This window comes from Tachypleus tridentatus, chromosome 9 (genome assembly GCF_004210375.1).
Source record: "Tachypleus tridentatus isolate NWPU-2018 chromosome 9, ASM421037v1, whole genome shotgun sequence".
Classification (NCBI taxonomy): Eukaryota; Metazoa; Arthropoda; class Merostomata; order Xiphosura; family Limulidae; genus Tachypleus; species Tachypleus tridentatus.
Genome location: NC_134833.1, coordinates 93,365,591 through 93,509,769, shown reverse-complemented (window position 1 = coordinate 93,509,769; position 144,179 = coordinate 93,365,591). Strand labels below are relative to the sequence as shown.

The window sequence follows — 144,179 nt, the reverse complement described above, 5'->3', positions numbered from 1 at the left end:
GAAACATTTCTTAAATCTGCCAGTGCAGTCACCTTTCACAGTTTTTCTTATACAGAAAGGACAGGTTGTGTGATGGATGAATGCATGGAGAGATGGAACTACTGATTGATCAGTATGTACCTGCCCTTTCTTTGTCACTTGATGCACCTTTGGAATCCTTAGCCATTTACGTTTCCTTGTATCGTACTATCAGTATTTGTTCTCTCTACCTGGCTCCTGAAGAGATCTGTAATCAGTCAGACCTTGATGCTCTTATTGAAGAGTTATTGTCTCCCTTTTTAATCCTGGGGATTTTAATGAACAGAATCCCTTCTGGGATGGTACTGATGGGAAGGATCATTTTGCAGAGCATGCTCTTGGATCACAACCTTTCTCTCTTCATTACTGGTTCTTATACTTTTCCTGGTCAGACTTTTACTACTATTGGTCTCTCCATTTGCTGCCCTTCACTTTTCTCTTACTTTTCTTGAAGGGTTGACAGTACATCACAGAGCAGTGATCATTTACATATCATTTTGAGAAAGACTGGCCATAGTCAATGCCAACTGACCTGTGTGCCTCGATGGAAGTTGGACCATGCCAACTGGCCCCCTTTCACTGCTCTCTCAGAACTTGCTCTTGCCATCAATAGATGACTGCATGGCAGCAGTGACTGACTGTATTGTACAGGCAGCTGCTTAATGTATTCCTAAAATCTCAACACATTTTCTACAGTATCCTCATCTCTGGTGGAATCCTGCCTGTCACATGGCATGGAAAACTCAAAAATGGGCCTGGGATTCCTTTCATAGGTATCCTACACTTTTAAACTGCATTACTTTTCAGCAGGCCTGTGTCCCAGAAGGAATCTTAAATTAAGTGCACAGTTAGTATCGCTTCTACCACCAGATCTAATGTCCTATGGGACAAGATTTGTAAGGTCAGTGGGTAATGTTCTTCTTCTTCCCATTTGATCTTGCTCTCTGATGATCAGGGAGTTGCTAATGCCCAGAGCATTGTTGATGTTCTAGAGGAAAGCTTTTCTCATACATCTAGCACTTCTACTTCATCCCCCCACCTCCTTAGCCATCACGATTTGGGCAGAGTAGTTGCTTCTTTCCCTAATTTTGCACAAAGCTACTCGAGGGCTATTTGTACTAGCCATTTCTAACTGAGCAGTGTAAGACCAGAGGGAAGGCAGCTAGTCATCACTACTCACTGCCAACTCTTAGGCTACTCTTTTACCAACAAATAGTAGGATTGACCATCACATTATAATGCCCCATGGCTGAAAGGGCAAGTATGTTTGTTGCAACAGGTATTCGAACCTGCGACCCTCAGATTACGAGTCAAACGCCTTAACCCACCTGGCCATGTTGGGCCTTCTTTCCTTTTGACTGATCGTCCCTGTGACTATAATTGCTCCTTTACACTAGTATAACTCACGCTTGCTCTTCACCAGTCTAGCAGTACATCAGTCAGACCTAATGATGTTCACTATGAGATGCTGCATTATCTCTCTCTTGCTTCTCTTGCTACTCTTCTGGTTGTTTTTAACCAGATCTGGCAAGAGAATGCTTTTCGTAATGCTTGGTGCCAGACTTTTGTCCTCCCTTTTCCCAAGCCCAGGAAGGATCCTAAAAATCCTTCAAAACCACAATTCAGTTGCTATGACAAGCTGTCTCTGTAAGGTTTTAGAGGGATGGTTAGTGCTTGACTTCTTTGGTTCATCAGATGAAACAATCTCTTCTCACCCATCCAGTGTGGGTTTCAGTGACAGTGCTCCACTGTGAAACATCAATCAGGTGAGCCTTTCTCAAGCAACAGCACCTTGTTTCTCTTTTCTTTTTTTTTCTAAACTTGAGAAAGCTTATGATACTACATGGAGGTATGGCATTTTGTGAGATCTCTACTCATATGGGTTTCATAACCATTTGTCCATATTTATTAAGAAATGTTTAATGGACTGTCAATTCCAAGTTCATGTGGGTTCAACACTCTCCTGTTCTTTCCCACAGGAAATTGGAGTCCTACAGGGCTGTGTCTTGAGCGTCACACTTTTTGTTATAAAGATTAGTGTTATTACTGGACAACTCGCCTTACAGTTGTAAACAGACTCTGTTAATGACTTTTGCATCTCATATCAATCGTTGAACATGAGGTTTATTAAGCGGCAGCTACAGACTTCCCTCAATCATTTACTGAAGTGCATCACAGCAAATGGTTTTACTTTTTCTCTCTTTAAATCCTTCTGCACGCATTTGCCATCAACAAGGTATTCACCCTGATCCTGAGCTCTGTCTTGGTGAAGTTGTGCTTCCTGTGGTCCCTGAGGCAAAGTTCTTGGGGCTTTTATTTTTTTATTTGACCATAAGCTGTTTTTCATCAAGCATCTATGTAACAAGTGTACAAAGGCACTAAACATCCTCCATTCCCTCTCTTTCACCTCTTGGTTAGCAGATCAATGTTTTATGCTCAAAATATATTGTGCCCTCATTTGATTGAAACTGGTCTTTGGGTCTGTGGCCTGTGACTCTGGCAGAATATCATCCTTGAAGAAGTTGGATCCCATTCCTCATCTAGGGCTTTGGCTCTGCATGGGGGCTTTATGCACTTTTCCAATCCATAGTTTTTACACTAAGTCTCATGACCTCCTCTACACCTCTGCTGTTTGCAGTTGTCTTTATTGTATATTTAAAAACTTCAATTCTTAACATACCCACCTGGTGTTGTGTTTTCCTTCCTCAGTGGGTCATGTTTCTTCAGAATAAATGGTCTGCCATTGTTTCTTTTGTTCTTCATATCCAAGTGCATTTGGCTTAATTGGGTCTGTCCTTGAATGACATTGCTGTCCTTACAGCCCATCCCACCATGGCTTATTATCATCCTGATTGGAAGTACCGTCTTCTACTTGCTGAACATCTATCGAGCTATCCTTCATTTTCCATATATACAGATGGTTTGAAATCAGGTGACTCTATGGGCTCTGCTACGGTTTGTTGCGATTTGGTGGTTGATCACAGAATTCCCTCTACAGTTTTTGTGTTCACTGCTGAATTGTACACCTTTCCTCATTTCTCTTGCCCTGGATTACAAAGAAGTTATGCAGGACACGAACTGTACTATTTATACTGACTTGCTTCATGTCAGCTCTCACCCTATTCTCATCAACATTCAGAACTGTGTGGTCTATTTCTCTTTATCATATACTTTTATCCAATTTTTTTGAATACTAAGCCATGATGTTATTCTTAGGAATGAACTCACTAACACTGAAAGTAAGTCTGTATGCACTGGTGCCATCACTGGCATGCCTATTCCATACATGGACTAAGACCCTGTATTCAAGGCTCATCTCCGTGCCAGTTGGCAGTCGACTTGGAGTGAGCAACAAGATGACAAGTTTTTACAGATAAAACCTTCTATTGGACTTTGGCTACCTTGTTTCTGTAAGGATTGGAGGAAGGAAGTTGTTCTAGCTAGTCTACACATTGATTACAGTTTTTTAACTCATTGTTTTCTTTTATCTTGGACTGATGCACTGATGTATGGTCTGTGTGACACTCAAGTGACAATAGCCCACATTTTACTGTTATGTTCTCATTACAACTGTGAGTGACAGCATCATTTTAGACACTGTTCACCTCACAAATGTTTTAATTTTTAAGGATCATTGGCCTTTTTAATTCTATTTAAGTTTTTAATCTGATGTTGGGCCACTGTTTCTGTTTTAAATTAATTTCCATTTGCACCTTATAATACTTTGTTATTTTTTTTAACCAGTTGTGTGGTGCAAATGGCCTAGTTGCTTTGCCCCAGAAAACATCAAACAACATCCAATTTTGATTAGCTAATATTAGTTATGAGCTGTTTTATTCTCAAAGATTGGTAATGTTAATGGAAATGATGAGAATGTTTCTTTCATTGGCTTTTTGGTGATTTTTTATTTTATGTTTTTAACATGGCAGTTCCTCCCTCAGTAAATTTATTTGGTGAGATTGGTTGAACGGGGAAAATTAGCTGTATGTTCTTTGGGGCTGTTGTCTTTTTTATGGTGTATTCATTATTTATATTTTCTAAGAAGGAACATTAACTCTCATCATAGTTTAAGTTTCCTTATCTGCAATTCTCAGTAAAAAATCATAACAAAATTCTTGGAACACAGTTGTGTTTTTTCTATTATGACACAGAATTTGATAAACACTTTGAAAACTAAGTTTTTACAGTTTCACTTGTGAATATGATGAAAGTGAAATGATTGCTAAAGTTCTTAGAAAAAAATATTTTCATATGTTATTTTGTAATGTAATATTTAATTTTTGTAAAGAATTATAACACACGAGCTCATTGTAAACTTTAAATGAATTCAAACATTGCAAAATGTTACTTGTTAAAAAAAATGCAAAAGGTTAACAGAATTTAGTTGCTAATTAAATCATTTTATTTAATTTATCATGGCATTTTTGGTGTGTTCATTTAGGTGAATTTATGTACCAGTTGTCCATTTCTTTGGCTTTAGTGCAAAAGATATCACCTGAAGGAAAGTCAAAAGTCCAGCTACAGGTGGTGCTACATAATGGAGATACCACTACTTTCCACTTCATCAACCCTATGGGTGTAGAATTTCAACTAGTAGAAAGGAATGATGTAAAGGAACTGTTACAACAGCTGTTGCCTAAATTTAAACAAAAAGTGAATAAAGAATTGGAAGAAAAAAACAGGTAAGTAAAACATCAGTTTATTGTAGAAATGCTTTGCATCAGATTTTGATTTTCACAAAATGCAAAGAAATTGTTTTCTCAAATATAGTATGCACATTCAGGTAATTATTAACAAGGTGTTCATTAGTAATTTTTAGTATGTTTTCATAAGAATTTTATATAAGACAGGTAATTATTTTTTCTCTTATAATATCAGTGTTGTTATATAAAAAATGGTTCAGGATGTCAGTATTTATTTCATGTTCTCTTTCTAATCTTAATATTCTTTTAAACTTTTCTGCTTTTATTTTTAAATTAATGTTTTTTTTCTGATTTCATGAGCTTATTCATTTATTACTTTATCCAATTTTAACCATGTTAACACAGCCAAGTTTATTACAATTATTCTATGTATGTTACCTATGACATGTTAATAATAGAATGAGTTATTTAACATATTTATTTGTTGAGAGAATTTTTACCACAATGTCTGGATGTTAAGTTTGCCAAATGATAAAAGGTATTATGCAGTTTTTACCAGTGAGTGTAGTTGTATTTATAAAGTTATATAAGAAAGTATTGTTGAAATTTAATTTAGGATGCTGCAAGAAGATCCTCAGCTTTTCCAGCTATATCGAGATCTAGTTGTGAGTCAGGTTATTACTCCTGAAGAATTTTGGGCAAACCATGCTGCTGTGAGTATATAATATATACATTTCTATTGTTCTTTTAAATAGGAACAGCTTAGGAAAAAATAAACTATGTTATTTAATGTGCCTATCTTAAAAACAAAAGAACATGTACTACACCATAATCGTGTCATTTGATTCAGTTTTTAACATTTGACTATTAAGCTACCTTGAGGATCAGGCTGTCATAAACATCTAGTTTGTTTATTAATATCTGTAGGCAAGTCATTATTTTGTGAAACTAAGCAATGATATTAATCCATATTCTATTAATTTTACAATTTGAACCAGAGTTTGAAAATACACACAATTTAACATAGTTTACTGTAAATTTATATACATTTGCTTAACATTAACAACAACAAAAGAACATTATACAGTATTTTTTCAATACCCTCAAATACTTGAAAATGTTAATAGCATGTATAGTTGAAGTTATTTCATCTTTCATGAATGTGTAAAGTATTTCATATGATTTCTAACAGTAGCATAGAGATCTGTTTTATATATGTAAGGAACTGTATACTTGAGACTTTTCAAATTATTCTCTTATATATGGTAAGGCTTCAATCTCAGGTCACTGTTGACCTGAGTTCAGGACCAAAGCATAGCATCAAGGGTGTGTATGGGAGGGTCCAGAGGATCAAGATCTCCCATTTCCCAGACCAAAAGAAAATATAAGTATAGAGCCATTACAACTCAAATAATTATTTTAGAGTATTAATAAAAATTGGAACATCATATCCTTTATTATTAATATTATTTGAAAACAATAATGATATATTTATTTTATAAGTTAAATTGTTACTTTATGAATGTCATTAATAACTGGACTTTTATGTCATTAATCTTGTATCCTGGTTCAACAGTTTAACCCCACTTCAAAATCATTTATCCACTCCTGAGCGTAATTTCATCTATCTGAACCTATCTATCTTTATATGTGTACATTTAATTATGTATTAATGTTGATGTAAAGTATTATGTGATGTTTTTTTATAGCAAAGAAAAGCTGGCATTAAACAGACTATAAAACAAAGTGTTGGGGTTTCTCCAGCTTTTCTAGCAGGCATAAAACCTCAGACAGATGGATGCAATGGTCTGAAATACAACATCACGGCAGATATTATTGAATCAATATTCAAAACGTATCCTGCTGGTATGTATTTTATGATATTCCTGATCAGTTGTTTTGTTCATTAATAAAATTGTGAATTTTAACAATGAGCTCCTGAAAATTTTATTAGACTGCCAATCTTGTCTACTAATAGGATGTGTGTAGTGAACATTAGAGAAGAACTAAAAACAACAAGACATGATGTTCATTGTGCAACTGTGTAGTAGTTATCTTGTTTGTTAACATTTCAAATAATTTCCAGTGTTCTTTTTACAGTCTGTTTTTAACATTAGAAAAATATTATTTGCAAATCTACATAAATTAAAAATAAACTGTTAAACTTCATTTTTGTCTTGTAGAAAATTTACCTTGAACAAATTATAAATTTTATTTTAATGTCTAAATTGAGAGTAAAAATTCTTAATTGATTGTTTAGTATCAATTTTTAAAGAATCAGAACAATCTCCTTCACTTGTAGTATAGTCTTGTTTGAGCTTTATTGATTTATTTTGAACATTTTGAAGTGTGAAACTACATGAAATTGAACTCGTGCATGGCAATCAATGTTTGAGCTATCCTTAGATTAGAGTGTTCATATAAATGATCTTCCGTTCTTCTGAATGTCAAGCAGACATAGGCATTCTTATGTATTGGATAGAATTAATTGTAAATGACATGACTGTTGAAGGTACTGGATTCAATCTTCAAAGTTGAATTTTTTTTTCAATTTTCAGTAGAAGTCTAAACACACCATGAAAGTGAATTTGTGGATAGATTTTGTCGGTTTTGGTATTAATTTCTTCATGAATAATTTTATTGGAGACAATTTATAAAGTTTCTTGGCAAAGAGCTAAGTTTTAACATATTTTAGTCTGAATACCTTTTACTGTACAAATTCACAAGAGCTAATGATTCTGTGTTCATGAGAAATTTCACACGGTTTTCTTTGAAATTAAGTGAAACAAAGTTGTCAAAATAGGCGTGCATTCTGGAGTAGGATAGTTTTTGATAAAAGCCAACATCAAAATGTCCTTGTTACTTGAGACCACAATATTTCAGTTTGAAATATTGGATTCTGGTTCTTTCAACAGTCGTGTTGTTTATGAATTCTAATGACCAGTGTGTGAGGGTGCATACATTTGCTTCAATGTCAGATCATTTAAAAAAAACACTATTTTCCCAGGTTCAAGCACAATTCAAACATTATGTATGGAGTTCATGTGACGTGGTCTATCAGACGATTATTTTTAATAAATATGTATATATATATATATAATAAAATATATAGGTGTGTTGGGCTAAGGATTCTTCTACAGTAGGTATCTATGACTTGTGGGTAATAAATTTAAAAAAATAAACAGCAATCACTCCACTTGTTTTCAAAATAATATATACATTTGAAACAAGTTACATATGAACAAAAATTTCTTACACTTATGGAGGTCATAGGAATATTTCAAACACTATATATAGTTCTCTTATTTTAGAATTCAGTTGGCAAGCCAAATGTTTTTTCTCTATTTTCATTGCCAAACAATCCATGTCTAATTCACTTACATTGTTGTATCCTGTACTCAAAAATTAACTGCTCCTTTTTCATATTTCTAAAAATTGTTTGCCTTTAGTCAAAGTCTGCTCAAGCTGGTTCAATTACTTTATAACACTATTTCACAAGACAGCTTATTCTCCTTATCTCCAATGAAATTCTTTATCTCACTGAAATGTATATACAAGTGTTAGGTCTTTCACTCCCACAACAGTTAACTTTGTATTTGAACTGTTCCTTCATGTAACTTTACTCTCTTCTGCAATTTTTTTTCATCTGCTTTCCCCTATTTATACATCTGCCACTTAAGCCTTCTAGAAATCTCTATATCCTCATCATCAATGAATTATAAACACAACACACAATTCTTACCAAGTTTCATATTTATTGCCTTTAAAATAATTGCTTTTAACTCTCTTGTTATTAAAAAAAACAACTAAACAATCAAGAAATATTAATTCACAAAATAAATAAATTAATAGTACCTACACTAAACAGTCTTTTTTATATCTGACATGGTCTTGTTGCTAAAAATGTTCAAGATGATTAGTAAAGCTGGAAATGAGGCTATGCTACAGATGAAGGGAATACTTCTGATTCTTCAAAAGAAACCAAAATTAAACAATCAAGAAATTACTACTTCATATTTACTTCCATTTTAAGTATTTTAACATTATTTACACTTTCACACTATTGTCTAACATTTAATTTTTAAGGTATCTAAAAGAACTCTTAATGTTTTTGGTGGGAAAGAATTGACATTTTTCAGTAAACACAGATTTTGTTCTTCAATTAATTTCTCCAGTTAAAAAGAAACATCTGGAAAATGTTCCCCATAAAATGTCTGAAAGTGAGTTTTGGACCAGATTTTTCCAGTCTCACTATTTTCACAGGGATAGGCTTAATGCAGGCTCTAAGGACTTGTTTTCAGAATGTGCCAAAAATGATGAACAAGGTATGGTGACAACAACTGTCATCAACTTTTATGAATTTGATGAATATTTTAAATATATATTATTATATATCTGTACTTCATTTGATATTAGATAACTGAAATAAAATATATTTTTATGTCCAATCTCTAGATTATATAACTTTTTCTTTTCAAAGTTTTTCACCATTTTAACATGTAAATTATTTTAAAACTATAATTAGCATATTGTGATTTCCACACTTTACACATTCATTTCTCTCATTTTTCTTAATTTTTGTTGCAGTTTTTCTGCATGTGCAAACCTTTTCTGGCTGATATATATTAACCAATAGACTAATTTACTAATTTCTAACATAAATGAAACAATATCTAATTAAAATAACCAAAATTATTAATTACATTATTTTTTATACTATTCTATCATGGTTCTTTTGGTTAGGAAATATTTAATACTTTTCTGTCCATTATTTTACAGAATAGATAATTACTGTAAATTGTTACTGCTTATTGAGGATTGCTGTAACATTAAAGATCAGATAAATCTTAAGAAGTTTATATTGTTATAGAGACACTTAACAGGTGTTGGTTTTTTTACTGAATTTCTTTTTGTGTATATTTAATATGAAATGATCCAAAGATTGCAATGAAATGCAAAATGTTGAAAGATTAAAACGTACTTGAAGGCAGAGTTTGTTAACATTTTTCACATTATTTGGTTTTGATATTCTTCAAGCATACTGAAGAGATTGTAGAATACATTTTGAAATTTTTGTAGCCTACTTAAGATATGTTTAATTTTATGTAAATTGTGTATTTGCTTTATTAATTTTTTTTGTGTAATATATAGATATTAAGCAGGCTGTAACAGAAGAACTAGATGACCCATTTATCAATATTGGCTCATTTGAAGACAAGACACTAAGTGAGGTAATTTTTCTAGTGTTTAATTTCACTTTTCTGCACTATCATGTCTATGATGGATAAGGGTGGTATTCATGGTTACTTTAAAGCATTCACCCTTGTCAATTTTCTTTTCAGTTAATAGTAAAAAAAATGTTTTGCAGATAGTGGTCTCTTGTTGCAACATTTTATTTCTGAAATTCCAATAACAACAACACACATAAATTGACTTTCTTTTAATGTACCTTCTGAAAGCTACATAATTAAGCATCATTATCACTTCGATGATTCAAAGCCAGATAGATTTTACCATCTAACTTGGATCCCCACCTTCCTCTCTGGTAATACTAAATACAAAACTGTTCTACTGCGTATGTGCTAAAGTTCAATATTTTATAATAGTAACAGTTATAAGCATGTAAGAAGCAGCAGAAACAAATAGTATGTTTTCTATAATTTTATGTTTCAGTGTTTATATCCACAGTATTAATAATGCTGATTTTGAAGGTCAGGACACCAGGAGTGTCAAGAGGCAGGTCAGGCCCCGGAGACAGTTATGTTACTGGCTCCTTTTTGAAGTCTTCATAAATTCATAGTACATTTAGGGACATATAAAGAATTTTTCTGGTGGGCAAAAGCCAAATGTGTTGAGAATTTACATTTTTTGCATAAAAAGGTATTTATTGAGGTAAAGCAATTTCCCACAGTACTGTGATTTTCCCTTAAGTGTATTATGAAAATGAGAATACATTATTCTTTATCCCATATTTCCCCAGGCCCCAGGACTGTAGCCCCCCCTGACCCCCTCCCTCTCGTCAGGCCTGGGTATAACTAAGAAGCTCTACTACAATTGTACATTACACAAACAGGTAATTGTTTCACTAAAAGATACAGAATATAATATTTTCCATAATAACATGTTTACATGAAAACAAAAAATAAAAGAATGTCAATCTAGGTATTGATTAGATTTTTTAACTTGTCATAAAGTTTAAAAATATTTAGCTGAATATTTTCTACATGCAGTTTTTATCTGCAACATAGCAGCTCATAGGACAGCTCTGAGTTGTTGTTGTTGTTAAATGTACAAACTTTTATATCATACCTCCATGATCTCTTTATGGATTTCAGATCTAATTGAAGTTTGGACTCAGGAGATTAAACCTTTTTTATTGATATATATCATCCTATCCAAGGTCTTATAGATTAATTTACTATAATCCTGCCTAACAAAATTTCACTTGCTGTGGTTATTCAGGATCCCTCTTGTTTTATCATTAACTGATATAAAAGTTTTATGTATGTAATCCCTCCTGGACACAGGCAACAGTAGTGTATTAATAAACATTTTACTTTGATTCTTAAATTCTGTTATTGTTCTGAAATTGAAGGTCATGGTTACTGCTTATTGTTCTCACATTATTCACACATGAAATGGCTAAAAAATCAAATTACATAACATTAAAAATCATGTTTTGTTATCTGAGCAGAGCATAAACAGCCTATTGTGAAGCTTTGTGTTTTGTTAATGGACAAATGCAACAGCAATAAGTTAATAACTTGGATAGTTGGAATAATCAAAATGCTGTTTGATTACTTTTGAGGCATTACTTAATTTAATTATAACTTCAGTTAACTGATTATTTTACATGGTATCTATGGTTACTCATCCAGTTCTAATTTATTCTTGGTGTATTTGAAAATATTTGACATGGTTTCTATGTAATTGGTTATATTGAGTTACTCACCCAGTTCTAATTTATTCTTGGTATATTTGAACATTTTTGACATCTTGTATCACATGATTTAAACTTGGTATATTCAAACATTTTGCAGGTCCTGTATAATATGGTTTAATCAAATGTATTCTAGCACTGTGGAGGTCCTATACAACATGGTTTAGTGAGAGTTGTTAAACATTGATAAATGCTGAAGTAGCTCAGTACATGTTTCAAAACTCACAATACTTTCTCTAAAATGTTATAAAGTTTAAAACAACACTTCTATGATGTTAATGTTGTATCAGGAAATTGTGTTGTAATCTGATTAAAGCTCATTGCCCACATGTTCAAGATTCATAGGACTTTATGGAAGAAATTGCACCACAATGTTATATTTCCAACTAAACAATGTGATTGTTCTCTTTAGGATTATGGAATTTCAAGCTCAGACTGCAACAGTAAACCTCATGGAGCACATGCTACCAACCAATCAATGATTAGAAGGTTTAATCATCATTCTATGATGGTTCTTCGTACCTGTGAAAGTCAGAAATCAGTAGTAAATGATTGCTCAAATGCTTCTGCTAATGGGGCTATTCCTGCCAAAAAAAGTCCTAGCACTTTTCCAAATGGAGCTTTTTCCCATAAATTGACAGCTACTGAAGAAATTAATGATGAAAGTCATGATGTTATTTTAAAAAAGAAGGTAAGTATTATTATTAAAAACAGATGATGGCATTGCTGTAGTGAATTATTTTAAATGCTTGCTTGTCCAGTTTCATGTATCCATAGTGCATACAAATATAATTGGGTGGAGTTCGCCAAATGAGTAAATATTTTTTTTTTTATTATTATTTTCACAAGTGATCTTATCAATATGTCTAATAAGATAGAGTTGCACTGCAACATTAAACAGGGTGTGAAATGAGGCTTTTGAAGCTAGAAAAACTGTATGAAATAGCATGATTTATTTGCAGATGAAACTCCAAGAAAAAACGTACTATGAAGATCTTGTAGAAGGAAACCAATCAGAAAGCAATGTGCTCAATTTGACCAGATCTGATAGGTATTTGAATGGTCCTATCCCACACATGGATTGTGAAGAATTTTCTAATGAAGATTTTTTGCAAACATCCAACCTCATTAAATCTGAAATAAGTCAGTGGTGTCCAAACCTTACTCAGGTAAGCCACCCTGTTTATAAAATTGTCATACCCTTGACTTTATGGAAATAATAATAATACTTTCTACAACAATTAAGTGAATATGAGCATTTAGTTTTAATTGGATGAATTCATAGTTAAGAATACATTATTTTGCTTTTACTCACAATTCACATACTTGGTATAATTCTACTTTTAAATCTCTATTCTATCAATGTTCATATTAACCCTCATATTTATACTGTTCATACTTCTAACTTAAAGATTTTTATCTCAGTTATAACTTAAATATTTTTATCTCAGTTATAACTTAAAGATGAAGACAATAAAAGAAGTTCATTATTTAACCAGGCAACTAAAAATTTTCTTATTAACAATAAACAAGTCTCAAAAAATGTTCAGTAATGTTGATGAGGAACTGGAGAAACCAGTCTTTATGAGACACTTGAAAGAACAGTTTCTTTTTTGAGAAGGTCAAACCTTCCATCTTTAGTCATTAGCATTTAATTATTTCTCTTTCACAGTAATTGTTAGCCATCTCTTTGTGAAATTTTTTTATGAATATTACTGAATTTTAAGGATCCACATTGCCTTAACTGTTATTTTGAAATGATGAAAACATGATAATTTATTATTATTATAATTACCAAATTTAGTTTCTTTAAAATGAGAAGTTTTAATCACATAATATAACCAAAAAATGGATTTATTTTTATTTCTAATATGATTTTTAGAAATGTTAAACTCCCTTAGAAAAAATAAGTTATATGGTTAACTTACATCAGGTCTCACTCTTAAGTTTTTTTGTTGTAGTTTTGACTGGGTAATTATTTCTTTAACTGTTTCATTGTATTTTCAGACATTATAATAATATAGCCACATTTGTTTGTTATTAATATACAACATTAGATTTTATGATAATTTTTTCAAAGTATTTAGCTTGCTTACTTTGATGCATGTTTTCAATCTTTAATACATTTTCATATCAGTGAGCAGGTCGTAAGGAACTTTTTTGGTGTGCATTAGCTTATCTCAACCATTTAAATATATGTTGGTACAGGTAATAACATCTACAACAGCTATCAGTGCTTTAGGTGAGTTATCACCAGGTGGTGCTCTAATGAAGGGTTCACAACAAATTCCACTTAAAGGTATGCTTTTTTTCAGATTTATAAATTTTTAAATATATAAGAAAGGTGTGAAATTGTAATAATTGTAAAATCAGTTAAAGTAGGCATTTGCTTCACATTGTATTAATAACAACTTTAAAATTTTGTTCATTTGTATTTTTGTGAACTTATATATGTGTGTGGAAAACTTTTTCATTTACTGTATCTTAAGAAAGAAACTACTGTTCCATTTTAAACCAGTTTTTTTTTAGTTAGTGTTCCTAAGGTATTGTGATCATCTTGTTTTCAACTGTTAGAACATGCATCATTCTTTCTGTGGTAAACGTAATGAAAAGAGATCAGCATAAATTTCTTATAAAAAAAAGTGTTGTAGTATTTTTTTAGAGAAATTGTATTTAACTGCAGAGAATATGCAGAACATAAAATTTATTTTTGCTTCTGAGATTCAGTTTTTTTCTTTGTAAAAGACACTTATGAATATTACTGAAATTTAAAGATGCTCCAAACTTACAAAACAGAAGCCACTAATAATGTTGCATTGTAGCCTATTCTTTCTTTTATGAGAAAAGAAAGGAAACATTTCCTAAAATTCTCTAGCCCATGGATACTGAATATTTTCCATTGATATTAAGATGTATAAGTTAGGTCTTGAAATATAAGTATTCTTTGCTTTTAATAGAATCAGTTCCTATCCACTTTCAAGAAGAAATACAACAGTTATATAGTGCCCTTTGTGAACTTCTTAGACATTTCTGGTCATGCTTTCCTACCACAACTCCTCTGCTTGAAGAAAAGGTAAAAATAATAACCACTTATTTGTTTAGTATAACTAATAATCAGTTTCTAGTTTAAGTTTAATAAATAGTTACTTTTTACTGTAAATACAATGATCATTTATGTGTTTAATATAAATATATATAATAATCCATAACTTAGTGTGTATGTAATAGTAACTTGTTTATTCTGACAAAATAAAAAATTAGCAGCTGTAATTATGAGATTTTTTTAAAAATTAATAATAAATTGATATTCTGGCCATTAAGTAAAATTGTTTTGATGATTTCTACAAAATTAACAACTAACAGATTAAAGGGTACATATTTTGAGCTTACAGATTCCTAATTGTATCAGTGCAATATTCAGTTTCTAATTTGAGATGTTTAACAGACTTATAGATTGTATGAGTTGCTGTACATAATGAAGAATAAACTGGTCAAACATGGAATATTTTTACTTTTATCATATGTTTTTATAGGTAGTTAGAATGAAGGAAACTTTAGAACGTTTTCATTCAGCAAAACTACAGCCTTTTCAAGATCGTCTTTTACGAGATCAATACAGTACAGAAGTAGGCTGACTTCTTTTATTGTTTCTAATAATTTATTGATGAGAACAAATTGTTTAATAGAAAGAACATTCTTAGACACCTCCACACATTACATAAGAAAATGGTTTCAAAGAATGTGTAATTTTTTTTCTCTTTTTATGCAACTAATTTACTAAAATAGGCTGAGTATTACAATAATAAAGTCACTTTCATCAAATAGTGTTTGTACAAGAGATCTTTCTTGAAAATTAGTTAAACACTTTAATTATATGATTGCACATTCATAGCTGTTGGTTTTAACTATTTAAAAAGAGTTGGACATATTTTCTGTATTAGGCTTAGAGCCTAGTAGAGGTATGTTTTGTGTCTAAACTACACACTATTCTTTGATAGATCATTTAGGCAGAGTATTCATGATAAAACTTTGTAGAATGGGCAGCAACTGCCTGTTGTGGAGACACAAGTGTAGAGTGCGACGTTTTGAAAGTCTTCCGCCTTTTGTCTTCAGAAAGGCGGAAGACTTTCAAAACGTCGTCCTCTACACTTGTGTCTCCACAACAGGCAGTTGCTGCCCATTCTACAAAGTTTTATGATAAACTACACACTATTTATTCAACACCTATAGACTAATTAATTTGCAAACGCATTGTTGAATTTACAAATGAAAGCACTAGTAAGAGCTAACAACATAATGCAGTTTTTCTTTATAAGTTAATGAGATATGTTTCATCATAATTATGTTTGAACTTCTGAAGTTTTCTAGACTTAACTCTGTACTGTTTAGAAAGTTTATGATATTTAATATTACATGTCTCATCTGATAATGATGAATTACTTTTAGTATCAATGCTGAGTTAACCACCTAACTGTGTGTGTGTGTGTGTGCATATCTTCCAGTAATACAAGTCTAATGTTTTCTTTGTGATTACATATAGTCAAAGTTGGTAACAACTTACTGTATAAAGCTTAATATAAAAAATATTTTATGTATATAAAGAAGTGTAAGAGGAAAACCTTGATTAAAAAAAGTAATCGCACCCAAATGTGTTATTACTCAACACAACCTTACATTTGAGTTTTTATAAAATTTATTATTACTCTCTATAAACTGAATTTTTTTCTCCAACATTGAGTTTCATTTGTTTAGGAGAAAAAAAACTGTGATTCTGGTAAGTTTACCTTCAGTTAGTTTTAATTTGTTTTAAGGTGTATGTGAAGCACAAATTGTGAACAGTCTTCGTTAAATTTAAAAGTCATGGAGCAAAGGAAAGATATTCATAGAAGCAGTGAACATTGTATTAAATTAAAATGCTATGAAAGCAAGGTATAATGTATTAAATTAAACAGTATTGAGGATATGGAAGGATATTCTTATCACCAAAATGTATACTGGATTAAATTACACAAGGGAACAGGGAAGATATAACAATTGTGTATATTGTGTTAAATTGAAAGTTCATGAGGAATTGGAAAGATATTCATAAACTATATATAACAGTAGTGAAATGGCTTTGAATAGCTAGGTTTCAGTAGTCTTGCCTATGGTGTGTTGATAATTGCCTATCATACTGATTCTCTAAGTTTTCAAAAAACTTTAAATTTTTCAATGCCAAGTTTTTAGAGAAACAACTCTTCCAGTATTAGGTTTGTTTTTAAACTCATTTATTTTATGTTTAAGCAGTGTTCTATCTGCTTTGGACCCATCATGAGTAGAGAATCTTCATTTTTAGTACATAAGCCTTCAAACTTACTGCTGAGTCTTTGAGGAAATTATTTTTAGATATATACAGAGCAGATATGGTATTGTATAATTAATACTTGAAGCCATTGGTACTTTATGGACTCCATAATTACAGAACTGAAAAAAACAAAAACAACTGTACTTTTCACAAACATTTCAACTATTACTGCTATGGTTGTACTCACAATGGCAACATGGGCTGGCTGATAATGTTTTTATGGGTAAAATGGTGATACTAATAAATGAAATATTTATAAAACATACAGTTGTCTTTGTTTTTCATAATTCAGCTAGTACAGTTGTTTATATTTTGCTCATTACTTCTGTTGTATTTTACATGTAATTATATTCTCAGATTGTAAGGAAAATTAAGTAAAATCATTTTTCATACATTTATTTCCAAAATTTGCAAATTAATTTAAATAACAAACAGTGAACCTATAATGTATATTAAAGCCTGTATTTTGAAAGTGGCTTTATATATTTGTCAGAATCACCTTTAAAACCTAAATATTTTCAATAACACAAAACACACATGTATAAATATTTTAATAAAAATACGTGAAAACAGCACTTTAGACAAAAGATCAAATAACATTCTCCACTGTAAACAAAAGACTGTTAAATGTAAGAATTCTTTGAAAAACATAAACTGTTTTTTTGAAATAATGCTGCACATTTATGAGTGGCTTAGACTGGAAAATTTTTATTTTGGCCATTGAGAAAATACTTTCATGTTACAGCTTATTTTTGTAGTGATTTTTTTCTTAAAAAATTTACTGGAAAGGATAGCTTTTAATTAATTATAAAATTATTAGTTTTACTATGTATGTGTTTTATATAACATTTACTTGATGCCAAACTTTCCAAACAATGTCTATGGCAGTGCTGTAGAGGAGGATGTAAATTTTCCATTCATATACAGTGAAAGAATTAAGATATAAAAACCAGGAAGATGAGAAATTTCACATAATAAGTAGAAAGATTTTCCAAAAGTTATCAAATGCATAACAATTTTACAGCTCCTGAAAAATAATTGAGGTTTCAGTAAAATTTTTCATTGAGAATATGTTTTTTGTAAAATATCATCACCTAGTTTCTTACATAAGGAATTTTCATACCACATTTGAGTTATAAAAAGTTGTTTCAAAGACCACTGATGCTAAGAGCATGGAGACAGTAGTAACATTTACAAATTACAAGTCATGTAAGCATATAGTTTGTAGATGTAATTTTGGGAGGCTCAAAAAGAGTGATGAAAACGTGATATCAACAACTGAGTATCAGATGTTACCTGAGTATTAATAGCTCATCTGACAACTTTGTTAACTTCCTGTCCTGTATTCAACACAGATGAATACAGAATAAACCTTTTTATTTTATTTTGAAATTTACTGTTTGTATATTAAGTGGATGGCTTGTATTAGATATGTAAACAGTCTTGTGTGTTGTACCAGACTAATGAATAATTTATATTTTGTTTTTTACAGTTAACATCCCATCTTGTTGATATGGTTCAAACAGCATACAACAAATTTAACAAGTGGCAAGACAAGAAATTATCTTTACAGAAACCTCTACGAAATATTTTAATTTAGTACTATTAATTTGTTCTTAAGCTAATGAAATTGACAAGTTGTTTTTGTTTAACGAGTGGCAAGACAAATGTATACAGAAGATTCCATGAATTATTTCAATTTAATGTTGTTATTTTGTTCTTAAATAAATGAAGTTGAGAAATTTTCTGTTTAACTACCTTAATTTAACAACAAATGTCCATCAGTTTTTTGGCTGTTATTTTGCTCTTTGTGTTTCTGAAACTGATGAATTATTTTGATTTACTTGCCCATATTTTTGCTATGTTGTATCATGTAGCCTTTTTTCCTTCACTGTACCTTAATTTTGTTTTACTATTATGTTTTTCATAATTTTTTTCAAATTCTGAAAAAACGTTTGAGTAACATGAATGTTTTGTATTTTTCAAAATATGTATAATTTTAATTTTGAGGTTAAAACATATCACTAGCATATAGAATATCCAATTTATTGTGAATAACAACCAAATCTGCCCTCATTTAACAAATTTGATTGTGTTTCTGTCAGTAATAAAACAGTGGGGTTTGTTTTCTTCAGTGATTAGAACACAAACATTGGCCTAGAGTGAATTTATTGTTTGTATAAATATTCCCAACTTTGAGTCTGTGATTTGAAGTGATTAAGGAAATAAATTTTTATGTATTCAATATAATATATATGTTAGAAAGAAGAAATTGAATTATTGTTAATTTTGAATACACTACAAGAATAATGTTCACACAAATGTGTGCTTGTATGGGATTTTTTGTTTAGGTCATGCAACTGAATTTGAATAAAATCTTGTTTAAACAAGTCATAATATCATATCATATTGAGATCTTAGTGGAAATAAGATCATTCTCAAACTGTGCTCTAAAACTCTTCAGGTTACTTCAGTTGTTAGTATTTTTTACAATAGTAAGCACAACAGTTAACTTGTTAGTAAGTAAAGTTGTACACACATATGTAGACATATAAAAAGTAATCTTAAATATTCTGTAAGTAGCTAAATTAGTTTTTCAATTTAAAAGCAGTTAAGAAAAAAGAAGCAATGAAATTAGGAACAAATAATTTGAACATTTTCAATAAATAGACCTTTTCTGAAGATCTTAGGTTTTTAAATAAATCAGAACTTGATATAAAATTTATGTATGATTTTATGAATGAAATGTGTAAAAAACTTGAAACATTTGGTTGCAGTTTTTTATGAATAAATTAGAACATGTAAAGTTTAAAACACTTAGTGTATTTAAAAAAATATTTAGATCTGTACAGTATTAATAGATGTGTACTTGTTGATTGTTTTGTGTTTTGTTGTCACCTGCAAAGTATATACTCAGTCCCTGTCTCTTTACTGCAATGACTTTCTTTAGAGATGAATTTAAATGGCTTTATGTGACATTGACCGATACTGTTTTATACAGGTGCTAAATTAATCAACCGTCTACTGAGACCTACAAAACATAGATCAAATTGCTCACTTTATTTTGATCAAATAGGTATTATTAAAACCACTTGGGCTTAAGTTTTATTATCTTATGTTTCACTATTCTTTAGTACAGCTGAAACCAGTCTGCTATTTTAATCATGTTTATATTTTCTTTAAAAGATATTCACTGAAATAATTAATAACTCAAAGAAGTTCAAAGGCATTGATCACATTTCATTAATTTTACTTCATAATGTGACATATTAATAATTCATGAAGTGAATTTCTAGATCTGGATCTTTTGCTTTATAATATTCAAATTCAGTTTTTGTTAAAATATAATTATGTGATATACATGTCACCTTCAGTTAGAAGTATTTTGCAACATTTCTCATTTGAAATATTGGACTTGTTCTGATTGGTGTGTACATTTTTTCTCTGCATACATATATATAAATGTGTGTCATACAACCTTCAGGATAGTTATTCTTATACAAGTAAAACTAGCATCTTCCTTTCACATATATCAGATCAAAATTGCATTACGAAATCAATAACATAATGCTCATAACAGAACTAACACTAATGTTCTTGAAGGAATGACCTTTCAGCCATGGAGGCATTATAATGTTAGGGTCAATCCCACTATTCATTGGTAAAAGAGTAGCTCAAGAGTTGGCAGTGGGTGGTGGTGACTAGCTGCCTTCCCTCTAGTCTTACACTACTAAATTAGGGACGGATAGCGCAGTTAGCCCTCATGTAGCTTTGTGCGAAATTCAAAACAAACAAACTTGAAGGAATTCCAAGAACTCTCAGACTACTAGGATTTTTACTGGATTTGGAAAAGACCACTTTTGCTACATTTTAAGGCACAGTGTTCTATTGCATTAAATGTACAATTATGTACTAGTGAATGTATTGATAATAGTGTTATTATCACAGTTCATTTTGTACCTTTTTATGTAAAAAGAAAAAAATGAGCATAACATAGCATGGCTGTACTAGTAAGAAAAAAAAAGTGAAATATAAACTACAGACTATACAGGGTGTTAGGAAAGTCACTGTGCACTTATATATTTATTTACAGACATGTTTTAATACAGAATACAGGAGATAAATATGAATGACAATTATAAACAATGTTGAAAGTGACCCCCGTTGGCATCAATACAGGCCTGGATCCTTCTTATTTTGTTTTTAAACACTGCTATCAGTTGCTGGCTTGAAATAGACTGAATAAAATATGATTACAAAACTGCACAGTGACTTTTCAAACACCCTGTACTTTGACACAGTCTTAAATATTTGTGTACAGGTACATAAATCTGACAATGTTGAGAGTTCCCTGAGAACTGAAATAAACCTTTCAAATAATGTTTTAAAAAATCAAGTGATTCGTGATATTTTGGAGAATCTGAAGGACTTGAAATAGTGAGATATTGATACTGAGTGAGTATTATACAGTATTCATTGCTATTGTAACAAAAAAACTTATTTTATTTGTACTTATTTAGTAAGCCTTAATTTCTGTTTTTATTTACTTTTTTAACAGCATTAATGTGAAGTATATATTGTATATAGAAAAATAAAGATTGCATGTATCAGTTTCAAAGCAAAGAGAACTGAGAGATTTTCATCACTTAATAAATACTTTTAAACAAGTAACCTAACAGCTGTTTGGTGCTTCAACTTTTTAAAAAACTTTCAAAGTATACCAGCATTAAACGTATGTATAATGCATTAGAAAAATATATTCTTATATAACTTTATAGTCACATAATATGTTTTTGACAGTGCTATGCTACTTGTGTATCATTTCATATTTTTAGTGATTACATTTGTTTAACTAAAATTATATTAAAATTTTTCAGAGGATGCATGTGGATCTTGATGTATTAAGTGAGATTTAGCTGTATAGATAAATTTTGTCCTTAAGGTCAGCATCCTTATACAAAATTATAAAAACTTTCTAAATTAAATGCAGCTAGCCAAATTTACCCACCTGAGAATACTTTAGGAAAAAGCTTTTTCACTAAAAACAAATTATAATATCTGGATTTAGGAATCGGGATCATTAAAGTTTTCAATGAAGGAATGCTTTTAACACTGAAGTTACAAGTTTTCCATTCCTAAATATGAATATTCACAACAATCTATATTACAATGTTTACGACTCAGTGTATTAAATACAATAACATCTGTTATTCATTACAAAATTGTATGGATAGAACTTGTAAGCTCACTCTTAATTATTATCGTTGAGGTTTTTCATCTTGTGTTTAAATCACACAACCTGTTCAATTCCATGGGAAATTCAGGAACATTCTTGCTGTCAATTACAATTTAAATGTTTCACAAACTGTAAAACTTTCCTATCTTCACTTTAGTTCTGGGGGATATTGTTTATGGCAGTAGTGAATTATTTTAAACTACCAACCACTGTTTTTTTTCTTTCTTTTAGTTTAAGCTATTAGTATTATATACAATTAATATAATAGCTGTATAATAATTCCACACAGTATGACATAACATTCATCACACTACTTTTTGATGATCAATTTCTTTGCCATAATAATGACTGTTTTACTTTCTAAGTGTTATTGTTTTTATTTAACTTTCTACTTTACAGAGACATACTGTGTTCCTTTTTTGGCTTTTACAGATGGTTTAACATTATTTATTACTTTCTGAAACCAGTTTTGACACTACATTTTTTTTTTTTCACTGAACAATGTAATATTTTCAGGAACAGTTGAGGTATTATTTCATTTTTTTTGTAATCATAAAAGTTAGTTTCTGAATGTATTATAAGAAAATTATTGTCACTAATTTGACACGGTTTAAACAGTAACATGTACCTCATGAATTGTCACTTTTAAGTTGTACAGTAGGAGTGACTTGTGGAGAATTGGAGAAAAAATAGACATGTTAAAGTAAGTTTATGCTTTTCCAAGACATTTATTAACACGAAAGTGATCCAAACCAATAGCTAAGGTTACGGCTTTGCTTAAATCGGTTACAATATATTATTTATTTTTATTTCATTAAAAATTATTGTTCGTACTAGTAAGTGCATCGAATGTCATTACTTCTTACTTCTATATATTCTTCATTTGTATAGTTTTTTTTATAGTCCTTGTTAGCTTAACATCCGTACTTAGGATTAATCTGTACTTTGATTTGGTTTTGTTTATTTTTGTTTAGAATTAAGCACAAAGCTACTCAATGGGCTATCTGTGCTCTGCCCACCACGGGTATCGAAACCCGGTTTTTAGTGTGTAAGTCCGCAGACATACCACTGTGCCACTTGGGGGCACTTTGATTTGGACTTTCACTGCTAAATTAGGGACGATTATCGCAGGGCTCGGCATGGCCAGGTAATTAAGGCACCCGACTCGTAATCCGAGGGTCGCTGGTTCGAATCTCCTTCACACCAAACATGCTTGCCATTTCAGCCGTGGGTACGTTATAATGTTATGGTCAATCCCACTAAAAAGAGTTGGTGGTGGGTGATGATGACTAGCTGCTTTGCTTCTAGTCTTACACTGCTAAATTAGGGACGGCTAACACAGATAGCCCTCGTGCAGCATTGCACGAAATCAAAATAAACCTAAACCTCCAAATTGGCGGAACCTTGTAAAATATGATTGAATTACGGCAAGGAATATTGTAAACAGCGAGGATTTCCCACTAATAAAACAACGTATTCTAGTCTTGTTAATTGCCATCACATGTTATTGTTACGATCTGATTTAAACAAGTTCTATGAAATTAGGTAAAGAAACTTAGTCGGACTACCTTAATATCAAGTTGAAATGGTATGTTAAACAATTCAAGAATAGCAACTGTTTCAGTTTTTAAGGTGTAACGCGTTTTACAAGCCGATAAATAATGATTTACTTTTCATAAGAAAAGAAATGGTATTGGTACTAACGAACGTTTGAATTTTTGCAACTTTTAGCCGACACCAAATGAATGTGACGTTTAGTGCTTCGCTTACCATAAGTTTCTTTACTGCTCATATCTAGTATGTAAATACAAATAACGCATTGAATAGATTTTTTCATCTACTGTTTGTTCAGAGCTGAGGTAGGGCTGAATAATTTATGCTGACATTTATTATAAAAAACATTTTTATTGTTTTATTTGTAAAAGAAGTGGCAGCACGGATGAGAGAACATTGTATCAAGTTTAGTTCGACGCTGTTACTTTAGACACAAATAAAAAATATAAAATTTCTACACTCCAATAAAATATGAAAGTTTATATTTTCTATATAATCAGCCACATTTTTTACCATCTGCAATTAATTAAAATTTTCTTTAATATTATTTTATTGCACAATATTCGAACTAAAATATTCTTCTTTTTCTCTAACAACGAAGATTTTTAATTTAATAAAATTTGTTTTATTAAATTTAATGCATTATTTATAAATTATGGGCGTCCGCAAGAGCGGCATTTATCTCCTCTGGATTATGTAACTTAAAATTTAAAGGATAGCATCAAAAGAAAAGTCTTGCCCATTCTTACAGGTTTGATATTATTTTGTCACTTGTCCTCCGCAATCCGAGGGTCGCGGGTTCGAATCCCGGTCGCACCAAACATGCTCGCCCTTTCAGCCATGGGGGCGTTATAATGCTACGGTCAATCCCACTATTTGTTGGTAAAAGAGTAGCCGAAGACTTGGCGGTGGGTGGTGATGACTAGCTGCCTTCCCTATAGTCTTAAAATTAATTATCCGTCCATCATCGACAGTACTCAATCCTTTATTTGATTGTGAGTACACAAAAACCACAGCTTCCACTGTAACTGATAAAATTTGTGAAGAATAGTGAAGTCAGTCTTAAACCATACATCCTGACACACTTTCCAGAAACTTTCCACTGTACATTAAAGTATATTAGTCAAACGTTTTCTGCTTTTAATGGAAGGTGTATGTGTGTATTTTCTTGCAGCAAAACCACATCGACTTATCTGCTGAGTCCACCGAGGGAAATCGAACCCCTGATTTTAGCGTTGTAAATCCGTAGAATTATCGCTGTACCAGCTGGGGGACATTTTATGGAAAAAAATTAAAGGATTTCATCTTCGAAAATATATTTAGATGCTTTAGAAGGGGGACCAACAAAGTTTCGTTGACATATCTTTTAGAATTATTGAGTATGTTCTTATTAAATGAACGTATAAGTTTTATTTTTATTTACTTGTATGGCTTATTTTATTCGGGGGGGGGGTTAAAGGACACGTTCCTCATGTAAAGTAAGAAACATAATACTTTTTTATTCATTCAGTATATGTACACGAATATTCAAGTATTTTATTCACTTCACTATTTATTATAGTTAATTTTCAATTAAATAAAAAATTACCCAACAGTGGCACAGTGGCATGTCTGCAGAATTACAACGACAGAATCCGAGTTTTGATACTCGTGGTGGGCATAGCACAGATAGCCCATTGCGTTGCTTTGTACTTAACTCCAAACAAATAAAAAATCAGTAATAATTGCTAGATTTGTCGGCAGCTTTAATTAAAATCGCGAGATACATCCCTGTAGCTGAATATTAAAACATGTCGTTAAGATGGCGGCATCTTGGATATTGGACATGGCAATTGTCATTCAGATCATCAAACAGACCGACGTTATCTTGCCGACATCCCCAAAGCCCTGACACACTGCAATCGGAATCATTCTATTATCACCTGTTCGTAATACTAGCATCAGGTTACCAAAGAGACTATCGCAGTCTTGCAGACATTTCATGAAACATCTCTGCCTTTTCTTAACATGACTTCTCATACCAAAAAACTTGTAGTTTATCTTCATTCCGCGATTTTTACACAACTCTTCTTAATGTGGGGCGAAGATGATTTAATCATCTTCGAACAGCCCTGATGTCAAAGCTTTACATTACAAACCTTGTGGTGCAAACGATTTTTAATCTCAATATTCGCCAATAATTTGTTCTTATGATTTAAGCTAACCTTAAAAACATTAAACTTATCAAATCTGATTGTTGTACTTGCTTACATTCTTGACTGTAATAACAAAACTTTGAAGGTGGTGAAGGTAAGTCTATCATTCTTTGATTTTGACTTTGTCACCCCCACTTTCTGGAAAAAAAAAATGTATAGACGCCAATGATTTTAATATTATTTTATGTTACTGAACGATCGTTTCTTTGATGGTGATTTATTATAGGTATGTTGGTATTAAAGGGTTTAACCTATCCCTGTTGCATTCCTGAATTTTAGTTTTTGTTACTCTTTCTGTTTCTCCAATGTATTTTCACAAAATATTTTGAATAAAGTAACTCACTGTTAATAATGTTTGGGTGATTATAAAAACCACTACTAATGATAACGATTGATATATAATTGCTATAATCTTACCAGGAGTACTTAACAAGTTTAAACAATTCATTGTTCAGTTATCGCTAAATTCTAAACAGAATAAGAAATTATTTCTTGGAAGGCGACTTCAAAGAAGCAGTGTTAACGTTATACAATTTTAAACTAAAAACAATTTTATAACCACCATAATACTCATTTTACTATTTCCGTTTTATTCCGTAGAAGCAGTATTCATTAGAAAGTAAAAAGAAGAAAAAAAAAGTGTCATTAAAAATTTAGTAATTCTTCTAGAGGACGTCCCGTGAGTTTGAGTGGTTCAAACTGTTAAATGTTTACTCGTATGATTGTTGGTAACGTGAAGAGATAGAAATGTCACTGATGATGTAATTGTGCAAGTAAAGCTGTTTTTAGTATGTGGATAATTGGTATAGTTTTGTTTTTATTTACTAGGCTTTGGTTTTCGAAATATTTAAAATGCTTTACGGTGTAATACTGCTAGAATGTTTTTGCCAGAATATGTTATTAATATTAATTAAAAGTAGTACTAGTAGTTGTTAATGTCATCAGTATTGCACGATTACTAGTAGTGCAATACTGCTAATATTAAGAATATACTGTATAATATAGTAAATAAAAGTAATATTAGTGTTACTGCTAGTAATACAAATACACGAAAGTATATTTATGCTATACACTACAGAATATACTAACTGCTTCCGACAGTATATTACGTAGTTCAAGTAGACATTTTTAGCCATTATCTCTTCGCTATATAGTATAGTTAAGTGAACTTTAAAGGTATAACTAGTTGTAGTATAACTTATACTGTTATAGGTATAAGCAAGCCTATTCTTGTAATATATTATAATTACATAGGCTGTATCCTTCGTTGTGTTTTAACTTGTCATGTATTTAAAGTTATCAATAAAAAGGTTTTTATACATAATATTAAAACAGCTTATTTTAAAATTTTACAAAGAAAGTTTGAAATGTGAATATAATATTAGCAATACATTACAAAACACAATATATTAGTTAAACCCTTACAAATTGCAAGTAGTACCCTCATGTTTACAATGTCAGTTTTTTGTTGATTACCTATTGTATTTGTTTATACTGCAAATATTAAGTAAAATAACAAAGTTATTTTAAAAAAATATGTACATTTTACTCTGTATTTATGTGAAAGACTCTGGCATGTTTTTATATGTGTGATAAAAATGTATGTCTTAAAACTGTTTCCATGATGATGAGAAACCCACTTGAAGTAAAAATGTATTTTCAAGATGGCTGGTATGGGTATTAGCACTTTAATTAAAGTAAAGTACAGAATAACGTTTCAACTTTCTTGGGTCATCTTTAGGTTAAAAAAAGGTTAAGGTTCAGGTTAACCTGAAGGTGACCTAAGAAGGTTGAAAAGTTTTTCTGCACTATATTTTAATTAAAGTGCTAATACCCATACCAGCCATCTTGAAAATACATAAAATTATTTTGTTTGTTTTCAAATTGAATATTCCTGGATAGGTAGTACTAATACATCATATTTGATTTAAATGGTTAGAAATATATGCAGTGGTGAGTGATCAATCATTGCTCAGTGAACTATGTTTTGAAATGACTAAATTGGTTTTGTGTGTATTACTGTCACAGCACACAACACTTTTAGAAAGTTCCATATCTGAGTCATCTATGTGGTAGTAACTGAAATAGGAAATTAAAATAGTAATTGATAGGATACAAATGGAGGTCTTGGTATTGCTCACAAGTCCCATTTTGAGACTGTTAAACAGTTTCTTCACAAAAAGTAATATATGGACAAATGTAAAGCTAAATTAGATGGGATTTTTTTTTTTGTTTAAACATTAAGAAGGTAAATCATGTCTTTCACAAATTTCCTAAAAGGCAAACATTTCAAATTTATATAGTGAAACTTTAGGCCTGATTAGTACTGTAAAGAGATTTGCACATTTAAATAAGAATGAACAAAAAATTATAGGTGATGTTTTTTGAGTGAAGATTTAGTAATATGAAATGATATTAATGGGAAATTATCTAAAAACTATTTAACATGGACACATTAAAAAATAAACAAACCTGATTTGGACCTACTGCTAATAGCCTTAACAGTGAGAGTGTCAAGGTTTTCTTTAAAAAAATATCGACAAGAGATTTTTAATTCACTGTCTGAGTAGAAGTTATTTGAAATTCACTCTTAAACATGTTTATAAATTGTCCAAAAGTGTATGTATATAGTGTGCCGTTTCATAATGTTGAAAAATTGCTTGTATACAAAAGATACCAATGTAATCATCTGACAATTGTTCCATCCACTTTAAGTAAACGTGATATCTCATTATATTAAAAAGTGGTGAAATAATCTTGCTAAAGGTGTAATGGATATTAAAAGTATTAAATACTATTGTACAGTTGTTTAGTAAAACCTCTGAAATTGAAGGTTTTGCACAGGGACAGTAAATTTCAAGTGATTTAGTAAGGCATGCCCTAATGTTAAAGATAAGTCTAAAGATTTGTTAGACCAATCTAATCGTAGCACACAAGATATGCCATTATTGCTTGGACATGTGTTATTGTTAATGTCAAGATCTGTCTAGAAGTGTTCTGTTCATGACTTGTAATTTTATTAAAGTTATGTTGTGATAAACATTCTTTCATTTTTGTGGTAGTTAACAAAAAATAACATAGAAGATGAACTTGTCATTTGCTGGCTGTGGATTTCTAGGAATATACCATGTTGGAGTAGCTAGCTGTTTCAGGGAATATACATCTAATGTTCTTGTGGGAAAAACTGCTGGAGCTTCTGCTGGAGCTTTAGCTGCATGTTGTCTTATTTGTGAAGTCCCATTAGGTAAGTGTTTTAGCAGTTGTAAGTGATCCAGTAGTTGTGCACAATTTACCTGCATAAAGAATAAGAATTTCATGCAATTTAGATGTTAAATAACAAATTAACACTCCTACGAAAAGTGGGGCCTAATAGGCCCCAGAGCAACTTGAAAGGTTATTAATATTAGGCTAATAATTTTGTATTTAAATAAAATTGCCATTTAAATCCATTAATGAATGGATTAACGAGATTCCCACTGTCCCTATCTACTATCTAGCGAAACCACAGCCAGGGGAATGGGCTTGGAGAAATCAGGACTAGAAACGTCTTTTTGCAGGAGTGTTCAAATAGTTCTATCCATTTAGGAAACTGTAGTTTTGTTTTTGTATAATAAAATTGAGTACCTTGTGGTTAATAGTAAGCTGTTTAAACTCTGCAGTCCAAGGATAATACTGATAAATATCAGTAAACACTGTGTTCTGAATCATATACAACAATCCAAGTTAGTTATGACAATAATGTAGGATTTTACAACATAGTTACAAGAATGTTCCAGTTAACAGTCAAAATGTGTGTATTAGTATTTGACAGAATTGATTGGACTATGAGAGAACAACTCAGTAATGTATTTTTATTTGACTGATAATCAGAGAACAGATAAATTTGTGAAATCATTACTAGGATAAGTACAAAGTAATTATCCTTGCTTGAGATAACTTTATTTATATTATACTTTTGTCATTTATTTTAAAAACAATAACATATAGTTTCAGCCAGCAAAACTGGTACCTGGTTTTGTATTATCTGTATTAAGGGCATAATTTCACTTCTCTGTTGTGACGGAATAACTTTTTATTATTATTATGACTTTTTGAAGTGAGTAGCCTGCATCTGGCTGATATATTTTGGGAAATAAATTTAATAAAAAAACTTAAAAGGAAATTCAGTTTTCAACAGTGTGTGTAAGTAACCTCTAGTTTTATCTACTGAACACACACATACATTTATATGATAACTGGAGAGAGAGAGAGATTAGTTCTTTCACGCAAAGTATTGATAACTATTCTTCATATCTATATATAGACAGATAATTAAATCATATATAAATGTCCCCCAGTGGCTCAGCGGTATATCTGCAGACTTACAATACTAAAAACCAGGTTTTGATACCCTTGGTGGGCAGAGCACAGATAGCCCATTGCGTAGCTTTGTGCTTAATTCAAAAAACAAACAAACAAACAATCATATATAAATATATCACATATTGAGAAAGTTAAAAAAATAGCATATTTCATAAGTTACTGTTTCATTGTGTATATATGTATGTTTGTACCTTATTATTTGTATTAACCCATCAGAAACTGCACATCATATTTTAATGTGTTAGAAAGTAGCTATAGTGTATTTAAAAGTTAAGAGACATGTATATAAAAACTTTCTGTAATAGATTGTATCCTTTAACAGAAATTTCTTTATCCTTAAGGTCTGTAATGAAGACTGTAAGTTGCTGAGAATTTAATGTAAATTTGGAATATTTGGAATCCACTAGACTCATTATTACAGGCTAGAACATTATCATTAATTTGTTTGAAAAATTTATTGATTTATAAATATTTTTATTATTGAAGCACAATGTTTTCTGTAAAATTATGTTTAACATTTCTCAAAATTACCTTTTTAGGTTGTTGGAAAATGTTTGGCAGTTATTGTGAAAGTTACTCTTAAAAAGTACTAGCCACACTAGGGGGGGGAATAAAAATTGAAATATAAAATCCATGAGTTGCATGCAGTTGATGGGTATAACAAGTCAGTGGATGAGAGTTTCTTTGAAATGTCATTTTTAATATCAGTATTTTCAGTATACTGTCAAATTTTAGATACGTGTTTGTGATACTAATTACATTTACTAATACAAAATGAAAAATACGTTTAATAAAAGACACGGAAATGGTATTCAAATATGATGTTTTTAAAATTATGGAAAGGTAAGCAGACCTGAAAAGGCATACTGGATGATTATCATGGTGTGGTGTTTTTCCGTAATGACTAGACTTGCAGTCAGCCTTTGTTTTTGTTGTTTTTTTTAACAATTTTCATTAGTATCAAGATTTGGCATGAAAAAGTAGAACTTGCTGGTTTTTTGTCAGTTAGCGATGGCTTATTTTGTGCACTGAGCATGAAACTTTATGTATAGTTATATTATTCAGAAAATTATTGAACAAAAATTACTATATTTACACAGGTTTTTCTTTTTTGTAACAAAAATATTAAATACTGTGGGTAAAGTTTTTGTAAGAAATGAAAATACAGTATTAATAATGATTTTTTTTTATCTTCCCATTAATGGGCTGTTTCACCGAATAAACATTTGTCAAGTAGTGTAAAACAATAAGAAGTTAATATTTTTAAATCTTGCAATACAGGATGAAATTACTAAATAAAAGATACAATGAACTTGTTTTGTTTTATTTTTAATTTTCCATATTGTAAGATTTTGGTCTCAATACTGGAACCTTCATCATATGAGATTTAGATGAAAATTCACGTGTCAAGGACTTCAGTTTTGCAAAAAAGAAGCTTATGATATTAAACAACTAAAGTTCATTGAGTTTTTTATAATTTAATAACATTTTCTTAAATTTATTTACATTTACTATTGCAAAAAATGTTTTTCATAAGGTAATAGTCACTTTAATTTTAGTATGTCTGTTTATAATTGTTTTTGCACACAGTTTCAAAGGCTGATTAAAGTCTGTACTAATACCCTTTAGGTAATGATGTTACAGTTCTTTATGTATTCTTTTAAAGCCACAAGAAACTTAAATAGGCAGTAAACAACATGATTAAATGTGTTGTAATTATTAGAAAAACATCATAGAACTAAGAAGGGCATTACAATTAAGAGAAAACCAAGTGATCCATTAGGACTAACTGTGTCTTATTTTTATTAGTGTTCAAGTAGATAATTTGGGGAAATGTAAATTATATTATGTTTTCTCACAGCAGGAAATATTGCAAACTTTGTCAATTTGGGTAGGTCAGTGTCTTTAACTACATAAAACTTCATCAGACTCCAGAATATCAGAAATTTATAATCATATTTCTTGAATTTAGCAAGTCAGAATCATGGACCTTTGTTTGATTCTTGGTGCTATGATTCTGTGGCTGCTGTGTTCACTGTCTAATTCTAAGAGTAAACAGTCTAATAATATAACTTATTGAACAATTCCTCAGCTATTACTGTTGGAAGTGTTTTGAACAGTGTTAACTTGTATATGTATTTTAAGCTACAGTTTAGGTATTTAGAATTTTTGTTGTACACAACAGCTGTTGATGTTATGAAGAAAGCATGGATATCAGACATTCACCTAAAAGGAAATGGCTGTAAAATCACAGAGTTGAGGTTGTAGTTCCAAAATTATTAATCAATGTTTGAAACTATTTTGTGCTGTAGTTCACTTATTTTTGTCAGTGTGATGAATGAGCAAATTATGTTTATGTTCACAATCATATATTGCAATGAATATTTTGCAGTAATGTACATTACTGTTTTAACTGTTGTTGTTTTTTCAGGGGAAAGTACAACTGATGTACTTAAGATTGTTACCAAAGCACGATCTCGAGCACTAGGTCCATTCCATCCAGGTTTTAACATTAATACCATACTTTATGATGGTTTGGTCAAAATGTTGCCAAGTGATGCCCACTTGAGATGCAGTGGGCGATTGAATATCTCTGTAACCAGAGTATCTGATGGACAGAATGTTTTACTTGCACAGTTTGACAGCAAAGCAGATCTTATACAAGTAAGACTAGAATATTTATTTACAAAATTTCTGATTTAGATGAGACTACAATAAAATATGGTTTGAAATTTTCAATATGATTATCCTAGGATACACAAAGCTGAGAAATTATTGATTAATGTAGAAGATTTGGCTATAATTCAATTTTAATCTTGGACTCTATTCTGGTGCTCAAATATAAATAGGAGAAAAAAGGTAATCTCTCGTGAAATAATTTAATTTCCACTCATAACATAGTATATGTACTTATTACATTCAGCTTTCACCAGTTATAAGGTGGATAAAACTATTTTTCTACAGGAAATCATACTAAATGTAAATAGAAATATTCCAGAACCAGAAATAGAATGTAAAATTGTAATATGCCAAATTAAAACCAAAGAGGATTAATTATTAGTACTTTTTTGTGTCTGTATGTTTATATATTGGAAAGTAAGTTTTATTTATATAATAACTCTTACCATAAGAGCTGCTATAAAATTTGTATGAGCACCCTAATTATTTTATCAGTTCCATGTCTAGACCAGTAAGCTTACATTGTTTTCAAGAGCAAGGTTAAGTTTATACAATTATCAACCATTAAAACATTAAGAGAGTAAATACATTAGCTGACAAGTATTAAAGACAAACACCTGAGATATACATTTAGGATATTTTGTTTTAAATATACATTGTAAAAGTTATAAGTATAAAACAAGTTGTGGTATTAGTTGTTTATCTGTTGGAAGCCTACAAAAAAGGCAAAATATTAATAGAAATAGAAATATTTGGTAGGATAATCTGAAATCTGTTTTAATACAGAAAGTAGTTTATATCTTTATGAAGAAGTAGTTTATGTATATACTGGATAACACTTTGATATTGGATAAAATATAGTTTACTTTTCCATACAAACATATGATCAGTTTATTCATTTTATAACCATTCTAAATATCAATTTTGTTATTTTTAGTTTAGGTTTTTCATGAATACAGCATATTAAATTATTTATTAAACAGTAAACCAAACTACCATTTGCTGTGTTAACAATGGTTGACTTATTGAATTGATTTTCAAAGGATACATCTGTATCCCACAAATCAGCTGTTTGGAAATATTTTGGCTTTAAAGTTTTGGATAGAAATTGAGTAAAGAAACTGATTGTTCAAAAACAGTATGCAAAACTTGTTAGATTGGGGTCAGTTATGAGACAGGAACAATATCAAACATGGCCACACACATGAAAATGTGGTGTTACATTATGAGAAATGAAGAAAATTAAATAATCTCTTACAAGTTTCACTTTCTGTAAGCAATAAAGGGCATAGTGTGCCTCAACTGAAACTTCAGAAGGCATTTAAAGGAAAGTCTGAACTTTTCATCATATAAACATTTATTCTTTTTTGTAGGCTCTGTTATGTAGTTGTTTCATACCATTTTATTCTGGGATATTACCACCAAAGTTTCATGGAGTGGTAAGTTTTGTTTATATTTTCTGTTTCATGATCTGTTTGTTTTTAAGTACACAAAAACTGTTATATTATTCTCTACTTTAGTGTTACAAGGGTAGGCTTTGGTAAAGATATAATTCTACACCCAAGAAGCCACAAGAACACTTCAAAGCACATTTTACATATCATTTTAATTACACTTTCCAGGTGGTAATATTTTAACTCATATTTCACTAGTGTAATAGCTAGGACTCAAAGTGTCTTGTTCAGTTGTAGCCCACTCTGAGAAATATGGTCATTAGTTGGCTCATATATGTTGACATGGGATTGTGATGACAAATAACATTCAAATTTATTCTAAAGATGGTCATCAGCTATTATGATTGACAGTATATAATCTTATAATGCCACTGTTAATAAACCTTGATAAATGTGCTTGAACTGTCGTTCAGAGAAAGGATCTTGAACAACAATGTTTCTGGTAGATGGGATTACACTGTTTTGCTTCTTTAAAAGTTAGGAAATCCTTTTTCTTATCTATTGTATTGATACTATTCATGACAGTCATTTAACAGATTGCTTAAAAGAGTTTTACCAATGTATGGGTTTGTGTGGACCCTATTAAATGTAACCAGTGTATGGGCATTTGTATAAAGGGTGTTTGGTAAGAATAGATTCTTTTACGCATTAAGGACACTTGAACTTGTAAAGAACAAATGAGTGTTTACACTTATTATTCTTCTAATAAAATATTTTTCTTATGTCAAATCTTGGTGTTAAAACATCAAAATATTATCTGTAATTAAACTCTATCGTTCAAGTTTATTCCGTTTTTTTTTACACTATAATAGTTTAAATGGTAACATTTATTAATTAGTTTTAAGAATGGCTACTTGATTCAACACAAGTTACTTTCTCCAGAAAACTTTTTAAAATGGTTTTTTAACTTTTAAAATTTGTTGATTTTGTCATATATTTTGAAGTAAATAATGAAAGCTTCTTACAATTCTGTTTGTTGTCAATTTAATGTTTTTGTTTTTCAGGCTTATATGGATGGATGTTTTAGCAACAATCTCCCAATATTAGATGAAAACACTGTTACAGTTTCACCATTTTGTGGAGAAAGTGACATCTGTCCCCAGGATAATAGTTTCAATATCATGCAGATTAGTGTAGCAAATACTAGCATTGCTGTGAGTGTTTTCTATCATTAGATGCATAAATGATTCTATTGGACAGGCTATTGCTATGCTATATAAAAAGTGTGTTATTGTAGTTGCATGTATGTACCTCATGGAATTTTGATGAAATGACAAAATAATCACTGGTTAAATCTGCCATGTGTGTATAAAAAATTTATGGCAACTGTATGGCAACACATGATTTTATCAGAAAGTTTGCTGTAAGCTGCAGAATTAAAACATGACTTGTAGAAAAAATTTATCACTTTTAACTGTTAACAGTTGTAAACATATTATTCTCAGAGATGCAGAAATTAATGACATATATGTGTGCTATTATTTTGAGTCCTTCAAGTTAGTGTGTTTTCAGATGTTTATGTTCTTAAAGAAGAACATGGATATTAATTGTATTTGCCATTATTCATAAAAATAAATGTATTTATTGTTCATAATAATATGAGTCTTTTTATACTATATAGATTTCACCATCCAACTTGTACCGACTTGTAACAATTCTATTTCCACCTCATCCTGACACTCTGAGTAAAATGTGTCAGCAAGGTTTTGATGACACCTTAAAATTCTTACAGAGACACGGTAAGTGTTTTTTTTTTGTTAGTGGAAGAGACAAGCTTCATATGCTGATCTTTTATATATCAAAATATTAAATGCTTCATACATTTTCCATTAACTACTAGGTATAAAAAAAATACCAGCTATTTATTAAAGGAGTTTGGTAAGTTATATTTTATTATATGTACATGTAATACACAATATTAGGCTGTTCAAAAAGTAATGGCAGATTTTAAATGTCAACTTTATTGAGAAATAAAAAAATTTGAAAGCAGTGTTATTAATCAAAATAAGAACTTAGTTAATCTACATTCTTTTGCCAATGGGGAAACAAGATTATTTATGCCATGACAGTAAAACTCTGAAGTCCTATAGGTCAGAAATTCTTTAAAACCATTCTCTGCTTCTACTCTATTGTTGAATTGTTTGTCCTGTCAAAAGTTGTCCAAATGTTTGAAAAAGTCTGGAGAGTATGGAGGATGAGGCATTGTTTCGTAGCCCAATTAGTTGAGCTTCTGGAGCATCAGTTGAGCAATGTGTGGCTGAGCATTACCATGAAGCAAGATTGATCCTCTTCAATTGACTAATGCTGGCATTTTGTTTTCATGCAACTTTCTATGCATTTCTTCCAATTCTTGACAGTAAACCTCTGCAGTGATATTCTGGCTTTGGCTTAGCAAGCTGTAATGGATAATACTAGCTGCAGACCCTACCATACAATGACCATAATTTTCTGTTGGTGCAACTTTGGGTTTGTGAAGTGTTTTGGAGTCTCATCATGGTTGAGCCACTGTGCAGCTTACTTTCTGTTGTTGTAAAGGATCCACTTTTAATTGCACTTTTTTTTTTAAGAAATGAGTCATAATTGTTACACAAAATCAGCATAGAGTACAGTTCAAAACGGAAATTTTTATGATTTTCACAGTTCATGTGGAACCCACTTGTTGAGATTTTTCTCTTTTCCACTTTGCTCGAGATGGTCCAAAATTGTGTTGTTTCTCGAACATATTTGGTGCAGGTTTTTTTCCACTAATATTCTCATCTGGTCAATTTCAACAGCAGAAGGATGTCCTCTGCCCTCCATATTTTCAAGACTCACATTTCCATTATGAAACTTTTGGAACCACTGCTGTACTGTTCATTTGGAAATGGTTCCTTTGCCCCTTGCTTGGTTAATATTGCAAGCTATCTGCAATGTATTATCAACAAGTTTGAATTCATGCAAAAAAATGCACAACTTTTTTTTCCATAATTAATTATAAGGGTATGAAATATTAGAAATAGTTTCAGAAAAGAATAAAAATGAATAGAAGAAAGCTTTAGTTTTTCAATGGTATATATGAAGACGTAAAAAAAAACAGGTTTATTAACCATATAAATGACTAAAATTTTTATATCAAAATCCATTATTTTTCAAACAATTTGTTTGCAAATATATGGATTAAGTAGTTTCACTGTATTTATTTTTGCTTTTTTTGAAACTGTCAAAAATCTTAGAACTTTTGAGAAAACACTATTCTCTTAATACTTTCTTTATTACACCTCTGATACCTTGGGTTTTATTAAAACAATAGGTAATATTTCAGGTCAGTGATAACTGTGGTTAGAAATGTTTAAAGATGCTTCATATGTTTTTCTATATTTTGTCAAAAGTTTCATAGAATATGAAATTTGGAAAATAAAAGGAATTTTGAAAAATGGCTCAGATAATTCTGAAAAATTGAATATTTATTTCAAATCAAGAAATGTTGTGCCCTTTTCTTTTTATCTCAGAGCCTGCACATGCACAAAAACTGTTATGCTAATCTATGTCACCAATTGTTGGCATATTTTAAACATAATATTTCAATCACTGTTATTTTATCATATGATAATTATCTAATTAATTCTAGTTGATTATTTAAGTAAAATATTTTTAACAAAATAATCTAAAGTTGTATTTTCTACTATCAATTTGCATAGTTCTTGTTTTGAGTATCTTTACTGTACTACAAATTATAAACTAGGCTGGTGTTAATTAGATATAATTATGAGATCAAATTTAAACAACAGTGTATTGTCTACTCTCACCTGTGCCAGTCGAAAAATTTAGAACTTTCTCCAGAAAATTTCTGAGAAACATGTTTGAAAAGAATGTCCCCCTTTTGATGTAAATGCCATATTTAGCAAATCTTAGAAATATACCTTTGTTGCAATAACTTGCTTATTTAAAAGCAATAAAAACAACTTTGAAGAAAAGAAAACTATTATAGTGTTATTAGCAATTAAGAAACCAGAGAAGTGCTGAATTCTAATGTGATTACTCCCACCATATACAGAAAGCTATTTTATTTTTGAAGTTGCACTGGTAGGAGTGTGACACACGTCCTTGTGCAGATGCATCCTCTATGACTGTTTTATCATCTTTGTATTTTTAATCCTTTCTTTTTTTTTCTGTTGATGTGAATACAAATATTACTCCTTATTACCAACAATTTATAAAGTCCATGCCTCTTGAAATTACAATAGACATCATGTATTGCAAAAGATGCTATTCTGGTCGAAAATACAGTAAGAAGAGTAACTCGCATTTTCCAAAATATGATGAGGCCCATGTTACCCAGACCTTGCTCTGCTGCACATTTCCATTTAAAGGTCTTGAAGGTGCACTTAAGGAAGAGAAATCAGAGTTACTTTTCACCCAGTATTTTTATATATCTACTGAATATCTTAAGACTCCTCTGTCTCATGCAGACCTTCTTCCTGTTGTTTTCTTTCTACTCCATTTTCTCTTTAGTATGCAAACTTTGGCATTCTTATTTAGTTCTCTTTCATTACATAGGATGTAATATTTCAGTATCATTTATTCTTCCTCAAATTTCACACTTTTGATAACATGTAGGCATGGCAATTTAATAATTCATGTTTTATTGTAGTATTTTACTGCATAATGTGTACCCATGAATGTTGGTGTTTAGTTCTTGAAAATACTATTTGGTTCTAGTTCATTACTTCTTAGTTTTTACACATAATAGACAATGAGTTGTCCTAGTTTATTCCTCCTTAACATATTTCCATCATATATGATTATTAGACCTAATTAGTTACTGCTTCACATATCATTAGCAGATGTGATTTAGGCATGTTTCTTTTCTTTTTACAATGTCACCCTTGGTCAATGTTTAGATAGGGCTGCTTATTCCATAACATGTACTCTTCACAGCTAATATTTGATCTGCTTTTTGTACTTCTTTACATCTTTTCCACCTCTTCCCTCAAGTCCTTGCTTAGTTTTGGGACACTCCATTAGGGGTTCCTTTGGTGAACCCTCATGGTCTTTCCAGTCTTATTTCTTTTACTTCATCTCCTCAAGTCTTAACCCTGTCTTCCTCTTCCCAACTCCCCATCCCTGCTGATCTGATCTACCCTCACACACTGCTATTTCCTCACAACAGGACATCCCTTTATCATTGTGTGTTGGATCGTTCTGTTCATCTCTCTAATCTTGTAGTTATTTTTAGTCCTACTCCTGTTGCCCTTCTTCTTCCATATGCCATTCTGTGGAATGTTCTCATTACCTAGGTCTCTTTGTCATAATTCTCTTGGACTTCACTACACTGTTGCACATCCTTTCTTCTTCATGTAATAGTTCTCCATGATCTATAAATCTTTTTATCTCAGATTTTTAGGTGGCATTTCTTTTACCTTGCAATTTTTCCAATGTTACAATTTTCTTTTTTTTCTGCTTCTTTTCTACTCTTTCTTTTCTTCCTTACCCACTGTTCCCAGCCCACTTCTTGCTTGTTTGGATTATTATTGTGGTTCTCAATGCTCATTCCTGCATCCATATCAAATATCTAATGTTTCTGCTGTCTTTGGACACTTGATACCTATTCATACTTGTCATTAAAAGCCATTGTCCACATGTCTATGCCCTTGTTTCTTCCCCTGTGTGAAACTTTCCCCTCCCCTTTGGATTGAGCATGGAAGACCCATGCTATTTCCCAACTCTCAGCTACTGCAATTGTGGATCAAGGAGATTCTTGCTGATTGGAACCTAAATCCAGTACCTAGAACAACATCTATGGTGAGAGGTGGGCAGGGGTGTTTGAGTATAGTGGGGATCACTCAATTGCATATATGTACATCACAATATCCAAGTGAAATTTGAACATATTTCACTTTATAATGCTCGTGTCTCTGTTTTTCTTTATCATACATCCTTTTCCTGCAATGCCAAAACATCCTGTACCTCATGGCAAAGTAGATTATATCATTTCTTATCCCACTGTGATGTATCACTTATACATCCTACTCCGCCAGTAGGCAAGGGGCCCATAGTTTCTGATGGTCAAGCTGTGGTTATTTAAGTATTCATACAGATAGTGTTGAATAAACAAAAATGAATGCATGGTGGTCTTCTCCGACAACTGTAGAGATTGGTGGTTGAGGATCTGGGCACTTACAGTACAGTCTGAATAAGTCTCAATCTCGCTACACATATTGGTTGTCCTTTGTGTGTGTGTGTGTGTGTGAGTGTTCAGAAATTATGTATCTGTTTTGTCCATCCTTGCAACACTGTGCAGGCTTTTTGGTTATTCTAATTCATTCTCTTGGATGAAGAGTATACCCTGGATGAAAATAAATGTAGTCTCCCACAGGTGTTGCCCTATGGAGCCCCTGCTATAAGTTGAAGGAAGCTCATGTAAGTAACTTTTGCACAAGTCCCTCCACCTTCTCAGTGTGGTATTATAGCTTGTTGTATGTAGAGGTGAGCAATTTTGTTGGAAGTTAATATTTTCTTAAATTAAAAATGTATTCCTGATAGATAATTACTTCCATACATTTTCTCACCCATCCTTCCCTGCTTTCCTTGTACAAAATATTTTGCTTCTGAATGTAGAGGGTGCATTTGTGAAAGGAGCTGTGTCAAATTCCTATCTATGAAGGGTATTGTTGAATGACATGTCATCGTGCAGTAGTGCAGTTTCATGTCAATCACTAAAGTTTCGATAGAGGTTTCACAAGTCTGTTGGCATGCAAGTCTCTTAGGCAGATTAGTGTGATTTCAAGAGGAAAATACTTATTTTGTGTATGGTGGTATATATGAGAAATACTTTAAATTGAGGAACATGTTAATTTTGTATTTGTTTTCTTATGAGAGTAGTGCTGAAGTTTCTTTAGGTGTGGATTCCTGTATGTGGTGAGGGGACCTCCCATGAAAGCTTCTGTTCTTTCAGTTTACCTCCTCTGGGATCTAAACATCGTGCATGGTGACCTGTGAAGGGGAGGAGAGAATCCTGGTGGTTGAGAGGTCCAACTCGAACACACCACTTTGGCCTTGAATTCCTGTAGATGGGCAGTCTTGAAGTATCCCCTCTTGGGTCAATCAGCTGGTCCACTTGGGCAAGGGTCAACCGACTACCAGTGTTGGATGTTCTCAGCAGGTGTTGTGAACATTGTATTTAAAGCTGGTATTTAGTTATAGTACTCATGAAACCCTGGCATTGCTGCAGTGTCATTTTTTGGCATTGTAGTGCATCCCCTTGTAGGGCTCCATGGTGGGTGGGGTCAGTGGGCACTGAAATATTACTTTTTCTATTATGGATCTTTCAAATAAAACAGATAAAAACAGTCCATAGGTAAACAACCACGTCTTGAAGATTCTGAGCAGCAATCTTCAACATCTGTAACACCTGTTGTACATCATTTTCTCACACTACATTCTCTTTCAGACAAACCTTTAGGGCAAATGCCTCCTTTTTTCATTCAGAAGGTACTAGAGAGACTTGCTGGCTCTCCGAAGTCAGTAGAGAAGCAAAGCTTTTCTCTAGTGACATTTTGGTAGAAACATCCACATCTCAACACACTGAACTCCTGTTGCATTCAATAGCAATTTGGTATATACCCATTGAGGTAACACCACATGCTACTTTGAATTCATCACAAGAAGTTATTGTTCAAAGGGATTTGAAGAACATCTCTGAGTTAGAAATTCTGGCTGGTTTCTCTACCCAAGGAGTTTCTGCAGTGAGATGTATCTCCACACACAAAGATGGAATTATGATGCCAACCAATGTTCTCATTCTGACATTTACATCACCATGTCCACCTGCCACCATCAAGGCAGGCTATTTTAATTGCAGGGTATGGTCATACATTCCAAAACCTCTCAGATATTTCCAGTGTCAGCAGTTTGATCACTCAAAGATGTCATGTCGTGGTTCATTAACGTGCGCTTGTTGCAATGGCACGGACCACGATGCCTATGAGTATGAAATGGACCCTCATTGTGTCAATTGCGATGGCTCTCACCCATCCTACTTTTGTTTTTGACTTAAATGGTTGGAAGGAAAAGAGGTGCAGCATTTGAAAACGATTCAAAACATTACTTACCATGAGGCTCAAAAGTTGCTGTCCACCACATCATTTCAGACGTATGCTGCTGCACTTCATTCCACTACTACAGTGGGAGTGCAAATGGATCTCTGTGCCTCTAAAAGAATTGTTCTCAATCCAAATGAAAAGTCTTTTGACCTCCATGGTTAAAAAAGTAGATGACTCAACTCCAACACCCATCTCTGTCCCTAACATACATTCCAGCAAATCCAAAGATCCAGTTCCTTTGGTTCCAGATATGAGCATTTCCTTGGGTACATTTTTTTTTCTACCCCAGGATGCAAAATGATCATTTGTTCACATCCTCACTCGCTGGAATTTTCTTCCAACAGCAAAGACCTGCCCAGTTGACCCATGGCAGGACCCATGGAACTCGATAGACTTCCCTTGAATAAAGACAGTAAAGAAAAAAGATGTGGTTGTAAACAAAAGGGTTCACCACCCAATTCACCTACACATAAATAAAAATGGCAACCTTAATACAATGGAACTGTTGAGATGTACATTCTAATCTGGATGACATAAAAAAAACTGATTGCTTCCTACCATCCTCTCTGTCTTTCCCTACAAGAAACATTTCTGAAACCTGCCGATACAGTCACTTTTCAGCGTTTTTCATTGTACAGAAATGACGGGCTCTGTGATGGATGAGTGCATGGAGGGGTGGCACTGTTTTCTTGGGTCGTACCATTACTGTTTGTTCTCTCTACTTGTCACCTGGAGAGACCTATGATCAATCAGACCTTGATACTCTCATTGAACAGTTGCCATCTCTGTTTTTAATTCTGGACAACTTTAATGGACATTATCCCCTTTGGGGAAGTGCTGATATTGATGGGATCGGTCGCTTTGTAGAGTGTATGCTCTCTGATCACAACCTTTCGTTTTTCAATAGCAGTTCTTATACTTATTTTCATGCATCTGGTCTGTTCTTTACTGCTATTAATTTCTCAGTTTCCTCCCCTTCTATTCTCCCACATTTTATGGAGGGTTGACAATAATCCATGAGGCAGTAATAATTTTCCAGTAATTTTGAGAGAGATTTGTTGTAGTTGATACCACCCAACCTGCATGCCCCGATGGAAGCTGGATCAAGCACACTGGCCCTTTTTCAGTGCTCTTGCAGAACTTGATTCTGCCATCATCTGTAAGCCATCAGATACTTTTCCTAGGTATCCCACACTCTTGCACTACATCGCTTTCCAGTAGGCCCATGCACATGCTTGGTTGGTAAGACGTCAAAACCAGAAAGGAATCTTGGACTAAGTTCGCAACCAGCATATCTTCTACCACCAGTTCCAAAGTCATATGGGACAAGATTCGAAAGGTCAGTGGGCAATATAATCTGTACCCCTCTCAATCTTACTCTTTGATGGCCAGGAAGTAGCTAATACCCAGAACATTGCCGATACTCCAGGTGAAAGCTTTTGCCAGGTATCTAGCACTTCTGCTTCATCCTCCACCTTCTTAGCCATCAAGACTCGATCAGAGCAATGACTTCTTTCCTTTTGAGCTGATTTTGTTTATAACTATAATCATCCCTATACACTAGTGGAACTTAAACTGGCAGTACATCGGTTGAACCTGGTGATGTGCACTATGAAATGCTGCACCATATATCTCTTGCTTCTCTTGCTATTCTACTGATTGATTTTAATTGGATCTGGCAGAAGAATGTTTTTCTTTATGCTTGGCACCAGGCTGTTGTCCTACCTTTCTCTAAGCCTAGGAAGGATCTCAAGAATCCTTCAAACTACCGTCCAATTGCTTTGATGAGTTGTCTCTTAAGACCTTAGAGAGGATTGTTAATGTTCATCTTGGTTGGTTCCTCAAATCAAACAACCTCCTCTTGCCCACCATGGACCACCTGATTCGACTTGAAATGTCAATCAGAGAAGCCTTTCTCAAATAACAACATCTTGTATTAATATTCTTTGACATTGAGAAGGCTTATTGATACAACATGGAGGTGTGGTATTTTGTGCTACCTCCATATGTATTGGGTTTGTGGCTATTTGTCCATTTTTATTAAAAAATTTTTAATAGACAGGCGATTCCAAGTTTGTATTGGTTCGATGCTTTCCCGTTATTTTTTACCGAAACTTGGAGTCCCTCAAGGCTGTGTTTTGAGTGTCACACTTTTCAGTATAAAGATTAATGGCATCACTGAGCAACTCCCTCTTACTGTTGCAAATGGGCTCTGTATCAATGACTTTCACACTCATGTAAGTCATCAAACATGAGGTATGTTGAGTGGCAGCTGCAGAATGCCCTCAATCATTTACTGAAGTGGGCCACAGTAAACGGTTTTAACTTTTCTCTCTCTAAAACTGTTTGCATGCACTTTTGCTGCCAGTAGGGTATTCACCCTGATCCTTAACTCTGTATCAGTGAAGTTGTGCTGCCTGTGGTCCCTGAGACAAAGTTCTTGTGGATTTTCTTTGACCATAAGCTGACCTTTGTACAACACATCAAGGAGCTACAGGTCAACTATACAGGAGCACTGAACATCATCTGTGTCCTTTCTTCCACCACTTGGGGAGCAAATTTATGTTCTATGCTAAAGATATATCATGCTCTTATTCAATCAAAACTTGATTATGGATCACTGGTCTATGTCTCTGCCAGGACCTTGGCCTTAAAGACTTTGGCTCTGCACTGGGGCTTTCTGCACTTCTTCAGTTCAGAGCTTATACATAGTCTCATGAACCTTCTTTGCACCTCCACTGTTTGCAGCTGTCTATACTATATTCTTTGAAACTTCATTCCTTACCAAAGAATCCCACCTGGGCTTGTGTTTTCCTTCCTCGGTGGGCCATACCTTTTCAGGACAGACAATCTGCCATTGCACTTTTTGGTCCTTGTATCCAGGTGCAGTTACGATGAATTGGGTCTGCCCTTGGATAACCTTGCTGTATCCACTAGTCAGCCCCTCTCACCATGGCTTATTACAGGCCCCAAATGTGACCTATCTTTAAGTCATCTGAGAAAAGCAGACACTCCCGATTGAAAAGACTCTCTGTTATTTGGTGAACATCTTTCAAACCATTCTTCCATTGCTGTTTACACAGATGGTTTGGAATCAGGTGGCTATGTGGACTCTGCCATGGTATGTTGTGGTTTGGTGGTTGCATTCAGAACCCCGTCTACAGCTTCTGTGTTCACTGTTGAACTGTATGCCATTTCTCTAGCCCTGGATCACATAAAAGCTATGCAGTATTCAAATTGTACAATTAACACTTACTCTCTTAGTTTTCTACTGGCCCTGGAATCTCTTCACGTTAGTTCATATCCTGTTCTCGCCAGTATTCAAAACCAGCTGGCACATTTCTCTTTAACATCCACTTCTATCCAGTTTTTCTGGATACTGGGCTGTGTTGGTATTCGCGGGAACGATCTTGCCAACACTGTAGCTAAATGTGTCTACTCTGTCACTTTCACTGCTGTGCCTGTTCCATACATGAACTATGGTCCTGGATTGGTAGCACAGACTCATGCCAGATGGCAGTCGAGTTGGAGTGAGCAACGTGAGAACAAGCTTTTCCAAATAAAACCCCTTTATTGGACTTTGGCCTTTTTACTGCAGTAATGATTGGAAAAAGGAAGTTGTTCTAACTAGACTACACATTGGTCACAGTTTTTTAACTCATTGTTTTCTTTTATCTGGGACTGATGCATCATTTGTCTGTGTAACACTCAGGTCACGATAAGCCACATTTTACTGTCTTGCTATTGTTATGACTCTCAACGATAGCATCATTTTAAACATGGTCTGTCCCAAGGTTTATCCATAACGTTAGACAATGTTATTAGTGATGGTGACACTGTCCACCTTGGAAATGTTTTTAGTTTTTTAAAGGCCATTAATCTTTTTAATGCTATTTAAATTTTTTAATTTATACATTAGAACCTTTTTAGTGTGATTCCCTTTTAAGAATCAAAGTACATGTAGTTTGATTTGAAATTTGAAAATGGCCACAATGTCAAATAACTCTGGACTGGAAAAGCCAACTTCAGGTGACTAGCGGTGGTTTTTGAACTTACCTGTTAGTCGTTCTGGCGAGTTATGATAATTACAATTATGCTACAGAAAGTCCTTTACAACTTGTTTTACTGTAGTTTTTCTCTTACCACTGTACACTAGATGTAAAAATTGGATTTAATGCTATTTATGTTTTGTTTTACCTTAATTTCCTTTAATGAATTTTACTAATTTTACTTTAATTTTAACTTTTTACTGGATGTTTGGTGCAGACAGCCTAGTTGCTTTGTGCCATAAAACACCAAACCAATCAATCAAGTGCTGAAGCTCATTTGGGGTTATGTCTTCTTAATTACCAATTGTCTTGCTAAACTCAGTTTCTCATCATTATTTTTAGATCTCATCTCATGTATGAGATGTTTGACTGTGCAATCCAGCTTCATGCTTAAAGAAAAAGACAATCCTGAAGATGTTAAAGAAGAAATGTTGTGTGTTTTGGATGTTGAACATGAATATGATGATTGTTTGGGCTGCCGAGAACGTCAGCAGATAGCTTTGTTAGATAGTTTACCAGAAACAGTTGTCAGAGGTTAGTGTGTTAGTTCTGTCTTATTTTCCCAGACGTGAAATATTAGACATTTTCAGTGTCTTTTTTATTGCTTTATTTTGCTTCTTAAACATTTGTTGTTGTTATAAAAAGTTTTAATAGCATAATTGTCCATTAGATGGCAGAAATATAGAACACCAAATTTTGAGATACCAGGATAAACATATTTTGAAATTGTGAATGGGAATTTGGAGTTGTATTTTTCAGTTTATTCTTTAATTAAAGAAATTACCAAAATTTATAAACTTTGTTATAATTAATTCATTTACTGATGATTGTAAACAGTAAAAGTAAACTAGTTTAAAAAAAAGTACAGAAATGTCTTACATTTTTTTAAAACAAACAATTTCAATATGTTGTGAGGTTTACATCAGGTCACATCATGTACGTAAACTGTGTGTTTTGTTAGAACCTTGACACACATTTATGTAATACTTAATTTATTGACAAATGCAAAACAGACTGATAATATGATCTTTTAGGTAGTTGCTTTGGGCAGGTTTGGGAAGTGCAACATCTTTCAGACCATATCTCAGTTTAATTCATTCATTACTGGTAACAATTCATCTACCTCCATCTCTTCTACACAACAAACATGAAGGCTACTGTCATATGGTATTCACTAATTAGTTTGAAAAATCTTCTTGTTTCAGATGAAAACAAGGAACAAAAGGATTGTTTAACTGGCTTAGAGAGTAAACTGTGAACAGCAATTGACCAGAAATGTGATATGGTTTGACATGTTCCATTCCACCCTTTAATGATATTAAAATTATGGAGAAAATCACAAAATCCAAGTTTTTTTTGGAAGTGGTGTAATGGTGTGGGAAACACTTTTATTGTAAGAATTGGGCTCTTTGATTTTTTTGTTTTTTTCCTTTTAGAAGGATGAATAACTTGAGAAATGATGTGCTCACTCCTCATTGCTTCATTTTAACCCTGATGGATAAGGGCACTTCCAAGATGATAATGCAACAATCCACTGTGCTTATATTATCTAAAAACTATTCAAAGAGCTTGTTATTTTTTTCAGGCTAGTACAAGCACTGTATCTTAATCCAATTGAGCATCTTTATGGTAACCTCTAAAGTTGCTAGTATTTGCCACCACAAGTTACTTCTGACATTTATGAACCAGTTGCAAACTGTATTTCTCAACATAAGAACTACAATTAAAATTAGACAAGACAAACTTTAATGGAGTCTGTCTGGCTATTGTGGTGAAAAGTGGTTTAACATGATTATTATGTAAGGTTATAATAAAGTTACCAGTCAGTGTATATAACATTGTCTTTACTTGAGTATGAGCTACAGTATAACGTAAGAAATAAATAACTGTAAGGTATTGTAAAATAAATTGGATAGAAAAATAAAAGCCTGTATATCCTAGCAGATAATTTATTATGCTGTAAAAATGGCAAATCTAGTAGCTAGTTACATTACAAAAGGGTATTATAAAGATGAAAATGGAACTTACAGGTGTGTAAAATGTATCTGGATGTATTTTAGAGTAAAATTAGTGTTAATCATGAAATCTTCCTTTAAAAAAAAAAAACTTGTTTCATTTCAGGTTTTAAACTTTCTCTTGTTCATTATTGTCATGCTTCTTGCTTACTTTATATTATTTTAAAGTTACAGCATTGGTCCATGATGGATGGCAATGGTTATTAAGCTAGTTTTAAGCATATAAAATGGCATTCAGAAGAACAATGGAAAGAAGTTGTTATGTTTCCACTGCAGAGTATCACAGATCACGGCATATTGGTTTGCATTTTTCCTTTCCTCTGTTCATCTGAACAGGATATCTGAAGATTTGATTAATAGATTTTGACCTATCTTATACAAAGAGTACTACATACAAAGTTTTAGATGTGATTAACCATTGAAGGTCATGGATCAAAGTTAATGATCAAAAGGTCACTGGTACATATAAAATATTCTCAAACCTTGAAGACATATTTTAACATATAACAAATGGATAATGGCCAATTTATACAACAGGCACTGGATGTAATTAGCATTTGAAGGCCACATAGTATAGATCAAGGTAGCTGGTATAGAAAAAAATTAGCCCCAATTTTGTGGATGGGTATTATATGATCAAAGTGGAAGGATATAAATATATAGTATAACACAAGTGGGAGAGTGTTTTATAAACACAGTTTCTTTGTTTTAAGTTACGTTTATGTGTCTTTTACCTTACACTTAAAGAGGAATTTTGAGTTTACATATTATTAGAATGAAACCTAATATTTCATGGTGTTTTAAAGTTTTTTAATTTAAACAGCTATCCAAGAGGCAACAGATCAGGTAAATAAAGGAGTTATTAACTGGGTTTTCCGTCACAAGCTTGTGAAGCTGTTATCTCTTCTGTCTCTTCCATATGTTCTTCCTATTGATGTTACAATTATTATCTTTTGCAAGTAAGTGAATGTTCATATAGAATTTAGTAATTATAGTCTTATACACTATTTTCATATTTGAAGTCTTAATTTTAATTTTAAGCTTGCAAACCACAGCAAATATTGCCCACCAAACATGGTTTAAGAAAGTTTATGTAAACCATGTGCATCTGTTTGATGTTAATAGTGACTGATGTTGTGCAACAGAAGTTTCCTTTTTATTTGATTTTTACAATGGCACACAGATAGTCTGAATTTTCATGTTTATTTAATATTATCGTAACATCAATGGTGATAGTGAAGTTTTGTATTGTTTAATAACTTATTGGGTTATCACTAAAACAACACTTAAAAATCAAACTTCAAAGACAGTTATATTGGCTACAAGTGTCAAAATGAACCATATTAACAAGGGACTCTACTACTTTACAAACAGCTTGTTAGTTTTTATTTAAAAGCATGAAACATGAAATAGCCTGTGTTTCACTGGAAAAGAAATGGGCAAAAGGTCAAATTTAGCAAGTCTGCTATACTACAGTGAAATGTACTAATATGAGCAAAATAGAAGGAATTTGTTTAATTTATGCTTTGGTATATTTGCAATTATTTTATAATAATAAAAGAAAAACTATTTCCATGGCAATGCAAGAAAAAGATGATTATGCTGTTGGAGACTCAAATTTTTTTAAAGTAAAGCTGTGGAAATTGTGTGACACTTATGGTAAATTACACTTTCAGGATTTGGCAGTTGATGCCAACTCTGCAGAAGGAGGTACGATCAAGTATTATTACTGTGCTGGGGATTGTTAAAACCATTATTCATTCAATAAACAGAAAGCGTCATCAGTACAGTGCCAAGTAAGTGAATAAAACAATCTTCTACACATCTTGCAAACTGGTTGATGACTGAAATTTTTCTTAATATTAAAAAATTATTGGCTTTGACAATATATATAGCTTTTTAACATAGAAGACTTTTACCAATAGGTCCTACAACTGTATCTGTGTCACTGAAGTTATAAAAATTTTTTCTTTTATTTAAATATTTATATTGATAAGTTCAGTGGAAAAATTGAATTTTCTATTTTATTTTCTTAGTACTCCTTGTGTTAAAGATTTAAGAACTGGAAACCTTGAGTATAATGAATTGTCTAGATACAAGTTTAAGAAAAAAGTAATTCATAGTTATTTGTATCAATATATGAAATTTGATGTGATGTAAAAAGACATCAAATAATAAAGTAGCCATAAGACAACATGAGAACTAGTTGAATGGATAAAATAAAAAATAACAAACTAAAAAACTGGGCAATATAAAATACTACCAGGAAAAACAAATAAAGAAAAAAGAATCATTTTTTGCCCTTTATAATTTATTTTGTTTCTGAAAATTTCATTTTATTTATTGCTCTAAAATGTTTACACACAGACATACAGAATCATTAAACAGTTGGTCTGCTGAATAATATCAAATAAATTAGGACAATGCCATAATATTATTGTTCATGCACCTAAATTAATTTAGGTTATTGAATGGTGAATTAAACGTTACTCAAAAAAATTCCATAAATCTAGTATATACTTCACCATTATAAGAGGCCTAACTGTATTTCTTTGATTTACTGACCCAAGCTATGGTGAGGAGCCTTTAGTAAGCAAAATTGCAATCCACAGCAGAGGGTATGAAATGTGTTAGGCTATTACATCATAGATTTTTTTTTCCTCAGTTTAATATAAAAAAAAAGTAACAAAGAAAAAAGAATTCTTGAACAGATTATTCACAGTATATCTTTTTTTATGGACATACAAACAAGTATTCTGATTTAATTCTCTTGTATTGTTTCCAGTCACTGGTAAGTGTTATTCTTTATCTTATTTAGTATGATTTCTTTGAAGAATCCACTGATGGTTTTTAATTTTTGTCTAAAAACATTGACAATTCAGTATAATAGTGTGTTCAAATTAGATAGTTTTAAAGCAAGTTATTTTCTTTCTCTTAATGGGAGTTTTCATCTGGTTATTAAAGTGTTTCTAAAACAAATTGCTGTTAAAATGGCTAACAAATGTCAGGAGTTCATTTCTTTAGTTCAAGATTTCAATTGAATAATGTTTAACATATCCATGTTTGAAAGCTGTAGGTAAAATTGGTTAAATACACATTTTAATGTGTTTATTATTATTTTTGTTTTAATCATTCTACCATTGTAAAAGCTGTACATTTAGAATATGTAACTATTATACAGATGCATATTCAAACCTCTATTTTCAACAGATTCGCTTGTCAGTTGGCTATTACAGAATATGATTATAGTCTTGAAGATACCCCAGCTGCATACTTGTCATCCATGAATGTTAATTCTCTGACCTCTCAAGGAGTGTCTCAGTCATACCCATATTTTGCTGATGGACAGAGTAAATCAATGGATGACATTAGGATTGATCAAGGTTACAACCAGTTTGCAAGATTCTGGTTACCACACAGACGCAGATCTACTGGAACTGCAGTTCGGGGACCAGAAAGAGCCATCAATAATATGGAGTTTGGCTTCACTTTTAATTTGGATGACTCTGTAGATGCATCTTTAAGTCAGAAAAGGAAGCTTATGAAGGTTTTTAGATCTCTTAGCAAAGATGATAACAGTATTCATGCCATTGATCTTGCTAATAAAGCTTTGAACCTAGATCTTAATAAATACTTTGGTTCCATTGAATCTAAAAATGCTGACAACTTTGAGCGTATTTTGGAAGCCACAACAAATCATGATGCTCTGATGGCTTTTTACTATCTTGATGGTAACATGCAGATCAAGATTACAGAAATTTTCAATGTGACAAATGCTGACACTAGTGCTTTCTTGTCACCTGAGGAACAAGAGGTTAATAATCAGATGGAATGGGAAGACAACTATGGAGTAGAGCTTATGGATTCACCACAGCTTCTAAATATGTCCAGTCAACTAGAAGACAGTATATATAACTTTTCTGAAGATTTCATAAGAACAGATGGGGATGGAATATCAGATTCACAATGCTCATCTCCTCTTTTAAGAGATTACAGATCAGACATCAGTAATATTGTAAATGAAAACAAAAACTTTCAATCCAATGGCAGTGGGGAAAATCTTTGTGATTAACAAGTATTTTTTCAATCAACAAGGTTTTTGTTGCACTAGTAGTATTGAAATATTTGTTGAATACAATACATTTTATCAACATTTGTGATAGTATATTTATTGAAATATTAGAAAAAATTCACTCTTGCAATGTTTTGGATTTATCGTGAATATAATAAATTATATATAGCAACTAAATTAGATTTTATTTTAAGGATGTTTAGTGGACTGTGTTTAATATAATGATACTTTATATATATATATATAAATTTATTTATTCACAAAAAATTCACTTGTGAAATGATAGTCTTATTTTAAGAAATGAGCTCTTACATTACTCATGCTCACTATAGTGCATACAACAAACATTAATACTGCTCCTATTTATTGGAATCAGACATATAAAACAAAGTCATGTGAGTTAAGTCAAAGTTGCATGTTGGAATTGACCAATATCCAAAACTGAACATTGTCCAGTCAACTTGTAAGCAAACTTTTGTTATGCTTTCTTTTTATACAATATATTATCTAAGAATTGTAACTAGTTGGTGATCCAACTAATGTGAGATACAATGATTGTATCAGGTTTACCTATGTCCAACAACACTAGGTAGCAATAGTAAGAGAATTATTAAATGTTATTTGTGTTTAAAAGTCAATAGAAGAATTACATGTGTCTTATTATTGTAAATAGTGAAAATGTTGAATTATTTCAATTAAGGTATAAAAGCAGCAAGCATCTTACGTCTTACATAATTGATACTGAATGCACAGCATTAAGGTAGTGTTAAAATGTCATATTATCTAGTAAGTTTTAATGAAACAGATATACTCTGTGAATTATTCAAAGTGTTTGATACTGTCAATTATGAATTTATTTTTTATTGTTTCCTAGCAATAGAACTAACAAAAACTATGTGTAATAAAGAATTGCATCTTAGGTCCTCTTTGTGCAGTTTAACCTGTTGAAGAAACTGCTTGCTTACCAGTGAACAATATTAACTCAATAAAACTCCTTTTTTTAACTTTAAAATATTTCACAAGCCATATAATTTTTTCTGACTCACATACATGTATGCATTACAGTTTGTGACCTCAATCAGTTCTGTTGACTTCACTGCTGCCTGTACAAGATTGTGAATATTTCACATTTTGATGAGAAATACAAACTGGATAATTTTTGTGGGATAATAACAGTTGTGATCAATGTCCTCTGTGATGTTTATATTTTATACCAAAAAAAGAAATTGTTGACCTCCACTAAACCAAAAGCTGTTGCCAAGGAAACTATATTTAAATATTTTGTTGTTGAAAAATATCATGTTTGAATTCGCAATAGACATTGGGATGAAAATCCGTCTCTTCAAGACTATCATAAGAATCATTTACTTTCTGTGTTGTGTTATTTTTATTGGAAAAACTGTTGCAAAATGTTATTCAGAAATTGTATATGTTAATTATTTTGAATGTTTTTCCTTTTTGATAACATTTTCAAAGGTTAGTATTTTGAATAATGTAATTCAAGAAAGAAGTTTGCCAAGTTAAAACTCCAAAGAAAATCGTACAATTGCTGATGTTGTTTAGTGACAGCTGAGATATAAGTCATTATTTATTACAAGATGTTCTATATTTAAACTCGGACTGTTGACTAAAAATTCCAGTAACTTATTTTTGTCTGTTACACAAATTTGTATTGTTAAAATTGAATATATAATACTGTTTCTCACGTTTCTGTCACGTGTGATTATTTATAGATTTTTTGTAGAGCTTGTGCTGCCCATTCCAACCATGTATTGCACATATAAAGTATGAGAAAAATCATGAGAGGCTTTCAACGTGTTTCAACTTCCAGTTTTACTTAAACTTTTCCTAACATTCAGAGAAAGCTTTTAGTCAGACTTCACTTTCCTTGGTTTAGCACAAACTAGTTTTGATGGGATATCTTCTGGTGTTCTTATTTATTCATATTGTTTAACTTCTGTGTTCCTGTAAATCAGCACAAATGAGTTTTGATGGAAAGCCCTCCATTTTTCTAATTTACTCGTTTTGTGGACCTCTACCTTCCTGTAAATCAACACCATCTGGTTATAATGTCAGATCCTTTTGATGTTCTGATTTACCCATATTGCTAGCTTCTACGTTTCTGTAAATCTGCACCATCTAGTTTTGTTAGCAGGTCCTTCACTGTTTCATTTATTTATATTGTCAGTCTCTACCTTTCTGTAAAACAGCACTAACTAGTTTTAGTGACAGACTCTCTAGAATTTTGATTTACTGACTTGTGTTTGTGCATTCTTATCTGTTACTTAATACCCACTTTGAGTACCACAGCTGGGGGTACGATTTGTTGTAGGTCTTTTTCTGAATGGGCCTGGTAACCTGAGCTAATTAATTTCATTATATATTTCAATTCTGTTAAATACATGGGATGTTCCTGTCTTGGAAATTGTTATTCCAAAATATATCATCCGCTGAGATATTAGCTATTCCTCGACGTTAACTTTGCCATCTAATCATTAGTTAAAAATCAAAATTAATGGTAAGAAATTTAGGTTTAAAAATCTCTCCGGTTTTCTTATTAATTTTTGGGGCCTGAAAGACAACCATGGGTTGTCAGAAACTTTTGTCAGTCTCCACATTATCTCATGTTGCGACATTCTCTACTCTCGTCAGTGCGCCCTCTATCCTGGTATTGTATATAAGCACATCACTCAGATAATGTAATCACTTTTTATCAGTAAAACACTGGTCACGGTTTTCTGCAAAGCACTGCTGTACTTCGTTGCGCGATGTATTGCAATCTTGGCACCGCATTGTGAAATTCCGTACAACTACAGTTTCCTTTTTAAAGAAAATCGACGCTCTGTTTTCGGGCACGACTTCCCGTGCAACTGTTGTCAGCACAAAGCTATTCTTCCTCTCTTATCTAGCGTTTTTTTCTTTTACGGTTGGGGTGGGGTTCACTCTCGGTTGAGACTCGGTTCGTGATTTGATTCGCTTTGAGACGAAGACATATATTCGGCCTAGGGATGTTTCTCTTGGTGATTCATAAAATTCTGGGGAGAATTTGGACTGTTTTTCCGACGCCATTTTTTCCGTTTTTACTAAGTAGACTTCTCACGAGGCCAGTTTAAATCAACATCTCTTCCTTTTTTTCAATTAGTCACTTAGATTTGTGAGATTTTGGGGGATTCCTCAGTGGCCTTTGAATCTACTCCTTCCTTGATGGCAGAAATGTCTGGGGACTACTTAGTTTTTCTCATCCTCCCCCTGATATTGCTGGGAAAGTTACTGCCGTATATCGTGACGGGACAGATACACCTTGTACCCTCACCCTCGTTTGTCTGTTTTGACTTACTATCACAAGACAGACATATGTTTCGATTCCACAGATTAAATCCACTTTTGGATATGTGTAGTTCCAAACTGGAACATGGGATCACTTTCAATAGATCACACTTTCTTGTATTTGGTTGACCTCCGGTTCTGTTCCTCACTTTATGGATACTCGGTATGGATTCCATCGCTGATTTCAACGCCACCTCTATGCGTATCAGCTGTTGTCAACAGCTTTGGTGTTTACCCCCAGATGGATGGGGATCTATTGGATCTATAAGAGTGTGGTTACAGTTGATGGGCATCTGGTTTTCCTCGACTGCAGATCCATGTGTACTTTAGGTTCTGGTGTCAGCGTTTGTCTTTCCATTCAGATCTCTCCCTTCAATATCCACCTATCCTGTGACATTTCCACCCTCAACTAATCAGGAAAATGTGAATTTTCGTTTGAAAGCTATTGGAGAGTTTATAGGTCACGAAGGTGGTAATGAGAGTCGATTCTATTATTTCGAGATTTTATTTTCGTTTGTTTGTTGTCCCCGAGATAACGGTAGATTGGTGAGCAATTGTTGATTTTTCTCGTATCGACCAATTCTTTGATCTTCCTGGGTTCACAATGGAGTTCTTTTCTCAACCTACACTGGTATTGTTCACCACATCTGTGGATTACCAAGTTTGATGTTGCTGATGCATTTATCCACATTTGTAAAGTGAATTCATCCTGCCATTGTCTACGTTTCGTGTACAGGTACCAGTTTCTATACTTCAAGGATCTATCCTTTGGCTGAGCATCTGTGCCATGGCTTGTGCAGGGTCGTACGAGTTTTTCAGCATGTTTTGAGCAAGGCACAGCCAACTCCCATCTGGCTCCAGACTAAGGAACGGATATTCAGGCTTTTATGTGGATGGTTCTATCTTTTTTGTAGGAATTGGAAATTCCAGGGTATGTGTATGAAGGACGAATCTTCATTCACATCAGTAGTTGAGAAATATTTGCTGTCCAACAGGCTATGGTTCAATGTCTATATATATTGCTGGGGAATGTCATCATTATTCGTTCCATAATAGTCTCTTAACTTTCTAGCTGTGAAGGCACACGTCTTTAGAACTTTTGTTTTCGAAATTTGGTTATTTCTTCTGTGGGAGTTAGTCCCACAGAATATTATCCTAACATTTCATGTTTTATTTCACCATCCATTCGAGTCCTGAACTTCGCATTTCTAAGTCTTCGGCAGCCAGGGAAGGGGATAAATCCTTTTCAACAATTCTTTTGACAATTATTTGTTACCTTTATGACTGATAAAACACTGATCATATATTAGGTCGTATTAGAGCTCTGAGGCCTGATGTGGCTCGCACTAACTCCTTTTAAAGTGATGATACTTGACTCTGTATTCATTGGAATCCTTCATTTTCAGAGATTTATCCCTAATTACTTAGACGAGGTGGATTATGAAATATCCATTGTGTTTATTCTGGACTTTCTTTATATGCAAGGAATGTCGTGAGGGGCACATCTCATCAGATTTGTTACGTTTCTGTCTTTTTCTGCCCATTTTAAGTGCCTGGTAAGGCACTCATTGTTTCCCAGGTTTCTCCAACCCACGTTGTCCCCACAGCTTCTATTAGTGGAGCTAGGGATCCCTTATCACTGGGGTGATGGACAGAGGCTTTTCCTCCACAGTGTTCGAGTATTGTTTTATTTACACGATAGGAGAAGAAAGCAAAATTGAAGGTCATTCTACCTTAGTTGCTGGACATTTTTTCCAGATATCGGACACGTTATAACGTGTCGATCAATTCCACTATTGGCTGATAAAAGAGTTGGCCCTTTCAGCAGTGTGGGCGTTATAACATGTCGATCAATTCCACTATTGGCTGGTAAAAGAGTTTGCGGTGGATAGTGATGACTAACTGCCTTCCCTCTAGTTTTATGCTGCTAAATTAGGGACGACTTGTGCAGATAGTCCTCGTGTAGCTTCATCCTAATAAGAACTTATGGCAAAAGGCTGCTGACCTTAATAGTCTACTGAAAGAATGGCCGACAAATGCGTTTAAACCTGGTAAAATCAAAATCCACCTGCCAGGTAGTAAGCGGCAGTCTAAAGCCATAGTCCTAAGAGGGGTGCATCAATCTATTAACCTTGACACAATTACTCAAGCACTAGTCGAACAAAATATACCACATCCAAATATCCAACGGGTAATTTCCAAAAAACACAAGTACTTACAAACTTAATACGATTTGACATTGACGAAAGCTATAACGTATTAAACCTTATTGAGAATGGAATAATGCTTTGGTATCAAAGATATCAAGTGGAACAATTAAAAACTGCGGCAATTGTAGTAACCCAATGCTACAACTGTCAAAGATATGGGCACGTTTCTGCGGCATGTCTATCAACACCGAGGTGCTGCGGCTGTGGCGAGAACACCATATCTCTCATTCCAAAAAGGAACAAGAAACACCTAAATGTTATAACTGTGGACAAACCCACACTACAAATTATAAAGGATGTGATAAATACATACAAATAAAACATCGCATATATCAGGTAAGAACAACAACGTCAGAACAAGAATAACCAAATACAAGTACGCAACAAACAACAGACACAACAATAGAATTTAACAAAACAACAACAACCACTTATGCACAAATGTTAAAAGGTAAACTACAAGAACAAAATGTTTTTTGAATTTCGCGCAAAGCTACTCGAGGGCTATCTGCGCTAGCCGTCCCTTATTTAGCCGTGTTAGATTAGAGGAAAGTCAGCTAGTCATCACCACCCACTGCCACCTCTTGAGCAACTCTTTACTAACGAATAGTGGGATTGATCGTCACATTATAACGCCCCCATGGCTGAAAAGGCGATCATGTTTGGTGCGACGGGGATGCGAACCCGCGACCCTCAGATTACGAGTCGCACGCCTTAACCCACCTGGCTATGCCGGGCCCAAAATAATATTACACAAGAAAATAACACCTTAGCACAAACACAAGAATCACAAGAAAACAACAACACACTCCCAGAGACAAATGCTAACACACCTTGTAAAACAAGCCTAATAATTAACATAATTACAGAATTTATAACAGAATACACAAAACCAAAAAAACAACTGTATTAATATGATAATTAACATCCTGAAAAAAAAAAAACATTACGCCTCATATACCACACATAATAACAACACTCACCGGATACATACGAACAACATAATATTCACAGTGGTATATATCAACATCCAAGGTGCAATAGCTTCCAAGAAACACGAGATCGAAGACCTTATACAAGAAACTAACCCCCACACTATAATAGTAAGCGAAACTTTAGTATACAATAACAATAGATTTAAGATACCATATTACACAACAATAAGGAAAGACAGAATAAACAAAAATGATGTAAACAGAGGCGTATGAAGCTATACAAAACAGATCTGTCAGTTACAGAAATCAGTTTGAGCAGTAACAACGAACATTTTACTGTGGATATTCTGTAAATAAATAAAACAAAAGTAACAGTAGCAGGAATATACTTTTCACCACAAAAGCAACTAGACAACCGTAACTCTATAGATATTGGAGATCTAAACAGTAAAAATGTTAATTTTGGATGCAAGTACACAAACAATTATGGAAGAAGTCTCTTACAGTTTATGGATAATAATAATAATATAGCCCTACTGAATGATATCACCCCCCTTCCCACACACAGAGCGTATGACACTAACACCAGTGACATACTAGACCTGTGTCTTAGTACATATAATATGAGCCAAAAGCTAATAAAATTCCAGGTAGGAAAAGATGTTGATAGTGACCATTTACTAACATATTGTGTCTTCGATCTCGTCCCCTATAAAAATACAACTTATAGAAAAGAAAAATTTGATTGTAGTAAAACAAATTGGCAAAACTATAAACAGGAATTAGACAATCAATTACCTAATAACGTTATAAAAGAAGTAAAAAAAACCATACTGAATTCGATAACTTCTGTCAAACAATAACGGAGTGCCTTCAAAAAGCGGCCAATAAAACAATGCCATAAAACAACAAATAACACATGTGAACCAAATACTCAAATAACTACCCTAATCCAAAAACGAAAACAATTAAGAAAACAGTTCATGCTAACAAGAGACAGAGAAACTAAAATGCAAATAAACAATATAAGAAATCACATCAGAGCACAAATAAAACTACAAAAACAAGATAAATGGGATAATTTCTGCTCAAACCTAACGATAAAACTGACCCGAAAAAATTCTGGACACACTTTAAACGACAAGTCAGCCGCAAAGAAATATCCTGCATTTGAACACAATAATACAATAGCACACACAAATAAAGAAAAAGCCAAAGCTCTCAAAATCCAGCTACAAATACATCTAAAATCCGTTCTGATCCAGATATGAACGCATATTTCTAAAACAAAGTCATAAACTATATACTAAACAATAAAGAACAATTTGAACCAATTTTTCCAACGAGTATATCTGAGACAAACACATTACACGTAAATTACGAAGACACGAATCTAACGAAAGAAATATCTATACATGAACTTCTTGAAGCAATAAAAAACACAAAAATAAATCTCCAGGTGAAGATGAGATACAAGCCATCTTTCTAAAAAAAGGGCACTCCGAAATTGTTTGACCACCTAAAAACACTTTTTAATCTAAGTCTATCCTCAGGATACATCACAGTTTCTTGGAAGCTTGCTAATATATTAATGTTCCATAAGGAAGGAAAGCCAGCAAATAAACCTAATAGCTACCGACCAATCAGCCTGACCAGCTGTATAGGAAAATTCTTGAAAGAATAATCAATAATAGACTCTCCACATTCTTGGAGATAACATCAAAATTACCAGAAGTACAAAATGGATTCAGGAAATTTAGACAAACAACTGACCACTTAGTCAGATTAACCGAAGAAATAATAAATAGCTTTAACAAAAACAATGCACTGTCGCCTGCTTTCTTGACATTGATAAAGTATTTGACACTGTATGGCACAATGGTCTACGGTTCCGTATGAATGAAATGGGACTACCGTGTGGAATTATTCGCTGGTTACCTAACTTTTCAGAAAATAGAAAATGTAGAGGGTACCTTTTTTAAGTACTTTACTCCAGAAGCTGGTGCCCCTCAGGGAGGGGTTGTTTTGCCCTATACTCTTCATCATGTATGTAAACAATATGCCATTGAAGGATCCTAATCATGGATTCTCCTCACAGTTCGCTGATGATGTGGCAGTCTGGAAAAGTGCCACAATACCAACAATAGCAGCCACAAACATACAACCTCAACTAAACAGAATAAGTGAATACTGTCAAAAATACAGAATAAAAATAAATACAGCAAAAACACAACTTACCTTCTTTACAAAATTGATAAAATACAAAAAACTACAGCCTGAAATATATATGAATGGAACACTACTTCAGACTGCCACATCGGCAAAATTTCTTGGTCTATCCTATGATTCAAAATTAATATGGATTAACTATGTAAACAAAATTAAAAATAAAGTATGGCGAAGAACCAACTATGCTAGGAGTCTAACTGGCAAAAATAGTGGAGCATCAATAGACAACATACTAAAATTTTACAAAACATACATTAGACCAGTAATCGACCATGCAGCTCCAGCGTGGAGAACTGTAAGTGACAAAACAGTTAAAACCAAACTACAAACAATCCAAAACACACTCCTCACAACAGCACATAGAGTTCCTAGAGAAACATCATCTCAATTTATACATAAATATTCAAACATACCAACCATACCAGATAGAGTCCTACATAGAAGAATAACGTAGTTTAATAAAAACTGGATGAAAAACGAATTCCTATGCGAACTAGACAGGTACCTCATACATGATAAAGTTAGCTCTAAACACCTCTCCCCGATCAATATATGTTTAAAACATAAAATAAATAAATAAATGAAAAAATATATACGTGTGTATAAAATAATAAAAATATAAATAAAAAGTAAAAAAATGGTGCCATCAACAAACTAGACATCTTACTGATAGAGCAAAACAATATCAATACATGGACATTGCCCTGAAAAGGGCCAGAGTAGTTCAGGGCACTCTGACCCAAAAAGCAGTAACTAACACCATTAAACACTGCATGATCACACAAGTAAAGGAAGGAGGAAGAGGTCAAAGAGCACCTGACCATCCAGGGTAGGTACATATCATACCCAAACCCTGAGAGAGAGAGAACATATGATTACCCAACTTGTTATAGTATTTCATACTTTCATGAGTTAAGTTACTAGTGGAATCAGCCAGATACACATAAATATTATTATATCTGAGAGCTGATCATGTTTTGGCATAATCAGACAAGTCACTGACATTAATATTCGTCCGGAGAGTAAAATAACACAGGGATAAAAAACAACAACAACAAAAACAACAGTAACATAATTCTTCATATAAAGCTATTTCAACTTCGTTCATAAGTTATTTTGGTACATTTTTTTAAAGATTAAGAGTGCATTTATCCAACTCAATCACTACAACAGTGTATATTTCAAAGGGTTCCATTTTGGCATTTCTCATAATAGCCATAAAAAAAAAATGTATCTCAGTGAAAACCGCCAATATTCTTTTTCCCCTTTGTTTACGTATTAATCCTATTTTTCACCATTCTAAGCACTGCTATAATCACGCCCCTTCTCCCGTATGACTGTGGACTTACAATGCTAGAAACTGGGTTTCAATACCAGTGGTGGGCAGAGCATAGATAACCTATTGCACAGAGTTGTGCTTAACTACAAACAAATAAGCCAATGCAACTCAACACAGGACTGCTTGACGTCCAAAATGGTGGGTGTCAATGTTGCGCTTCCAGTAAATCATATGATGTGGAAAGATCTATCTTAGCCCATTGCCTGACCTTTGTCTCTGGAAACATCATCTCCCGCACTACCAAATACACAAAAAGTAATTTACAGATATCGTAACCTAAGTAAGAACTATTCACGTTTGATTTTAAGTCATATAACACTGTTTTAGTTTACTAAACGTCTGTTTCACTTAAATATTTTCTAAAACTGGTTTATGACTAAGAGTTTAACGTTCCTTCTAAGCAATTTCATATAGGGAAGTTTTACGCAGGACATTTTCTATTCCCTAACAAGATTTGACAATCTTTTTTGCTTGGATCATTGGTTCTTGTTCACAATGTCCTCCGGTGGGATAGTAGTAAGTCTTGGGATTTACGAGAGTAAATCAGGGATTCGATTAGATCTCTCAATGGACACAGCAGATAGCCTGTTTGCGTGGCTATGTTATAAGAAAACACACACCTTGCTTACACTACTAAAAAATGTCTTAAACTGTTCTTATAGGTTACAACCGAATAGTTTTTCTACTGTCTAAGATACTACCAGTAGTTTTGTATTTGTACCTAGAGGTCATTATTAAATAATAGTTTACTACTAAACAGTTTTTATATCTGTTCCTAGAGGCTACTACTGAATTGTTTTACTTTGGTTGTTTGATTTTGAATTTCACGCAAAGCTACTCGAAGGCTATCTACGCTAGCCGTCCCTAATTTAGCAGTGTAAGACTAGAGGGAAGGCAGCTAGTCATCACCATCCACCGCCAACTCTTAGGCTACTCTTTTACCAACGAATAGTGGGATTGACCGTCCCATTATAACGCCCCCACGGCTGAAAGAACGAGCATCGGGATTCGAACCCGCGACCCTCAGATTACGAGTCGAACGCCTTAACCCACCTGGCCATGCCGGACGGTTGTTTTATATACTAAACGGTTATACATAACGTGCCAAGCAGTTATCATTGAGTAATTTTTATCTGTCTGTAAAGGTTACTACTGAATAGTTTTATATTGGTTCGGTTTTATCAGTCTTTAGAGGTTATAGCTAAATTATTCCTACCTGTTTGTTAAAGGTATTGTTGGATGTTTTTATCTGTTTCTGATAATCTGTCTCTGAAACTGAAGTCATCCTTCAGAAACAATAAAGTCTGTAGACAACAAAACGAACTATGTTCCTTAGCATGTTAATTCTCAGGGTATTTGACTCTGTAACGCCAAAAAAAAAGCACTTTTGACTAACCTGATAATTCTGAGAGTTTCATTCTGTAAGTACTAACTTTGTTTACTAACATAGTAATCGTCAGTGAGCTTAATTATCTTAGGCAAACTCTACCTGAGAAAGTTTTGCTATTCGCAGTTGTACGAAATGTTTCGTAATTACGTTTCAGAAATGTGAAAACTCAAAATTTCACCGTGTTATGAAGTTACATCTAATCAGTAAATAAGTTATTGTTGAAAGAATAATGTATTATTACAGCAATAGTAATAATTAAAAATAAGTTAATTCTGTAGGTCTGAACTAAAAAGTAATTTTACGTTAACTAGTGAATATAGTTCTGTATAAAAACTGGATAAAATAAGCTTAATGACTCCAAGCAATATTATTAAATGCCTAACAATTCAAGTGTATTAAATGATCAGTTAAGTACCTTCCTATAAACAATATTTTCAGTTGTAAATCTAATAACATGAAACATGATTTGGACAGATTGCGTTGTTTAGGTTAGTCCTAACTACAAATGATAAGCAAGTAATGATAAAATGATCTTAATCAATGTAAAAAGTAAATTAGAAAAAAATTAAAATTGATTTTAAGCGTTGAAACACATAATAAGATTTATTAACACTAACTTTAGAGAGCTGTGGAGTAGGTCATTATCTCTAGAACATCAATCATTTGCTCCTGACAACAACACAGCTTATCAATACATGAGATATTAATGAACTTACAAGTGTAGAATAAAACTTATGGCTATTGGTTGTGCTTCATAACTTGCTTATTGATATATTATGGTGACATAAGTGGTGTGCAATAAAGAAAGCACTTCTGTTAAGTGTTTAAAGAAAGATAAGCATGTCTACTAATGATTAATGTGTATAATATAGTATATATACCAAATTTATTTTAAGCCTTACCTTTCGGGCTGATGACAGCCCTTCAAACAACGATATTGAACGTAAAGTCCAACAACATTAAGTGAAGAACAACTAACACATATATTACATAAGAACAGATTGAACTATTAACAGAATATATGATTTTTCAGGTAGAATAAAACCATACAAAAAGAGTCAAAGGTCATAATAATAAACTGCAGATTCTGTACTAGTAATCTATCGGATAGGAAAGTAGTTGAATTACTACGTCCAGTTCTCTCTCCTCAGATTCATTGGTGAAAAAGAACAAAACAGAAAACGAGATTCTAATTCCATAAAAATTCTGCTATAGTTGTGTTATGACATTTTCTTAGTCTGAGAACAAATAGATAATCCAAACTGTAAAGGTGTTAAGGAAAATGATGACTGCGTATTTATTAATGCGTATGCTCTCCAGTGGCACAGCGGTATGTCTGCTGACTTATATACCACTAGAAACCGGGTTTTGATACCCGTAGTAGGCAGAACATAGATAGCCCATTGTATAACTTTGTGTTTAACACAAAACAGCCACCCAACCAACCAGTTAATGCCTGTCAGTTGTGTCTCTTCAACAAGTTATATATCTCGTTATTGATTAGTCAGGTAACAACCAACTTTACGAACGATCTTTCGAGTAAACCTACTATTTTCCCTTAACCTTTCAAAACGTCGCACGCACGCAAATATAGCAATTAATTACGTCCGTGCCCGCAATACAATAAAATATGTAAATGTCTTATCTTAGTTATCGAATATATACTGCACTCATTAAGATTTTGTTTGTTTATTGCTAAAGCACAAAGCTGCACAATGAGCTTTCTATTTTAAAATTATAAGCCCTCAAACTTGCCCCTGAGTCACCAAAGATTGAGGTGATACTATGCTATATGTATAAAATACTATGACATAAGTGTATAATACAATGATACAAGTACAAAATACTCTGACATAAGTATGCAATGCGATGAATTACACAAAGTACAGAATACAATGACATCAGTGTATTACATATACTATGAATAAATATAAAACACAATGACGCAAGTATAAATTACTATGCTTGACTATCAAACGCTCTGATATAAGTGTATATATAATACGATGACGTAAGTATGAAATATCATAACTGGCATAACTACAACCTACGACACGAATATAAAATACTATGGCAGGAGTATCTAATACTATGAACTAACTACTAATACTACGACACAAATATATAGTTCTTAAATCATGGCGTTGAACCTTAGATATCTTTAATTTCATAAATAATTTTTATAAACTTGCCTGATGTTATGAAATATGTTTAAAATTAAGAAATTACTCAATACTTACTGAAGTATTTACATAAGTGTGTATAAATGAAAAGACCGCAAATCCTAGAAATATCTCAAGGAGAGTTTTCATTCGCTCAATATTTCGGCTTTACGTCTTCTTTATGAGCTTAACTCTTTATAGAAAGTTAGGTTTCATGTGAAAGCACCATGCCGAAATGTTTATCGATGAAAATCTTTGTTAGATCTTGTGGGGTTCATGGCCGTTTAGTTTATTAAATTATATTGCTATATTCCTTGTATTATCTTCCCCCTCCTCCCCACCTGATAATATAGAGCTAGACTTTAAGAAGTCATTGACTGGGATTCGTTATTTAACTTGAGCTGATATGTTTTTACAGTACAAAGATAAATATGCCAAAGCAGATGTAGCAACTGGATGGAAAGCTACATGTTTTCATAAACTAACTGAAGGGGCGAAGCTTTACCGTATTTCAGAATGTTACTACAAATCTCCATAAACTTCACACAGAGTCAGGATATATGTGGAGGTTCCATCACAGTGTTGCAAATAATTAGTGAAGTACTTCATAAAGGTCCTCCCCAATGCACGCGTTAACATAAAGGTTATAAAAAAAGTCCACTTCGAACGCTAAGTAATGTCACGCACATTACCAATTATGCTTTTAAAGTAGAATACTTATGTATAATAGCATAAACATAATACATAAACAAAGCTTGGTTAGATGTAGTCAAGCTATGAACGTCTGAAGCACATAAAATGCAATTTTTATTTCTCTAGTTCGTATAACATTGAGAAAATATGACATTCGGATAAAATATGAAGTACGAATATGGTTCAAATAATCTGGGATATGTCATTAATCTAATATAATTAAAAATGTGATGACGCGTTCATCGAACCTTTGATTTCTAAATTACACTTTAAAAGCATGATTCGCAGCAAGTCGGAGATATGTAATAATAAATCTACATAATATTACCTAATCAATCGCGTGCACTAGTTTGAAGATACAGTATTCACAGTGAATCAGAGACGACACGTTATAAAACCTCTATATAATATTACCTGAATCAGAAACAACATAACAATAGTATTCCAAAATGATTCAGAGTCTATCGCGTTGACCACTCTGATTCCAATTACAACTTAACATGTATACTGATCTCGAAGTATTTACTGACTACAGGACATCTGTCTTATCAGTTATGTTACATCTGTCACAACAATTATGTTATATCTGTCTCATCAATTATATTACATTTGTCACAACAACTACAGTAATTTATTCTCAACAACTGTAGTACACCTGCCACATAAATTTTATTATATTTGTCACAAACACTACTGGAGTCAGTTGGAGGGAGGCAAAAGGGCCATTTAGCATGGACCTCAAGCTCAATGGGGGGTTTCAAATTTAGACATTTTTTTTAAGTTTCGCAAATTATTTTTATGTGCCTCTTGATTAGACCAAAATATGACACGCTCTCAGCTCAAAGCTGCAAATTATATACACAAATTAAGTATTCAAATTACGTTTTACTTTTATTTTGGGCTAATGATTGTCTTCTTTTGTTTTCACATGCCATCATTTTTTATTTTCTTATAGCCAGGGACCACAAAAGGTAGAAGTATTTATTTGTTTGTTTTTAATTTCGCGCAAAGTTACACGAGGGCTATCTGCGCTAGCCGTCCCTAATTTAGCAGTGTAAGACTAGAGGGAAGGCAGTTAGTCATCACCATCCACCGCCAACTCTTGGGCTACTTTTTTACCAACGAATAGTGGGATTGACTGTCACATCATAATGCCCCCACGGCTGAAAGGGCGAATATGTTTGATGTGACGGAGATTCGAACCCGCGACCCTCAGATTATGAGTCGAACGCCCTAACCATCTGGCCATGCCGCGCCAGGTGGAAGTGATCTGGGCCTCTTTGAACCTCTGAGAGAGCCTGACAACTATAATACACCTGTAAACATCAACTATATTATATCTGTCATAACAGTACATCTGTTAACTCAAGTACAGAATATCTATCACATCAACTATAGTAGCCCGCCGGTAGCACAGTGGTATGTCTGTAGACGTATACTGTTAGAAAGCGGATTTCGATCCCCATGGTGGGCAGAGCACAAATACACCTTTGTGTAGCTTTGTACTTAATAGTAAACAATGAAAAACATCAACTGCAGTACGTCTATAACGTGTATGATACATCTGTCATATTGACTATATGTAGTTCGTCTTTAGACCAGCATCCGTTGTCGTGACTACGTCATATTTTCAAATACAGTAACTACAATACATGTCATTTTCCACGACTTTAAGAGTGCTGTTTCAGAACTGCCCCCACTACCCAGAAATACGATATCTTTAACCATTTCACGCAAGTTTAAGTTTGCAGGCTTTCAGTGCATTTCAACAACTTTACTTTTTTAATGGAACTTTAGGCAGAGAAAAAATAGGTTTAAAATTTTAATGGATCGCAACTGCTTGTTAAAAGAAATAAAATACAACGTTTGGGATTTTTAATGGATTGCAACTGTTTATTTTTTAAAAAATAATGACTTTTCGGCTTCTGTACTGAGGCTTTCTTTAGGTCTGTCACATCTATCTGAAGAAAGCCTCAGTAGAGAAGCCGAAAAGTCATTATCTTTTTTTTAAATAAACAGTTGCAATTCATTAAAAATCCCAAACCATTCTTACTCTTTAAAAGTATATTTTTTTCAAGTTCGTTTTTTCGAGTTGCTAGAGCACTATTTTAAAATCTTCACCAGTCGGTTGTTGGTGCTCTGAACTTTCCTTAACCACTGTTAGTTTGATTAATTTTTCTACAAGTACAAAACTTTTTTCTTCTTGACAACGCTCACGACTTTGATGAACCATTATGCAAATGTCTTATTCTTAGGTGTTTTTTTCCTTTGGTGAATTTGACAATTTAATTATTCTCGTTTAATCTAAGCAAATGCGAAAGAGAATCTAAGATCAGTATGTATTTAATGTTTTATTTTTACTGAAATACAACTTCAACGAGCTGATATACCTGAAATTGAACAAGAACTGAAACCAATTAACGGTACAAAATGCCACTTTATTGTATCAGGTTGTGAATTTTTAACATATATATTCAAAGACATCTATTATGTAGTCAAAACTAGTAGGAAAACGATGAATTGAAATACACCACTGGATAAAATGTGTTACAAGAAAATGTGCGCTAGTCTGAAAATATTATTTACATAATAAATTATTTTCCACAAATTTGTTCTTCATTTATAGTAAACCTATGCAGAATTTCCAGAACTAAAATGTAACAGATTTATCTTCTCTTTTTCTCACAGTATTCTACAAACTGCAGATAATACTGAATACACAACAAGGCACTAACTGTGTTTATTGTTACACGTTATATAAAGGTTGGGGATGTGTTTTAGATGCAATAAAGATTTTTTTTCCCTTTGCAAATAAACTTTCATTTCAAGTATTTTTATACATTACCTTTTCTCATTATTATTTACAGTCAATCCGTTCTAAATAAATATACATTAAATAGTGATAGAATTGTATTTTGTATGACCAATACGTTAAGATAAATAACTCAGAAAACAGACTGTTTTTGAAGCAAACAAAATTATTCTCACGCACAATTTGGTATTTTAAGCAGAATGTTTGAATGCTTAAAACGTCTTTAGTACTACTTTTGACCACTAGAAAGATACTCAACAGAAATAAAACAAAACTTCAAATATTTATCTGATTTTTTACAATAAAACAATTATCCTTACATTGTAAAAACAGACAAATTATCAAGCTGGTTTATCACGAATTATTTAATTGTTTCAAAATATCCTGATATGATCAGACAACCAATTCACACACACAAACAAAATACCAATATGTAATATCTAAAATATTATGAACAGTAATAATACTCTATATCCATACAGTTTGTTTTATTGTGTTTTATAGTAAAACTAATTATGGTAATTGTGAATAGTAAATGAAAACTTCACGCCTACTAACAGCTAAAAGCGTACATATATTAAGATGGACAAAACTTACAGGTTTCGGCTAGCTCACAACAGCCATCTTCAATTAAAAAGTGGTAATAGTATTTCCACAAAACGTTTCGAAATTTTTCATATTATTAATTTTGCACTTTAAAACAACTAGTTATTTTTCATCTGTCAAAATTGAGACCTTACCCAGTTGTACCTATCCAAATTATTTTGACAGTGCAGAATAAGCCCCATATTAGAGAGTGCATTATAAGTTTCACATAAATGTAGATTGTGATATAATATTAATGCACACAAGACTTACTGCTGTTTTATATAAGTTGAAAATTTTCAATTCGCACGTCGCTGTTAAAGCCTGACAAAGACATTGTGATGAATTATATCAAACTGTAGATTTGAATAAAACTTTTGAAGTATTTCTCTTTCTGATAATTTCAAACTGCACATTGAAGATACAGCTATCGTTTAGCATTTTCTTTCTTATTCCAAACGTCCCTTTAGAGGTGCAGAAGAATAACCAAGAAAAGTGTAGCGCCCCCTAGGAACTGAAAGAAAACAATACCAATAATGTTTTAGGAAGTTAAAATTACATACTCTATTTTTGTGAGTTTTTCATTGACGTTCTCAAAAACATCCTTGTTTATATATTTCTCTATTTAATTTAGGTCAAAAGGAATCACAACTCATGCAAACTAACTTACACAATAGGGTTAATTACAAAGTTGAATTGAGTGACAATTTCGGTTAAACAAAGATATATTAGGCTGTTGCGTATGAAATGTCGGATTTTTAAAGGAAAATGTGAAACAAGTACATCTCTTTACTGCTTAATTTATTTAATTAAAATAAGCTCCTTTAGACTCAATACGTTTTAGCTAACGAGCTGTAAGCTTATAAATGCCTTCTTTAAAGAATTGGACGTCCTTTGATACAACGAAGTCTTTTCAAGCACTTTTGATAGACCTTTGGTTTGCAAATGTTTTGTTTCCCTTTAAAATGTCCACATGTATAAAAAAAAGTGCTAATCTCTGGAGAAAGATCTGGTGAATATGATGGATGAGGTAAAGTTTCATATTGAAGTTTGTTTAGTTTTTGGACAGTCACGTGTGAGACATGAGGTTGATTATTGTCTTGAAGCAGGACGGGTCCATTGCGACTGAGTATTTCTGGATGTTTTCGAAACAACTTCTGACGCATAATTTTAAGTTCATATCAATGTTTCTCTGCTGTTATTTTTTTCTCCTGGTTTTAAAAATGATTAGTGCTGACGACTAACAAACACTGATCATAAGTTTCTTACGGTAAACAGCTTGGTCTGGCATATGTTTTCATACTTCATCATAGTCTTGTTTGTTTGTTTTGGAATTTCGCACAAAGCTACTTGAGGGCTATCTGTGCTAGCCGTCCTTAATTTAGCAGTGTAAGACTAGAGGCAAGGCTACTAGTCATCACCATCCACCGCCAACTCTTGGCTACTCCTCTACCAACGAATAGTGGGATTGACCATAACATTATTACGCTCCCACGGTTGAAAGGGCGAAGATGTTTGGTGTGACGGAGATTCGAACCCCTGACCCTCGGATTACGAGTCGAGTGCCTTATCCACCTGGCCATGTCGGGCCATATTCGTCCTTGGAAAAACAGCGTTGTAAAACTACATTGATTAGTACACAATGTTCGCTCTAGGAGCGTCATCTTTGTAGATTTAGCGATACTATATTTTTGTAATTATGAGATGATCAAAAGTGGCATGGGTTACACAAGTGCTCAAGGAGACGTAACATTTTTGTTTTTTTTTTATACAGTAGATAACTCTTCCAGTCTGATTCAAATTTTATTTGGTGATACAAAGCTATTTCCAGTTCTTAGAGAATAACACTGTCTGTCACATCATTAAATGTGTTGAATTGTGCTCACTTTTGTCTGTGTTAATAAATAATTGTTTGTTTTTATATGCAGTGTCTGCCATTCGTTCAGTCGGATAGGAAACACAGTGTAACTCTTCATAACTTTTTCTGCCATTTCTTTTGCTGATAAGGTTATTATTTTCAATTTTAAGGTTATTATTACACCCAAGGATAGCATAAGGACAACTGGATTTAAGACCAGTTAAAAATATTTCAAAGTACGATATTTTCACCTACGATTATTCAGAGTATACTTTACAAAACGATATTTTCACTTACAGCTAGTAGGAATTTTCTGTTCACCACAAAGAAATCTCTTCCGGTTATGGCTACTCCACGTCTGTTGGTTTGCTCTAAAAATCTACAAGTCTGTAACAGTACAACACAACAATGTTATTTTACATATACATACATATATCTCTATAATAATCGTTTCATTCACGTTTTCAAATACGAAGAAAATAACATCATAAAATACAATTGTTACTATTATAGTGCTGACACTATACAAATAAAGTCGCGCTGATGACTTTGGCTGCACATTATTGCCTGGTACGGTAACTTCTTTTCCAATGAGCAGCGTTGAAAGATTACGAGTTCAGATTTAAACCATTCATCTTGAAAAAGCTTTTTACAGATTTTTCATTATATATGAACGAGTCGAAGATCAAGTTTAAGCTCAAAAGTCCATTGGAGTGGCAGAATTGTTATTTGAGTTTTCCAATGAAATCAGCCATTGGTTTCGAGGTGTATTGTGAACCTAATAAACTTTTGGATTTTTAATCTTCGTCAATTTTAACTAATTTTGTTGTTTATTATTTTGTCAAAGGTGCCAGAAGATATGCTAATTTTAATCGCAATTTTAGTCGGAAGGTTTTCTTATGTAACCACAGTCTTTGTTTTATCTTTAAGACCATTCCTGCTCTAAGCATTCCACTTTGGTGGACGATCTTGAAGAATTCCATCTTAGAAATGTTAAGTCATTTGGTTCTATGTCGTTTTATAATATTATTGTATGAATAGTTCTATTCGTGATGGCCGTCGATATGTTACTCTAGCCATAAGTCTGTTCGAGGTGGTATTACACTGTCGAATGATTGAGAATTTGTTACGAATTAAATATACAAATGTTACAAGAGTCAATCTTGTAATATTCTTAAGTTTACCTCTTTCGTGCAGGTATCAACAGGCAGACGTTGTACGTAAGGTGCCATTGCTTCTGCCTGAAAATAAATAGATATAGAATTATCACAAAAACGGTTTATACAAACGTTGCTACTTTTTGTTATTTTTTACACTTTTATACATTTAAAAATCTTCCATTTCCTCTTCTTAAAAACAAAAATAATCTTTTTTAATTTTTCCACACAATTTTTAACTTGTTAATTGATGTTTTGCTTTAATAAAGCGATAGACAGAACTGGATTAACAGCTGTTCATTAAGCTTCAAGCCTGTTTTCTCAATCGAAGGTATGTTTTGTTTTTCAATACTCTGATCGTACCCAATGATTTTTTGACTGCACTAATTCACAACAACCCTCTACACACTTTACTCATGAAACTGAAACGAATAATTACATTTCATTTCTTTAACCTTCTGTCTATCGTAAAAAAACGCAATTACTGGCCTCTTCACTTGGTTTAACTGCTACATTCTCTGCCCACAAAGTAGGGCCGAAAAACTTACCTCTTCTTATATAGCTCTTCACAAGGAAATTTCTTCCATACAAAGCACTATTATTGAAACGGTTAACCTATGCATCTCTTGCAGAAAACAACTAAGTGATTCTTAACTAATATGTTTGTCAAGCGATCTAAGATACCCACTGTACCTAAACTTCCTTTGTACATATACACCTGCTCACCACATCTTGGAAGACAGCCACTTTTTCACGAAAAAGTTGAAAAATTACGTTGACTTGAAAGCTATTTTTAAACCTTAATTTCAAAATACTGAACTTCTAATAAAAGAAAGTTTATAAAAGATACTGAACTTTAAATTAAAGAAAGTTTATATATGATACTGAACTTTTAATAAAAGAAAGTTTATGCACGATACTGAACTACAAATAAACGATACATTATACATAAAATCTCTTCTTCAGTCTCTAAATAACACACATTCTTCCTTGATTTAAAATTATTTTAATTTAAGTAATCCACGTGTACTACATACATTAACAAATTATTTATTTCTTATGTATTACAAATCATATTTCTGTTGTAATTACAACCGCGTTTGGCTTTTATTTCTAGATTACTGAAGATGGAATTTTGAAGATTCCAAACGTTTAATAAATTCTTCATGTTATTACGTTCATATTTTTTCATTATGAAGTTATGTTTTGCATCTATTATTTAAATTTATTGTCCAATAGTAGAATCGGAATTTAAAAAAAATAAAAAAGACAATTTAATTAATAAAAAAAGAATATAGTTCAATTATTTCTCTTGGTTTACATAACAAGTATTTAATATTAAGGACTACATGTCCAGATACTTTAGTATATGCAAACACAATATCACTATTCAGTGCAACATGCCTACAAGAAACATTGTCATTTAACTTCTGAAGAAGTAGGTTTTCCTTATGAAAGCTCTAAAGTTAGTTTGGTTCTTTAACTTAAACCTCCAATTCTTGGGTACAGAATTAAGAATATGCAAAGAATGGGTCAAATACGTTGTAAAGTATAGAATGGTCGTGTTTTTTAAAAGTCTACTGAATATCAGCCACTGTAAAAGACATTGCAAGCAAAGGGATATAGTTAACCATTCAGTATTTTCAAGAACAGTTTACAATTTAAGAATATATATATGTTTCAGTGACTGTTAGAGGCTACTGCAGCGAAATGTGTCCGTTTTCGTGCGATTGTTACAAAATAATGAGTGACACATAAATTATCTAGATAAAAACAAATATTCGTGACCAAACAATATTTTCACACTTGGAACAATAAAATAACGTGATCAAAGTTGGCTTTTTGTTTCAGTATTTTCAAAGTTAAATACGAGCTCTTTGTTAAAGAAAACCAAGACTGAAAATTTTCACGTTTTTAACACATGTAGTTAAATAGGAGCTTGTTGTTAAAGAAAAACGAGACTGAAAATGTTCACGTTTATAACATATTTATAAACACAAGCTATTGTTACAAAAAAGTTAAACAAGGATATTATTGAGTTGAAAGTAAACAAAATTGAACCCAAATTAAGGTTCTAGTTTATACCGTACGAAAACACGAGAAATACATTTCAAATCTAACCACTTAATATTTAAATTTCAGTTTCTATAGAACTGCTAAAATAAATATTTGATAAAAGTTAAATAATTTATGTACTATATCTCATATGGTTATATTAATCATACAAAGACTACCAAATAAAGTATAACTGTCAAACAATCCCTGGCAAAGTTTAACAAAATCCCCGTGATTGGTCTTGCTGTAAAACATGTTCTGCTTTTGTTTCATATTTTATTAACAGAACATTTTGATTTACACATTGTATTTTTTATTTAAACTTCATATAACTTTCCGAATATTCAATAAACACTTTACAGAAATATCTTGCAGCATCTGTAAATCAATGTTGTTGCTGTTGTTGTTTTTTTTTACTGAAACATACTCATAAATGTAAAGTGTGTGAAAACAAAAACAACAAATAAACCCATGTCTGTTCCGAATTACTTTTGGAATGGTAAAACAAAAATACAGACTCTACCACAATGAATTTATAATAAGTTACACGATAGTTCAGTAGAATAAAAGTGTAGCTTCTCAAAGTAGACAAGACACTAACACTCCATATACCAGTAAACTAGCGTAACACAGTTCACTTCAATATGAATAACGTATCTTTTTCATAATTATAAGAAAGCTAACAAAACAGCTAACTTGAATAATTAATTCTCTTTTTCCTATTGCGAATAACTAACACAACAAAACCCTCTTCAACTAATGAAACAACTTAACTCCCTCCACCACGGAAAGTAATAAATAGATAATATAAATGCCTTATCCCCTTCTCTATTTGTATTAAAATAACAGTGTGAAACAGCACTTTCAGCGCGAATAACCAATACGCCATGTCACTTTCCAATAGTTATAAATCTAACATAGCAACTCAGTTTTTCGAAACTAATAATATAAATACGATATATTTTTAGATACTAGAGAGCAGAAACAAAGTATACTCTGAATGGTGTTACTTACCAGTATGTTTGTTTTTGGAATTAATCCACCTAGCCATTTTAGGCCGCTTACCAGTAAATCAACATCATACAGCATCTTTAACATAAGGAATTCGAAAATGATGGTAATTTTCTTTCACTAAACACCGATTGTTTGTTGTTTTTTTAATTTTGCACAAAGCTACTCGAGGGCTATCTGTGCTAGCCGTTCCTAATTTAGCAGTGTAAGACTAGAGGGAGGCAGCTAGTCATCACCACCCATCGTCAACTCTTGAGCTACTCTTTTACCAACGAATAGTGGGATTAACCGTCACATTATAACGCCCCCACGGCTCAAAGGGCAAGCATGTTTGACGCGACCGGGATGCGAACCCGCGACCATCAGATTACAAGTCGCACGCCTTAACACGCTTGGCCATGCCGGGTCGCTAAACATCGATTATTATCAATTGTATATTATAATTTTACTAACGTTTTTGATTTAATTTATAGATATATATTGATAGAGAGAGACATGGTAACGAGAATATCTTACCTGTACGTTGGTGACGCTGTGTCTCTATCACAAGACACGAAAGAAATACAATTCACTTTCATCATAAAATCCATTGTTATACTTTAAATTGAATCAGCTACAATTACGTAATGTCTTTTATTTCTGTACCCATGTGCATCAGAAGAGGCTTCGACTAACACACACAAAAAATAAAACATTTAGTGTGTTCAATAACGAAATATGCTGATCTATTTATAAGGTATCTAATGATCTGATCGTATCTCTGTTTTTTTTTGTTTTGCAGAGGACTTAATATAAAACCCCATGTCTCCAAACATGTTCTCCCTTTCAGCCGTGGGTGCGTTATATAATGACGGCCAATCACACTAATCGTTGGTAAAAGAACAGCCTAAGAGTTGGTGGTGGGTGCTGATAACTAGCTGTCTTTCTTCTAGTCTTCCACTGCAAAATTAGGGACGGCTAGCGCAGATAGCCATTGTTTAACTTTGTGCGAAATTAAAAAAAAAAAACGAACTTAATATAAATCCGCGATTATGCATCACACCAATAAAACCTAACTGCCATACTTAATTGCTTGTTTGTTTTGAATTTCGCGCAAAGCTACTCGAGAGCTATTTGCGCTAGCCTTCCCTAATTTAGTAGTGTAAGACTAGAGGGAAGGCAGTTAGTCATCATCACCCGCCGCCAACTCTTGGGCTACTCTTTTACCAACGAATAGAGGGATTGACCATCACATTATAACGCCCCCACGGCTGAAAGGGCGAGACCGGGATGCGAACCCTCGACCCTCAGATTACGAGTAGCACGCCTTAACCCACCTGGCCATGCCGGGCATACTTAATTGCCTTAACCAAATTGAAAACAAGATCTCTTAGCACAATGTTACGTATGCTTAATTATTTTAATGAAGTTCAAAGTAAAGTGTCTTAGCACAGTGTTAAGTAAATTAAGTTACTGTAATGAAGTTAAAAATACATTGTCTGAGCACAGTGTTAAGGAAAATGAGTTATTTTAAGGAAGTTGAAGGTAACGTGTCTAGTAGTTAAGTAAACTAGGCTATTGTAATGAGGTTAAAAGTAAATTGTCTTAGCACAGTCTTAATGATTATGAGTTATTGTAAAGAAGTTGTAAGTAAACTGTCTTAGTTGTCCTAACTTCTAGACCAGAAACTGGTTAACATCAAAAGACCATTTCTTACCGAACTACCTTCTACAATTTACCTCTAAATATTGGAAGAAATAAGTTTCATTGTTCATTATTTAAGATTTTTCAAATCCCCTGTGTTTAACCTTCTCCAGACGTAATTATGTCTCAAAAAGTAAATAGCATATAAATAACAAATACATTATGAAAGGTGGATCAAAAACAAAAGATAGTTAATACAATTAAGATTACAAATTACACAATTAAGCTTAAATAAAGATAAATTACCTAAATTGTCGGACAAACAATATAAAACTATGAACTTTTATTCACAACTTCAGACAGAGAGTTGAATACAATTTAAAGTAGTTTAAAAAATAGATTATAGGCTAGCGTTGTCGACCGAGGATCCGTGGGGCTTTCGGGTCCAAGACATGATGTTGGAAAAATGTTTTACACCTTTAACTGTAGATACATTGTAAGAAACGTAAGGCTGCCGACCACACTTTGTAATGTCAGCTATGAATGTGTTATAAGAGACGTGATATTATCAACTACGCTTTACACTGTCAGCTGTGGATGTGATAAAAGAGTGAAAGTCAATCTTACTGTTCAGTTAAGAGTTGCCGTCTCAGGTGACTTGTGCTGTCGACAGGATGTCTACCCTCTATTCCACAATTCAAAATTACAGACAACTACACCACGACCATAGCGATTCTTTGACCTGATTGTTTAGCCTATACTGTGTCGTTCAGATGAACAAATACAAATAGAACAATGTTTTAATTTAGTACAAACATTTATTATTTACTGGTGATTTAACAGGTTGTGGATACTTGGAATATTGAGGATGGTATAGTCTCAATGATTTTCAGGTAAACATTCCAATATGTAAAGGAACAAGCTATTAAACAAATCTGGAGCATCATACTTTGTTTATAAACTACCAGTTAAGATAATCAGTGCTAGCAGATTAGAATTAAAGCACTAAGTTATCTTTATAAAAGGAGAACAACATTTATCACATGTGTTCTCAGAAGCTACAATGACTCTTGAACTGAATATGAGGAAACGAGTAATTTTGGATGGAGTTAATATAATAATGTCAAGATGGCGCCGTCATTATTTCTCTGACAATACAAATTGAGGAAGATCACGTAAGGTGGCCAGAAAAATGGCACTGATTTTTTCTTATTTACTACGTTAAATCTGGTTCTTATTTGTTCGTTCTGTACTATATTCACCTAGTGGAATCATTTCCTCTCCGACAACTACGGAACCACTCTTCTCGTAGTAAACATAACTGTCTTGTAAGGCGTGGCTTAGCGGTGTAAGTTCTTCTACTTAGGAGCTGGTTTTAATATTTTTATGAATCGATAACAATTAATATTTCAAAGTTTTAAAACGTTTCATTCGCTGTATGGGATAAGTTTTAAATAATTATGTGAACGATATAAGTACATTGTATTACACATCGTATACGAATCTATAACGACATATAAACCCTAAACAAGTCTACAAGCCACACCAATAGGCTTTATATTATAAACTGTAGACGAATCGACGAACGATATGGGTATGCTGTATCTTACATATCCTAGGCAGGTTTATAAACTTCAAGAATACGTTGAATATTACGTAATCTAAACAAGACTCACTAACTCGCTATTTAACTATCTAGTAAATTTTCAGTATCGATTGCGGGCCATAGATGGCATAAATAGTGTCCATATTTTACGCATTCTTATATTTATCAGGAATTATTTGCTCTAAAACGAGAACTACTCATAAGAAACTAGTATGTAAAATAATGTGAACATTAGCAAAACTGACTGAAGTTAATATATCACATATACACAATAACAATTCCAATCAAAACTAATGAGATTTCTATGTTTTAAGTAATGTAAACACTAGCAGTGTTAATCGAAATTAAAAAGTCATGTCAATATTGGTAGTTTCAATCGAAACTTTCATAGCTCTGTATATATAACAAATAAATACCAGGAATACCAATCGAAACTAATAAGAATCCTGTAAATCCTGGCAGTGTCAAAAGAATCTAATAAGAGCTCAATTTACGCAACAAGTAAACACAAGCAATGTCAGTCAAACCTAATGAAAGTCCTGTATAGAAAACATTGTACACATTTTGTAATATGGATTGGGTCTGATAAGAAAAAAAATATTTTTTATTCCTTTGCCAGTTTGTATCAGATTTCAATTCTTCAACTTGTATGAAAAATATACTCACCTTACGAGGTACCTCGGCAATCATGATAGTAATAATTACGAAACGAATGCCATATGTCAGACAACGCAGATAGACGAAGCAGGAGGTATTTGTGAGACCCATGTTGATGCCAGAATACAGTTCAAATAAAATGTACAAAGCCTCAATAAAAATAATGACAACAACAGAAGAGATAGACTCGTTGATCTTATCCACCGCGTTAGTGAGTAACCAATGTCCCAAGCGGAACCTCTCTAGTCGTTCTCCTTTCCACACCGTTGGGTCTTCATCTTCTAAGACCTCCTTAACTTCTTTCATAGCTTTGGAAATCAGGAGAGCCAAGATAAACAGTGTTGCTTCAGCTATAGCAATTGCTCCTTGACTAAATACGTACGCACCAGCGGCAATGGCTCCCATTACTGTACCTTGTAATCCAACAACATCTGGAATGATGAATATCTGGTTGGTAACGTTCTGAAACATCACTAAAGGATCTTTGACGTTTAGGTTATAGCGATAGTAAAGGGTCAACAAGTAGAAGACACCTTCAGCTAGTGCCATCAACATTACAAACACAGCTAGAAACCCAGTGTGAACAGCCAAACGAGGAAATTTCAAAAAATCTCTCAACTGAATTTCTGCGTCGTGAAGAACTTCCAGGACGTTAAAGTACTTCCCTGAATTACGAATTATGGTTACCCGGAGAACCAGGATGAGTAAGAAATAGAAAGGGACATCGAAGGCTGTAATAATGGATATTAATGACAGGTTGTTTTCAACCAATCTGTATCGAAAAGCGCTGACGACAACACTGTAAAGGGTTAAGAGGACCAGAATCAGGGAGTAAGAAGCAGACCCAACGGGCACTCGGGTGTTTCGAACAGACACATCAGTGACGAAATCAGCTGGGTTTATCCCAAAGATAATCTGAAAGTATGAAAGTGGCTTCAATGTCTTCATGGTTCTGTTCTCCTCTTCTGTGTCTTGATCGTCTCCAATAGGATCCACACGTGAGCGTCTTTTACGACAACATTTCGATAGGCATCGCCTCAACATTGTGTAGCTGATTTAGTAAATCTTCTCGAATTAGGATTGTTGGAAGAAAGCTAATATTTTTTTATTTATTCCTAGAAAGAAAAATTAAATTAGTCTTAAAATAATTAACTAACTAGTTTATAGGATTAGTTAAAAATAATTTGAAGTATTTTAGAACTCAGTACAGAATCTATTGAAGTTAACAATACATCGTTTTCTAAATTTTATCAATAACTTGAAATATTTACCAAATAGTCAGCCTTCTAGAAGTTCTGTTAAGGGTCTCTATATTGGATTATCAGTTTCGAAAACTAAACCTGTAAGCAACTGGTTCTTACTATCAAAAGAGAGGGAATACTAAATATAACGCAACCCCTTTAATGTTTGCTCGCGTGTTAAACCCCACCCATTTAACTTATTGAATTGAACGTAACAAACACAAGTATGCAAAGGTTATTGAAAGACGTGTTTGTTGATTATGGTTGGCATGGAAACGGATAAGCTATACCCAACAAGGTACATATTTCACGAAGAAATATTGTCGTTCCGACCACTGAGGCTACTTTTCAAACCTGCGCATGTCCTAATGCCAAACGAAAAGTTTTCTTTGTCGAAGACTTTGTCGTTTTAATTTTTCAGTGACACAAAATGTTTCACAGTTTACTTTGAAGAAAACAGTAGATAATATAACAACATGAGCTATTCACGATATATCCATATACAGTATTTTCCTATAGTTGGATCTGAAGTATTTCTCATAAAACATGAGTAAATTCTCAATTTAACTTAAGTATAGGAGGTCTAAGATCTTTTATGTTAACATCCAATGTGATTAATTGATGTATTAGAAACTCAGAACGTATTTTGTAGAGAGAAATTTTAACTCAGTAAGAAATAGTTCTTTATAACGTAAAATCTCAACGACTTCCAAACTTGTTTCATTTTAAAATATCTTTCGAAAACTAATCAGTTAATTTCACTTTAAATACGAATAATTTTTAAATAAAACCAAATGCACGTCGATTTTAATAGTCCATATTAAATATGATACCAAGTGGCGGCGTTAATTCACGAAACTGTTTGTTCACATTCATAAACCAGTGTCTTCTTGAAGTCACATTTCCACGACATAGGAATTTCTTCAAATTGTGATTCAAATGTATTATCCTCATTCACTTTGAGAACAGTCACATTTCATTTTAAAATTAGTTTTTGTTCTTGACTTATTTTCATGCGTACAATGTCATATAACGTTTGAGCTAATTATTTCTTCACTGAATACATTATTCGTTCACTGTTTACTGTATACACGTAACACGTGTTACACGGGTTACACGTAATTTTTTTATGACATCTGGATTCGGTCAACATATTGTTCAACTTTCTGTGGAGTGAATGAACTATTGACTATTGTAAACGTACCAAACAACGCTCAGACATATGTTAGGGGTTGTAGATATTCTAACTAACGCTTAAGATTCATGTTGGATGTTGCAGATGTACCAATTAACGCTCAAATACATGTTGGGTTTTGTAGCTATACTAATTAACGCTTAAAATGTATATTGGATGTTGAATATATACTAACTAACGTTAAAACACGTTGATTGTACCATTCCTTTGAAGCTTCATTAATAAATACTAATACAGGGCTGGACAGTTCTAAAATAAACGTAAACATACATTTAAGTGGATTCATGAAAGTTGAATTGTGGTTTACGCTTGTGATGTGATTACTTATTCTCACTCTTTAAAAATTCATACAAACTAATAGTACGAAAATCATTGCCAGTCTGAACTATGAGTTTGATGTTCATAAATCCTCATTAATTAATTACTGTATTTTATGTGGCAATGAATCTTTCCAGTTCTATAGATTTTCTCTCAACCTAACATTCTTGTCATGTTTGATAGGCTTAGGGGTTGAATTAAAAGTAACTTACTGTTTTGTACTGCATGTACTTCATTAACTAAGCCTGAAAATCAATAGTTCTTTCTGTTTGCTTTGTGTTTACCGTACGCAAGTGCTAAGCGTACACACAGAAAGAAAACTGACATCTGCCGTAAACATCAATTAAGTTAATTGAATAGGTTAAACAAGTGTGAGTTTGTTGTGTAAATGTTTTCATTTCTTTTTGTTTAAAATTAAATTTCTTTTCTTTTTCTCACTATTTTCCCTAAAATTGGAACATAGTGTTGTTCAAGGAAACTTCTAAACTTTAACTTAGCCCTACGGTTAATTAGGCCAAGTGAATATTATGCACCTTCTTGTCTGATTTTAATCATACATTTGAACTGACTCTCTAAGTTATTCGTGTTGGCGAATTGGGCAGAAATTACGGGTACATTCGTTTGGTGTCTTCGCATCCCGTTGGCCAAATGATTTAACAGGTGTCATATTGTGCGAGAATTTTTATAGTTTTAAATAGTGTTGAGGATAGAGAGAAAATTTTACGCAGATTTTCTACAGGAATTACCTAGTATTTATGCAATTTTATACTAGATTTGCAAGATTTTATAAGGATTTTAGCAATATTTTACTAGAATTTCACGCAGCATTTTTGTAGTTTTCGCCTCAAAGTAATAACTCTTGAAGTTCTCACTTTCGATTCACTAGTTTGTATAGTTTTAGTTTTCTTTACAAGTTCTCTTGTAGTGTTAATTTTCATTTGCACAGTCACCGTTTTTAGATAAGTTTGGTTTGAATTTCGCGCAAAGCTAGACGAAGACTATCTGCGCTAGTCGTCCCTAATTTAACAGCGCAAGACTAGACGAAAGGCAGCTGGTCATCACCACCCACTGCCAACTGTTGATCCACTCTTTTACTAACGAATAGTTGGATTGACCGTAATTTATAACGCCCCCATGGCTGAAAGGGAAAGCATGTTTGATGTGACGGGGATTCGAACCTGCGACCTTGAGATTACGAGTCGAGTGCCTTAACCACCTGGCTATGCCGGGCCCGTTTTAGTTAAGTGTTTAAGTATTTGCTTTCGGATCCAGTACAACGTCTCACCTCCATGATTACTGACTCTCGCTTTAAAATAAACTAACTTTTGATGTTGTATTTCTGTTCATAAATACAGAGTTTTTCAAAAATTTGGTATTACTTTGACAACGCATACGATGCATACTTTGTGAAAAATTATAAGACTTGAATGTGGTAATCAAATGAAGTCGGTCATCAAAATTTCTCTAATTTTTGTAAATATTCAAGAAGTTTTTTTTAACGATGTTTCAATTGTGAGTAGTTGTTCTAAGTTTATCTTTACATCAATTGAATCGACATAATTTTTGTTTAAAAAAATTTTTTTTCGTATAAATACGTCTTTTGTATTTTCCAATCATTTTATGAAAAATTTATTCGATGAAAAATATGTTTGGCAATTGTTTTATCAAAATAGAACCATTTCTTTCTAAAGAGACGCCAATTTTATGCAAAAAAGTGCCGAATGTTTTGTAACAAACTGTAATTTCTCATCTAGAAAAATACAAGATCTAATTACAAAATTACCTATCTAATTAGATTCTCAATTGCAAATAAACAAACTTTCAAGATGTCTTAAAAATGTTTAAAAGTAAATAAAAAGGTAGACTTAATAAGAAAATATCTGGGTGAAACATTGTCCTTTTTGTGCCTTTACTATAAGAAAGAAAACACACGCACACACACGTCTTTTTTACCAAAACCTGGTGAGACATTACCCTTACACCTTTGCTTTCACCAGTGAGTTAATGATGTATAACTTTCTCCACAAAACAATGTAGCCTAGGTTTACATTTAGAGTACGTTTTTACTGTTGTTAGTTACTAAGACTTATTCGAATTTTAACTTATTGTGTTACATTGTAACCAGGAAGCACTCTCTCCTTGTAGTTCTTTTATTTTCATACGTTAGGGGGAGGAGAGCATGCGCAGTAGTAAGAGCCTATTGTTTAAAAAAGTCTTTGTCGCTGTTGCTAGTAGCATTTCTTTTGGTTTTTACTGCACACATAAAGACCTGATTGTATAATAGTACTTTGCTTTTCTGAGAACTGTCAAGATTTAAATTAAAGGTTGGATCATCGTTTAAATATGCGTGTCTTGTTATATTCTGTGTGGCTCACATCCATCAGAAAACATACCCTTAAACCTCCTATTTTTATAGGCCTGAACTTCCCTGTTTTGTTAAATCATTGAGATATCACACGAGTTAATGATATAACAGGAGATTGCAGGTAAGAAGTGTTAATCATAGTTCTAAATAGCTGCACAACCCAATATTCCAACTCCACCTCTGGTTAAAATGTCCATCATTCTAAAATCGCTGGGATTATCGGATTTCTTTAATTATATTTCAAGTACGTCAGTGAACCTTCATACGACCTCCACGTGCTCTTCTAATCATCGTTCATTATGGTGTCAGTTACTACAAATCTACTTTAATCACAACAGGTCATTGCTTAAATAGCCCCCCGCTGGGACAGTGGTAAGTCTTCGGATTTAAAACGCTAAAAATCAGGGGTTCGATTCCTTTCAGCAGATAGCCCGACGTGGTTTTGTTACACGAAAATACACACACACACACACCTGTTCTTTAAAGAACGTATTCGAGTCAACAGATAAACAGAATTTAATTTGATTAAAGATTGAGTTATTTCCTTTGTTCAGCATGTCTGTAAATTATTTTCAGTCTTTTTCTTTGTCATTACTAGAATGTTATGTGTACAATATTATTTTGATTATTTGAAAAAAACAGATTTAAAAAATAAACCGTATATCGTTATATAAACAATTAGTCAAATAAAGTTTATATTTGTAAGAAACATAATCTTTTTGTCTAACGTTATCAAGAAACCTATATTATGGGTCAAAATCACATTTTTCTTCTTTCTTAAAAAAGCCAGGTTAAGTTACATGGAATCAGATCCGTTCAATAAATCATATTTTAATAGACGAAATAAGGGTATTTATTTTTTCCCCACAGATATCTTAATCGGAGTTCAATTTATCCAGGATATTATAGATTTAGAATTACGGTTTTTCAGTACGTACATAAGTTTGTGCCAATAGCAGAAAACACCCCGTAACCTTGGAAACTGAATCGTATCTCAAATATCAATTTGTATTCGTAAGAAACGTAGCCTGTTTAACAGAGTTGCACACATGTTTATATCTTGGCCTCTCATCACATGCAAGCAGAAACAGCGACGTCTAAGCATGCTATCAGTTGTATAATAATTGTTCTTAAATGGCTCTGTTATAGTAGACAGTAATTAATTCAAAGCAATTTCACGTCACATAACATAGACATATTACCAGCGTATCGAATTATTCAATAAACTACATTAACTCAACATCATTAGTGAAGTGTACGAAGACAAAATGTCCGTATTAAGCAACACATATGTTACACGTCATTAACAAACCTCACGAAGATGACATTAACAAACTACACGTATATTTGGGATCTATGTAATTAAACGAGTAATGTGTTTTTGTGTGCATGGGGATATTTTTAACTTCATTACACTGTGCAAAATGTGAAATTAGGAACAGAGAAGTTCAGACGACGTCATCATACGAGTAAGGAAGTGGTAGGTGCATGTGCCATTATGAACTGCAAAGAAAATGTATATTGGGAATGAATAATATCTTAGAACCTATCTCAGACATCAGTGCTTATGTGTTAATATTCTGTGCGTGAATTTCTTAATTTGTTTGTAGTCATTCGGAGTACCGGTACAGTCTCACTTTTGAGTTTTAATACTTGGAAGTACCCAATATTTGAAATGTTGCTAAGTCTGGTGTCTTTTACTTAATGAGTCGATCGGTTTGTCATTTTTTGGTCAAACAATTCGGCTCAAAATGTCTTTGGTACTAGTGTTTGGTGGTATCACAAGTTGGGAAATAGGCTTAACCCACTTAGACTTTACCTTGCAGTCATTGAGACGCCCCGCACGGCCATCAAATTCATTCAGAATTCTATGTAGTTAATATCATACGTGAGAAGTCGAGGACGTTCACTTAACTGCTTTAATTGCTTTAAATATACAGCACATCTTTACAATTTATAAACTACAAAAACTAAAAAGTTTTGTACACAAAGTACAAGTTTTCCCACAGGCCGATATTAATCTATGTTGTGTGTTGATGAATTTGATTGTCTGTAGGCTCCTCCTACAATATTAAAACCAGACAGAACGGGGTGGCCCTGGGGGATTTTCTTGTCTATATGGGATAATCTATGTATCAGGAGCGAATAGAATTATGGTGGCTTTCGAGTAGGTTTGCAGGATCGCTGAATTCGAATCCAGCATTAGATTTTTGTGTTCCTAGTTCTTCTCGTGAACCGTAGGCGTTATTTTTCAGTTTGTGTTCATACTCTCGCTCTCAGGTTGTCGAAATCAAACTTGGCATATATTCTCAGATACCACTTTGCTTTCTTTTGTTTCGAATACAAAACTCCTCCTTACAGCAGCTATAGAAATAATTGTTGATAATCAAGGATGCAATGAGAACCCTGTGAATCAGAGTCTTGTCCGAGATAAATTATAATACGTAACAGTTAGTCATTATAAACTACATTTATACGAAAAAAGAAATCCAGATATTTGGGCCTTTCAGAAAGAGCACTTACCGAAAGCACTTCAGTTATTAGGTTTCTTTTTTTGGTTAAAACTCTCTTTTTTCATTGATTATGCGTTCGTTTAACATTACGAGTGAACTGTGTTTACATAACACACAGCAAGCACACGTTAAATGTATTACACGCTATTAAACAAACAACACTTGTATCACACGTCTTTAACAAATTATATATGCATTACACATTACTAGGAAACCGTACACATGTTACGCACAGCAAACAAAACATATACAAATAACACATCATTATCAGACTAGAAATACAAAGTATCCTTCACAAATATTTATTGCTAGCTGTGTACAGATAAAAGGCAGTACAAACTGCAACGTTAAACGTACATTATGCGTCGTCATTTTAGTGTTTACTAACAAATTGAGTGACTGGCAACACACAATTGGAGAGTCATGCGAGTTGTTAAAACAGATGACCCCTCCAAGCAGCCTCCAGCCGCCTTTCGGGGAAGTTACTAAATTATGCAGATACAACACATCGTTAGCAAACTATCTGTTTATAAAGCAATATTCACATCTTACAGTTTCCTTAGTATTACCTGATGTGTTAAGTCGTACGTATCAGAAATCTTTGGAGCGCTCCTAATACAACTGTTTCCACAGTTTCTTAGTGTTGCGAGGAGGACTAAATCATACATATTAGAATTTTGAAATTTAAATAATTTATTAATCGATTTTCTTTTGGGAAATGTGACGCTTAGAATCTGTTATAACATCTTCGCTGTCATAGTTTTATTAAATGTAACTCACATGTCAAAATGTAGTGAAGAACTGTCAATACTTTTATGCATTTAAAATATCAGTATTTCATTGAAACACTAGGCTAACTTCTGCGAATGACGTCACGGGAACCAAAACAAACTATTACAACAGTCATTGGCTTTATTGTGAGAAGACATAGAAGTCATTTTGAAAATTTATTGACAAGATGGTGTATACTATCAGAAACAAAATGGATCTCTTTCCTTTTCCAGCGGATCCTTTAAGAAGATAGGTTTGAACACGTAAAATTAACTACGCTAAATGCATCACAATCAAATATAGCAGGGTATGTTCGAACCACTTTGAACGTGACTGTTGCAGAAACACGTGGTCGATATGGCTGAAAATGGTTACTAAGGAGGATTGGTTGTTTTGTTTTTGAATTTCGCGCAGAGCCACACGACGGCTATTTTTGATAGTCATCGCTCATTTAACATTGTAAGACTAGAAGAAAGGCAGCTAGTTATCACCACCCACTGCTAACTCTTGGATTATTCTTTTACCAATGGATAGTGGGATTGATCGTCACATTACAACGCGTCCACAGCTGAAAGGGCGAGCACGTTAGGTGTGAGGGGGATTCGAACCCGCGACCCTCGGATTACGAGATGAGCACCCCTAACCACGTGACCTTGCTGGGTCTGCAAAGAAGAATGTAATAAGTTTATATCAGATGTCATATCAACAATATTCTGAGGTAAAAGCATATCTAAGTCTATAACTACAGGAGCAAATGGAGACAAAAACAATGAAGTGGTGCCTTGGTTAACTCTCATTGCTGACAATATCAACACCGTGAGGTAAGTCTTTGCATTACATGTTTTTCTTAATAAAAAATATTAAATAATTTCATTATTGATAATCCACATTAATTATTCCTTCTTTTTTTTTATTTCAAATCAAGATTTTCGTTTGGATATTTTTTTTATTTTCCAAATGTTTATTTAACTGAAAATAATAATAATAATTAATTATAATAATGCTGATTTTGGATAAATGTATCAGCCAGATGAATAACAACAATAATAATAGTAATGTTTAGTCTTGAATAAAGACATCAGCTAGATTAATGACATTTTTCATGTCATTGTATTTTTGACGAAGCTAGTAAGACAATCTGACGCTTCCCGTAATTTTAAACATCTGAACAGAGGGAAAACAGCCAGCCAGCCAAGCTCCATATCACACAACAAAACACAATAAAGGATATACTGCCGGTATTATAACGCACATACACCTTAAAATGTGGGGAACATGTTGAGATGTTGGAAAAACTCGAACCTGGCTCGTCATATCTGATATTCGAAGCTCTGCTACAGGGCCAACCAGCTTCTATTAACAATAGTAATAGCAATTATGTCGTATTAAATCAAACCCGGTATTTGATGTCATCGTTTTGTTTGTCATAGCCATCTTACTTCTACTAAATGAAACCTTATTGTTGTATATTAGGCTTCTATTATTAGATGGAATGCTGCTTTCTGTATTTGTGATTTTTTGTAAATACAAATGGCACTACTGAGTTGTATATGCTATCAGCACCTTATGAGCGGGAACCAGTGTAAAATGGATTGCTACAACCAAATTACGGTAAGATCTGTAAAGTGTTAACCAGTCAGTATCAACAAACCGTTACATGTTTGCTTCTTCCTCTGCCTCAGTATCATAACTAGAAACCTCTTCCAGAGGCTAAGGTTGATAAACGTGAATGTCAAGGCTATTACCGTTAACATTTTGAAGTAAATCTCTACTTTCACTGTAGAAACTCAACTTGAGTGAATGGAGGATGGCATTATCAGACATCCTGCTCACTACCTGAATTATCTTTGCCTTACATAGTAGATTCTTGATCTCCTTTTAAACATGGAATATAAATATTATAAGAACAGTTTTTTCTTTAGAGCTTTATTTCAAACACCTTATTAATATAATACAGATATATTTTCATTTAATGAGATAAAATAATATATCATTCACGTAACTTTACCTTTAGAGCAGCAACTGAAATTGTAGTTCTACTGTAAAATAACAAAAAGTGCAGTCTGTATTATACGAATGTTTTTAATGGAAACGCTCTATTGATTTATTATTCAGCGTTTTCTTCTACTTTAATGGTTCTGTATAAAAAGCAATAAATAAGAATGAAACTGAATACAGATTGAATAGTAGACAACGTTGTTAGGTTTACTACTTATCAACTGAAAATTACATTACATCTGTAGAAGTGAAATTGATTAAATCGTTTATCAAGCAACAAATGGGACATTATAGCAACGGAAATGCATGTAATTACCGTGGAAAAAGATCGAGGCTTTTCGAGCTATTATATACAAAATATTGCGTTTCTGTGCTAAATTGTGTTTCAAAATAGTTGAGTCCAAAACCGAGAAACTGATAAATTTTAGGAAACAGTATAAAATAGTTTTGTTTCAAAAATAAAGATGAATTTCTGTGAGAAATGTTTCGAATTGTGTAAAGTTAAGAACACTTTTTTAACAAAGGGTTGGTCCCCATTGTAAATATCCGCATTTATATTTATTCGGCTGAAATATATGTGTGCATAATTCCCATCAAAATGAAATTATTTTGAAAGGGAAAAACATTTTATTTTTTTCCAAGCGAAATGAGAATAGCGTTCCTTTTCAAAACTAAAGTCTATGATTTTTAAAGAGAATCTTTTCTCCATAAACAAAAAAAATTGTTGTGATGAAGCTTGCATTCTCCGGTATTATCGATATTATAATAAGTAAGAACTTCTTGGACTCACGAGGCAAACGTTCAGACATTTCTAGCTACACCTTCAAATGATAAAAATGACCTACAAATCTAGAATCACAACAGTTCTTTTGACCACATTACATTTAATTCTTTTGACGAAGATGCAATGACCTTTTGAATGTTTAATATACTTAAGTTTGCTCTTGTAAGTCGCAAGACAAAATACTAACCAATTTATGTAAAACTGCACGAGGGAAATGTGACAATTTTAACTTGTTTTCCCTCCGAATAAACATCGTTGTGATGCTATTGTGAAAAATACAATGCATGACTATTGGGGAAAATGCGGTTTTCAGTTGGTTTGTTCACTTTCGTGATTCAGGTAAGTAGTTTTTATTTTAAAATATTATCACAGGTATAATACCATTTTTCATATATATCCTCCTGGTGGATCAACAGACTTATGACGCTAAAATTGTTTCCTCATTGTTAAGAGAGCGCAGATAACTCATTGCGTAGCTTCAGACTAAAAATCAATTGCAAGTAGAGCTAATTAATTTCGTGAGCCTTACTGCAGATACCCTGGCATAGGAAACAAACAATGATTGGAAAGAAACTGGAAACAAATTTTCGAAACGATATACAGGGTACATTTATTCAATGTGACAAAAATTAATTAGGTGTTGAATGTAAAATATATTACATCATTCTTTAATAACAATACTGTTAATTTCTCATGGATGTTGAAGCGAATAACTGATGCCAAAGTCTGGCTTCGTAAACACCCTGGGATTCAGCTGGAATGAAATCAGTGCAAATAATGAAGGTTATTTAATCCCAGCTCTACGAATGTGTAAGAAGGTCCTTTGCTGTGGTGATAAGTGCCATTTGAAAGATACCGTCCCCAAAGTGATAAAAATACTGCACCGTAGAGTAAATATAGTCTTCTTAACCAAAATTCCCCAACATTTTGTCATCTACGCCCCCTTTGAATAAATATAATTTCTTGGATACATCACTCTTTTATATATTTTTTAGTTCATAATCTTTATTGTAAATGTTCCTTAAATAACGTGTTCATGAACGTTTCTTTTGTATTTGGCATTTAAAGATGACAAACGTGTGTATATTGTCTAAAAAAACTGAAACCTACATATTTTAAAACTTCATTTACAGTCATACCATAACAATATTTCTCTGGTATTATAAAATATAAAATGATTCTCTATGTTTTGTATTCAAGATTCAGTGCCAAAATATGAACACACTGTTTGTTCAGAGATCAAGTTAAATACAAACGCTCATTTTTACTACAAGACGTTTCGTGCTGACTTAACCCGTTTTCTCCCCTTATGATCATCGAAGCTTAAAAGTACCACAGGCAGATATGTTGTCGTCATTCTTTTCCGTGTAAACATGTAACTGTTTGTTTCTTTGTCTTTGAATTTCGCACAAAGCTACTCGAGGGCTATCTGTGCTAGCCGCTCCTAATTTAGCAGTGTAAGACTAGAGGGAAGGCAGCTTGTCATTACCATTCACCGCCAACTCTTGGGCTACTCTTTCACCAACGAATGGTAAGATTGACACTATAACGCCCCCTCGGCTGAAAGGGCGTGCATGTTTGGTGTGACGGGGATTCGAACCCGCGACCCTCGGGTTGCAAGTCGTGTGCATTGACCACCTGCCCATATCTGGCCCAAAGTGGGGGGAAATGTTTGTTTTGTTTAAAATAACTAACAAGGAACTGCTGAAAATGTAATCCAAGTTTAACACTATTTTATAAGAACCGCTGTTCATTAATACTTCTAGTATAGTTTGAATATATAGTATCAACATGCGTCATATATATTTACATATATTACTGTAAACAAATTTGACTTTATAGAATCAACGTGCGTCATATATATATATATGATAGACAGTGTATCCTCACCACAATGTGGCTCCTACTTCCGCAGTCACCTCCGAAACCTAAGATAATTTTATAATCCCACGTTGTATCTTGTATCCTAGAATCTTTTTGAAATGCAGCATATTTTGTTTAATTTTAATGTTTTTGGGCTTTAAAATGTGATGGTTATAATATATGTATATTTAAGCATATTGCTATACGTAATTTACAAGGGTTTAGTTGTTGTTGTTTTTGCCCTATTTAACCGTAAAAAAGATCCCTTTCTCTCTCTACATTTAGTAGGTTTAGACTGCAGTCGATACACACCATCAAAGAGACAGTCTTTTAGACAGAATATAGAATCTAACTGAATAATAGGTGTTGTAGTAGTTAATAATACCTACCTGAAACAAAGCAACTAATTATAGTAGTTCACAAACTCTGTCTCAGTCCTGTATCTTATGAATACTGAATATGTAACACTATTATTGCTGTCTTGTTATCCGGTATTACAGTAACAGTATTGAACGAAATTGTATTACTTTTTATATTTTATGCATACGGCCAGGTTACGTTTTCGACAGAATTAATTACGCTTTCATATATCGAGATGCATGTTGTTCACGACCTTACTGTCGTATTACATATAATAATAATAAGAGTCCAAAAAATTATCAAGATAATTCCCTGTTTTCACTGAATTTGATGTAGACATTTTTATATTCTGCAATAACGTATCTGTTCTTTTAACATAATTCATTTTTGCATATTAATTTTTTTTTCATATTATCAATTTGAAGCAAGTTAAAAGATTCTCAAATCTAACAATTTTTTCTCATTGTTGTAAAACTTAGTGACAAGGTTTTGCAAACACAAAGACCTCGAAAGGAAGTGTTATTTATGACTGACAAGTAATTAAAAAATTACTTCTTCCTGTTGAAAATACGGAAATTGTTAACATTTGAGACGAACTTTGAGAAAGTTATTTTTGTAACTGTTTCGATAAGAAAAAAACACCATTAAATTGCAAGTATTAAAGAAAAACTAATAAGAAGACTGAGCTCACATACCCGTGGTGAGTGAAACAGCCTATTGCGTAACTCTGTGCTTGATTACAAAAAAGAATCAATCAACGTGTTATGCTTGAAGACTTACGCGAGGAAAAATATTGTAGCGCCATCTAGTAAGTGTAAAACGTAACACATATTTATTTCTTGTTTGAAATTTTTAATGATTGTATATTTTGATGTGGGAATCTTAATTTATTATTCTCGTAATGCTTATTTCGATAAACATTTTTACCTTTTTTAACAGATCTAATGATGTACACTAAAGAAAGCAATGCTTTCTTTATCATCATTTCTTTAAACCGAAATTCGCTCGCCTAAAATAATAATGTATATTATAGCTTTGTTTTCACTTGATGTTATAAATAGTGTCGCAATTTATACTTACTCTGTTGTATTTCACACAGGCTGACGTCTGCTGGCATTGACCGAAAGACCTCTTTGATATTGTGTTGTTGGTTAGTAATTAACAACACAGCTACATAATGGGTTACATATTTTCTGCCTACTACGAGTGTCGAAACCCTGTTTCAAGACATTGTAAGTTCGCAGAAATACCGCCCGGCCACTGGAGCGTTTTCGAATTCTATATGAGAGATGTGATGTATTTGGTATATTAATATTACTTGTCTTACAACTGCATGCTATTTACTATTTTTTCATATGAAAAACAAAATAATTGGTTATGGCTCAGTCAAACGTTTAATTTTTAGCGTATTTCCATATTAAGTAAAAATAAGTTTATCTGTTAGTAAAATTAGGATATCAACATACTGAAATGATAAAATGTAGATTTCTATATAAATAAAATTAGTTTTTAATCATCAGCTGATGCTATATGTTTTCCATGTAAAAAAAATAAGTTGTATCCAATTTGCCCGTTCATTAGCATAATGTTCGTTTCTTGTAAAATTTCTAGATTATACATTTTCATGGAAATATAAAGCAACTGTAATTAAGTAAAACAAATTTATTCACATATATGTGGTTTCTTTACTTCATCTGTGTGCTATCGTTCGTGGCTGGGAAGTAAATCAGAACATGACTGAAGAATAAAAAGTCCATCCTGTTGAGTTTTTATTTTCCGTTTTTTTTCCCTACATATATTAAATACAGATGTACAAAAACAACACACGAATTGAGCAAGTTGTCTGTTTGTTTTTAAAACTTGACCGGCAACAAACTCGTCATATGTTAATGGTTTTAAACAAAGGTACAAACTACAACGTGGAAACGAAAAATGTAATCTAATACAAGGGATATCTGAAGGCTTAAAGTCCACAAGAGGTGGGGATACACAGCTCTCTCTATCTCATATCGCTCCCCGCTAGTACAGCGGTAAGTCTACGGATTTACAACGCTAAAATCATGGGCTTGATTCCCTTCTGTGTGCTCAGCAGATTGCCCAATGTGGCTTTGGTATAAGAAACACACACACTCGTCGTTTGGGTATTTGTGTTTGTATACTCGGGAGGGTCAGATTCGTCGACCTCTTTCTCTTTCCTTTGCATTGGTATTAGTAACTGTCAAGTATATTTATAAATGTTACACGAGGGTCAGAGTAACCCGCAGTTATTCAGGCCCTTGTCAGAGCAATGTCTATGTACTGTCTACATATACACTTAGTGTAAATATATCATTTCTCTCAAAAGTTCCATAACAGTTTGCAGTATCACTAGACAGGCATTAACCAGAAAACATTTACATAAATCTCCTTTCAATGTTTATTAGTTATTTCCTAAACTAATGTGTAGTCTAGTTTATAGGTGGCCCTTTAGTTTTATTTAAATATAAATATTTACTGGGGAAAGGTGTTTAAGACTGTCCTCATCATGTATACAGTATCTGTCTAGTTGGCTTACTAGTTCGTTTTTTGTCCAATTTTTGTCAAAATAATTTATTGCACTATGTAGGAGTCTATCTGCTATTGTTGCTATGTTTGCGTATTTATGCATGAATTCTGATGAAGTAGTTCTGGGTACTTTAAAAGTTGTTGTGAGTAGTATACAGTATATTTTGTATTGTTTGTAGTTTGACTTGTAATAGTTTTTTTGCTTACATTTATCCATGCAGGGGCTGCATAGTTAATTACCAGTTTAATATATGTTTTATATATTTTTAAAATATTATCTGCTGCTGCTTCATTGTTTTTACCAGTTAGACTCCTAATACAGTTTTGTTCTTCGCCAAAATGTTGTTTTAATAATGTTAGTCCTAAGAATTTTGCCGGTGTAGCAGTCTGATAGAGTGCTCTATTCATATAGATCTCTGTTTGTACTTTTGTGTTTATTTAACTTTGTGAACATCACCAGTTGGGTTTTATTTGAGTTTATTTTGATTCTATATTTCTGACAATATTCTATTTAATTATGGTTATATATTTGTGGCTGCTATTGTTGGTGTTGGTGCACTTTTCCAGACTGCTAGATCATCAGTGAACTGTGAGGAGTATCCATGATTTGGATCTTTCAGTGGCATATTGTTCACGTACATGATGAATAGGATAAGGCTAACCACCCCTCCTTGAGGAACGCCTGCTTCTGGAGTAAAACACACCGAGAAGGTCCCTTCAACGTTAATTCTACTACATATTCTGTTTTCCAGAAAGTTTGACAGCCAGCGAATAATTCCCCACTGTAGTCCCATTTCTTTCATACGGAACCGTAGATCATTATGTCATACAGCGTCGAAAGCCTTCTCAATATCAAGAAAGCAAGCGACAGTGCATTTTCTTTTGTTAAAACTATCTACTATTACTTCTGTTAGGCTAACTAAGTGATCTGTGGTTTGTCTGAATTCTCTTAACCCGTTTTGTTCTTCTGGTAATTTTGATGTTATCTCCAGGAATGTGTAGAGTCTATTACTCATTATGCGTTCTCAAGAATTTTGCCTACACAACTGGTCAGGCTAATTGGTCGGTAACGATTTTTGTTTTTGAATTTCGCGCAAAACTACACGAGGTCTATCTGCGCTAGCCGTCCCTAATTTAGCAGTGTAAAACTAGACGATAGACAGCTAGTCATCACCGCCCATCGCCAATCTTGGGCTGCTCTTTTACCAACGAAAGGTGGCATTGACTGTCACATTGTAACACCTTATTATGAAAGGAAGAGCATGTTTAGTGTGACGGGGGTTCGAAACCGCAATCCTCAGATTACGTTTCGAGTGACTTAACCACCTGGTCATGCCGGGCCTACACTGTATTACAGATGTAACCATTATTCTAAAAGTTTACAAGAGAACCGAGATTAGGTCTGAAAAACTTAAATCCATATCGTTCCTCGTCTAAATCTACTATTCACTATCTGCAGCTAAGTGTCAGTCGGTGTTTCCTTTTAATGAAACGGAAAGGCAAAAGGTAGAAAAGAAAGAATTATGCTATAATGGAGCCTTTGCTTATATGATACTAAAAAACCTTTTTATCACGCAATGTGCAATCCCCAACTTCGTGTAATTTTTATCATGTGTTCATGTAGATTTGCAATAGGGGTTACGACTATCCCGTTTCGCTCCCATTTTCTGTTACGAATAACTTTATTTTTCTCCATTCTCACAGTGCAGATAAAACGTCATGAATATATTATACGCGGATCTAATGCACTGATGCCACGAGAAATCGGTTAGATACCTAAAAATGTTTTCGTAACATACTAGAAATAAGATAGTGTTTCTCCATACTTATATTGTTACTAGAATATAATTTATTTAAAAACATATTCATAAAATATTCATTTAGATATACTTTTGAAAAAAAATCATAATTTCCTATCATGGGACAGGATTTCAGCTTGTATTAATAAAACAAGTTACTACTCATAGAACGCAGGGGTTGATATGTAATACATATCTTCTCAGGTTGAGTTGTCTATCCCCATAATAGTAACATATCGGTATGAACAGCATAATTGAATTATGATGTTAAAGTCAATATATATTGCTATCATAGAAATAGAAATTTGGATTTATTATCCAAATTTCAAAATGTGCTAATATACCTATATAAAGTTCTGGTTCTTAGAAAATTAGAAAAAGTTATTGATTGAAGAGTGGGAAATAAACTGGTGGTGAAGTGGTACGGATCCTACAACCAGATAAACCGTATATTTCGTACGGTTCTCAAAATATAGTAATTTGAAAACCCCTTTTAATTTAAAATTATTTTAAGGACCCACAAACCTGTCGATGTTTTCATTTACAAAATACGGTTTCGTGTATATGAAAAGCTGTGATCCAAAATTAATTCCACGAAAAATATTTTTTGATTTTATAAATCTTGTTTTAATACTTATATGAAATTTCGGACATGGCTGACCTCAGTTTGAGAAACGTTATATTACTATATATATATATATATATATATATATATATTGAAGCTTAAATATGTGGAACAAACGCAGATTTATTCTTGTTTGACATATTTGAAATCTGTTTATTACTAGAGATGAAATGACGCTTGTTGATTACACACTGACAAAAGTAAAAGCAATTCTATGAAGTATAAGCTAATATTATAATTTTGGGATTATATTAACAAAAAAAATTATCTAGTTGATGTAATTTCACTTTTCTGAAAATAAAACAATCGAAAATTATAAATCATATTTTGTCACAAAAATTACGATAGACTCGGATGTATTAGGCCTATTGGTTTAATTGCTTACTATGTTTCTCCAACTTATAAAATACTATACAAAATCTAAAATATTTGTGTTACCCAAAATTCATCAACAAACTAAAATAAATTTTATATTTTTACAAAAGCACGGAATTGAAGTTCATGTGATTAATTACGTATAAAAAAAACTTTAGGTAGTTATTAAAAATGAACTTCAGAAATTCAGTTCTATCTTTTAGACTAATCTCGTTAACTGGGATGTTTTCAGACAGTTGTAGAATAACACTCGCACTCAAGTTGCTCCGGAAAAACTGACCTTTCATCCTCTGTTGTTTTTTTTTTACTTATAATTAATTGTAGAAGGTCACGGTAGTGAGTGAATGTTTAAATTGGGTAATGAGTGTGTGCCGAGATTACGGTGAAAGTTTCCTTTACATCATCATAACAAACATTGTATTTGCGGGTTATGTGTTTGTAATTGTGTAAAAAAGGAACTTAGAAACAGTTTTAAGCATTATTTAGTTCAAATGTGTGAAATGAGAAACTCTTCATTCGAAGAGCCATGTCATTAAGCACGTGGTCAGGGTTAGGGTGGTTGCCTGCTCTCACTGGAATATTTCTAGCATGTGGTGTAGTTGTAGCTTACATCATTGCTGTCCTACACGGGGACGTAACTCCTTATATGCCTTTCATTAGGTAAGAATACATCTTTGATTTGGTAAGTTAAAGAAAAAAATTTAGTCAATGTAAAATATAATTATCATTGCTCTGCTGCTTTTGATTATACAAATATTTGACTATTATGAAACAGTAAACTTTCTCTTTAAAACTTTAAAATTAAGTTTATATCGTAACAGCTGATACGAGCGAAACCACTGTGATTAACGTAGTAGCTCAACTGACACGATGATATACTGCATTAAACACTGGGTTGTCATAATTGTAACAGCATCTTAATGACATTGTATTGCAATTAAAAATTAATCTGAATTTAACTTAACTAATCAGTCATTAACGCTTTTATATCGATAATTGCTATCACTGAGCTATGATTTTTATATATTTTACTTTTAATGTGAATTTTATTAACAAAAACTACACAGTGAGTTATCTGTATTTTGTCTCTTTCGATGGTTCGAACCTTAGATTGTAGCGTTATACGTCTGCATAGTTGCAGCTGATTTTGATTTGACGTCACGTGCATACACGAGATCTCTCAGGATGTAACATGGAACCTCCGTGAACTTATTAAACTAATAGACCTAAATTTCGGTGAATGGATGGTTGAGCACTGGAAATTTATGTTTTTGTAAATTTTAAACCGCATAGCTTATGTGTTATTGTGGGTTAAATCGCATTAGCTACATATAGTCACTCTACAATATAAATCAATAGCATTCGCTACAACCAGTTAGGTTTTGAGTTGAAAAATGGCTCTGAAACAACTCGTCGCATTCACCTTACATAACAGTAACTAATGGATCCAACAGGCGTTAGAAACGAAATGTAGAATAATATAGCGAAACAATAACAAAGAAAATACCACAGAATGGATGTGGGGTAATTTTAATTTTTCCAGGTTCTCAGAATTAATTAAATTTAAATATTCCCAGGTATGGGTGTATGTTATTCTACATTAGTGCACAATGTGGTTCATTTTGTTATTAATTCAATTCATCGAGTCATGAAAAGACCATTATAATGAGAGAAATCTTTAGAAATACCAATAAAAAATATTTACTTGCATTTAAAATAAGTTTGTGTATAGCGCGATTAGACTAACATTTCCCAGGAGCGAAAGCAACATTTATTTATTTTCTTTTATTTTTTTATCATTTTATATCGTGACAGTGAAGCCTTTGTTCATTGTTAAGTGCAGACCACACCCTTATGCACCATTTTCACTAACAAAACAGCCTTACACATAAAATAGAAAAAACAGCAATTCTATGCCAACAAAACAAGTTAACAATTCAAAGTCAAGTATTAAGAGTAACTATCTATCTCAGATTAATTGCAAATATTTATAATATTATAATTAATGACTCTTGGCAATTTGCAGCTGCATGGTAAAGTGACAAGTGTTACCATGCTACAAATGCTTTTGACTCACTATTTTGACGTATTATATCTCCTAAAGGTATCATATTTCTTCAGTTTAGACTGGTGATATACAAAGTGAACGTTATCTAATCAGTCTTTCAGTGATATCCTTGTATACCATGTGTTTTCTTCATTCTAAAGTACTGTAGAAATTTCAAAATTGTTTTATTACTAAGTTTCTGCACTGTTGTGGCGACACATGATCCAGGAGCTTGCTCACTTTACCTTGGTCTAATTACGTCTTTCTTTCTTATTTTCAGTAGGTGGCATCTCTTGTGCCCAAGGGATATTTCAAGTGTTAGATAAAACATTCACGTTGAATGTATTGACAAATAGAGATTTTGCTCATATGTTTATAATGTGTCCATATTCGTTATTTTGACAGTAAAAGGAAAATCCAATCGGATTATCTCTGCCATTAAATTCATCAGAAGTTCTTGGACAAATTCGCTGTTGTTGTAGATTCATCTATATGACACTTGTCGGAAGACTGTTTTCATCTGTGAGCCAAAAGTAAATATAGAAAAATAAAAATTTGGTGCCGTGAAACCAATTTTATTGGAGAGTTTTTGTGTAGTTAAATAAAACATACATAGAACCAAACTCAACATTTTGTATACATTAAGTTTAAAGTAATGTTTCCATGAAAAGATTGACTTTCTGTCAAATTGTACATACCCGTGGTCAAGAGAACGATGGGGTCAATTCATGGAAAAAGATGGTTGAGTAGGAGAAGAGCTTTTTTTTTAAGCTTAGGGAACGTTCTTTCCTGGAAGTAGAATTTTTGATAATGTTGTGAAGGCCACTAAAATCAGTCAGTTTGCAATTGCTGACTCAGGGATACCTGTTCGTGTTTGATACATCCAAATCATGTAAACAAATAGTGTTTCTGAAAATTAATTTAGGTGACATGGAAGTGCAGATAACTGAGGTCCGTTGGAATGGTGGGGAGCATGGTGAGTTCAAGAACACATGTGAAGGTCTCTATCATAGTCGTAGTCTATCAATAAACAGAATACAACAGCTATTGTACAAGTTAAAGCCATTTGTGGCTAGTGAGTAGAGGTTGGATGTGCCATTGGAAGAGGATTTCCACCAGTTAGAGTTGTCTCTCCAGCAGATTAGACAGTGAGTACACATGTATAAAGATCGTAACCAGTGAACTAAGGCACCAACAGAAATGAGAGGCTCCCCGTCATAAAAGCGATAATCCATGACAACTGGAGTCGTGTTAGGCTGTATGACAAGCCATCACAAGCAGCTTTTCAGCTTGCAGCCACGGACAAGAGGACAACCCATAAATAGTCTTCAAAAGAGTTGGTAATGTCTCTTTCTGACCCTCATTATGATTAATGCAGGAAAAAGAGACTTTAATCTGACATACATCATGCCTCCAACCTTCAATGGATCTGCGAATTGTTACTTATTACAATTTCAAATAGCCTGAAATAGCACTGGAGCTGTATCTGTTACAACACAATCAATTTCTATATTTATGTTGGCTACTAGAAAGGAGAAGTATTTCTGTGACAACTGTAGTGTAAATGTTAGCAGCAAAGGGTGTGTTATATCATCTTCACCCTGGTTGGCTAAATCCAAATTAGTATGCCAGTAGCAACTTCTACATGACGGGAATGCGAGGTAACCATAATGTCATTCAATGTGTGGAAAGGGTTCCAGTGGTGTACACGTCACTGCAATATTTTCCCATGGAACATCTACTGCATCCAAGGCTAATACCTTCATATGGAAATCATTCAAAACAGAAAAAGTGAACGTATGGGGCAGTGGTAGAGAAACTGCCCATGTTTTGTAGCACCACAAAGATGGCTAGCTCTAGCTGATAGCCCAGACAATGTCTACTAGGCTATTTGCACAGGCTGGGCGAAGACTTCTTCACTGAAACTTGCTTCTTTCCACGCTTTTCCAACCTTGGTTCATCCTATTAGACTCTCTTACAGCCCAAAATTAGAAAACGTAATACAACATTGATATCTCCGAAATTGTAAAGAAACTCTTGCAAGTGAAACGAATGGGAATAAAATATCTCCAAAGTCTCCAGTTTGTAAGGATCTGCATATTTCATTTTGAAATTCTGCTGACTGTTTCTCCAAAGTAAACTCTTGTTATGGCCAAATAAAAAAAAAACACACATAAACTGACTTGAAAACAAAAGGTTGAATACTTTCTAAACGTCGTGCTCTATACTTGTACTATAAAAGTATATTTCGACAAGCATATCTCTAAAAGACAGTTGCCGCCCATTTCACAGTCAACTCAATATGAATGTTCCGTTAACCATTTATTAAAGGAATTCAAATATTTATTACCAAACTAATTTAAGGAATTACTTTTGAGTTTTCTTTGAAACAGCTTTAAGTTATATATAAGCACACACACACATACCTTGAAAACAAAGTGTCTGTTTAGCTTTTCTGATAAGTTTAGCACCTATGGTGTCTTTACATTCTAATTTTGTATTACGAATGCATTGTAGAAGAAGAGAATTTATGATAGATAATCTTAATTAGTTTAGTGTAAAGATAAGGGAGTAGCAAATTAGTGTAATGTATTTAGTTCTTAAACGTTAGGTTTAACAGTGTTTTCAATAAGCCACATGTTGTTAGTGTTGATTATTTATTCTTAGACTACAATGGTTGAGTGTATTGTAGGTGTTAAGCGCTCACAGTTTGTACAGTGCAATCGGTGTAAGGAGAGAGTCTTATATTGGAACTCAAATAAACAAGCACTTTTAGCGAAGCTAGTGATAAAGGTGTGTATTTTGTTTGGAGAATTAACAGGTTGGAGGTTATCCAAATAGCACAGAAACGATTAATAAAGACGAGATAAACTCTTGGAAATGACAGCAGGATTTCAAAAGGAGCTTAAGTTTTATAATATATAAGGATGTGTAAATTTGCTATTTGTTCTTATGGGATCAGAGATATTTTTGAAATGGATGAATTAAATTTAAATAGGGCAGGGGCTTAAACTAGGAACAGACAATGTTAAGCACCAGAATAAACGAAATGAATTATAAATCAGATGTAGGGTATTGCATGAGAAAATTGCGAAAGTAGTTTTAAGAATTAGCTAAACTGTTACTGTTGGGTACTAAAAATATAATAGAATATTTTAGAGCATTAGTAGGAATAAAGAATTTTTTTAATAAGGATAGAGTACTAAAGACAGGGAGAGAAGTGTTTCTGTAACGAAAAATGTGAGTTAAGTTCTGTTTGAGTATGTTAACGCTTATGGCAAGTATTTCCGTTAGTGAATGTAAAGAAAGAAGGTGTTTAGTCGGAATTTGTTATGAACCATCAGATGAAAATTTCATATATAATTTAGTTGTTGATGAGGTCATAATTGTAGAGGATTTTAATTTCAGACATATAGATTGGAAAATAATAAAAAAATTCGATCATTGATCAGAAGAAGCTATGTACTTGGACCTGAGCCAAAAATCAACATGTTTTATTCAGCTTGATTTATTTGAAAATATTTTTCTTAAGTATTTACTTACAAAGATTATAATGTATGGTTTCATGAGTTGGGTATTCTAGCTGTTACAGATATTTTCGGCCTTAAACCCAATAATATCATACGAGATTTAGTCCTAAATATATGTTCCAAACTAACAATACAAATCAACATTTATAATACAAGTATAACAATTAATAAAAAAATTGAAGTAAAATAAAAGTAGTTACGTTTGATATAATAACGAGCACAATCAAAATTATTAATGAAAGCAATAATAAAAAAACTAATTAGCATATTTTACTTAGGGGACTCACAAACACTGTTTTAAACCGTAGTTGTCGATGTATGTTTCTTCAGAAACTTCTTTTTTTAACACTGCACTTTAGAAAAAGAAACGCATTACGTCACTCCCGCTATATAACGCTAGAATTGTGGCAGTTTCTGCCATAGGACCTATGTTTCATATATACCCAGATGTGAGTTAACAAAAACTATTTTTCGTGTATTGATTGATAAACTGTGTGGATTTAAACAGAACATAACTGGCATTTTGATAACCTTTATACGTTATAGCCAGTTTAATTTTTGTCACTGTTTCGTAGTTAGGTTAATTAAATTTTTTTTCGATTTCATACTTTAAAATACTTTTTTAACATTCAAAAAATTACTCATCCATACATATAAAATTATTATCCATTGCCTTATTTGTGGATCTAAACTACTACTCTAAATATTTGTAAGTTTTATGTTTAAAATTTTAAGAAAAATACACCAAGTGGTCACATGTTTATAAAACTATAAGGAAGTTCAATGTACAAAACTTAGTAGTTTCAATATATATTGTTGATCTGAAGTTGTATCTCAAGGAAGAGTTTTAGTAAAATTAGCGTGATTTGCATTATAAGTAAAAGTGTTATGTAATAAGCATATATTGGAGTTCTGGTACGTTGTTGTGTGTAATGGCAAGCCATACAGAACTTTAGATTGTATCTGTAGAAATGCTGCATACGAGTGTAATATTACAATGTCATTGTATATATTACTTATTCGACTACATTTGGAATACTATGTTTAGTTTTGGGCCCCTTACCTCTGAAAGGACATTTAATTGTTAGAAAGGGTTTAAAGGAGAGCTATTAGGTTATTACCTCGAATGGAAAGATTGTCTTACGATGGCAGTTTAAGATCTCTGATATTATTCTCTCGTGGTAAAAGAAAAGTCAGGGTTTTTAAAATTGAGGCGTGTAAGATTTTTAATGGAATTTATGGTGTTAATGCGTCATTTTGGTATTTAATGTTGACTAGGGAAGACAGGAACTTTAGATAGGGAAAAGTCATGTTTAACTCAGGTAATTCTATTTTTCTAAGCAGCTGCACTTTATTATTAATTGCTTTCAGATATTGTTGAGATAGTAAATTTACTGGAGTTTAAAAAAAGGCTTGATAAAAGTCACGCAAATTCCTCTATTGGGTGATATGCCCTTAGTTGTACACAGATATCTAAAGTCACGCAAGATCCTAGTGGATGATCTAGATTATTTATATCTACCTAAGGTCACACAAGACCCACTGCGTGATATCGGCTTAGTTGTACCTTTTCAAGTCACGCGTGGTTCTATTGCGTGATATCGACTTAGTTGTACACTTTTTTAAGTCACGCGTGATCCTATTGCGTGATATTGACTTGATGTACTCTTTAATTCACGCGTCATCCTATTGCATGATATCGACTTAGTTGTACTCTTTTTAAGTCACGCGTGATCCTATTGCATATTATCGACTGAGTTGTACTCTTTTTAAGTCACGCGAAATCCTACTCAGCGGTATCGACTTTTCTTCATGTTTTTCACTTTTTTTTCACAGTGAAACAGGTACAGACCCCCCACAGAGTGGTATATTCAGTATTTGTCTGTTCTGTTCAGGAAGCCTGGGTGAGTCTCTTCTTCATAAGTTGATAAACTTTTTAAAAATTACTTTAAAAACTTAACATACAAGACGAAGGTTAAGAGTGAATATGTTGTTTAGCAATAGAATCTTAAAACCTATCTACTTATAATCCATTATTTAAGACCTTTAGTGTTCAATGGTTAATAATAGGAAATCTATTTTAAAAACACTTCAAACAAAGATTGCGTTGGCTTTGAATTTTTAAGGCTTCACTTGATAGTAAGGAGTTTTGCATACTGTAAAAGCTTCAACACCAGAAAAAAGGTTTTTATTATTATTTAAAACTACTGTGACTGTGATTGCTTCAGTAATAGAAGATACCTCGAAGTACTTTGAAGATGGCTATCGAAAACACAATAAAAGTCTCCATAGGACGAGTTTTATTGGGCGTTTACCTCATGTTGTACATGAGAACATTTGTTGTTGTTTTTTCCAGGTTTAATAACCATGATGATTCGATATATGTTCATAAATGAACTGAATAAAGGACGTCATAAGAAAATCCAAATCACTAATCAGATTTCGCTCTTTTGTGGGTTCACTGCCATTGGTGGAATGATGGTGGTTGCAGTCTATCCGGTAAGTCATGACAAGTCTACATAAACTAGAAAATTACTAGAGGGATGAACATCGAAACATACTTTATCTGTAGTTGGAACTTAGTTTTTGGGAACAGATTACAAAAACAATTGCACTGACAAGTGTTACGTAACTATGAAAAGAGGGGTAATAGTCTTAAGCATAGACTATAAATAGTACTACGTACGTGAACTAACTTCACTGATACGGTTTATTATACAAAAAAAAAACTAACATTATGAAATCTAATGATAATACTAGAAAATATCGCATTTATTTTGTTGTAAAAATTAATATTTTATTAAGTAATACGTATTAGTTTGTATCGCAGTTTCACAACTACCTGTTTTCTTTGTAACGTATTATTCATCACATACTTTACCTAACTATTTATATATTTAGATTGTTATATTGTCGTTATGTTCTGGTTTGCGAATTTTTTTGTTACGCTAATTACAGGATAATATTACTAAGTTTCATTTCAAAAGTTTAAACTTTTTGCGGGTAAAAAAGCTTTGCAATTACTGCTTTTACTGTTTTCAGATGTCAACAGTGAGCCTTGCCCATGACATCGGGGCATACACTTTATTTATCCTGGGATTGATTTATGCCTCTCTTCAGACATTGGTCACCTACTATCTTTATCCTGATTACAACGGATTGACCATATGCCGGTTTAGATTGACCATTGTTCTGCTGTGTCTCATTTGCCTTGTTACAAGTATCCTTTCTTGGTTATGATATGGACGTTAAACTAATTTAACATTTAATTTTTTTTAAAGAACATCATTCTTTGAAAAATGTTTCACCAGTATTCCTTGTGGTATATCAAGTTTTATTGTTCTTATCGATGTTTTAGTGGTTATTATTTATCCAGTTTCTCATTCAGAGTTCAAATCAGGAAACTACAATCACCCTAGAAGATTAAAGCAATTGGGAGAAAAGGTATGTCTGTATACTCCCTTTAAACATTTCACAGGAAACAATTTAATGGTTGAATTGTATTATGGTCTAATATACTTTTAATAGAGAAGATGCAATGAAATTTGCTTTAAAAGTGCAATTAAAAGCTACAATGATGTTTACTTTAGTAGCTTTATAAGTACAAATGTAAACGTCGAAAACTAGCGAAGAATTAGAACAACAGGCCTAAATGTTGTATAAAAAAATCAAATCAATTGTACATGCTTGTTTCCTTCACATTTCTCTTAATTTGTAAATTGCAGAGTCAAAATCATAGACGTGTAGTAATAACATTTCGTATCTTCCACAACTCATAAAATCGACTTATGCCACTTACTTGTATCTACAAGTAATAAAGGTATTTTGAAAAAAAATAAGAATAGTGTAAGGATGGTTATGCTAAAAATATGGAAATATGGTGGAGATGAATATAAAATCATATAAAAATCATTAGATAAGTAGCCACTGAGTGAATGTTAAAAGTTATTTAGAATTTGCCATTGTAATACTAAATTTATAACATTGTTTGCTTTAAATATTGAACCAATGCAAGTGAAAGGAATTCAACGTTCAGTTGTAGATAGACATTTTTCTTCAAAGATTTGACTACTTATGTAGTGAGTTTTGTATGTTTTTGTGAATTCATCCTTGTCTTGTTTTCCAAAGTTTTTATTACGTGTATCCCTTATTTTTCAAATAATACCAGTTGAATTCAGTTTGTAAATGAACATTTGCTTTATTTTTAAAATTAAATAGTAATACCTTTTGTCAGTATGGTTATCAGTTTCCCCATTGTACTTGTAGAATGACCTCAGATATTTATCGTGTTGAAGTTAGTAAAACGGTATACTGCTTCTACACTCGTTAATTAAAGTGCAACGTGTTGGACATAAATAATCTCAACACCTTCAAGCATTAGTGAGCTACTCGTTCTGACGTCAGAATCACAATAATCAGTAGAACATCTGGCTGTTATAATACTCATCGGTTCTCTACTTCAGCGATGTTTTGTTTTTTTTCGGCTAAACTAAAAATCTTAATAGCTTTTGAAAACTTTGAAAATCTAAGTTTGATGTTATAAAGAGGTCTTAGACTATAATGAGCACTACATAATATGCGGCGGCCATTTTCTCCTGAAGCATTCCTACATACTAAGAACTACTATACCTAATGATAAGCAGCTGGAAGTATGTTAGGAACAACAATGGCGTAAGTAACCATATCACTGACATTGTATCTAGAAACAGGTAGAGATACTTTAAGTGTCTTGGTGAGTTGCAGTCATTTTTATGAGTGAAATTTCTCAGTTGAAAGATCTTTAGTCAGAACTGTTCACCTTGAGTTTTATGTTGACTCTTACCATTAGGCTTAGCTTTTTCCTACTAATAAATGAATAAGAAAAAAAAATAAATCTGCGCATACCACACTAAGAAAGTCTGGAAACACAAAAGAAATGGTCAGAACTTCATGAGGCCCCCATTAGTCTTTGTATTTTCTTTTTATTAAGCTTACTATCTCCTATAGTTATTTCTGAAAACTTGTATTTGAGTCCTCGTTACTGATGAAGATTTGAAAGTGTAAAGGATGTTATGGTGTCCCTTGTAAACCAGAAACAAACATATTTGTTTATAAATAAACACTGTTGTAAATTTTCTCATTTATTCCAAAACATTAATAGATTATTTTCAGAAACGAGTTGACAGGATATTTAAGGCTGAATTTTATTTCTTTTCACAGGGATTCCGAGGATTAGTCGTCAGTTCGACTGCAGAGTGGACGTTAGCCCTAATTTTTATCACCTTTTTCTTTACATATATACGTGAATTTCAAAACATTTTGCTTCAGATTAAAATCTGCTCTTCTGGTTATCATTTAGATGAAGTGGCAATTAAACAGACCAATGAACGTCAACCTTTAATTAATGAACAAGTTTAGTATTGTATTCGTATAATTAGAAACGAAGAAACAAAAACGAATATTTAATTCATCGCGTTATGAACTCACAAAAACACTCAAAGTATTTTAGAAGTATTTTGAGATATCACACTTGTGGTATAATAGATAATAATCGAATTTCTATATGAAATTGTTATCAATCTCTTTTTTGTTGTTTTTATCTTGCAAAAATGATAATTGGAGATATTAATGTATCTAAAATAAAACAGTTCATGATTAAAATATTAATACTTGTTAGTTATGTTGGTGGTTTTTAAACTTATTGTAGTTGTTATATTACTAAATTTAAAGGAATTCACTGGTACAACTGTTAATACTTATATTGTAAAGATATGCTAATAAGGCTAAGTTTGAGTTGCCTTATTTAACTACTAGCTATAGACGATAGAAGGAATACTCGTCTGTCGAGGATTTCTAATTATGTTTTTTTTTTTTGAATTTCGCACAAAGCTACTCGAGGGCTATCTGTGCTAGCCGTCCCTGATTCAGTAGTGTAAGAGCAGAGGGAAGGCAGCTAGTCATCACCACCCACCGCCAACTCTTGGGCTACTCTTTTACCAACATTATAACGCCCCCACGGCTGAAAGGGCGACCATGTTTGGCGCGACGGGGATGCGAACCCGCGATCCTCAGATTACGAGTCGCACGCCTTGCTTGGCCATGCCGGGCCCTTCTAATTATGTACCTCAAGACGGATATTACGGATATTAAAAATTTTATTAAAATAGAGTAGAGAACAATGTTTCGGCCTTCTTATGTCACCTTCAGATTAAAAGAAAGAAAGAGTTTGCAACTGACCGTTGCATGACTTACATGACTTACAGACGACAGTGTAAATGGCAACGAAAAGTTGCAAAAACTCTCTTTGTTAACCTGAAGGTTAATAATACCCATACCAGTCGTCTTGAGATACATTTTTACTTCATTTTTACTTTCTCATCATCACAGATTTCTAATTAATTTACACTTTAAGTGAGTACAGTACAGGGGGATACTGAGTGTGTTATACGTAATATTAATTTCACTTGTATATAACAAAAATAATACAAATTAAAATAATCTATTGCGTGAGCATTTACTTTTTACTGTATTTTAGAAGTATGAATAAGATTGCATATTTTTATCTCGTTTGCAGAACTGGTAGCACCTGTATCTCCAGCAAATTTTAGTTATTTCACAAGTTTTGTGTTATTTTTCACACGGTTATCTGTGTTTGTGGTTGAGCTGAAGATTTTTTGTACTTTAGTTTATACAAATAACCAAAGCTTTGATCTTGTTGTAGAAGTTTTGTACTATATTCTCTCACAATAATACGTCTGTGGACTCTAAAAACTGGGTTTAAATACTCGTGATGGGCAGAGCATATAGAACTCATTGTGTAGCTTCGTGTTTTACTGCAAACAAATAACCCATATTCTATTGACAACTAAAGCTGCAGTCCTGTTGTTGAAGTTTTGTACTGTTTTACATAGATGTTTACGGCTGTGATTTCAGTGGAGTAGGTGATACGGTGTTTTATTCGGTAAGTATAGTAGTGATTCTGCTGGGGTAGTTTTGTACTATGTCTAAAACGGATTGGTGCAGCTATGATCCTACTATAGACGTTTTAAACTATGTTTGACACAGATACGTGCAGATATGATTCAGTTGGAAACGTTTTTTTGTGTGTGTTTATGTGTGTCATAAGTTGTCATAGTTACCACTAAGATGTCGAGTGTCAAATGTTGCACGGTTTTATACAATATTTTTTGGCTATGCTACCGCCTCGTGTTTTTTCTTGTTTGTTTGTCATTAAATTAATTACCAAGTGGTATGAAATTATATTATTTATTGCATAAATATATTGAACCAATATACAGCCCTAATATTAGGGAACAGTTTTCTATTATTGTTTTGACCTCTTGACGTATATTCGATATAAGATAATCATGATAAATGAATTATTGTTTCTATTATTTATTGTAATCCTTTCTATCAGATTATTTTATTTTTATCTAGTAATCTGTTTCTATAAATCCTTGTTCCAGAATAGAGTACTTCAACAACTAGTTATTACTAATATTTTAAATCCCTTTGGACAAGGAGATGACCTCTTTTAAGCAATGCTTTTTTTAGATTATGGACAACAATAATGTTAATAGTTTTATTATAATTTCGTAGATTTTCTAAATCTGTTTTTTCTAGTAAACTCTTGAATAAAGAAAAACCAAATAAAATGGAATTTGAAGATAACAGGATTTCTGTGATAAAGTTTTGCAATATTATTAAAACTGTTTTAAATTTTTAAGTCAGGAAATGTACCTTTAACAGATAAATTTCTTTAAAATTCACACAAAGAGCCACACTTCCAGAATTAATATTTGTGGTGTAATAAACGACATAGGTATAATTTAAAGGCACGTTCTGCCTTTATGTGCATTAATAAACAGTTTAGGAACGTTCATAGATCTGTCAGCTCCTTGGTGATATTATATTTCGTCTAATTCTCCTACTCGTTTTCTAGTTTCGATCTGGTTTCAGAATAGATTTGTTTTCTAGTTTCGACCTAATGAGCCTGAAACCTCGTGTAAGAGACTTGGTTTCTAGTTTCGATCTAATGTGTCTGGTATCAGAAGTGATTTGGTTTCTAGTTTTGATATAATGAATCTGGTATTGAGGAAAATTTATTTTTGAGTTTTGACCTGTTGATGCATTATTTGTTCTTGGTAAAAATAGTTAAAAATTTCCTATTTGATAAAAATGACTGCATTTAAATACTTATATTTTACCGATTATTTAATAAGTATATATATAGAAAGAGAGAGAGATACATATTTTTACTTGCCTAATTTAATATTTTATACTGTCAAAATTGTTACAACCTTCTTAGATATACCAATAAATGGCAAAGGTTAACAAGCCTGTGAGAAGCAATAGAATAAGTTTTTTCGAAACAACAGATGTTCCGGCATTACACAGGTCACCACGACAGAAACACATAAACACACGACGGTGTCGATACAGCGTCTTATCACATCGTTCCGTGCTGTCACCTGGCGGCCTTGGTAAACAGATTCGTTCTGTGGCTACATCAAATGCTGGAAAGTATAATATTATCCATGTTAAACTAACTGTTAACTTTGTGCTTGTTTGTCAGAGAAATACGTTTTGTGAAGAACTTTCGTTCTTCTAAACAAAACTGTGTAATTATGTAGTATTAGAAAAGAGAGATTTGAATACGCTTGTTTTTAATATGCTCGTTTAAGGTTTGCAACACTTTAATATTTAAAATGAAACATTACCGACCAACCACTTTATTAAGACTTCATCTAATTGTGGATTAAAGTAAATTGTACTTCAACAATAGCTTGGGGGTATAATGTCACAGACTTCATAACATTTCTTAAGGTGCCATTTTCGGCTTATTTATCTTAAGTATATTTATAACTGTTCTACTTATGTCTGCTGAGAGTTTCGGTAAATGATACATTTCTTTTTGTCTCAAAAAAATTTACCGAGATCGAAATCCAGGAACTTTGCTATCCAAAAAATGATGTAACGCTTTCACAACCAGTTGTTGACAACAAGAACATAGTAAATTTTAACGTACCTATGCTGGAAGACATTGAATCAAATTGATAAAGCAGTATTGTGATAGGATGTGATCTACAATAACACTCATATTTTGCCGCTACAATATTCTTTATACACTTACACCACCTTTATCATTGTTGAAACATCACAAGTATAACCAAATGTCTCATGGGTTTTTAATGTATATATATATATATATTGTTAATTTTCCTCTATTATTTTTGAAGCAAGCAGTCACAGTCAAGCGTCTCATGCGATCTTTGTATTTAAACATGTTTTTTTCCTATTATTGTTCAAACAACAGAAGAAAAGCCAAATGTTTTTGTACTTTTACGTTACAGTCAGATTACGTCACACACTTCCAGACATCCCTTGTCAATAGTCTGCTTTATAAACACCGCTGAAGACTTGTTTGTTCCCATGATACGTAGTTTTCGAAGCGATCGTTAGTTTTTATGAGGCAGTTTTTATAACTTCCGTCTCAAGGTAAGTTTGTAAATTGTCAAACCCTGATGACTCACTGACATATGTTGCACTTCACAGGCCTGACCAATCGTCTCATCGGTCAATAACTAGCAATTAAAAGCCCCATTTCCTTATGGTATATATATATATGTTTTCAGTTGTTAGTATTAATATTTGATAGATTTTGCTATCATTGATTAACTAGCTAAAATAATTGTTTTAGAGTTTGTTTGTTTTTTTTTGGAATTCGCACAAAGCTACTCGAGGGCTATCTGTGCTAGCCGTCCCTAATTTAGCAGTGTAAGACTAGAGGGAAGGCAGCTAGTCATCACCATCCACCGCCAACTCTTGGGCTACTCTTTTACCAACGAAAAGTGGGATTGACCGTCACATTATAACGCCCCCACGGCTGGGAGGGCGAGCATGTTTGGCGCGACTCGGGCGCGACCCCGCGACCCTCAGATTACGAAGCGCACGCCTTAACGCGCTAGGCCATGCCAGGCCTTTTGTTTTAGGGACATTTCAGTTAAAATTACTCTCACACTCTATATTATTCCTTAAAAGGTAAAAGAAAGTCCTTTGTTTTTTTCTAATTATTGGGTTAAAAAGTATGTTATGTTTACAACTCTGCAATTATAAGGCTTAATAAACCACATAATAAATCAAATGGTCAGTTGCTATTGAGATATAAAGTAATGTAGTATTCTACAGAGTATGATTGTAGAGATGTCATAATAAAGTGGCCAGTCCTATATTTCCTATACATTGTAGTTTAAGATACGTACGATTTATTGTCAGACATTAACATGTTTTTTGTTTGGTATGCGTATGCAGAGTGTAACTTTACGGACAAATTTAGTGTATGGTATATACATTAAAATTTAAGTAAGGCATATAAATTAACGTTCGCTATAATATATGTATAATAATATGTAAAATGCAACATAAATATTACATGAACATCGTAGTACGTTCATTACTCTGAAAAGAGGATATTTTATAATTATTTCATCATATCGGTAACGAAAATTGCATTGACTGTAAGATTTGTTTGTTTTGGTGCAAAGCCACACGGGGCTATTTACTACGTTTACTGCGAGGAATCGAACATTAAATGTTTACGTTGTAAGTTCATAAACTTACCTTTGACTCACCAAGAGACTTAAGCGTATGGAAACACTTGCTTTTCGTAAAGCAAATGATTTAAAGGAAAAAAATGCAGTTTTTTTTCTTGTTTTTATTAACACAAAAAAGGCTTGGAACTTTCGCTTGTCATCACAAAGTAGATCTCTGACATCTCGTGTTATTAGATCTATCGGTAGGACAACGGTAAGTCTATGAACTTACAACTCAAAAATATAAGCTCGATTCCAAGCAGCGGATACAGTAGATAATCCAATGTGACAAACAAAAACAAAACCTGCTGTTAAATTTCTAAGAAAGTGAAACTGTGTTGTTGAAACCGTTTGAAATTTGTCCGTTTATTTAATTATTTGACTCGTCGAGACTGTTAGATATGTAAGTGTTAGTTAATAGGTTTGTCTTACAATCTTTTTGTCCTTCGACGATCTTCGCGCACCATCCTGAAGCACATGGGGCTGCCTCGAGATCTCGCAACTTTTCCGCGTCTGTGGAATTGTGGACAAAAGGATCTTTACAGTCTCCAAGCTCTCCTCGTGACCTGCAAGTGAAACAACGTTTCACTCGTCCTAGAAATATATATGTAATGAAAATGATAGTTTAGCAATCACATAAAAAGAAACCTCAGAGCGCTATTGTTTGTTTGTTTTTTTAATTTTGCGCAAAGCTACACGAGGGCTATCTGCGCTAGCCGTCCCTAATTTAGTAGTGTAAGACTAGAGGGAATGGAGCTAGTCACCACCACCCACCGCCAACTCTTGGGCTAACCTTTTACCAACGAATAGTGAGATTGACCATCACATTATAACGCCTTCACGGCTGAAAGAGCGAGCATGTTTGGTGTGATGGGGATTCGAACTCGCAACTCTCGGATTACGAGTCGAGTTCTTTATCCACCTGGGCATTCCACGTCCAGAAATCTATACGTGATAGAGAGAAATTAATATCGTTCTCAGATTCAGCGTACAGGAATTATTATAGAACACACAAAAATGTCGGCCCGGCATGGCCAGGTGGCTTAAGGCGTTCGACTCATAATCCAACGGTCGCTGGTTTGAATCCCCGTCGCACCAAACATGCTCGTCCCTTCAGCAGTGGGGGCGTTATAATGTTACAATCAATCCCACTATTCGTTGGTAAAAGAGTAGCCCAAGAGTTGGCGGTGGGTGGTGATAACTAGTTGCCTTTCTTCTTGTCTTACACTGCTAAACTGGGGACGGCTAGCGCAAATAGGCCTCGGGCAGCTTTGCGCGAAATTCAAAAAGAAACAAACAAACACAAAAATGTCAAGACAATAAAACCATTAAAGACTTGTGTAATAAAGGCTTAATAATGCGCTCATCATTCCATGAAGAAAATGTTACCATTTTTAAATATTTAACATAATTAAGTAAAGTGTTATATGTTGTCTGATAATTAAGAACCATATAACTAATTAATTTTAGTCGTTTCTGAATTTATATTTAATAATTTAAATTACAAAACTTTAAATGGCGAATCATTTAGATGTACTTAGCTCCTTTCTGTTAATTGATTACGTTCAAATATTGCTATAGTTTGCTGGAAAGTAAGTTAAAATAGGTGTAACCCCCTCATATGATTTTTACAGTATTTAACTTGGTAACTTCTAGCGTGTTTTGCTTGAGATGTTATTTTAATAATGCTGCTTCAGTTTTCGTTATATCATTCACGTCACGTCACGTCACATGGCGACCTACTTTTTTGACGTATGGCGAGCTCGTCTCGTACACGAAGAAATCAGTGCTGAGTGAGGCAGGACTTTGTATGTTAACCTATCAGCCATGTGGCGGCGCTGTAAACGTAACCATCCTTACACGCGATGGGACGTAAAGGAAGAGTTTTAATTACACAATTTTGTGTGAACATGAAATTAGCTCTTAACATTCATCCACCGTAATACATTCAGTGAATTATTTTCATGAATAGTTTGATAGAGATTTTTCAAATGATGCAAACGTGATGAGGAAAATATATTACTACTAGATCTTGCATCTCTACTAGAAGGCAAAAATAACGCTAAATCTTAATATTAATGGATAAAATAATATGAAAGTCTCGTTAACCTATTTTTCTACTGTACTAAAAAGATGTCCGTGCTTAATTTATTTGTTTAACTGTCTTTGAAAGTTCAAGTTTGTTGATTTTAGTGCTACCAGGAATTTCCTTAGCTGTAATGTATTAGTGACTTTTCAGAAGGCGTAGTGAACAGTTATTTAGTCAAAAGCTTCAAATTAAGACGTTACTTTCTTTCAACTTTAGAATAGAATATTACTAAATGTATAAGTAGGTTTAACTCACGTAATTTGAGATAGAAAGTTAACTGTGGGCTGAGCTTGAAACAGTGCCCATTATGACATTTTAAGAATTCCGTACAGACTAAATTAAACTATAAAAGATTCCTTAACACTGAATTAAACTTTCAGTGTTTCTTGGTTTAAACTACAAGTTTCCTGCAGACTGATTTCAATTGTTAATTTTCTGAGGCATCAATTTGACTTTCAGAGTTTCCTCAAGACTTAATTAAACTCTCTAACTTTCCAGCGTACTGAAAATTAAAATATTAGATTTTCCAAAAAAAAAACTGATTAAACTGTCAGAGTTTTCTGAAAATTTGAATTCACATAAACTACCACACTTTCCAGCAGATTATTTAAATTATCAAAGTTTCCTGAAGACTGGAATAAACCATCAGTACTTCTGATAAATTGAGTTAAATTATCAGAGTTTTTTGAACATTGAATGAAACTATTAAAAGTTTCCTGGAGACTGTATTGAACTATTAGTATCTCCAGTAGGCTAAATTAAACGTTCAAATACACGCAAAGACTGAATTAAAGTATTAGAATTTCTTGTAAATCGAAGTTAACTATAAAAGTTTTTTGAAGACTGAACTGTTAGAATATCCTGTAATAGTCTTTATGTATCGAATTAACAGAAATTTATTCTGAAATTCCTTTGTGCACATAACAATGAATTTTAGAATTTTATTGTGTGTAGATAAATAGATTAACTTTTCTTAGTTGACTGATGAAATCTTTGGGCTTAAACTCTTTAAATGAATTAAATTCTTAAAAAAAACTTTATATAAATTACAACTCTTGTTTGCATATTAGCATATCGATCAACGTGACCCAAATCAGCTAACTTAGTCACATATATTAGTGATTTAACGATTGTGGTTCCTCAATAATGAATTAACAAATTCCTGACAGACATTTTCTTTTCTGAAAATTCTACATTAAAAAACGTTTAATTATAAGCACAATTTATGATTTTTATATTGTACCAGCAAATCTTTCAAAACAACGACAATCAATGACCAAACATAATTTCAAACTATCGCGATATTTACAAACCAAGTTATTTAATTGCATTATTAAAAATTCTCAGGAATTTCATTTTAGGCAAAACTTGTAAATATATTACAACTTGCTTTCAACATCCAGTGTAAGACGTTGGTAATTATTCTACTAAGTTTACTTTCATTCGAAGTCTAATAAAAAATAGATAATATTATAGCACATAATTCTATATCTTACATAAGTTTTACTTTTTCATGCCAGTTCTAATGTGAGTTACAACTTTTGAAACTGACACATCAACCTTATTCTTTCAAAACTGTAGTTAGACTGTTCAACATTAACAGTTTAAAACTATAATAAGTCATCAACAAATTATTAAACAGTTTGAGTCGAAGCTAAAGAGAAAGAAATTGGTTGACATACCCATCACTAGGTTTCCAGAAATCATCAAACAAATGAGGGTCCACGTGACATTCTTGTTCATTGTTAAATTTACAATTAATTCACTTCTGCAATATGTACAGAATAACAAACAATTAATTTAAAAGCTTGAGATCAAACTAACTTAATCTCCTAGTTTCGCAGACTGTTAACTTCTCATGGTATTGTTAGTTTATCACTTTACTGTTCACTAGTCAGAAGTTCCTACCGTCTCTGCACTAACTATCCGAAACGCCGGATTTCTCAGACTGTGGGGAAAATAGAACCTGTAACCCTCACAGGCTGGTGTCAGGGCAACCACTATACACGACGTGAAGTTCTGTCTGTCCGGTAATTCTTGTTTCATACAATTGTTTGTTAGCATGACCTGCTTTTTCAACGCTTTTTCGTAACTTTCTACTCTAGACGGTAAGTGAACCTTGAAAATAATCTCTGTCTAGTTTTTCGATGATTGGTATCTAAGTGCAACAGGTTGCTTGAATCAGCTAACTCTCATAATCTGCTTCCAATGAAAATATCAAACTTCACGACTAAGTATTTTGATAGATAAGCTGTGTGAAAAATTTGAGAATCCACAAAACTGATAGGTAACGTTCACAAGATGAGAATACTTGACGTATATGAATATCTAGCTTTACCTTCTTCAACTCCACATTCTTAATAACAGTACATTTGTATAAAGTTCTCATATAAATAACTTTGTACTTTCCTCATCAAAAGCATTCCCTGCCAGTGATAGAAAAACACGCTTTACGTAGTGATGTATGTGTAATGCAAGATAAAATGTAGTTTCATAAGATGTATGTGTAATGCAAGATAAAATGTAGTTTCATAAGATGTATGTGTAATGCAAAATAAAATATAGTATCATAAGATATATATGTAATGCAAGATAAAATATAGAATTATAAGATGTATGTGTAATGCAAGATAAAAAGCATGTGATATATGTGTAAGTATAGTATTTTGTAACGCATGTGTAGCGTGATATAAAGTGTATTAATATTCTGTGATGTTTATGTAATATGAAATAAACTTATATTCTGTGATATGTGTGTAATGTAAAATAAAATTTAGTATGCTGCAATGTAAGTGTAACGTAAGATAAGATATATAGTATATTATATTCTAGAGAAATTAAAAAATAGCATAGTATATTTTCATGTAAGTGTAATGTAAGATGTAGTATGCTGTGGTATAGGTGAGGAAGTATCACATTGGGTTGTGTTTAGTAATGAGTCTATACAACTGAGGTTCAATTTTATTACTATTCACGTTATTGTGCTATTAATTTCGAAACAAAATAGTTTCTAGATTTAGTCCTCCTTTCAATTACATGTTCTACTTGAGAAAGAGAAAATATGGTTGTTTTTGTGTTGAGTGGAGTATCATGATAAACACCAGAGGTGTATTTCTCATTTCCAGCCACTTTAAACGAGTACAACTTTTTCTTAGTGAATAATGTATCTTAGACCGTCTGCCTGAAAACGAAATTTCCAATCTGAATCATTCTAAAAACTTGCCACATCTATATTCAAAAAGGGACAATCAAGATATCTCCTCAACGTTTATCAGATAAAGTGACCTAATTTGCTCTCAAGATAAACTTGTTTTGCAAGTTTCTGGAAGGAACGGTCGTCAGACCTGAAACTACCTCTTGTTTGCCACTTATCCTTTTAAACAAGTTTAGTTTGAATTCAACATTTGGGACAATCTTGACCTCTTAAGTAGAGAACAGGAGTTTACTTTTCTTTGTAAATTTAAGTATTTTGTTCAAGTCAACTGTTAGAAAAATAACACAGAACACTTTTATTTTCTAATTCAATATTTACTGAAAAAATGGACTTACAATGACATATCGTCAACATTTTCCTGAAAATAATACTGCTCAAAACATAAGATCTGGTTATGCAAAGAAAGCTCATCGATCACTAACATGATCAATTTTCAAGCACAATTTTGAGAGTTTGAATCAGATATTTAATGTATATACAGATCAGTACTGACTTTTAAAGTATTATAATTTAATGCACACATCTGTGTATATTAGATATCAGCACTTTAATTTTAACACACCACAATTTTATTATGGAGAAACATATTTGTCCTCGAACGCATTTATTCTAAAGTTTGTAGTTTGAAATCAATAAATAAATAATCAAAGTGTTACTGTGCTACATTGTGATAAGATTCTTCAAAACATTTAACACGAATCGAAAACATATGTCTCGCTTATATATTAATCTGAAAATTTGTCTCCGACGCTAATTCTTGAATATAATAGTAAGACAATAATTTAAAATGATATTACATACTTTCTTCCCTGATGAAATCGATTTCGTATTACATAAGACACTAGTGAATTCAAATTGTGACTCACGAGTGTAAAATATTAAGATACACGTTATTTTTTTTCACTCCTACCCGTAAGATGACCAGTAATATAAGAGATTTGGTTTATCAGACTCTTAAGTAATCATGACAATGTTCAGGCAATCCTTCAACAAACTGGACGTTTGGAATGTTGTATCTCAATTTAGTGGATAAAGATTAAAATTAATTTTAGAACCACGCAGTATTTTCAGAAATAAATAACATCACAATTTGTTTACAAACTGAGTGGTGCCACTTCCTGCTGGACGTGACATTAAAGATGAAAATTGAGGTGTTGAAGACAACAGTGTATCTCGAGGAATTAAACGCTGGTGAGAAATAAGTGAAATATATGTATATATGTACATATTCTACTTTTGTCAAGTTTTCTGTTGAACCTGTAACTAGAAAAACCAATAACAACAACAAAACGGCATTTCATGAATGTGTACTCTTAGGATCTGTCCTCAAGGTCTTCCTCATGCTTTTCCTTTGGCTTGTAGGCCCCAGTGAGCTGTTAGGCCTGTCAGATAACGATTTTGTATTGATAACCATAGTAGGTGACGTTTTGTGCAAACTGAACGATCATTTTTTCTCCTCGGTTGTTTGTCCTCAATGTTTTAATGTCTCACCGTCTTTTTTTGGACTTGTGACAGTGATAATCTGTTTTTAGTGTTAAGCATACCCAGAATAATAGTCTGTGATGACGAAAAGTTGGATTTTTAGTAGTAAAAAATTAAGTGTGAACCTACGAATTTTCCAAAAGAAGTCCCACTGTCTTTGTGTTCCTATGCTTAATGCTTCGATCCGTCATTGATCTACGAGATGTGTTTGTTTGTTTGTTTGTTTTGTTGTTTCGCTCAAAGCTATAAGAGAAATATCTACGCTAGCCGTCCCTAATTTAACAGTCTAAGACAAGAGGGAAGGCATTTAGTTATCACCACATACCGCCAACTCTTGTGCTACTCTTTTACGAACAAAGAGTGGGATTGATCGCAGCATTATAACGTCTCCACAGCTGAGAAAGCGAGCATGTTTGATGTGAATTTGCAACCGTCAGATTACGAGTAAAGCACTCTAACCACCCGGCCATGCTGGGCTTTACGATGTGATATGATATCCATTCCGCTCGTTCGTAAACTCTCCGTGAAATTCTCCCAGATATATGTTGTTAGTTCTATTAATATATAAAAATAGTATCTGTATCACAGTATAACAAAATAGGACCAACTTTTCGGGATTTTTACACAGTTTTAGTCACGTGTCACCAAACACAGATGTTCGTCTGGTGTCGCTGAGGAAGAGTTTAACGCCTGGACTTTCAGTGAAAAACAATAACTTCATTGTTGATAAAAGTCAACATCTATATTAATCCTAAAACAATTATATCTTAATGTATACCACTCTTTTATAGACGATACTGAAAATCAGTCAACTTTTATCTTCCTACGTATCCCAACGTCCCAAAAATGAGTTCAGGTATAATATTCTTCCAAGGCTAGAATGGATATGTTTCAGACTCGTGTATGTATTAGCATAGAAGTCAACGTGGGCTTCTTGAGTGTGCAGACAATCCAAAAATACTCTGTTTAAGTTTTAAAAACATGATTTTATATGTCTTTCAAACAATTTACAAGGAAAATGAGAAAATTCTTAAATATAGATTATCTGGTGTCCACACCTAAGAACTTTTTCTGTCACCTAAGGCTCAATAAAAGCACGTTCTTTATTCGAATAGTGATATGAGAATGGTTATCTTTCTTTCACATAGATTTTAAATAGAGGAAAATACTTTTCGTGACTTTTTAAAAGGCGAACTCAATGATAGAGTTTTCTTAGGTTTATATTTGATAAATTTAACATGACAATTTGAATAACAAACATTAGTAGTAATTTTACTTGGATACCTGAGAGGATACTCATAATGCTTATTTACTGAAGTAATGTAAAGTCGATGTATTTAATGCATTCTTCATTCGTTACGTCATACAAGAGTCTAATGACGTAGACTCTATATAAGAAACATCACTGACATCAATATGAGAAGCCACTTCAAAACCTGTGAGGAAATACTGCTCTAGAAAAAAGTGTGTAGTGTAGAATTCTAAATATATTGTTCATATATTCTATTTGTTCTTGTTATAACTAACAAATTGCACCACTTTTGCTTCATTTCCACGTTCACCTGCTCCACCTGGGAATCACAAAATCCTCACGTACTCAGTTTGCTAGAACATTCGAGAAATACCTCGACTGAGCATAAAAAGAGTGGAGATAGACGCCTGTCTCTCAGATTCCTCTTTCTCTCTCAGTTGGCCACTTAGTCCGAATTTTTTCTTCGCAAAGTCTTACTTCTTACTAAAGCATGCAAGGTACTTTGTGTTTCTGTACAAATGTTGATGCATTAGTGTACGAATTGGGTGCTGAACACCATTCTCAAGGACAGAGAATTTCATTGACTCATCTAAGATTTGCCTAAAAGCTGTACTGTTGCACAATGGTAACACTATGCTATCAATTTCTGTTGCCCATGCTGTGAGCATGAAAAAAAAAACTTATCAAAGCATGCATATTATGCATTTTTAAATGCAATTTTCAATGAATAAATAACTTTGTTTATGAAAAAGCTATGATTTTCACGATACATAAGAATATTTTTAATAAATATGACTGGAAAACTAAAGATGACCAGTAATTTTCAACATGATGTTTAGAATAAGCACTTTTAAAGTGCTCAGAAAGAGTTTCACTTCTTGTAGCAGAGAATTTTTTTGTTGCCAGATTTTTTCATTGCTTTAAATTCTTGTTCCCAGATAATGTCAATTTTATACACAATAGCTTCATGTTTTTGTTCTTTATCTAGGTTTTTATTTGTGTGTGAGGGCTATATTGATGAAGTTAAAACAACATTATTTGTATATCAGTCGTAGCATTGGTGGCATCCCTGATAGTAGCACGTGTAAAGTTCGCAGATGATGTTTTTCATTGCATAACCCATCTACTCTGTAATTGAGTTTTTGTTTTTCCAACAATCAGGACAGGTTCAATAGTTATTCCTTGAAATTTCTAGATAGAATATAGATACTGGATTCTAACCTGGCTATAATTCCTCGATATATTATAATCATGATTGAGAGAGTCAAAATGATTAATTTTTGAGGGTTAAACTTACTCCTGTGGGTCAACCATATAAACAGAAGCAGACTTGGAGTACGCAAAAGGATCAATATCACATAATGAAAGAAACCAGTCCATGAACTGTAGACACATCTTGGGAGTATATCAAAGAGTGACAGTACCTGAAAAATGAATAGTGAACAAAAATTAGATATCAGCTTGTTAAATAATTAGATTTCTAAATATATATATATATATAAATTAAATGAGAATTGATGATAAATCTTAACTTTCAAAGTTAGATATCAGTGTCAAAAATCTTACTTATACAACTCTTAATGGACGTCAAAGATGTCGACTTCTTGTCACTCTTGATAATACTTAAGGAATTTCTTTTAAAGTTATGATGACATGATGCATAGTGAATAAAAGTAAATATCTGCATTAAGTCCATTAGAGTTTCTTTGGATTTTACGTTGAATAAATGAGAGAAATAGACCAGTTGTAATTCTCCCAAGTTTTTGGGAACGTGACTAAAGCCATAGGTAAAAAAATTAAAGCTTCCAATGATTCTCACCTTAAGACAATTTTACCTCCTTTAATGATCGTACCTGATTTATATCTTAACGGGTATACTATCAGAAATAAAATGGGTTTCTTTCATTTTCCAGCGGATCCTTTAATAAGACAAATTTGAACACGTAAAATTAATTAGGATAAATTCACCACAATGAAATACAGCAGGATATGTTCGGACCACTTTGAACGAGAATGTAGCAAAAACATGTGGACGATATGGCTGGAACTGGCTAGCAAGGAGGATTGTTTTTGAATTTCGCGCAAAGCTACACAAGGATTATCTACGATGTCTCTAATTTAGCAGTGTAAAGCTAGAAGAAAGGCAGCTAGTCATCACCACCTACCGCCAACTCTTGGACTACTCTTTTACCAATTAATAGTGGGATTGATCGTAATATAATAACGTCCCTACGGCTGAAAGGGCGAGCGTGTGTGGTGCGACGGGGATTCGAACTCTCGACCCTCGGATTAAGAGTCGAGATCCTTGTTAGAGCCTCCTTTTCTTGGATAGTAGACATCACCTTAAACCTTGAATAATTTAATTCACACTTAATTTTTATGGAGAGTTAAAGCTATTTTAACCCTTTGACTATTTGAATTCACTATTGATTTTCCTAAAGGAATGAATTTCAACCTTTATGTGCAAAGTGTCCAAAATACGAATATCTTCTAAAGATGATTTAGGCAATGTATTCAATAACACTATGTAACACAAATTTTGTTCCTGGATAGTATGTGTTATTTTTTAATTGCCTTTGTTGTAAAAGTACAGAAAATAGCCATTATTCCCTTCAAAATTTGCTTTTGTGACCTGGATAATGAAATTTAAAAATTAACCTATTTTCTATGTAAAAACGGGCAAATTTGCATATTTTCATTTACACAAGGTCTGAATAAAACAACAAATGAATCAAAATTTACATGTATTTATACTAAAGTTATACAAAAATGAACAAAAATGTTTAAAAGTGAGTAGTTTTTCGAGATTTGCGACTATTATGTAAATCACTTTCATGTATCAGCCCCCAAATACAGTCTTTCATCGTGTTTTCGTTATACGCTCCCAGGTCACAAAACCAAAGTTTGAAGAGAAAACATAGGTATTTTCCATTTACTTCAGGCATAAGCAATTTTGAAATAACACTTTCTGACCAGGAACAAGAAAAAGTAAAAATTTTGTTACACAGTGTAATTGGCGTGTATTTTCCACAACTTCTTCTGTTGTTAGTTTTGACTTTGAGATCACTTTCAGATTCTCGGATTAAGCATTTAGAGTCCTCTCAAATCCAATAAAACAGTGGAAGAAGATCCGAGAAAACCCAGTCTAAAACTGATCAACATTAATTTCTGAATGTGTTGATTCATATATCGTGTTTCGTGTTGCCGTGATATTCCAAGTTGGCAAGTACTTCCGATGACTTAACGGAATTCTAGTAATTAATACGCCCCTCGCTAGTACAGCGGTATGTCTCCGGATTTACAACGCTAAAATCAGCGTTCGATTCCCTTCGGTGGGCTCAGCAGATAGCCCGATGTGGCTTTGCTATGAGAACACACACACACAGTAACTAATATAGGAGAGGTTCGAGACTCCTGTCTCTGAAAAAAACGGATTGGTAACATAATTATCTGACACCCTTTATTTTAATTTACCATTATTTTATTGGATATTAGATTAATTTATGGAGTGTTTAATTGCAATTTCTAATAATGTTTTGCCATGTTTGTATACGGTTGATGATTACAAAGATAAATAGGTATATATATGTATATACATAGGTCACAGCTCACAAAGTCTTTTATGAAACCATAGTAACATGTTTTGTTGCACAGATCAAGCAATACATTTGCGCGTGCGCATTAGCGTATCGAGTGTTCAGGGAAGAAAATGCCGTTCTTAGAAGACAGGTGTAAACAAGTTACGTATAGTTATTACAAACTAACTTCTGCGTTTATTTAGAACTTGTACGTTATCATAAATGTCAGCTTAACACCAACGCGTTTGAGCCATCGATTAATCGTAGGATACCCTAAAATAGACAAGAATAACATTTTATATTCCATTTTAATAACTTACTTTGATAAGTAAGTTATAAATGGGTACACTTTCTTAATGGAGTAAAAATAATGCTATAAATAGGAAAATACAGTTTTGTTAAGATACCTTGCATTCCAGACTTGCAATGCATAACAGTCTTATCCATAAAAAACTAAATTTCTTCCTCTGTGTCTTATACTTAATTATTTTCCCCTTATGAGATAACGAGAAAATTGAGATCTTATCAAATTAAGAATCAGGGTTTCATACCCTCAATGGGTACACTGCAAATTCTTCCTTGTGTAACTCTGCGTTTAAGAAAACAAGCAAACAAAAGCTTATTGATTACCCTTGCTGAAATTACTTAGAATAAAAATTAAAGAAGTGTGTGTTTTTAATAGCAGAACCACATCGGGCTATCTGCTGAGTTAACCGAGGGGAACTGGACCCCTGATTTGAAAATTGCAAATCCGTAGACTTACAGCTGTACCAGCCGGGGACTCACGATATTTGTCAGTTTAGCCTGAGACCTATAGGATGTCGTCAAACACTTGGTCCCTAACATTTCATTTTCACCAGCAGATATAACATTATAGCCACAATGCGTACACCAGTTTACCGTCAAAAGATAACTGTCATAATAAAACTATTGTAAAAGTGTGTCTACTATTCACCTTTCATTCTTTAATATAAAATTTAGATATCTGTTACTTAAGAAGAACCGTTTGATATGACTTATTCTTATTACTACAATGAACTTTACTAAATATCGTAAACAGCAGAAGTATAACAGGATTATATAGTAACGTGTATAAAACCTGATATGATTTTGGTGGTCATATTTCTAAATATCAAAGGTTTTACACAGTCATACAAATTTGTTCCTCAGATAAAATTGTCCAACCGTGAGATGGACGTTACTGATAATTCTTTATGTGCCTAAATTATTACATTTTTAAGAATTCATAATATCTACATAACTTTCTGTGTTATATTTAAACCACAACGGTATGAGTTCCAGAGAAAAAGCAGAAAATAATAGCCTGGTAGTAGAAAATAATTCCCTATTAAACCACCAGATATTTTGAATATACATTTAGCTTTCAGTAATGATAAGTAAATTGTAAAAAATATTTGTTTTGATACAAAACCATTGTCGAAGTAAACGTGTAGTGGACATACAGTATGTTTTACCTTTTTAAAGTTTATTGCATAATGATAAACAGTAAGCATATGTATGTGCGGTACTTTACAAATGTTTACTTAAATCTATTTTAAGCTGTGTGTTAGTGGTATGTGAAGATCAGCACAATAGGGAGACAGACAGTTTAGTTTTCAATTTATGGTAATCTACTTGAACAAATATATATGGCAGCTGTTATTATTATTATTAAATTGAGGTGTATGTCAGTATTTTATTAACAGAGAGGTTTTCTTAAATAGCAGTTTAATATATCGTAAAGTTTTGTTCACAAACAATTAACTGTGCTTGTTAAATATATTGTTTTACATTGAATTATGAAGAAACATGAGTTTTCTATATCACCTAGAGATCAGTTAAAAACTAATATTCATGGTGTGTAATTTAACCATAAAAATTCATAAACTAATAATTTTGGAAATAGTATTCTAGTGTATTGTGAAGTTAACGAATGTTTGAATATACTAAAAATTATATTAGTTTATGATGAGAAGTGATTTTCATATAAGAAAATCACAGTTATCTGGTGATTGTAATTCATTTGATAAAGCGTACTATAACAGTTTCAAAGTTCACGTGAGGAAGTATAACTTTTGAAATAGTCGAAGAATAATTATTTGACTAAAAACTTAAGGTTCTTTCATGATTATAATTGTACAACTAATTTTCGGATTTATTGTGTTAGTTTTTTATGTGACAAATAATGTGATGAAACAAGTATATTCAGCAGCTATTTGACACAACGGCAACTTTACCTTCAACTGTTGTGTCAATGAGCACGTAACGACTGTCTGAGAATAATGCAGCATCAAAGTTTGACTGAAATATTACGTAACTCAAACAGAACTTTAAACTTTATTTTTATTCTAATGGTTTTCAGTGACATACAATGATAACTGCAAAATTTTATGAATTTTGTTTTGTAGGGTATGAGTTAAAATAAATAGTTATAGAAAATAGTAAGTTTTTCTAATTTAAGTATTATCAAACTGTTTGGTTCAAGAATAATATGTGACGATCCCTCTTTCTATTGAAACAGGCCCGGCATGGCCAAGCGTGTTAAGGCGTGCGACTCGTAATCTGAGGGTCGCGTGTTCGCATTCCCGTCGCGCCAAACATGCTCTCCCTTTCAGCCGTGGGGCGTTATAATGTGACGGTCAATCCCACTATTCGTTGGTAAAAGAGTAGCCCAAGAGTTGGCGGTGGGTGGTGATGACTAGCTGCCTTCCCTCTAGTCTTACACTGCTAAATTAGGGACGGCTAGCACAGATAGCCCTCGAGTAGCTTTGTGCAAAATTCAAAAATCAAAAACAAACAAACCTATTGAAACATTGAGATCATCATCTGCCTGTAATAACATAAGTTAACTGTAATCGTTTTTGACACAAGTTCGAGATCAAGTTTGAGTTAGTTTCAGTGTTTTGTGAACTCTTAATAGAAACAGTTATTCATTCATTTATTATTTTTAGTTGTTACAAAATTAATTACTAGGTTTGTAATACAGTTCAATCCAGTGATATGGTACATGTATTTTTAATATTAAAAAGTCAATGCAAACTTTGTACTATATACGTGCGAAACTGTGTTTAAAAAGTTGGATACCAACATGATGATTGGGGTTTCCCAATATAGTTTAGACAATTGGTATGTTGTGTGCAACTGTTATAATATTGTAATAAATCATGGTGGAAATGTGTATGAAAACAAAACATTTGTCCTGTCTCTGGTTTTAAAAAGTGTCATAAAATAAATGTATTGCTGCCGTTAGATAAATTAAACTAACCTCAACATACAGTATTTTAACATCTTCGTCTAAAATATAGCAACAGTGTTTAGAAATATATGAGATAGTTAAATCACATATATTTAAATAGAAACGATCTTCCATTTTGACAGTATGCAATAACTGATGTTTTATGATTGATAATTACATTTTGAAATGTACAGTTTAACTCAATACAAATGTTGTATTTGATTGATACGTGTACCATCATATTTACAGAAAGCCATCTATTTTGATTATATTATAAATACATAACAACAGTGTATTACAATTTGCTTTTATTTTAATAAAAGTTTTTGTACACTCAAACAGAAGTTTAATCCGCTAAAACTAATACTAACTTTTTTGACTTCAGTTCGAGGTTATGTTATGAATAGATTTTTTATTTTATTATAAGCGGACTGAAACACTTCAAGAGGTTTTGGGGCACTATGACAAACGTGTTTTTTAATTTATAATCACAGGATACTGTGTTGTAGTTTGTCTATAAAGTGAAATAATCGAAAAATTATAGTAGTAATGACATTCTTAAGGGTATTTGTAAAACAACTGTGTTTACATGCGTATCAAGTTTCGAAAAATATATAAAGGAACATGTAATGTTATTTTTAATATGATTAATGTACAAAGGCATCGACTGGTTAAGTTGAAACATCTCACAGTCCTACGCTATATGTGTGACCACCTGACACCCTCCAAATAATATTGTCTTGATGTTATCGTTTGTTTGTTTGTTTTTTGAAATTCGCACAAAGCTACTCGAGGGCTATCTGTGCTAGCCGTCCCTAATTTAGCAGTGTAAGAGCACAGGGAAGGCAGCTAGTCATCACCACCCACCGCCAACTCTTGGGCTACTCTTTTACCAACGAATAGTGGGATTGACCGTAACATTATAACGCCCCCACAGCTGAAAGGGCGAGCATGTTTGGCGCGACGGGGATGCGAACCCGCGACCCTCAGAATACGAGTCGCACACCTTAACACGCTTGGCCATGCCAGGCCATTGATGTTATCGTCCACACTATTTGTGTCTGTCCTTTGTAATTTCAGACTGTATGCATGTGATTTGCTCTTAGTGTATTAATGTCAGACGCTCTGAAAGCTCCGGTATTTTAATAGTAATCAGTAAATAGTAGTCACTTATTTATTATATTTTATAGTAAGACAAATATTGGCTGTAATAACTGTCTCATTTAAATAATATGTATGATTTGTGAAATAGTGAAAGAAGTTATGTAATCCGTACTTTCAGTATCAGATAAAATTGTCGAAATTGTAAAATGAACGACACCAATATTTATTTATTCACTTAAATGTTTAAGATATTAAGATTACGTATTTAGCATTGTGTGTTATATTTAAGCAACAAATCTGCAAGTTTTAGATCGAAACTTACTCTAATGGACGAAACAGTTTATTTGGACTGTAAACATATTGAATTTGTAAAACGTGAAGCAAAAGGTATTACTATCTTTTATCATAAAAAACTTGAAGATACTGAAACAGAATTTCTAGGTTGTTTGTCAGTTTTTTTAAAGACGATCAAAACATTCGTAACAGATTAAACATTTAAATATTCCTTAATGTCTGAGTATGAGTGACACGTTACAGTTCTTGATTTGATGTTGTGATGTTCTTTGCAAGTAAGCACAAAGGTGCACAATGGACTATCTGTGCTCTGTTCACCATCTTGTGAATATAAGTTCATAGACATACCACTGTGTCCGTTAGGAACCGAAATAAAAGAATTCATCTGCTAAACCAATAATATTTTATATTATTTGATAAGTTTATGCAACTTGGTGGATGAACAGTAAATGTACTGATTTACAATATAACAATCAGGAATTCGATTCCTATGGTGGACAGCGCAAATAGTCCAATGCGGTTTTGCGGTAAAACAAATAAAACCAACTGCATACGAATCATTATACCAATCTGTGATTTTCTCTTTATTCTTTAAAATAAAAAAATGCTCCCTTTTCAGCGTTACTAATTTGAAACACAAAGTTAGGTAAGATATATTTTCAACATGAATTAGAAACGCTTGTTTCGAATCAGATTTTGTAAAACAATCAACACTGTACGTATTCAGGAATGAGTCTATTTTCATAGTTGACGTCATGATATGTTATGTTAGTTGTCATAGCGACAAGCTGCAATGAACTGAACAGCCTTGCCTTGAAATAAATATATATTTTTATGTTCACTTAGTAACTGGATTGAATTCACTGAAACTTCGAAGACAACATATAAAAGCTAATCTGTTTTTCTAAATAGCGTTTTATCAACATGAACTTAATATCGGCAATTGCGTTGTTTTCTCAACGGTTTGTAGAACCTGAGACGTTAAAATTAGTTGACTGATATGTGATGAGGTGTAATTTCATTTATGTCATTAATTTGTTTTAACTGAAAAAAAAAACCTTACTTGAAAAATATACTTCGGGTTGTTCAGTGTTCATTAACACAAATCAACTAGGCTATCTGCACCAAACATTTGGTAAAAAAATTAAAGATACAAATACTATTATTAATACAAATAAAAAAGTGTGCGTGTTTTTCTTTTAGCGAAGTCACATCGAGCTATATGCTGTTTCTATCGAGGGGAAACAAACCCCTTGATTTGAGCGTTGTAAATCTGTAGACTTACCACTATACTAGCAGGAAAAAGATATAAAGAAATCATGTTAAAGCAAAACAAAGTTCAATTTTCGAATTAAAAACTCAAATAGAATTAAAAAGGCCAATGGACTTTAAAAATAAACTGAAGGGACCAGTGACTCCATTGTCAATGACACTGTCCAACGACAGGAGTGAGCCAGTGGTAAAAATGTGTCTAATGTTCATAGTCATAACGATGGCACAGAAGTAAAATGCGAGCTGTTGTGACTTGAGTGTCATAAGAGCCACACATTGGTGCATCAGTCCCATATAAAAGAAAATGATGAGCTAAAAAACTGTAACCAATGCGGACAACTTTCTCCTTCCGATCCTTACGGAAGCAAGACGGCCAAAGTTCAATAGAAGGTTTTATCTAAAAAAGCTTGTTATCATATTGCTCACTTTAAGTCGACTGTCAACCGGTGTGGAGCTGAGCCTTGAATACAGGACCGTTAAATATGTGTGGGACAGGCACGGCGGTGATAGCACCAGATCAGACAGATTTAGCTGCGGTGTCAGCAAGCTCATTCCGCGAATACCGACGTAGACCCGTATCCAGAAGAACAGAATAGAAATAGATAATAAAGAGAAATGAGCCAGTCTGTTTTAAATATCAAGGAGAACAGGGTAAGAACTAACGTAAAGTGATTCTAAGGCTAGTAGAGAGCTAAACAAGTTGGTATAAATGGTACAATTGGTGTACAGCTTAGTTTCTGTAGGTTTCAGGGCAAGAGAAATGGTGTACAACTCGGCAGCGCAAACAGGAACTGAAGAGCAGATCTTTTGTGCAACCACTGAACCAAATCAAAATCGTAATGGAAGGATGGTTCACAAGATGTTCAGCAAACAGAAGACAGTACTTCCGATTGGGAGTATCCGCCTTCTTCTGATTACTCAAAGAAAAATCACATTTGGAGATAATAATAAGCCATGGTTGGATGAGCAGATCAGTGGAGACAGCAACGTCATCCAAGGACAGACCCAATTCAGCCAACTATGCCTGGATATGAAGGCCAAAATGAACAATGACAGAGCATCTATTCTTTAAAAGCATGACCCTCTTATGAAGGAAAACACAACCCCAGGTAGTATGCTGTGGTAAGGATCAAAGTTCAAAGGTTAGAAGCATACAGTAAAGATATATGCAAACAACAAAGGTGTAGAGGAGGCTCATGAGATCCAGTGTACAAACTCAGATTGGAGAAGGGCAAAAAGCCCCTGTGCAGAGCCAAAGCCCCAGATGGTGAAAGGGGTCAAACATTTTCAAAGCCAAGGTTCTGGCAGAGCAATAGACAAATGATCCATAGTCTAGTTTTAATCAAATAAGAGCACAATATATCTTTAGCATAGAACATCGATCCACTCACCAAGAGGTGAAAGAGAGGACAGGAGGATGTTAAGTGCTCTTGTACATTTGACGCATAACTGCTTGATGTGTGGAACGAAAGTCAGCTTACGGTTAAATATGAAGCAGAAGTACTAGCTAGATGCATGAAAAAAGCTTTCACCAGAGTGTTGGAAATGCTCTGCGAATCAGCAATTTCCTTACTAACGGAGAGCAGGATCGAAAAAAAAGCAGAAGTATAATGCCCACAGACCTTCCGCATCTTTTCCCATATTAGTTTGGGACTGGTGGTAGAAGAGGTGATAGTTGTGAACTTAATCCAAGATTCCTTCTGGCTTTGACGTCTTACCTGCCGAGCATATGCACAAGCCCACTGAAAAGTGATGTGGTTTGAAAGTGTGGAATACCAATGAAATGTATCATAGGCTCGTTTTTGAGCTTTCCATGTTATATGACAAGTAGGATTTCATCACAGGCAAGGGTACCATCGAAAATGTGTCGGAGTTTTATGAGTACATTAAGCAACTGCTCGGATAATACAATCAGTCATTGGTGTCATGCAATCATCTATCGATGGCTTACAGACGATGGCAAAATAAACTTTCGAGAGACCAGTGAAAGAGAGTGAGATGGCTTGGTCCAGCTTTTACCGAGGCATGTGAGTCAGGTGGCATTGGTCAAGGCTAGCCACCCTCAAAATGATGAGAAAATTATCACTGTCTCATGAATAACTGACAACCCTCCAAGAGAAATGAGAGAAAATTGAAAAGGGGCAGATATAGAAATCAATAGCAGTAAAAGACTAAATATGTGAAAATAGTGAAAATAAGCATAATAACTAATATTGAAGAGAGAAGAGTTGTTATCAGAAATCATACATCCTATGGAGCGACCCCTCCCATCAATATCAGCACCACCTCAGAGGGGGTTATGTCTATTAAAATCCCCCAGAATTAAAAAGGGAGGAGGCAACTGTTCAATGACAGCATCAAGGTTTGACTGTTTATAGGTGTCTCCAGGAGACAGATAGAGAGAACAGATAGTGATGGTACAACCCAAGGAAACAAAGATGACTACGACCTCCAAGGTTGTATCGAGTGGCAAAGGCAGGGCAGGCACATACTGATCGACCAGCAGTGCTACCCTTCCATACACTCCCTCATCACACAACCTCTCATTTCTTTACAAAGAAAAACTGTTGAAAGGTGACAAAATCAGCAGGTTTCACAAACGTTTCCTGTAAAGAGAGACACACAGGATGGTAAGAATCAGTCAAATTCTTAATGTCTTATATATTCTAACGTAAACATCAACAGTTTCATTGTATCAAAGTGGTCATTTTATTTAGGTGGAAAACCTTTAAGTTTACAATCACGTCACTTTTCTTTTTTAGAAGGAGGTCTTTCAGCCTCCATGAATTCATGTCCTATATCAAGTGGACAGGTCTTTTTCAATAGAAGTAGAACCCAGCCACTTAGGTTGAGAACGAATAATTGTTCGACATCTCGGGACTGAAGAAGACGGGTCCGAGCATACGCCAGAAGCCAGGGCTGAAGGAAATGGACTCGAGTAATCACTAGAAGGATTGTTAGGTAACGATATTGGGGTAAACTTTGACATGTCTACTACCTTAACCACGGAGGACAATAAGTCATTCACATAGTTGGAGAACGACTCTAATTGAGGCACGAAAAAATCTATCTGAACTCCCACTGTAGCAGTGGAATGGAATGAAGAATGTATCCAAGATGGCGTGGTAGATGATAACTTTTGAGCTTCAGGATAAGAAATGTCGTGAACCATTTTCAAATGCTGTACCACTTTTACCTCCACCAACCGAGGGGAAGAACGAAAGTAAGAGGGGTGAGAGCCGCTAGAATTAACACAATAAGGGTCCATTACGTTCTCGTAGGCATCATGGTTCTTGCCACTACAACGAGCACATGTCGAGGAACCATGACATGATGCCTTTGAGTGACCAAACTGCTGACATTGGAAACATCTGAGAGGGTTCAGAATATATGGCTATACCTTACAATTTAAATAACCTGCCTTGATGGTAGCAGGTTGTGGTGGTTATGTAAACATTAAAACTAGGGTATTGGTCGGCAGCATAATTCCATCTTTGCGAGTGGAAATACAACTTACTGCAAAAACTCCTTGGGTGGAGAAACCAGCGAAAATCTCTTACTCGGGGATGTTCTTCAAATCCCTCTCAACAATAACTCTTCATGATGAATACAAAATGGCATGTGGAGTAAACTCAAGTGGTATATCCCTGATGATTTTTAAATGCGAGAGGAACTCACCATGTTTTAGAGTGGATGTTTCCACTGAAATTTCCCAAGAAAGTAGCTTTTTTACTAACGTAGGAGAGCCAGCAAGCCCCTCTAGTCCCTTCGGAATAAAAATAGAGACATTTACTCTAAATATTTGTCTGTTAAAGAATGTAATATCAGAAAATGATGTACAGGAGCTGGAAAAGTTAAAAATTGCTGTTCAGAATCTTCAAAACATGGTCGTTTACCTGTGATCTGTTTTTTTTTTACTATTTTATTTTGATTTTGATTTAAGGGATCCATAATAAAGAAAGGAATTTTAGTGCCCACTGACCCCACCTCCATGGAGCCCTACGAGAGGACGCACTGCAATGCCAAACAAGAGCATTGCAGTTATGCCATGATTTCGTGAGCACTATACCTAAACACCACCATCAGACACAATGTCCACAACACCTGTTGAGAATGCCCACCACTGGTATTTCGTCGAATCAGTAAACTAGCTGATTAACACTGGGGGCTACCCCAAGGCTGCCATCTACAGGAATTGAAGACCAAAGTGTTGTCTTAGGGTTGAACCCCTCAACCACCAGGATCCTCGTTCCTCTTCATGGATCGCCACTCACGTCAAACACTCAGGTGGAGGTTTAGATCTCAAAGGAGGTAAACTGAAAGAACAGAACTTTCTCTGGGAGGTCCGCTTCACCTCGTATAAGAATCCACCTCGAGGGAGAAATATAGATTTATGGGTATTTGGAAAATATATTGAAATGAGTGTTAATACATATGATTTAGGACGCGATAAAAGTTATAATTGTTATACAGCGAGTGTACATAGTTACCAATCTGGAATTGAACGAAAACTAAAATTAATAACTTTATTTGAGCATATGAAGTTTATAAGACTAATATGTTTCGTTTTTTGTTCACAAATGAGCCCCTTTACCAAGGACACATTTTAACTTTTCAATGGCTGTCGTTCGTCCTGCGCATAAGTCAGTCGTTACGTAGATCTCATTTCTCAAAGGACGAACTTATAACGTTTCGTTGACTATCGATCGGTCTACCAATGGGTCAGTTGTCATGTTTCGTTGTACACAGATCGTTCTGCTCAAGAGACAAACTTAACGTTTCGTTGGGTTTTCAGAACATTATCTTTGAGTCAACTTTATACTCATAGTTATTCCTGCTTTATGTAGTTCAAACTGGTGATAAACTGTGACTTTGTTTGTACATGGCTTGCTTTAAGCCCATGCCGCTTACTTTGAACTACGTTCAATATCTCATGATAGTTAAATAAAATAAAAAAAAATCCCTGCTAATCAGAAAACACCTGTACTTTATTTACAAGGAACTTAGCGTGCGTTATATGCAGACACGCGACAGACTTCCTCATAAAAATATTAAATACTTTATGCAATAGAAGCTATTTATAAAATATCGTTGCACTGATAGTTGCATACTGAAATGTAACTTAAATAGGAATGTACAGTAAGTTTTATAAGACAATTGAAGATAAAAGTATTAGAAGTTGAATATTCCAAGCTAATCAGGTCCTGAACTAGCTTATGTTTAGGGCGCTTGACTCTTAATCTTTGAGCCGTGGGTTCGAATCCAGTCGTCGAAATTGATCATCACCTTAGTTGTGTAAATGCTATAATATGACGTTTAATACCACTCATAGTTGGTAAAAGAGTATCTCAAGAATTGGCGGTGTGTGATATTACTTAGCTGTCTTACCTATGATCTACCATTTCTAAATTAGTGATGGATACCACAGAACATACATATCTTAAGTATAAGGCTCACCATGGCCAGGTGGTTAGTGCACTTGACTCATTATCCAAGAGTCGCGAGTTTGAACTTCTGTCTTACTAAATATGCCCCTTCTTTCAACCGTAGGGGCATTATTATGTTACTGTCAATCCAACTCTCTGTTAGTAAAAGAGTAGTCCAAGAGTTGGTAGTGGGTGGTGAGGATTAGCTATTTTCCATCTAGTATTTCACTACTAAATTAGAGGCGGCTAGCGCAGATATCCCTCGCGTAGCTGCTGCAAGGAAGGTTTAAAACTTAAAATCACATGAACAGAAAATATCTCGTGATACAGTCCCCAATGAAATCAGGAAAAAGCTAGCAAACTCACACCCTTAGACTTGATGGTAACAAAGACACATACCTCACAAACTGGTGTCACGGACTGTCTAGTTTCCAGAATGAACAATATTTGTAATGTCAAAGATGCTAAGAAGGATAGGGGAAACCCATCGCTTCAGCCTTCATTAACAATGTAACTTCATAAAACTAGACAGAGAGCAAAATAAAAAAAACATGGACACCAAGAACAATCAGTAAGAAAATTATTCATATACAACTATATTCTCCTATGACAGAAAGTACACAAAAGGTAATTAACTAAATTTGGGAGTTACAACACAAATCGATCACATTTAATATATATTAAACCGCTCGAAGATCTGAAGGAGAAAAATTAAGTAAATGTGGACTCCAATACATGGATATACGAAGAGACCAACAAACTCAAAATTCAGGAGACAGACGTTTTTGTGGTAGCAATGTCAGAAAAAAGGACCTCACGACAAGAAGGAAGAATATTAAAATTATGAAATATTAGCCACACGAAAAAAAAAGAATGATATAAGAAACATAGGAAAAAGACACTCAATCAACTTAGCATAGAGGTTAGTAAAATCTGAACAACTTATTGTTAAAACATTTTAATAAATAACTGATTAATCTGAAGATTTTATTCCAGTGAATAACGCACCAGACTTTCTGTGAAGAATATTCAAAATAGAACTTAAGCCATTAACAATACAAACAGTATATCTTATATTTGAGTAAGGAAGCATATTATGCTCTTATAACAAATATACAAACAACGATTTATAAGCACAATGAAAACTTAAAGACTGAGTGTGCGTGTGTGTTTTTTCTGATAGCAAAGCCACATCGGGCTATCTGTTGAGTCCACCGAAAGAAGACAGACGAATATTCTATCGAAATATGTTTTACCGTAAATAAACTCTTCCTTGTGCTTATAAATTGTTGTTTGTCTAGCTATGGTTAAGTGTCAGCCGAAACGTTGAATAAAACATAGTTACTAATTTGTACCTAGTAAATTTGAAAATAATAATTAATTAATAATTAAACTTAAATCATCATCTATGCAACTAATCATGATAACGAATTTACGTATTAGAAATGAACTAGTGAGTCTAATGAAATTATTGTTATTGTTAAAATATTCATCTGTATGTTAGGTAAATTGAAATACGGGAGATTAAGGTTAGGGTCCATTTTCACAGGCCTCACAAACTAATGGTTTATGGTATTTTATTTTCTTGGTAATAAATATACACCACGATACCATATTTGACTCATAAATTCTTCTTAAGGAAACGTAATTTGAATTTATTTTCCCCGATTTCCACGTACATCGTTCAGTATTGTAAACTGTGGAAGTAGTTTTGCAGGAATACTCACACAGATATGAAATAAAATACAGTTCAACATTTAAAAAATCTTGTATTCCAAGTAGTGCAAAGTATCGTAATGGAAAGTATATTTTAAGTCGTACACATGTTGTAATAACAGGCTTTATGATTTAAAAACGATAACTTGTCAACAGAAGAAATAATGTAAACGGATAGAAACAATTATTGTGAAGCTATATCACATATAGTGTTGCACGATATAACCATAACCTACTACGAGTACCCCTACCTTCTTCCGTGTATGCTGTCGCAGAGATTTACAGTTGATGTGACAGTACAATTATAATTTCTGTTGCTCTTCAGGTATATCGATACACGTAAATTAAATACGTCACGAAAACCTTGGAGTTGATTCAATACCTGATGAATGGGTAATGTTTGACTAATATCAATTATAGAGTTTGTTAAATAATTCAGTTTATTTACTGTTTATCAGTGGTTTAGAAAGTCAGTAAATTATTTTTTTACCTAGTCCATTTTAATTGGCTTATTTTATATTTAGTAATAAAGATTTGACACTAGACAGCATAAAGAGATGACAGTCATATTTGTCAAAATAAATTAAAAACTAAGTTATTAACTGTTCATATATTCGTTCATTATTTCTGTAGTTTCATTAACATCCAAAAAAGAACTATATCAAAACAGCTGACGATTTTACGATGTTATAAAAACAGAAAGAAACAACAGCAACGACAACAACAAAAAAACAACTTTCATTACATTAATTTCACGAACATATTGTTCTCAATGACATCACAACCCCCTGATTTATCGTGACACTTGGAAATCACGAGTGAGCATTTTCAATATGCTTGGTACTTAAAAGAAACAAAAATTCTTATTTGATACGTTATACCACAAGAGTGTCCATTTTGTCGAGCTGCAAGAAACTGTAGCCTCATAAACGTTACCTTCCAGTGACAGAGCTGTAACTTTAAACGTATATAACGCTGAAAACAGGGTTTCAATACCGGTGCTGATCACAGCACAGATTCCCTTGTGTGTAGCTTTATGTTAAAAATAAACATAAACGTTATAAGTATGATACTTAGTACCGCAAGAAAACACATTCTCATAGCTATGTTCTGTAATACTTTGTACTACGAAATAAAGGCATAACATTGGGTACCACACGAAAAACACATTTTCTTGAACGTATTTCATAAAACTTGATACAATAATAAAACGTATTCTCTCGCGCAAGATACTACAGGAAGCGTATTCTCCCTAATTCTATAATATGCAAAATGTGATTTTAAAGAAAATAGCAGTATTTTATTAATTAATATTACCGAAACACCCAAGTTCTTTATTTAATTAATTTTAAAAAATCAGTAGAATTCCGGCTTCATCCACTAAAACTATTGTTAACATCAGAAAGTTTCGACAAATGAACGAATGTTTTAGACCTTTTATACCTTAGAGTGGAATTTGAGCAGAGGTTTTCATCACATTACTGGTATTTTTCACATAAAGATTTACTGAACTTTAAATGTCTAGTTAGGAAAACTAGATTAGTCCCAAGTTCTCCAGATACCCACTAATGTAGGGTTTGAACAACTTTGGTCTCTCAAAACGAGAAGATTAAATTGCGAATTTTATCGTTTTATTGCGTGAGTCGCGAACATTTGTTTAAACTTTATTCGTGATTTTCTTTTGAAACTTCGGCTTAACCCTATATTAAAATTCATTTTATCATTTTTCATTTTTTACGTTAAAGGTAAAGCGATGTTACAGCTCCTTCAGCAAACACGCATAAAAAGTAACATTTGTTCAAGCGATAGAACTAAGATGAAACATGAAATTAAAGTAAAAACTTATTCGACCTCATGTCTTTGGTTTTAAACACTGATTATCATTAAGTGTGAGCACATACGCATATATATATTAAAATTTGTCTCTCAAGTGCGCATTGATTAAATTAACCTTCCTCTTAATCCGTTTTCGACAATTTGTTTATTTCAACATTTTTGTGGATTGTTTGTTTGTTTTTTTAATTTTGCACAGAGCTACACGAAGGCTATCTGCACTATCCGTCCCTAATTTAGCAGTGTAAGACTAGAGGGAAGGCAGCTAGTCATTACCATCCACCGCCAACCTTTGGACTACTCTTTTACCAACGAATAGTGGGATTGATCGTCACATTATAACGTCCCCACTGCTGAAAGGGCGAGCATGTTTGGTGTGATGGGGATTCGAACCTGCGATCCTCGAAGTACAAGTTGAATGCCTTAACCACCTGGCCACGTCGGGCCTATTTTTGTGGAAGCTAACAATAGGTTTTCTCTGGATTTACGTACCTGATTTTCAACTGACGGACTAGAAAGACGGTAGTTAGTCTATTGTATATACAATCAGCTCATGGGCTACTATTATCTTACCTAGATGTAAGGTTTGTTCGTTTTCCTGACCCAGGACCTCACGTTGCGGAACGCTTTTTTGCGGAAATCAAGATGCTTATTTCTTTTCAATTTCGCATAAAGCTACTCGAGAGCTATCCATGGTAGCTGTCCCTAATTTATCAGTGAAAGACTAGAGGAAATGCAGCTAGTTATCACCACCCACATTCAACTCTAGGGCTACTCCTTTACCAACAAATAATATAACACCCCCAGGACTGAAAAAGTGATCATGTTTGATCCCGCGATCCTCAGATTGCGAATCGGGCTCCTTAACCACCTGGTCGTGTCAGGCCTGCAGCAACCGGAAGCAAACCACAGATTTTTAGAATCACAGTCCGGATACATTAAGCACTAAACCACGTCAGTTACCACTCCTCTTTCAAGAAACCACAAATCTCCGGACCCACGAAATACTACGCCACTTTAGACCCCTACTTTCTATAAACAAGTAGAGTTTATCGATATGATTTTACCCGGTTCTCTAAGGGCGTAGTATAAAGGTAATAAAAAGTTCAGACAGAAACTGTAAAAACCTCTGTACCTTCATTCACTCTGCAGTAAGTAAGAGGCTTATATGGCTGAAAAGTGGATTTTAATACCTACAGTAGGCATAACACAAATATGTTAATATTTTTGTACTTAACAACAAACAACAAAAACTCTGGTTGTATTATTTATAAAATCATAATATGATGTTTTGCACAAATGTGTCTTTAAAAAGAGTCTAGGTTAAAAGGACACCTCAACTATAAGGCCTGACGTGGCCAGATAGTTAGGACGTTCGACTTGCAATCTGCGAGTCGCAAGTTCAAATCCTCGTCCCACAAAGCATACCTTGGGAGCGTTATAACGTCTCGATTAATCATACTATTAATTGGTAAACGGGTAGCTCAAGAGTCGGTAGTGGGTGGTGATGACTAGCTGGCATTTCTCCAGTCTAAATTAGGAATGATTAGTAAAGATAGCCCTCGTGTAACTTTGCGTGAAATTAGGAACAGACCAATATTCTTCAACTTTAAAAACAAACAACATCCAGTGAATACCTTGCAAGTGGTGCATGAGTTCATGTGGCTAAGGTGCAACCAGAGATATATAGGGTCTACCACTGTACCGTACTCAATTAAAAGAACATTGTAACACTAAATCCTACAACACCAATAGTACTACCAACCATTGTCTAAATAATCTGATGTTGTACCAACATCCATTTTTTTTTCCGCGTCATTTTCCATACTAGTAAATAATTCCACCTTAGAATGTCAGAACCTTCTCTCATTAAGCTGAGAAAACCAGCTCTTAACCAGAAGATGAGCACACTGTCATTACATTTTCAGTTGTGAAAGTCTAAAGAAGGAGCAGAAAAAGAACTTAAGACTGTTGAATATGAAGTGGACTAAAACTTAGTAACCTTTATCTTTAAACTAAAACAGAATAGCTTCCAAAAAAAACTAATATATCCAATTAGGTTTTTGACTATCAGTTGTTTTGGAGAACAGAATAACAATAAATAATCATTCTTTTTGATTTGTTAATCACTTAATCACCCCTACGTGAAGAGTAATCTTAACGAACTCCAGAATATCATCGTGTGTGAACTGTATCCTTAGCAAACGTCTGAATAACGCTGTGTCAAGTGTAACCTTAACGTTAGAATATCATCAAATGTGAAAATTACTCTTAACAAGCGGTAGAAGGATACCAATGTGTTAAAAAAAAAACTCAACAAACAAAATAATCCATTACTTCTATAGATCTCTAAACTTGAACAACATAACGTAATAACAATCGAACTGGACTGGGCGGTTGACGGAAAATCCAAGGTTCATATTGCAATTGCCTCTGAGCACGTTCCGCGGTTTCAGTTATGAATGCATTATAAGAGTGACAGTAATCCACTTAT

At 33.2% G+C, this 144,179-nt stretch overlaps 5 protein-coding genes across 10 annotated transcripts in view; 3 read left to right on the top strand and 2 right to left on the bottom strand.

Annotated features, from left to right (window-relative positions):
• Window positions 1–21,568, top strand: part of LOC143225780 (general transcription factor IIH subunit 1-like) — a 30,304-nt gene extending 8,736 nt beyond the window's left edge. For 2 of the 3 annotated variants that reach the window (XM_076455766.1, XM_076455767.1), the window contains exons 3-13: window positions 4,460–4,700; window positions 5,278–5,374; window positions 6,371–6,527; window positions 8,837–8,986; window positions 9,813–9,892; window positions 12,014–12,292; window positions 12,564–12,770; window positions 13,810–13,900; window positions 14,559–14,674; window positions 15,135–15,227; window positions 18,438–18,695. In XM_076455766.1, the coding sequence (XP_076311881.1) occupies window positions 4,460–4,700; window positions 5,278–5,374; window positions 6,371–6,527; window positions 8,837–8,986; window positions 9,813–9,892; window positions 12,014–12,292; window positions 12,564–12,770; window positions 13,810–13,900; window positions 14,559–14,674; window positions 15,135–15,227; window positions 18,438–18,545 (1,619 nt within the window). In that variant the 3' untranslated portion in view covers window positions 18,546–18,695. Of the gene's footprint in view, window positions 1–4,459; window positions 4,701–5,277; window positions 5,375–6,370; window positions 6,528–8,836; window positions 8,987–9,812; window positions 9,893–12,013; window positions 12,293–12,563; window positions 12,771–13,809; window positions 13,901–14,558; window positions 14,675–15,134; window positions 15,228–18,437 lie in introns of all 3 variants that reach the window. The other variant, XM_076455768.1, reaches the window with a different exon arrangement.
• Window positions 21,569–26,596: 5,028 nt separating this feature from the next.
• LOC143225779 (patatin-like phospholipase domain-containing protein 2) lies at window positions 26,597–54,347 on the top strand. 2 transcript variants are annotated; one of them, XM_076455763.1, is made up of 10 exons: window positions 26,597–26,718; window positions 28,993–29,174; window positions 32,724–32,956; window positions 34,345–34,410; window positions 35,430–35,579; window positions 36,047–36,164; window positions 46,898–47,089; window positions 49,394–49,529; window positions 50,247–50,366; window positions 51,781–54,347. In XM_076455763.1, the coding sequence occupies exons 2-10, from the start codon at window positions 29,015–29,017 to the stop codon at window positions 52,640–52,642; spliced, it is 2,037 nt and encodes a 678-aa protein (XP_076311878.1). In that variant the 5' UTR covers window positions 26,597–26,718; window positions 28,993–29,014; the 3' UTR covers window positions 52,643–54,347. The 2 variants fall into 2 exon arrangements, with proteins under 2 accessions (XP_076311878.1, XP_076311880.1); XM_076455765.1 differs by having other exon boundaries at window positions 26,598–26,733.
• Window positions 54,348–69,326: 14,979 nt separating this feature from the next.
• On the bottom strand, window positions 69,327–81,746 carry LOC143225778 (uncharacterized). The gene is made up of 5 exons (XM_076455762.1): window positions 81,563–81,746; window positions 80,301–81,406; window positions 73,367–73,423; window positions 72,480–72,569; window positions 69,327–70,838 (listed from the first exon to the last, which is right to left on the bottom strand). The coding sequence occupies exons 2-5, from the start codon at window positions 81,333–81,335 to the stop codon at window positions 70,791–70,793; spliced, it is 1,230 nt and encodes a 409-aa protein (XP_076311877.1). The 5' UTR covers window positions 81,336–81,406; window positions 81,563–81,746; the 3' UTR covers window positions 69,327–70,790.
• Window positions 81,747–99,372: 17,626 nt separating this feature from the next.
• Window positions 99,373–110,278, top strand: LOC143225775 (DNA damage-regulated autophagy modulator protein 1-like). 3 transcript variants are annotated; one of them, XM_076455760.1, is made up of 6 exons: window positions 99,373–99,702; window positions 106,456–106,523; window positions 106,976–107,118; window positions 107,662–107,839; window positions 108,020–108,063; window positions 109,819–110,278. In XM_076455760.1, exons 1-6 carry the CDS (start codon window positions 99,569–99,571, stop codon window positions 110,014–110,016), a joined length of 765 nt encoding a protein of 254 aa, XP_076311875.1. In that variant the 5' UTR covers window positions 99,373–99,568; the 3' UTR covers window positions 110,017–110,278. The 3 variants fall into 3 exon arrangements, with proteins under 3 accessions (XP_076311875.1, XP_076311874.1, XP_076311873.1); XM_076455759.1 differs by having other exon boundaries at window positions 108,008–108,063; XM_076455758.1 differs by having other exon boundaries at window positions 99,374–99,702; window positions 107,978–108,063.
• A 1,491-nt stretch (window positions 110,279–111,769) lies between these two features.
• Window positions 111,770–119,628, bottom strand: LOC143225777 (UPAR/Ly6 domain-containing protein rtv-like). Its single transcript, XM_076455761.1, has 3 exons — window positions 118,962–119,628; window positions 115,623–115,784; window positions 111,770–113,114 (listed from the first exon to the last, which is right to left on the bottom strand). Exons 1-3 carry the CDS (start codon window positions 119,020–119,022, stop codon window positions 112,903–112,905), a joined length of 435 nt encoding a protein of 144 aa, XP_076311876.1. The 5' UTR covers window positions 119,023–119,628; the 3' UTR covers window positions 111,770–112,902.
• Window positions 119,629–144,179: the final 24,551 nt, after the last annotated feature.

Bases quoted from the DNA above. Each gene is read 5' to 3' on its own strand.
- LOC143225779 (XM_076455763.1), top strand. From the start codon at position 29,015: ATGAACTTGTCATTTGCTGGCTGTGGATTTCTAGGAATATACCATGTT. The intron at 35,580-36,046 runs GTGAGTGTTTTC...TATACTATATAG, and splicing joins TAGCAAATACTAGCATTGCT to ATTTCACCATCCAACTTGTA. The intron at 49,530-50,246 runs GTAAGTGAATGT...TTACACTTTCAG, and splicing joins ACAATTATTATCTTTTGCAA to GATTTGGCAGTTGATGCCAA.
- LOC143225778 (XM_076455762.1), bottom strand. From the start codon at position 81,335: ATGTTGAGGCGATGCCTATCGAAATGTTGTCGTAAAAGACGCTCACGT. The intron at 73,424-80,300 runs GTGAGTATATTT...ATTTATTTTCAG, and splicing joins TTGCCGAGGTACCTCGTAAG to GCAGAAGCAATGGCACCTTA. The intron at 72,570-73,366 runs GTAAACTTAAGA...GTACTGTTACAG, and splicing joins TTGATACCTGCACGAAAGAG to ACTTGTAGATTTTTAGAGCA.
- LOC143225775 (XM_076455758.1), top strand. From the start codon at position 99,569: ATGTCATTAAGCACGTGGTCAGGGTTAGGGTGGTTGCCTGCTCTCACT. The intron at 106,524-106,975 runs GTGAGTCTCTTC...TGTTTTTTCCAG, and splicing joins GTTCTGTTCAGGAAGCCTGG to GTTTAATAACCATGATGATT. The intron at 108,064-109,818 runs GTATGTCTGTAT...TTCTTTTCACAG, and splicing joins TAAAGCAATTGGGAGAAAAG to GGATTCCGAGGATTAGTCGT.
- LOC143225777 (XM_076455761.1), bottom strand. From the start codon at position 119,022: ATGAACAAGAATGTCACGTGGACCCTCATTTGTTTGATGATTTCTGGA. The intron at 115,785-118,961 runs GTATGTCAACCA...ATATATTTCTAG, and splicing joins TTCTGGAAACCTAGTGATGG to GACGAGTGAAACGTTGTTTC. The intron at 113,115-115,622 runs GTAAGACAAACC...TATACTTTCCAG, and splicing joins CGTCGAAGGACAAAAAGATT to CATTTGATGTAGCCACAGAA.